A 144,179-nucleotide genomic window follows, 5' to 3' on the forward strand; every position below is an offset into this window, starting at 1 on the left:
ATAATCTCTCTGCCTGACTTATTTCACTCAGCATAATCTCCTCCAGTCCCATCCATGTTGATACAAAATTTGGGTATTCATCCTTTCTGATGGAGGCATAACACTCCATTGTATATATGGACCATATCTTCTTTATCCCTTGAAGGGCGTCTTGGTTCTTTCCACAGTTTGGTGTATTTACTTGATAGAAAGAGAGGGGGAGAGAGAAAGCACAAGCAGGGGGAGCAGCAGAGGGAGAGGGACAAACAGACTCCCCATTGAGCAGGGATCCTTATGTGGGACTCAATCCCAGGACCCTGGGATCATGACCTGAGCTGAAGGCAGATACCCAACCGACTGAGCCACCCAGATGCCCCCCTTCAGAAAAGTTCTTCAAGAAGTTTTCCCTGAGAGGGAAAAATAGTCTTTTGCTTTTTGTGAGCAGATATAAATTACAATGAGTGTAAAATTATACATAGATGTATATACATATGCATAGAGATCTTCCTCAACTTACAATGTGGTTGCATCCCAATAAACCCACTGTCAGTTGAAAATATTTTAAGTCAAAATGATTTAGTACACTTAGATTTCCAAACAGCCTAGCCTAGCCCACCTTAAATATGCTTTGAACACTTATGTTAGCCTATAGTTGGGCAAAACCATTCAATACAAAGCCTGCTTTGCAGTAGTGTTGACTATGTCATGTAATTTTTTGAATTCTGTACTGAAAGGGAAAAAAAACATTGCGGTTGTATGGGTACAGGTTGGTTGTCATTGGTATCTTTGTTTACCGCTGTGATAAGGTGATGTGTGGCTGACTGGGGACTGTGGCTGGCTGCCAGCACTGAGAGGATCCTGCGGTGTATCACTAGCCTGGGAAATGATCAAAATTCAATACTCAAAGTACGGTGTTTACTGAATACATATTGCTTTTTCATTATAGTAAAGTTGAAAAATTTTAAGTCAAGGCTTCATTAAGTCAGGGACCATCTGTATACACACACACACACACACACACACACACACACACACACCCTAAGCAGACACCAGGAACAAGGGCCTGAAATGGGTGGGGGGCAAATATGTTCCTATTTACGCCTTGCAATACATATTTTCAAGGGAAGGAACTGAAAAAAGGGGATTGCTGTATTTGTTGAAGGCGAAGGCGTGGAGGTGGTTAAAAACCTGCTGGGGGATCCTCATAGGTTCTGATGAACTGTGGCAAGCAGTTCAGTTGATGTAGATTTCATTTAGCAAATTACCTTCCTTTTATTGTTTTTATTTTCTTGATTTGGCATATTCAGATACAGCTCCATCTGCCAAAGGTCACAGATCTACTCAGGCACCAGCAAGACTTTCCCTTGAGGAGCCGAGTTATTGATGTGCTCTGTGGGGGGTGCCCTGCCTCTGATGTTGCAAAGTCAATTAGTGGAACTAACACCAGCATCACTGTTTTGTCATTCTGCAGCCCACGATTACTGCTACAACTTCCCAAAGGTTATTTGGGGGGCCTGCCGGATCCTAGTGGCCCTGTGTGGTGTCTAATACCCGTCTTGCCTAAGTGTACACCCCAGGAAATCCAGATATGTAGGAGGGAGAGTCTTTGTGCCCCAGTACATGCTGTTTAAACACTTCCCAGCATTATCCAGACTTGTACCTTAGAGATGCTTACCAGAATGTGTAACCAAGTAACTATTATGGACTGTGGATGTTAGCATCACTAAATAGATCTGTACTGGCAAGATGATTTTTTTTTGTTATTGTTTATTTTGTTTTTGATATAGGGATGTTTGAAAAAAAAATCAGGGTACACGCTCTGGTGTGAGCATATATACTGTTAGAAACATGGGACTCACTCTCTGAAGCCAGAAAGGTTTCATGTACTCTGAAAAGCATGTTCTTCCCATCTGCATAAACTTATTTCCTCCTAAATATTATGACTATACTTTTGATAGCTTTCAAAAAATAAATGATAATTCCCTGATCCATGCATAGATTATTGATTCAGCATATTATCTAATGGCTTAATTTCATTTTTAATGAAACAAATTATTAAAACAGACCAACACTTGTTCTTTCAAACACAGATCGGTTTTGTGTTTAAGATAAAATACCATTTGGAGCAAGCTTTCATAAAATGGCAGATTTGGGAAATACTTGAAATATTACTATGTCTAGTCTAGTTCATCTTTTTAAAAAGCTGCCCTAGCAATGACTTCTAGGGCCCTTTGCATGAAAGGACCAGTCTGTGGAAGCCCTACATTCTGGGACTTAGTTCCACCACTATTTTGTGTCACTTGCTCATATGTCTCTTTCTTTCTTTTTTTTTTCCTACGTCAATACCTTTTACTTGTTTTCTGACTCATTTTCCTAGAGCTTTAGCTTTATGGATTGATGCTCTACCTTTCAATATCTTCCAGCCTGGGGCTTCCCTTTCTGGCTTCTGAGCTAATTATTTCTCCCTAGAGTTAATTATTCTTTGCATGGTGAGAAAGGAAAGTGCAGCCCCTGACTGCTGTCCGCTTGGAGCTGTCTGGCTCTAACAGCTAGGCCATAGAGTTCTGTTGGGCATAAGCAATTTTGCAGAACATCAGTATCAGACGATACCACTCTCTGACCATGGATGGGACAAGACAAAACAAAAACCGATGCTGTAAACATGTCGGCGAACCGACAGAGCCAAGAACACAGCCCAAACCAAAATGGCCGAACATTCCCCTTTCTGGGCTAACATGAGCGACACTTGCTTTACCAGTTATAGCTTTCATGTCACTCTGACCCTTCTGTCTACCAGGAAAAAAAAAAAAAACATTGAAGATACTTAATGATAGAATTTTTCCTGCTTTCTGACAGCACCCAATTCAAAACAAAACGAGGCTTCCTTGAGCCTTCCTTAAAATTATTTATAAATTCATATCTTAATACAAGCTCATCGCAAAACCCTCTCCTTGAGATAGATGCCCAACCGATGGTTCTCTGTAGCGTGGGGTCTCTCTCATTCTCTCTCAGTGAGCCAACAAACCTAACTCAGTTGCGTATTGGTGTTTTTCTGCTGGTTTCTGGCTGGAAGGCATCAGCAATGGAGACCCCATTCCTTGAACTAGTCATTTAATGACAACACATTTTTGACATGATCTACACAATCCCCCACACAATGAATAGGAGGATGGTTGTGTTCCGTGAGCAGACCGAAGCAATCTAATCAAAGTTCTTCAACTTTCAGACTGAAATGGCAACCACGACAACAAAAAGCCATGTTGTGATTTTTGTGATTTTTATTTTTCTCCGTGACACATCAGGCAGTTAGTGGCGGAGCCTTGATGAGCACCCAGCCCAATCTCCGCATGCCTGGTTTTGTGCCTTTTCTGCTCTACCATGCTGTTTAAAGAAGTACAACTTCCAAGTATAATGCACCTTTGAGCACTAAATTCAATTTACTATCCATCTCTACTTAATTGAATTTGGTTTCCATTCTCTCCTTAGAAAACACTTTAACCTTCAAATGCTGGGCGCTGTCCAATGCATGGCTTCCCACAAGTCACTTTTAGCTTTGATTTTAAAAGCTCCTGTGGGTACTTTTGGTGGGGCATGAATTTCTTAGGTGTGAGAATCTTATTTAGTTGCTAACTTGTCAAAGCTGCAGTGTTCTTTTCTGCCCAGATTTGGCAGTGAGCTCTACAGAACAGCTAACCAAAAGGGGGTTTTTAACTTCTTGTTGTTGCTGTTGTTTTAATCTCTCACCTTCTTCAGTTAAAAGAGAGAAACCTTCAGAAAGCAAAATGCTGCAACAAAATTTAAAAGTTCTCTGGTCTGCCTTCCCTGTATCATTTTTCTCCTTGTTGAAGAACTGCTTCCTGGTGAGATAGGCTTCCTCAGACACCATTTCCCACTTCAGTCTTTTTACTCTGCTTAATTTTTTTTTTAAAGTTTTTATTTAAATTCCAGTTAGTTAACACACAGTATAATATCAGTTTCAGGTACAATATAGTGATTCAACACTTCCCTATAACACCCGGTGATCGTTCCCTGTATTTTTTAATTTCTAAATTGTCCACATTAAAAGAGTCTTCTTTAAATACACTGTAATTTTGCCATCGGGATTTATATCAGAGCCACATTGCCTCTTGAAAGGACTTTCTTAAAAAATACACATTTGAAGAAACAGAATAGTTTGTTTGTTGAGATAACAAAAATAAAATTAGAGAGTTTTTAAACAAGAAAAAACTGAACCTTCCTCTCAGATAAAACTATTTTTATTATTTTCGTACTGCAAATGAACATTTTCAACCTATTTGTGACAGAAGGTAGGTAGTACTCAATATTCCATTTTTCCACTTAGCATTATATAATAAAAGTAGTCCCCTATTTTCAGATGGTTTGCATTACATGTGATTTCAAGGAGGCAGAATACATTATTATGTCAATGTATCATAAGCTGATTTTGGACATTTAGTTGCTTCCAGTTTTTGAGTTTTTTTGTATAGTTTCGTGGTATAGAGAAGGCCGTAGAAGATATCTTTGTGCACATGGCTCTTTGCTTTTTCTGAATTCTTTTTTTAGGTTAAGTCTCAGAGCTTGGATAATAGTGCTGCTGTTCACAGTCTGGGATAGCTCTATAACTCTGGTTATATAGCCCTGTTTTGTTTACCAAAAGATTGTAGGCCCCCATCAGTGGGTATACTAGCATCCCTGAAAGTTCATCAGAATAAAGAATTACCACAAAAAACTCTTTTGCCCCTTGATTTCGGAACTGTAAAATAACAACTCTGTTTTACTTACTTTTTTTTTTTTAATTTCTTTTCAATGTTTTAGAATTCATTGTTTATGCACCACACCCAGTGCTCCATGCAATTGTTTTACTTAGTTTTGTATATTTTCCATTATAACGGGAAATATTCTCCCATTATAAGGGAAAATCACCTTTTATCACGTGTTGGCTATTTTTTTATAATGGCAATTTCAGGTTTTTTGTGCTGACCTAAGACAAATAGATTATTTAAATTTTGCTCCATCCCTAGAATTATGCACTATACTAAATTATTCCCGGTTGGGCAAAAGCCAGAGTTCTCTGGGATTTGGGGAAAAAAAAAAAAATGAAGAGTGAGAAGCAGAGATTGTGCAACTTTGTCTAATAAAGGAACAAGGATCTCTAATAGAGTTCTTTGTAACCAGAATTGTCATTTGAGATCTGTTTTGCCCTCTTAGCTTCTAGGAGCATTTTACTTTTTGATCCTGTAATAATTTTGTCTTTCTGGCCTTCTTTGGCTATAATATTAATATTGGGCACTTGTCTTTTCTTCATAAGTTGGGAATAGTGTATGTGCAGTACACTATAAAGCAGATTTGGGTTTTTTAATTTGAAAAGATGCCAAAAGAAAAAAATTCTCCTCCAAGCCAGTGGAGGTAACCTTTTGTTGAAAGAGAAGTTTCATTTCCTGTGAGACGCCAACATTATATATTCTACCTATTTAGCAATATTTTGTTTTCATTGAGAAGAGCGTGATGATTCTTTTCTTATAAGACTTATCATTTCTGAAATAATATTCTCTGGAAAATGCTCTTTGTTTTCTAAATGAAAACCAAGATTATGTGGACAACGGAAGAGACTATTTAACGGTAATACTGGCTGCCTGAGATACTCTTGTCACTACTAACTATAAGCTAACTGCATGTGGTCTTTGAACTTGATATGTAAAATATGCAACTTTATTTTCCATAGCTGGCCTCATCCTCAGTTTTGTTGATTGTGGAACCGGGAATTTGATCTCATCAGTTCAGGATGACTCGGTCTATGGCATTTCTAATAATTTCTTTCAGGTAGTTATTTGAAAGTTCAAATGCCCACTTGGAGTCATTTTTCTTTCTTTTGAGAGATCTCCTCTCTCCTCCTTCCCAATGGCACATAGTGCAAGAAGATGTTTGCATGGGGGATGGGGAGTGCGGCATGGGGATGGTGCTGCTGCTAGGTCCTTGCTGGACTTCTTTGAGAGGTCCTTTGTGCCCTCTGATCACTGGTATCCTGTTCTAATGCCTGCTGAATGTGGCTGAACTCACATGGTTTTGGAGCACCATGTTGGCCTGTGTTGCTGAGGACCATGGTCCATGCCGTGGCTTAGGTATGCTCACAATAGACCACGTTGGCTCACCAGTCCTCCCCGACAGGGTTTGCTGGGATCTCTGGGTACCCAGATGCCAGTGCCACAGAGAACTGCCTGGATACCCATTTAACTCCATGCCTGTATCTTATCTTCTCAAAGAAGCCAGTGCTTTCTATGTGTGTGCCCTGAAAAACATGGAGAGGCCCCTTCCCTGTGATGCTTACCCCATCCAGTCTGGGAGCTTCCACCAATTGCTCCCCACTCCAAGGTGGGATACAGAGCAAAACACCTCACCTGGCTCTGACCTCTTGCCTTTGCTCTTCTCTCTCTTCTTACGAGCCTCTTGTCAGTGTTGGGAGAGCTTTGTTTTTTTCCTTCTTATCTGACAGAAATTGCCCTTACATCACAGCTTTTACTTTCCCTGCGGGTTTATGATCTTTCTTTTAGCAATGACAATAAGATAATTATAAGAAGGGAGAATCAGATAACTGAAAAGGGACAGATATCAGAAGACTTGTCCAAAATATCATCTTCCTTTTAAAGTCTATTATAAGAAGGAGCATAGAATAGCCAGCTGAAGATCAGAATGGATGGGGATATGAAGTAATGAATTATGTGGTATGCATTTTGGAGAAAACAGAAACTGCCCATAACATTTTAAAAGATGCTCAAAGGCTGCTTTTATAGTTGTCTCTAGGTCTATTTTAAATAGTCGGCTTTCACACATGTACACACAAAACCACACATGCACACACATGCACAGACCGTACACACGTGAAATCTGCCATTCGGTAAAACTACGAGGCATGCTCACATTATTTTTATAAGTAGGAACATTAGCCTCATTTTGACTTTTAAAAAAATCAGAATTGTCCAGCTAATGGCACACTTCCTCTGTGTCTTAAGTTCAGTCAGTTAACTGATTTCCCCATTCTCTCCTTGACTGTAGGCGTGTGAAGCAATTGTAGGACGTATTGGGAGAGACTATAGCATACTATAACTTACATGATGGTTCCTATGTAGCAAGCAGTTCTAAACTCCGCAATTTACTAACTCATCAGTCCTCCCAACACCCTATGGGGTAGTGCTATGGTCTGCATGTTTGTGTCCCCTCCAAATTCCTATGTTGAAATCTGAATCCCCAAAGGTGATGGTATTAGGTGGGGGCTTTGGGTAGGGTATTTGGGCACGAAGGTGGAGCTGTCATGAATAGGTCAGTGTCCTTATAAAAGAAACACACCAAGATCTCTAGTCTCTTCCACTCCATGAAGATGTAGCAAGAAAGCCCCAGCTCTGAACCAGGAAGAGAGTGTTCACCAGAACACCACCATGCTGGTGCCCCGAAGTCGAATTTACCAGCCCCAGAATTGTGAGAAGTAAGTTTCTCTTGCTTATAAGCTACCCAGCCTGTGTTTTTGTTTGTTTGTTTGTTTGTTTTTTAATAGCAGCATGAATGGACTAAGGCAGGGAGGTACACTTGCCCACAGGTGATTCTCAGTGGCAGTGTTTTAGCTCTTCAGAAGCCTGTGAGTCTGGTACAGGCTGAACACCTGGAACCATTTCCAGCAAAGGGAGCTGTAGACCCTCATGTTGGATCCAGCAAGGCATTGGCTCTGAGCTCTCCCTTGTCTGTCCCAGAACACATAGTGGGCAGTACAAATCAGCGCTGATGTCATCTCAAATTGGATCACATCTCTGCCCCTGCAGAGATTCTTTCTGTTGTAATGAATATTTCTCTTGATGAATAATACAGGAATATTTTTTTCAAGTGATGGATATTTAGGATTGCTTATGGGAAATCCTTTAGAGTTTGAAATAGGACCATATGTAGGTTGGGAGGGCTAGTGAAAATGCTTCATATATTGAGAATTATATTGTTGATGAATCCCTTAGTGGTCTATCACTGTGGCACCAAATTAGAGCCAGCCTGCAAAAGCATGTTATCCTTTCGGTGCTAGGGTCTCAGGAGGACCAAAATGTTTCCTCTTGATTCTCACTCAGGTGGAATTCTTTCCCAACTTACAATACAAGCTGTTTCAAAGGAGGGCTATGATATAGAAACTGGTGATTCCCAGTGATCACCTGGACAGCACTCAAAATATTTGTTGAATAAGTGAATGGAAAACCAAACCAAACCAACCAAACAAACAAAAACCCCAAAACAAAAAACCCTTTTTAAAAAAATTTTTTTAATTTTTATAAACAGATAATATATTTTATCCCTGGGGGTACAGGTCTGTGAATCGCCAGGTTTACACACTTCACAGTACTCACCAAAACACATACCCTCCCCAATGTCCATAACCCCACCCCCTTCTCCCAAAAAACCCTTCTTTTTAATGCTAGAACTCATTGCTCTTAACTTTTATACAGATTCCTTTTGCAGATGTTTCCACCATGCCTCCCCCCTTTTTTAAGATTTTATTTATTTATTTGACAGACAGAGATCCCAAGTAGGCAGAGAGGCAGGCAGAGAGAGGGGGAAGCAGGCTTCCTGCTGAGCAGAGAGCCTGATGCAGGGCTCAATCCCAGGACCCCAAGATCACGACCTGAGCTGAAGGTAGAGGCTTAACCCACTGAGCCACCCTAGTGCCCCTCCACCATGTTTTCTAACAATTTGTTTATGTGTCTGTATTTCCTGAATAACCGAGTTTCCTGAGGACAGGGACTCCTGCCTTATCAGTTTCTGTCTTTATTCATTAAATCCAGCACTTTGTCAGTGCCAAACACAGAGCAGATACACCTAACGTGAGTCTGTTGATATTAGATAAAACAAGGCGTATATACTGATCTGGGACTTTGGCTGGCTTTCAGAGAAATCATCCAGTAGAGGAAGAGAAAAAAATAAATAAATAAAGGGAGCAAGGGTTAACATTCCCTAAGACTGATAAACTGAAAAGTGAACTATAAGTCTGTGTTCCATTTCAAAGCAAATTGGCAAGACATACCAGCCACGGCACATTTCTCAAGGTCTGTGTCATTCCTCGGTGAAATCTGCAGAGGCTGCCCTAGCTCAGAGTGGTCCTTCCTTTCCCTGAGCTCAAGTGGTCCTTTCTCTCCCTGAGTTCCTTGTCTCCAATGAACTGCTTTTGCTTGGGGTTGGTTTCCTGTCCCTATGCTGCTGACGGTAGTTTCAAGTGTTTTTGTTTTCTCTTTCTAGCTTCATCAGGAGCTCTTTGTGGGCTTTCTTATTAGCTCTTCCTTTCCTGTGGATCAGGGAGCCAACCCAGCCCTCTTAGTTAACATCCATCTCCCACCTGCGGGGTGAGGAGGTAGGTGCTTCACAGGCAATGTCAGGCAACTGACTCCTCACCTTCCAGCACCCTCTTCCACACCATTCTGCTTGTGCCTCTGGCTCCTCTGCTTTCTTCCTGCTTTTTCTGCTCCTTCATACTGGAGGGTCTGTATCCTGCCCACTTTTAGTCTCCAACTTTGCCCTAGATGAAATCCTTTAGATTCCTTTCTCCTCAAACTCTGCTCACATGCCAGTCCCGCTTCTTCCCCATTTCTCCAACCAGCCCAGTTCTCATGGCTTTGTCCAGATTCACAGCCATGGGCCCCTGGCTTGCCTTGGAGGAGAGTTGGCACAAAGTTCTGCGTACATATTTGTTAACGGAAGAAACATTCTCTTCATGGCTCTTTCTCACCTCAAAAGGGCTGTTATTATTATTTTTTTGACTAGAGGAATGTCATCACTATTCTTAAAAAGATACACATTTCTTTGTTATTTGATTTAGTCTGAAATATAAGAGAATATAGGTTACTAACATTTATACATGAGTGCAATATTTTTCTGCCTCTTTTTAAAACATGACTTGGAAAAGAGATGCACAAAGCCAGCCAGATGCCCTGGACTGTTATCTTGGACAAATCACTTAACCTTTCCGAGTTTGGTTGTTTTCTGTTAAATGAGAATGGAAACAGGGGTTGTACATATGACATAGAAGTTTTGAGAGGTTCAATTAACTTAACAGTTGTAAAAAAAATGGGAAGCATTAAAGTATTATGCACATTAGAAGAATTATTGCTGTGACCTATGATTTAAACTGTGGGCAAGTGTTCTAAAAGGAAAATTTTTCCTCTTACCTGAGAAATATCAAAATTGAATGTAACATATTTGAAATTTGCTAAGGCAGTAAACCTTTAAAGTCTCATCACAAGAAAAAGAATTCTGTAGTTATGTATTGACATATGTTAAATAGTCTTGAAGATCATTTTACCATATATACAAATATTGAGTCATTATGTTATATACCTGAAACTAATGTAATGTTGTACGTCAATTATACCTCAATAAAAAGAAGGGGGTACACTCTAAAAAAATTGAAGGCAGTGTTTCATTACAATTAGCTAACACAGTTAAATAACCATGAACCTGAATACTCCCATTATGCCAGTCCTTACTGAATCTAAGTAAAAATATATATTTTTTTAACTCAGAACAATAGGGCATGTTTGAACAATTCCATACATGATGCAGGTCTGTTGACATAACTCCATATCACCCAGAGAGCTAGTTTACTATAACCATTATCAACATCTTTGATAGAACAGACCAGTTTTGAGTCTTGTCTACTTCCTCTATGTTTATTTGCTGATTCATGTCCAGGGATTTCCCCTCCTATTGAATTTATTTCACAGGGATTGTTGGTAACACACGTTTGCTATCTTCTGGAGCCCTTCATGCATTCCTCCTACTGAGAACACCTCAGTGTCCTTTGAGGGGATGACTCATTGGGTGAAGTCACAGAGGAATGACAAATCAAAGGCTTCTTCCACCCTACAGGAGAGGCTGAGAGGTCCTCAGGGGTTTCTCCCACCAGATCCCTCCTATTATTGCCACAGGACAGCAATGGGGATGGTGTTCTCTAAGCTCATCCACTTGGATTCTCTCTCTACTGGGACTTTGACTCTTGAACAGAATCTTGGAGAAATGGAAAGAAACGTTCGGCAGTTGCTCTTTCATTCTAGCAATGGTGGCTGGGTTAGGGCACTTTAAGCTTTCTGAGTATGCAGGCTTCTTTCCTATGCTCTGGTTCTTCAGATGGTTCACACTGTTCAGTCACTGACGCCTACAACAAAAGAACCCTAGAAGATACATTATTTCTTCCACTTAATTACACCTGCCATTGAATGCTGTGAATTGGGATTTGAATATATCCTGAGTGTTTGTCTTACCCTCTGTCTTCCATTAGATTCTTCTATGGGGACAGGGACCATATCTTATTTTTCTTTGCATGCATACTTCTCACTCTTAAGTCCTAGCTGGCGTTTACATTCCATGAGCTTTTGTATATTGGTGGGTTATAGTCAGTTGGGGGTCTTTAATGCCAGACTTGCTCATTTAAATCTTGAGAGCGACGTGCTCTCAGGAACCATGGAGAGGAAACTGGATCCACTGTTGCATCTTTGTGTGCCTCTGGGCAAGTTATTAGATCTTTTCCTTTAATTTGATTTGTTTCTTCCAAGAGGAAAATGAGATGAATAAATGGCCTCCATCAAGCACACAGTGGTAGTTTGCTGCAAAATTTAATGTGCTAACTTTGGTTATACTTCAAGCTTCTTAGAGGTATGTTCCTTATAAATGTGAGATGGTTGTAACCAGGAACATTTCTTTTTAATTTAACAGGGATTTATTTTTGAAAAAAGAATATGTTCTTCATCTTCCTTACAAACCTTTGTTAAAGTATGTACTTATTAATCTTCCCCAAGGATATGTTTCAATAAGAAGAGTGAAACTGTAGCTTGGAACACCCCCTATTTCTTCTCTGTTCTCTCTCTGTTTCTGTTTCATACACTGCATATGCTTTCACCACCCCAGACACATTCCCTTCTAAAGTCTGTTTATCTGCCCAACATAACTTTACAGAGCACCCACCCCGTGTGAGGCACCGTACCAGGCTCTGAGAACACTGTGAATAAAAGCAGTGTCTCTGTCGCTGGTGGAGATAGATAAAAATGTATTCATTCATTCATTCATTCAACAAATACTTACAGAGTTGACTACTTGCCAGCCACTCTTCTAGGTTCTGGGATACCGTGGCAAATCTGAAACATTAACAAGTATTTTAATTCTCTGGGACAGGTGCTATAATATGAGCATGTGCAGGATTCAACAAGAACAGCTGCCAGGGGAGCAAGGCTGGGACCAAGTCTCCAAGGCTGTCTATGATAGGACATAATAGAAATGGAGAACACAGATGAACTTGTGTGGGTGATGGGGACTGGAGTTCCATATAATTCCATAAGAGCAGACAGATGTGAACAGATGCAGATCATGCATGGGCCAGGAGTCTGCAGGGAGGATGAATAGATTATTTTATCAATATAAAGCACATCCTTGATAATCTGGAAAACAACAACAACAACACACATTTATCTGGTTGAAGCTCCCTACTTGAATATTTGACCCACTGCTGGGTGTAAGAAAATGTTACCTGCTTGGTTTGCAAGAGACATTTGGTATTTATTATCCAGTCTTTCTGTGGGGGCAACCATTGCAGGAATGGAAACTCCTTGCAGTAAGAGCAGCAGCTGAACAGCAGGGTATCCCTACCTTTCTCTCTTAGGAAGAGAGCATTTTATTATTTCAAGATGCACGCCAAGTATTATCAGAAGGCAGAGGAGCTTGGGAGTTCCCAAAATTTCAGATGATTCACAAGCAGGCTGTTATAGACAATGACATCTTGATTTAACACTCCCCTGGCCAAGAAACCCGGAAATTTAAAAGCTGTGCCTATGACTATGTTCAGGTCACTTTTGAACCATTGATACGCCATTTAGGATTTACTGGATTTTTTTTGAACATTCATATGTAATTCCAGGCTTAAGAATTGCTCTCTATATGATCAAATATTTATATTTTTTCAAATGTATTTATTTACTGTATAATCTATGAAATATTTACACTGATTTTTAAGAAAAGATATGCATTATTTACATTGCCTTGAACTTCTCTTGATGCAGGTAAAATGACAACACAGCAGGCTCTAGGACACTCAGGTTTGTCAGTAACTAGCAGAGGGGCGCTCTCCCTCAGGAAAACACCTGGCAATAGAGTAATGTAATTAAAACCTATGCTGGGGACCACCTGGATTTCCTTGGAGCCCCTACTTCCTGTTAGTTCTTGAGTCTCAAATGGCAGGAGGGAAAGTTGGGAAAGTCCTATCAAGGTCTCCCCTCATTCTTCCAGGTTTCCAGATGCATTTTCTGTGGGACAGACAGCACCTTGATTTTCTCTCTGGGACCCAGAAATCCCCAGCTAAAGAGGGAATGATTACTTTCTAGTAAAATGGAGTAGATCCCTATATCCAACTAATCATCAAACTCAACTTGGTGATATTATTAATAATAGGTATTCTTAGACTTTGCCTTATTCAGGGAGATTCTAAATAAGCAGGTCTGAGGTGCTGCTTGTTAATCTGTATTCTTGAAAATGTGCTTATTTATTCTGGGAATCTTTAGAGAAGAATCTTACTTATGTGGGGTTTTTTTTTTTTTTTTTTTCATTTGAAATGGACTTGGATGACCCTCAGCCACCTGGCTGTCCAGCCCCTCTCCTCTTGTTGGCCAATGTCTGAAATTCCCTCATGGAGTCTTGGTGTATGACTTCTCATCTGCATTCAAGACTGGCTTTTGATAAGTTTGGACATTTCCAGGCCTACTATTGGCACATAATTCAGGAAAACAAAGTGGATTGTTCTCTGGGTTATATGAATTGCTCTGCTTTCTCTGTAATTGTTATGCAATTTTCTCCAGGGGAGCCGTGATTTCTTTGGGCCAAACAAAATTATTGTGTGGGTATTTGAATGCCATCGGAAATATCATTAGAGCAACAAGCAAATAGTCATTATGGATTTCAGAAAATGATATTTTAATGGTCTTATCCTAAAGCCACTCCTAAATCTTCTTTCCTGCTGATAAGATCTGAGATCTATTCTTCTCTGCGTCTCATGACCTTCATCAGCCTTATTTACAGTTGCTCCTCTAGCTCTGCCATACCTGGTTTCTGGGATTTGATATCAGCTACTCTTGATCCACATTTAAAGAAAGCTGAATATTGGCTTTAGGGCTCTACTCGAGTATATATCTTCTTTGTTGTTTATTTAGTTTAACACATATACACTTTAATGACTATGTTTGGCACCTATGTTAGACGCCAAGAATATACCTGTGTAATATGTACAAACTCACATACTCTGGTACATACTCCTGTACCTGCCTCTCTGTCTACTATACACTATTGCATGATATATAATCTCAAGTGGTCTATATATTATATATAATCATGGGCTCTATATGTGTTGAATATAACCATGTACTATAGAATAAAGAGTAATATATAACATATATAAATATTTTATATATACATAAGAGATTTTAAATATATGTAACATATGTATATAAAGTGAAGAGTGCAATCCACATAAAAGAAAGAACAGCAAATGGAAAAACTATGTGGGAAAGAGAGAAGGCGAATTGGGGCATCTCGGTGAGACAGACTGAGTGACAGCATTAACAATATGACTTTGTCATGAAGTGAATGTCATGAAATGCCAGAAACTTGGCTGAACAATTAAATCACTTGCCTACTTTAATTATTATAACAACTCTCAGGAATGGATACTATTTTTATCCCCATTTTAGAGATGAGGAAATGGAGGTTTAGGAAATGTTAAGTCAATTTTCCAAAGTCTCAGAGCTAAACAGCCGTGGAGCCATGATCTGAACCAGAGAGTAGTATGTTGTTATAGAGGAGGGGGAAAATGAGTGCAAAAGCAAGATGGAAAAATGAGCACATGGCATATTTGTGGTACCAGGAGGAGACCGCCCAGACTCAAGCCCTGGGGTGGTCTGCCATTAGTAGAGTGTTAAAGCTAAGTTCATTTCCCGGTTGTACGACTAGCACACGCAAATCTCCAAGACCTTTAGGGAAATAAGCATGTTTGTGGTCTTAAAAGGAATAAAATAAGATTGCTGCCCTTGGAAAATAAGTTTTGACTTTTGGAGATTTGACCTTTAGTTTTTAAACATGCTTCAAGGCATTGCTGACCTACAGGATTATGCAGAATTTACTCCCGTCACTGATTTATAGACCTCCCCATCTCCTGCCAAACCTTCATGGCAGTAAGAATGAGTACAAGTGATCGATGTAGAAATTTGGATTTGGTTTCTTTCCTTCAGGAACATCATGAAGCTTATTTGTGAATGGAAACGGATTTGAGTGATGGACACATATGGTAATTTGGAATAGTGAAAACAGCCACGTCCATCAACTTTTGCAATATTTACAGAGGCTGATGTCTGCTGATGTAGTTCTAAATTAGAGTCCCTGACTCAACAGGAGCGTGAGTTACCCACCCTGAATTGCTGGGCACCTGAATTACTGGCTATTTGTTCTCACACAGAGAGGAGGCAAATTGAGGGAAGAGTCAGCATAATTCAAAACAAAAAAAAAGTAACATAACACCACAAAACCCTCAAAAGGAGGTCCCCCCAATTTTCCACCAAATATTTCTGAAAATTTAACTCTTAAAAAAATATGGCTATTAGATGGTAAAGGATTGACTTACACTTTAATTATTCAGTTAATAGTAATACCTAGCATTCATTTAATTCTTGCTGAATGTAAGGAATTGGACTAAGCAGCTTTCTAGGCATTTTCTCATTTAATTGTCATCCCTTCTTTACAAGGTTGGTGATATGTGTGAAGGTGAGGAAATTGGGACTCTTATGGAAAAGTAACTTGCTCAAAGTAACAAAGAAGTGATGAGGTTAATTTTACATGCTTCATTTTTTTTTTCTTTTAAAGATAAGCCTTCCAAGATAATTCACTTATTTATTAAGCTCCTACTATGGGCCAGAGACTATGCAGGTTTCAGGATAGGTAGATGCATAAGACATGGTCCCGCTCTTCAGAAACCTCCTAGTGCTTCAGGGAAACACACAAATAAACAAGTAATAATAAGTTAGCCTTACTAGAATGAGAGACTTGTGTACAAGGTATCAAAGGAGCTGAGAGGAGAGGAAATCTTCCGGGGGGACAAGTATTGCAGGATTAGATGTTAGCCAGGGGAAGGTAGAATTCTAAGCAGATGGGAAAACCTAAGCAGAGGTCCAGGAGTGCAAACAGTGGGGATATGTGAGTTTCCCTAGAGAGTTTACTTTCAGTTAAGTGAATAAAGGGGCAAGGAGTGACAAGAAACACAGGGGGTGCCTGGGTGGCTCAATGGGTTAAAGCCTCTGCCTTTGGCTCAGGTCATGATCCCAGGGTCCTGGGATCTAGCCTTGCATCAGGCTCTCTGCTTAGCGGGGAGCCTGCTTCCTCCTCTCTCTCCACCTGCCTCTCTGCCTACTTGTGATCTCTCTCTGGCAAATAAATAAATAAAATCTTAAAAAAAAAAAAAAAAAAAGGAAACACAGAAGCAGAGCCAGGGTCACACACACCCTCCTGTGCCATGCAAAGTCTCTTGGTACTCATCCTGTGGGTGAGAGAAACTTTGAGGGATTTTAATTAAGTAACATGAAGATGACCTCAGTGTTCAAGGTCAGGGTCCACAGAGTTTGAGGTGATGAGGGACAATATTTCAATTTCCCAATTGCTGACTTCAACATTCTGTCCTTCCTAATGTTTTGTGATGTTTGAATAATATCAGTATCGACACTCCCTCCCTTCCTTACTGAGAAAGCAGGGTGTGCATCATCTGCCTTCTGTGTTTTCTTGTGAGAACACGCCTGTGGGAAAGCACTGTTTTGGAGTGTAATGCAACGTCCTGATCTAAGAGAGTGAGTTGAGCAGCTAGCTATGGGCAGGGCTAGGAAGGAGGAAGCTTGGTAATTGTTATGCCATCCTAATCAGTGATCTCCACCTTTTCGTGATAGCAAAATACTCACTATTGGCACATTGAAATTTAACAAAGGATAACAACAGAATTGATGAGAAGGAGCCATTTCTAAAACTAAAATACATTCTATCAAGTCACTATATATGTTATAATGAGAAATAAATGCAGTTAACTTTCTATCAGGATTCAAGGACTGTAGATTACAGCATGTCCAAGAAAGAGGCACATCATCAGTATGTTCAATAGCATTATCCAGAGTAGGACTCCATATCTTTTTCATGAGAGGACATAGTTTTTAATCCCTAAATAAGCTCCTCTCCCCATACACGTATAATAAAAGGTTTAGAGAGTTTGCAAAGAAAAAGGATTGTCCTATACTTTCTTCCACAAGGTCACACAAAACATCTCTGGGAACTAGTTCTGAATGAGCTGAGGATAATCAACTGCAAATTTGCTAGAATGTAGACTAGCCTCACACAATAAAAATCAATTACTACAGCAAAGCTGTCCAGCAAAATACACTTAACAAACCGAGAAGGGATGTTAGACCTGTGGTCATGAGAACTGTGGGCACTCAGATTTTAACTGAGAAGAAATTCCAGTGACGTTGAGGAAATTTTATTTTGCAAACTCACATGTGTGCAATGGCCAAAAGTCATCATTTAGTTGAGCGCTGGATCCAAGGTCTTGTTACCGCCAAAATCAACCGTTTCCTGCTTTGTGCCCAGAGAGAGCACACGCTCTCTTTCTCCTTTCTCTTCGTACAGAGTCAGTATTCTAATAATCATGCTGTGTGCTATTTACAGAGCAAACGCCCGTCCTATTGTCCTTGCATGCTGGGTTTGTTCAAATTCTCCTGAGTGCTGTGGTCGTGTGAAGGGAAACACAAATGCTGTGGCTGAAAAGCTGGACGGATCTGAATACAAGAGGGAATGCCCGGCTGACCCACAGGTTTGTTTTTTAAGGCCCTGCATCCACTGCTTTGAATTAGGAGTCACAACACTGTTGATAGCAAATCACCACCATGGCCATGTAATTCTTGAGGAGGTCTAAAATTGTGCTGCTATAGCACTGGTGCCATATGTTTCTTCCTGCTCTACTGCCTTGGAATATAGAGAGAGTTCAAGGGCAATCATTTCATTTAATGGAGCTGCAGAGGTAATGACTTATCAGAGGCAAAATGAAACCAACAAAGATGAGAACATACACACCCATATACATATTTAAGTGAATAATAATAATAAAAAAGGATCACAGAAAGTGAAAACTGTTGTAAATTAATTTTGTCCAGACTGCAAGTGCAGCCATTTTATGAGGAGAGCGCTTGTGTCTATGAAGCACAATACTTGACCTGGCATATTTCTATGTTTCTGACCAATTTGGCTCTTTGCAAATGGTGTCTTCTTGCTGCATGGATTTGGATATTGGGGAGGACTTAAATGGTGCCTCAGCCCTTCACCAGATTGTGACTTTGGGTAAGTTGCACTATCTCTTGAAGCCCCTCAGTTTTCCTATTTGCACAATGGGAGAAATAGTAACAGCAATCTCTTGGTGTTGTGAGGACTGAAAGATAACATTTCTATGGTTTAGCATGTAGCATAGATGGGGCATACATGTAGCATAGCATGTAACGTTGTTATGGTTATGGTTATAGCTATTGATATAGTTATAAAATGGATCCAGACTGGTACTCAATAATAGCTGGCTTGAAAACCAATTGTCAGTCAATTTTGACAAATGAATTATTAGATGAGAATCCATCTAATTCTAGAATCTTCTTCCCCCACTAGTTTGTAAGTTCCATGAGAGCTCTTGGTTCACATCCAACCTCCCAAAGTCTAACATGGTGAGCACAATGGGTTGGTACTCAATAAAAATATACAGATTTATCTATTTTTATTCTCTTGATCCCTATGCCCCCTTCTAAATATAGGATTTAGTTTTCCCTGCATGTTTATAAGGGCCAAACATTTTAACCTCTTTGACTGTCATATTATTACAGATGCTCCCTCATGTTTCTTTTGCCTTTTATTTTTATTTTTTTTCATTATTTATTTATTTTTTTATAAACATATAATATATTTTTATCCCCAAGGGTACAGGTCTGTGAATCGCCGGGTTTACCGACCTCACAGCACTCACCATAGCACATACCCTCCCCAATGTCCAAAACCCCACCCCCCTTCTCCCACCCCACCCCCCCAGCAACCCTCAGTTTTTTGTGAGATTAAGAGTCACTTATGGTTTGTCTCCCTCCCAATCCCATCTTGTTTCATTTATTCTTCTCCTACCGCCTTAACCCCCCATGTTGCATCTCTACTTCCTTATATCAGGAAGATCATATGATAGTTGTCTTTCTCCGATTGGCTTATTTCTCTAAGCATGATACCCTCTAGTTCTCCTACCTTTTATAATGTCTAGAAAATCCTTCCCCAAATGAATATCAATTAAATATTACATTATAGTCTTTTCTACTTTGATTTTTTACATTTATCTCTTTCATGTTTCTGGAATTTATTTGGAAACAAGGTAAGCTATCTAACTTAATTTTTTTTTCCTTGGCAAAATTTATTGACTCATTTACTGTTCCTTATTTTGGCTTGTGATACTTCCTTAATTATACAAACATAAACATTCATGCATCTATTTGTCTCTGTTCAAAGAAATATGTGTTTATATATATTTTTGTATGTGAATGTACATATGTATTTTCTTGAACTGGTTTTTTTTTATTTTTGTCAGAGTACTAATAAATGTCAAAAGGAAATACAAAGAAAAGTAAGACTTCTTGTGTTTTAAGGCCCTACAATATTAGTCTTTCCACCAAGAAAGGAATATTACCAATAACACTTTCTTCTGCAAGACTTTCCTGCCTAAACAAGTGTTTGTGTGTGTATGTGAGCGTGTGTGTTTACACTGAATATCTTTTATATCTTTGTATATATATCTTTTACACAAGTGAAAAATTCCTGTATGCGCTGGTTGACCCTTACTTTCTTTCTTTTACCACATACCCAGGAAGTTGTTTCTGCAAAAGCTTTAGCCCATTCTTGAAAATGTTGTGTATTCCATTATATGGATGTTTGTAGTTATTCAACCAGTTCTTTTTGGATGGTCACTCTTATTTTCTTCCCTTTTAATATCACAGACTGTATTTCTAGTATTTTTATTTTAATGCTTCTTTTTTTTTTTTACTTTTCATACTAGATAGCCTGTACTGTTTTTATTTCATTTTTCTTTCTGTTTATTTTCTTCTGTGGTATAAAAAAATTTACAATTTCTACTTCTGAATTTATTATCTTTAAATATGATTTATTAACAATACTAGACGAGAAAACTAATATTTTCAATTCTTTCCATCTTCCATCCTTCCCTTCCACAACCTAACTGGTGTAGGTTAAATTATACTTAGTTTGTCTATATTATTCTTAGTTTCTTTGGAAGTTGTTTTGTACTTTAAAATATTATAATTAGCCTTGTGTTTTGTCTACTTTAAACTGTCCTTTGACCCCAACTCTGAAGAGGAGATTAGCATGTTTATACTATTCTCCCGTCTCCTCTTTTCTTTATTGCTTAAATTTTTTAGGTGTAATATTTGTATGTTGACCTGATTTATACTGTTAACATTCTCTACCACAGTTACTGAGCCTTTATTTTGTATTTAAACTTCTTCAGTGCTCAGGATCAGTTTCACTATGGTTTCTCAATTTGTGGTTTCACTGGTTGGTGTTTACTTTCAAGTAATTATTTTCCACATGCAACTCCATGGGGACTGTATTACCCAACTTTTGGGATATATGAGGGTTTATATCTTTGACATTTCTAGTTTCATGATACCTTGGCCAAGTGTAAAACTATTGGACCATATTTCCTTTCTTTCAGATTGGCTTAAACAGTCTACCACTGTTTTCTATTACCGAGTGTGGCTGTAGGAAAACCTGAGGTCAACCTGATCATTTTTGATGTTCATAGTTGACTTGATGTTCTTGACCTGATGCACACAAGAGTCTGGTAACATAATTAGGGCAAGCCTGCATTGATCATTCAGTATCTTCCCTTTTTGGAACATCGTGTGGTCTTTGAATCTATAGATTTTGGTCCTGTCACCTGTTTTAGCTCAGGAATATTTTCTTCTCTTAGATCTTTGAGAAAAATTTATTTCCCCTTCAGATTTTCTATTGGTCTTAAAACACCAATTATGTGTATGTTGGATCTTTGCCTGTTTAGCAAATTTATGATTTTCTATCTAATTCCATTTTAATAATCCCCATTTTCTTCTCTGTTTCACTTTGCTTCATTTTTTGCCCCATGATCTCATGGATTGTCCTCAATGTCCTTACTCTTTTAAGTAGAATTTCTTTGAAGTTTGAAAGAATTTGTTTGAAAAACTCCTTGTGCTCTATTTTGTTTTTAGTAGTCACTGCATTTTGGTATCTATTTTTGAGCATCATATAAACTATGAAAGAAAAAAAAAAAAAACGCCTGAAACACTCTGCCATTTCATTTAGTCTTTATAAAAGAATAAACGCTTCCCATGTATATTTGGCATCTTTTAAATTTTAGCAGAAGTTTTAAACATTTATTTTATGAAAACTGATCAAGTTCTGCCAGTGATTCTTTTCTCCATACCACAGGATATAGAAAATTTCTGCTCAGTTAATACTAGTCAAAAGAGCAGTACTTTCTCTCTATCCTAAGTGATTAAGCATTGATCGAAACTGACCAGTTTAACAGTGAAGGCTCTTATTTACTCTTCATAGATAACACAACGAGAGGTAAGTCTCCTCATGCCATTGCTCTTATCATTATTTAATAGAATTTATAAACACTCAATCATTTTGAAAACAGTTATATTTACTATTTCTTCTTCTTGTGTGTCCACTGAAATAAAATCTTCAAATTTTCCTAGAAATGATTTTTTTTTAATCCTTAAAAATGAACATCCTCAAATAATACTTAAGTTCATTTATTTAACAGAATTCATGTGTAACTTTTGGTTTAAGATTTGGTAATTGGATTATTTATTGACCTATTTTTTATTATTAGAGTAGTGAGACCAATCAATAAATTCTTACTGAATGACCACTTTGTAGTATATTGTATCATGCAGCATAAATGAAACTGTTGTTTTCCAGAACATATCATCTCTATCCCTGAAAGGGGTCACCAGCTTATTTTTAAACAATTGATTGGTTGTGTGGTTGACCTGGTTTAGTCAATAAGACAACAGAAAAGTCAAGCAATGACATCTGAATGATTCTGACACAAAATGTCCCCAGACTGTAGCTAGGTTTTGCTTTTTCTTGGATTGCTTACTTTTGGTTTGGATTAATTTTAGAACTAGACATCTGTCCTTACTTGTTCCATCATCCCCTTCCTTTCTTCCTCCTTTGCTTTTATCTGCTTTGCTGTATAATTCTAGATTGTGTTCTGATGTTTTTGCATCAGTAAAATCCATAAATAAATGCTCTTGTTCAACATGACTGGTGAGTTAGTTCTGCTAATTGAAAAATATTAATCTAGATTTTTTTTTTAATTCAGTGGATTTATAATCTTTATCTGGTCCTTTCTCTGCTGAACTTTATGCCTGTCAGGTACATTTCATCAAGTTATTTCCAATGGGAACCTAGCAGTCAGGTGGCCATATAATTCACTGGACTGCTGAATATATTCTGGCTTGAGTTTGGCTGAAATCTGTGTGTGTGGGTTGATAGTGCCAAATTCTGGAGACATCTGTGTCCAATATGCATTCTGGTCGGTTTCAAGGCCTTTCTTGAGACTAGGCTTTGGCTCAATGTTCCCAGGGTTAGAACAGGGACCATGATGGAGTCAAACCCTCAGGGACACTCTGTGAATGGCTCAGTTGTATTTAGCACCAGAAATGTCTTGGGATATATAAAACAAAGCAAAACAATACAAATCTCCAAGAGTGGCTGCTGCCAATGGGAGAAGGGTGGGGCCTGTCTTAATAAAACCGTATTTTTGGACATGACCAAGTCATGTATATAGGCTGCATATAGCCTCCTCAAATTGAGTTTCCATTTGCATTCCTTCTGAACCATTTTGAGGAAGGTACTTACATAAATTCCAGTAAAATCTGAACCATATATAGACATAAGAGTGGGACTGAAACCAAGCAATAGCATATGGTAATACAAGCTTGTCTTTTTTTCATCTGTTCTTCCTTTGCTCTATCCTTTATTTATCCTTTTGTTCTCCATTTTCTTCCCTTTTAAATAAGTCTATTTTCAATAAGTTGATAAATGAGTCTAAGTTATTTACCAAAGATTATGAATGCAAGCTGCTGTATTTTTGCTCTCCCTTTACACTATGAAAGAGATTTGGACATGGGCAAATAACATTTACTCATTTTGTAAGAAAAGGGTCTCCTTTATACCTTCAGACATCACTTGAGTTTAGCCGGTCTGTCTTTGGTCACCTGTGTGGTGGATGCTGCAGAGAAAGTATCCTTTCTACAATTAGAAGCAAACTACACATTATATCAGAAAACATTTGTTGCATGTTCACTATGTAACAAGTACTAGAACAGTGTTTTGTGTGGATTATTTCATTTTAGCAACAGCATGAGACACAGGTCCTGTTATTATCCCATTTTACAGATGAAGAAACTGAGACACAGAGCTTGGGTAATTTGACCAAAGTTACACAGCTGGTAAGTATAGAAAAGAGATAGAACTTGGGCAGTCTTATAGGTGAGCCCACACTCTTAACCCTCTCCCACCACAAACCCACCACATCTGAACAATGGCCCTTAACCACTAGGTAGGAAGGAAGATGGAAATGTACGAAGGATGATAGAGTCTGAAGACCAGTGTGGAAATGACCTCGATGACTATCTACGTTATACATGAAGCAGAAGAGGATCAGGGATGCTCATCCATCTGTTCCATTCCACCCAGCCTTCATGGGTGACTAGAATTGGTTTCTGCAAGTCTCTTTCTACTACAAGAGTTATGGGATGAAGGCTCATTAAAGATTCATGTTCCATAGATAAATTTCCCTGCAGTCTTTTATTTAATTTGGCCTAGTGCATCCAGGGAATTGACTAATGTCACTGTAAACACAGGAGGCTCGGGACTCCAATTATGGGAAAGAAGGAAATCATTTTTGATGAGAAGTTGGAGGAACTGAACCCCGCATTGCATAGTAACACCCCCCATGTTTCCAGTGTCTTAATGTTAGCTCAGTTTGTGATATTTAAAAAGCAAAGGCAACCTTGATGAAGATGCAGATTTCCTGGGTTGAGTTATAGAAGCAGTTAATTTCCTAGATGCCAGAACACAGACACCAGTGTGAATACAGCAGTTCAGAGGAGCCCCAAGTCTTGTCTTTTATCTGAGATCTCTCATATTGCAGAGATGTGGGTTTCCTTTTTTTTTTTTTTTCCTCCCCAAAGGCTCTTATAATGGGCATTTTTAATTAGGACACTACTGATGCACAAATGGTAGCTAATTCTGACAGCTTCCTTCTCAACACATGTTTTCCCTCTCATTCATCCATCTTACTTGTCAGCCTCCTTTTTCCTCTGTGACTATGTTTGAAATGCTGTCCCACACATCCTTCCATTAGAGAAAGGAAATTTGACACCTGGGGAGGCAATATTTCCTCTTACTCTCTAACTGTGCGGAGGGCATGCTGGCTATTTCTCAAAATAGCACAGTCAGCAGTCTTGAGAACATTAGTGCTTTGTAGAGGAAACCAAGAAAATTTTTTTTTTTTCTGATGAGATGCAAATTTTACATTCTGTATCTCCCATCAGTGAGAACATCGTTTTTTCTCGAATAGTTACGCCAGCACCTTCAAATCAATTAAGGGGCTGTGGTGACACTGCTGTGACATCCCATTAGCCCTTGCCTTTAGTTATGTGTCTATTAGAAGCAGAAATAAGAAGTGATTTTGAAAGTGATTTCAAATATCCTGGTGTTCTGAGTCAGATACAGAATCATGAATTTAGGATACTCAATTTGCTTCGTGGATCTTTATCTTAACCAGGTAATACTAGATTAAATTTTGAGTTCTGTGAGGTCAGGGGCCAGATCTTTGTCATTACTGTGACATTGTGGTACCTACGGCAATGTCTTGCTCACAGTAGAATCACAGATTACAGACTGTGCAATTGTTTATTCATGTGTGCTCAAATATTTAATGAGTGGTTATGACACGAGAACCCTGTGCTTTGTGCCCTTCTAACTGAGAAGGACTTTCTAGCATAATTCTTACCATGGAGCTATTTGTTCCAACAAAAATTTATGGGGGCACTTACTGTGTGCCCAACATTGTGGTATACAAAGGTTAAAAAGACCCAGTCCTGGTTTCAAGGAGATTCAACTCTAGTGGAAGAAGCTGAGTTGCAGAAATGTTCAGTGTTGTGTCAGAAGTTACACTATGATAGGCACCAGACTTGGGTCTCCTTACTCAAATGCTTAGCGCTCATTTGGGGCTTAGTGTTCTAGAAACATGGGACTAGGGGGTCATTCCACTCGTCTGGGATTCAAACTCTGCAAGAACTGCTGTAATACATATTTGTCAAATTGAATATTCATGGTGTATTGGACAAGGGCTAGAGTGGTTCAATTTATGCTTATAAACATTTATCAGATGAATTGCTCTTAATTTTCTGCTTACTAAAGAGAATTGGACCTATTTTAATGTGGCTTAAGAATAGAAAAGATCTTAAATAACGGCAGAATCTGATGGTTTATGTGGTGTAACTTGAGAGCTGTGGAAATATCCTTGGAGTATAAAAAAAATCTTACCAGTAAATCAGTGTGTCTAAAATCCTACCACTAATAGCTTGCTTTGGTTGTCAGCTTAAGGATAGGACTGAAAGTAAATCTTAATGTAGGAGAAGTAGGTAAGGAAAGGACAGTAGAGAAAAGGTAGAAACTGTCACATCTAGAACATAGTGGGCGCTGAGTAAATTATCGCCCATGTGGTTGAATATTTTAAGTGTAAGAGACAAAATGCTACAGAGGCACAAAAAAGAAAGCAATTCTTACTAGAGAGAGAAGGTCGTGAAAAAGTGACACTTTGAACTTTAATGGATGGGTTGAATTTTAGTAGAAAAAGATGAAGAAAAAAAATTTTAGTTGGAAAAAAATTTAGTAGAAAAAAATTAAGAGAATTCTAAAGAGATGAAATGTCACAAGCAGTGGTTCTCAAAGTGTGGTCCCTCTGGGCGTACCTACAAACTTTTCCGGTGGTGCATGAGATCAAAACTTTTTTCATGATAATACCAAGATGTTATTTGCCTTTTCCACTCTCATCCTTCATGAGCACACATATACAGTCGAGTTTCAGGAGGCCACATGATGTGTGGTATATCGAGAGATTGGATGGAGAAGCAGATATGAGATTCTTTCTGCCCTTTATTAATCTAGATATTAGACAGATTTATAAACATGTAAAACAACACTTTTTCACTCAACATTTTTTTTTGGAAAATACAGTTATTTTTAAGTAATATGTATAATTTATATAACATAATGAACTTAATGTTGTTTAAATAATTAATATTTCAATATTTGAAAACTTTCTTGGTTTAACTTCTAATATGGTAAATACTGACACCTATAACCAACTCAGTGTGAGAAAGAGGAGAATGGGGACTGAGCTTGAGAGGAGGCTGCCTGAGCAGGGAAGCACAGGAAGGTAAGTGGTGTTTACTGGCTTGTATCATTAAAAATGGGTGAAGGCAAGAGGAAGGTACAGGCTTCTGAATGTGAATGAATAAGTCACAGGAATAGGAGGCACCAGCATTAGGAATACAGTCAATGCTATTGTAAGAGTGTATGGTGACAGCTGGTAGCACACTGGGGTGAAGGAAGCATAATGTGTAGACTTTTGGAATCGCTATGGTACACACCTGAAACTAATGGGTGGGGTTCCATAAACCTAATCTCCAGTTCCCATACTTACATATATCTGAAGGAGGGTGGGTTGGAGAGATTGGCTGGTGGAAATCGTAGGCAACTTTTTCAGAAGTTTGCTTTTGTTGATTTAAACTTTTTGCTGGCAATTTCACCAGGTGCTTTAACTCTCCCAAGACTTGCAGGAGCAGAGGAGGGTGATCATCTGAAGGCTGGGATGTGGTGGGGGGTGTTGGGGGGACTGTGGCAAGTGGTAGGGCATAAAGCTTGTACTAACTGGCGGCTCACTTAAAGTGGCTTTATGTTCTATCTTTAAATTCAAGTGATTTTTTTTTCACTTTATTCTGCTATGTATATAAGCTTATTTTGGGATAGAAAGATGTTTTACATTACTTACCATTAAGGAAAAAAATATGCTTCAGAAAGAGGCCCCATGTTTATTGAGTACCCCCAGCACGCTACCACCACCTCCCCCCCCGCCCCTCCCAGTGGTACTCTGATTTGAACAGCACTGATTTAACCCAATTATACAGCTCCAGTAGGGGGAAAAAATTCAACTTTGTGTATGCTTTAGTTCTTTGCAGGAGAAACAATGAATCATGAAGATTAATCGTGTCTTTTCTTGTGAGTTTAATAAATAATATCAGTTTACAGGAAGGATGAAAAGTTGATATATGTAATTAATGCTGAATGAAAAATGCTATAGAAATGCTGTCTTTTAAAATATATGGAGAGGGTGCTTTTGTTTTAAAATTCATGAAGACTTGAGTTTGAGCTCAGCAACATTTTCTGCAAAGGTAATTGAAGAAACCCTCCCCATGAAGTTACCTCCCTACCCCCACTCCAGAAGAAAAGGGATAAGGAAGTTTTACAAGTAAATTAACTTTTTGAATAGTGTTAAGGGCCAGAAAAAGGAATTTAACTGGGATTGCAACTATAAGTAAGTTTCAAAAGTGTGCTTGAATGAGTTCCTGCTCATACAAAGGAGTCAAGGCACCAATACAGGAGAGAGGCCAGGTGGTCACCATCATGATCATGTGATTAATCTTGGCACCCCCGAATGGTGGACATGCTGACGTGCATGCCTCTGGATAGGATGCAGTATGAAGTAAGAAACATTGACTATCAAGGATTCTCAACAAACATGGTTAAGCTGAATCCCATCAAACTTTAGGCCTAACTTATAGTTTCCAGGGTCTACAGAGACTGGAAGAACAAGTTAAATGACACCAAAGGGAACAAGCAGACAAATCCAGAATATGGAACATTCCACAAGATAATTGAATCGGTTCTTTAAGACATCAGAGCAAAATTTTCTTTTAAAAAGGGGTGTGTGTGGGGGGGGGGGAGGTTTGTATGTGTTTCCAGAATTTTGATTACATATTGGTTAATAAAAATAAAAGAACTTTAAAAATGTCATTTGGGAGGGGAGGTGAACCATGAGAGACTATGGACTCTGAAAAACAATCTGAGGGGTTTGAAGTGGCGGGGGGGGTGGGAGGTTGGGGTACCAGGTGGTGGGTATTATAGAGGGCACGGCTTGCATGGAGCACTGGGTGTGGTGAAAAAATAATGAATACTGTTTTTCTGAAAATAAATAAATTGGAAAAAAAACTATTATTTGTGTAGCTCTTCATATCTTTGAAAGTCCTTTCCTATGTATGACCTCATGTGATATAACCTTGAAAATAGCTCTCTGATGGTTAATTTTATGGGTCAACTTGACTATGTCACAGTGCCCAGTTGTTTGGTCAAACACTAGTCTAGACATTACTGTGAAGGTATTTGTGGATGTGATTAATTTATAATCAGTTGACTTGAAGTAAAGCAGGTTACTCTCTGCAATCAGGGTGGGCCTCATCTAACCAATTGAAGACCTTCAGAGCAATAGCTGAGTCTCCCCAATGAAGAAAAAATTCTGCCTCAAGACTGCAACGTAGAAATCCCATCTGAATTTCCAGCTTGCCCCTGTGGAATTTGGAGTCAAGACTGCAACATCAACTCTTCCCTGAATTTCCAGACTGCCGGCATGCCCTACAGATTTTGGACTTGCTAATAATCCCCATAGTTGTGTGAGCTAATTCCTTAAATCTGTGTATGTATCTGGGTATGTGTATATTAGTTTATTTTTCTGGAGAACACTGACAAATACAAGCCCTGAGAGACAAGAAGGGCAGTTTCTTCTCCCATTTTACAGATGGCTAAATAGAGGTACAGTAAGCTTAGGCCATTAACCTAAGGCTCCATGCTGAGTATTTGAGACTGGAAGGAAGCAAGGTCATTGACCTTCTAACTCCCAGCTTTTAAAATGGAAGCTACTGCTTGGTATAATGTCCTCCCAGTAGCGAAGAGCTCAACCATCTGGAAGGGACATTTGAACAACATTTCTTCTCTCTGGCATGGTATTGGGTCTGGATGCTAAGCCAGGTGACACCAATGGGCTTTGAAGATCCACATACATATTTAACAACCACTGTTTCAATGGCTTGCTTCAGAGGAGATATAAGCCTTCCCTTGAACAAAACAATCACCTCACTGTAAATGTGTACGGGAACATCAAACCATCAGTAAGCTGAAAGATTTTTATCCTTTGCAGTCAGTAATGAAAGCCTGGAAAGGATTTCTCTTGAGATATTCTGGTTTTGATGGATTTTCTTTGTTTACAATGAAGCTGGGACTTAAATATTACAGCCTATCCTTGCCTGACTGAAATAACTGACCCACAATATCTGGAACAATAACCTGGGTATTATTTGAAGCATACTGGTCCAAACTTTGACTCTGTTTCACACTGGGTGTAAAATTAAATGCAGAACAATTACAAGTTAGTGACTCCCTATCCAGTGGGTTTTGGATTCTCACAGCTTTGGAGGGGGAGGAGAAGTGCTCCACATGCTTGGGCGAGAAAGCCCGTTGTCAGTGGTTTAGGTCAAGACATGATCATCTTACCATGAGTGAGTTTCTCTTTGATGCCTGGGCTGAGCTGTCCCCTCCTGCCAAGAGCAGAGTTAAACGCAACAACCTGAGGGTAGATTTAAGCATAATGGTGTCATTTTTCTGCTCATATATCAAAAAATCATGGGAGTCTGAAATTCACTATAGAGGCTGCTACCTACAAGGGAGTTAAGATGCCACGAATAGCAAAGCTTATGTGGTCTTGTACAAGCTCCGTTACAGTCTATGCCTCATTTTGCTCATCTGTGAAATGGGAATAATACTTGTTTCACAGGATTGATAAGAAGATTAAAAACACTTAAAATTAGTCAGTGGCCTTTTCTGAATATCAAACTTGGGCCAGCACTGCGTCAATCATTGGGGATTCCTTATCTTGGTTAAATGTCACAAGTATTCTATAAAGGGGGTATGGTACAGTTATTGGTGCTGTTTTAAAATGAGGGAATTGCACTTAGCAGGTTAAGTGCCTTTTCTGTTGTCACTTAGTGAGTTAACAGCAGATAGGACCCTGACCTCAATCAACCACTGGGTGCTCAGGGCAGCTCAGTTTTATCCTCCTTGATGCTGGTCTTCACCCCTTTCCTTTTTTTGCTTCTCTTAGGGTCAGGGTCTCAAATGGAATTCTAACCAGAAAGATCAGAGGGGATGCAGTGTTTCAGCTTGGGCTAATGGGCTCTCCTTGAGGCTGGACTGAAAGAAACTGAAGATCCTTCCATGTTGAAACAAGGGGAGAATGGGTCTAATGCAAAGAGAAGTAAAATCATTTGCTTCTGTGAGTGCCACTGTTTTCCTGTGTTGCTAAGAAATTATAAGCTGCTGGAGGTAAGGCAGTTAACTTGCAGTAGACTCCTGGGTTTATGTTAAACAAATGATTTTTGATGAGGAAGTTTGTAGTTTCCTCTGACGATAATCTGCCCTGTTCATTGCTTGTCTCATTGTCAAATTCAGCTTGCAGGGCTTTGTGAATTCTCATGAAAAGCTTTCTTTCCAGGCAGTGAGAAAGTTTAAGGTCAGAAGAAGGACACAGTGCTGAGAAAGTAAAAGCTCACGGGATTTGTTGAGTGATGAGACCCTCTCTGGCTCATAGAAAAATAGAAAGCCTTTTCTTGCTGTCAAACTTAAAATTTATCAAGGCAAGTGGAAAACAAACACAGGAAAAATTATTCCAAAAGCACTATGCTTTCAGGCTTCCCATTCCATTGACGATGAAATTGGCACCCAAGGGGGTAGGAGGAAAGGAGCCACGGAGAATATATAGGAGATTGGACCAGAGTGTACACTGACGGAAAAGGCATTGTTGTCCTCCTTGTTCATCCATTGTGTTGAAGAGGTCGTGCTGATGATTTCAGCCAATAAATAGTGAATGTCTACATAATGAGTGGTAAGCCCAGCTCTGTATCCAGGCATCCGTATGCTGAGTATCGTTCTCCCAAGGGCATGGCTGGCTAATTGTCTGGAGCCTGGATGAAGAGAGAGAGGATTATATTACATGCTCCGGCATATTACATTAAGCTGAGTCCTGATTCAGGGCCAATATTTTTGTTCAGTGATGCTTGTTGCCTCAGATCTCTCCCTGGTGGAGATTTATCTCCCTGAGGAAACATGGTGATAACTCTAAAGATCAGTCTATAGACTATTAATCAAAACACTGGAGCATTTTTCTTTATCCAGAGAAAGATTCCTTGTAGAAAGAGGAGCACTGGACTGAGAGTCATTTATGCTCTACTCTAGGCCTAGCATTGCCACTGAGCAGGTGTTCAACTCAGGGCAAATCATTTGTACTCACAAAAATACCACTTTCTAATCTACACACTGAGAGAAAATGAAGGGTTTCTTCAAATTATAACCAACTGGAAAATCCCATATATACACTAGATAAATTCAGAGAGGTTCTAGGTGAATAATACCTAGGGACCAAGGACCCATTGTTTACCTCATCCTTTACTTCTTCCCACCATCCCTTCAAGAAGTGGCTTCACCTAATCTTTAGGCATCCATAGTTTCCAGAATAGCTTCCCGTGCTGCTCCTCCCAGAGATCACATAGCGGAAATGTTAGGCTTTTACTACTGTGCTTCTAGACTTTCATGCATTCTCCTAAAATTTCAGCAGGAGAAACACCCTGGAGGTGATTTTTACAAGGAGGTTAGAAACATACAAGTGGATTTCTGTGTTCTACAATGTCCAGGCTTTTAAAAAATTTCAGTCCCTCTCTTTTGTGTAGAAATCTGTATTGATTTTTGTTCCAATTAAGTCACACTGATGTTATGTTATTGTGTGGGTCATGGTTGTGTGCATTATTGTTGATTACAAAATTCGCCATGTTGGTCAGTTCTAAAAGGGACAGTGTGTGAAGGCAAAGGCTTCTCTGGTAGATGCTTTGTCCTGAGAGAAGGGAAGAAGCAGTGGGAAAATAATAAAAGCAGAGGTTTGTGGAAGGGACTGTGTATCTGGTTCTTGAGTTAAGGCTCTCACTAGACCAAACTGTCAGGTGAAAAAACAGGAAACAGAGAGATGGACACATTTGAACTATTGGTTCTTTTCATTTAAGGAATGTGTCCATGTTATGAATAGATTTTATAGAATCATAAAGTATTGAAATTTTAAAGCTAGAAGGGATCAAAATGATTTTCTCCCAAGAGTGGCTTTAGTTTTTGAGAGGAGAGCTTTTTCTTTTTCTTTTAATGAATGTTCATACATAAGCAGAGGATTTTGATCTTCTGAATAGCCACTTAGGGAATGTTCTTTTTTGTAATTTTGCAATGTACATGAGATTTTTAGAATGACTGGCAAAGCTTTTCTGGGAAAGAGACTGCTAAAGTACATTGGGGTAAACTGAGAAATTGAAATAATTATCCCTAAATTTATCAAGATAATTTCATTAAGGCTGGTCATTATCAAAAACTGTTTCTGAATTCACTAAAACAGTCCTCAATTGAACTGGAGTTACTCATGTACTTTACTGATGGTATTTTTATTGTCTTTTTATCTAAAAAACAGAATGCAATCAATTAAGCCCCATGTCTGGGGAAAAAAAGGTCACATTTTTGCAATTACTTTAACATAAAGAAGTGTTACATATAGAGTCACTGTCAATTACTAGAAATAATTACATATTTTCTTGGGTAATTTCTTGGTAATTAAAGTGTCACTGAAGCATAAGATGCTTTGTTAATGAAAAGATTAAAAAAAACCCTTCACATGAGTTTATCATATTTTGTTGAAATGTGGTTCAATGTTTATTATCATAATTTCTGATTGTTATTGCATAACCTTGAATGGTATTAATGCACAAATCATGAATGTGAGCCAAATGATAGCTTACAAAGTACAAAATACAGCACTTGAGGTGGTGCAATAGCAATCAAAATTATGATAATAAACATTAAACCATGTTTCAACAAAGAAAGAACAAAAACATTCTTAAAATATTTTTCCCTTGATTTTGAAAGAATCTATGACATTAATTATGAAAGGATTACTGGAGAGAATAAAGACCCCAAATATTGTACTAATTTGTTTCTAAACATTCTTTACTAAAGAGCAAAAACATACAAAACAGTAAACAGAGTTTTTATGAATAAGGAGATTTTTAAAATGAGACTTCTTGAGTCAATTTATCACATCTGGTGTGTTATGTAAAAGACAAAAAACTATTTTCTGTTTTGAACCTAATCATGTTAACCCACACTTAGCTGGACAAGGTTTTTTACTGTTATTTTAGAAGGAGTAGATGGACTTAAATTGACTTACTTTTTCATTTCCCATTGTTCTTGCGACCAGTAAAGATGTGAAAGTAGGGAGTAAATGGGTCATTATGAGTTTCTTGTTTCCAGACTCACTGATGTTTTCTGGGAGGAGAGGAAGCAACCCAGGAAATCTCACAGGAGCACAGGCAAATTAACTGGGATGGTCAAGGAGTCAGAAGCCTAGAAGATAGGGTAGAAGATCCCTTTCAAAGTTGGAAAAAATTAGGAGTTGGTGCAATGCTTTGCTATGGCTGATTTCTTCCAGCTTGCAAGGGTGGATTTTATGCATTTTCCTCCAACTTTACTTTCCCACAAACCTTGGAACAAGTCCCACATATTGGAAGCTTAAAATTAGCCATGGTAGGAAAATTTACACCATGCACATTGGCAAATACTACCCATCAGGGTACTTTTTCTCAAAGAGTCATTCTTCTAGAAAAAAAGTGATGGGAAGAGAACTAGATCATAGATTTCAAAGTCACATCAATCAAAACAGGGACCACTAGAGAGGTCAAGTAGGTAATGTGAAGAAGAAGCAAGGATTAGGTTTATTCACCTTGTTAAATATGACCTCTGATATGATCTGTAAGTCTGAATTAATTGGGAAAATCTGGTCCAGTGATTCTGATTTGACTCTTAACCATTCACATAAAGCTCCTAATAATCATAACTTTGTTCCCTCCTTCCCAACCCACTCCCATTATCTTTTCTTCAAACACCCAACAGACGTCGGTGTTCTAGTAGGCACCCTTGCAGGACAGGACTTGTGCTTATTGTGATGTGACAGTCCTTTGATTTTCCAAAGAGTCATCACCAGTTAGTGAAAGCTCATGCACTGTGTGCTATAGAAGGCACCTCACTCTCTGGTCCCCTGGGCTCTCTTTGTATTCTCAACTCAAATTCTCTACCAAACTAGTACATTGCTTTGATCAGCCTCCCCTCTTGCCCTCTTGCACGTGTTGCTTTTGTGCATATCTAGGTCCCTTTGCCAAGAGTACCCTATTCCTTCAGAACCTAGGTGCTCCTCCAACACTTGGCTAGAATCATACCTTCTCAAAATAAGCCTTTCTTCACAGTAGCTGATCTCGTCCACAGTTTTCACTGGTCTGTGTGTCCCGCTACCAATCACAGGAGACCTTTCTTTCATGGTTTTTCACTATTTAGTTTTGAACAGTTTGAAAAGTACAGTTTTGAGTATGCCTACGTCCTACATAGTCAAAGGTTCTGATGAAACTCGGAACAAGTCTGAGTTATTGTTTTCATAAGTGGAGAAATGAGGGGAAAGTGAGGTAAAAAGGACATCTTTTCAGAGTCAGGTTGTACTTGAAGTTCTTAGAACTCATTAACTTGGGCTTAATTTTTGTGCCTGGATATGTTGACGTTACTGCTTGTTGCTAGAGAGAGGCTGGTCTAAGACCATGAACAAACTTTCTGGTTTATAGCCAAGAACCGAGACTCAGAGAGCTAGACTGACTTTCTAATTGTCAAGGGATACAAGTTGAACTGGACCAGCTGGGAGAAAGCATTTAGAGCATTTTGGTATATTTGTAGTCCTACTTCTTTATTTTCAGACCTTCCTGTTTTTCATCTTCTAATGACCATGTTATGATTTATTAATAAACATTTGCATTTTCAAACTGGGGTTATTTAAATAGGACTTTCATCAGGATGTCATTTTTATGAAATTGCCTTTTTTGGGATGAAAATATTTTTTTCTTGAGCAGTTAACTGATTTTTGTTTTGTTATTGTTAATCCAACTTTTAAATAAAAGGATCTAATTCCAAACAGAGTTTTAAGTTTACTGAAGAGTTTGAAGTTGCTAGACCCACATCTGAATATCTAATTCCTTTGCTCTCATCTCCTTGTATTGTCAAACTTTTCTGAAAGCCGATTGGTGTCCCGGGATAAAAGTCTTGTTTTCATTTTGCTGGGGGACAGCATTGTTTTAAACATTTCTGGCTCCTCGCTTTGCTTAAATGTGTTTCTCTTGGCAGGGATTCTAACTTGCCTGCATTCACTTTGGTGTGGGTGTGACCTCGGTTTTCCTTCAACCCATAGTTTGCATGGCCATGCCAGTCTGGAGAGCCAAACTCTCTCTCCTGACTGAAGATCATAAAACGGCAAAGACAAGTGCTCAAGGCACTTTCCTGAGATGATGATTTAAATTATCATGCTCTCCTGGGGTCCTTGAGAAATAGGCCACTCTCTGATCATTTTTGAGCACTTGCCAGCATGCCTGAAATATGAGGAGAGGGAGAAGATGTGTCTGCTTTTCTAATTAGTTTTTTCCTCCAGTAAGTCATATCCCCTTCCTTTTAAGTGACAGAAAACATTAGAGTTCTTAAGAGATGTCTATTTTCCACTGGGGTTTACATCATCATTTTATCTAATTATTTCCCAATTACGAATAATAATTAAACCAAATGGTGATGCAAACTGGAGCAGGAACAATATATCTTTTTAGGAGAGCTCCCCAAAGGAGTTACAGAACACCAGGGTTGAAAATTCTTTGTTCCATTTCAGTGGTCAGTCTTGAAGGATGCAAAAGTTACAAGTCTCGATTTTGAAACATCTGATGCCCACTGGCCCTCTCCTGAGAGACAACCCTGATGAGTTCAGTCAACTGTTTTTGACACCTCAATACTGTTTTCCTAGTTGCAATAAATGTAGGTATGCTACAGAAATAGACCTTTGTTAACCGAAGTCATTGTTAATGGGAAATATCCAAGGATGATCCTTAATGCAATGTCAGAAGATTTGAATTTAGAGGGACGACATGTTTGGGTTTGCCAGAAACAGTCCTGGTTCATGCCTCTTGTCTGTCTTTATTATGGACGGTGCCCTTTTTCACTGTCTAAAGGGTTCTCCTTCCAATTCTTTTATAGCCTGCTTGCGTAGACAGACACAATGAGATTAGACTCAATACACTCTTTATTGATATCTCAATCAAGATTCTAAGTCTTAAATCAAGTTGTCTGTGGTATTTTGTAACCTCAAACATCTTAGTTAAGATCAAATAAGAAACTAATGAATAAAAATATACACTTTTCATGATAGCCCAAGATGTGGAAGCTAAATTTATAAAGCTTCTAGAAGAAAGAAGAAAATATCTTTAAGACCTTATATAGGCAAAGAATTTTTAAGTGAGCTTTCATAAAAATTAAAAAATGTTCTATTCTTCAAAGACAGTATTAAAAAAGTGAAAAGTCACAAATAGGGAGAAAATACTCATAACACATCTATCTAACAAAGGACTGTTATTTAGAATATAAAGAACCCTTAGAAACCAGTGATAAAAAGACAAATCACACAATTTTTAAAAAGATTTTATTTATTTATTTGTCAGAGGTGGAGGGGGAGGGAGAGAGAGCAAGCGAGCGAGGGCACAAGCAGGGGGAGTGGCAGGCAGAGGAAGAAGCAGGCTCCCCACTGAGCAGGAGCCTTGTGCTCCTGGACCCTGGGATGATGACTTGAGCCAAAGGCAGATGCCCAACCAACTGTGCCACCCAGGCATCCCACAAATACTGCAATTTTTTTTAAATGGGCAAAAACTTGTACAACACTCCTATAAAAATATATTAGAATGCAAAAAATGCATTTAAGTATGTATTTAACACCAAGGTAGTGCAAATTAAAGCCATGAGATATTTTGAACACACTGCTGTTGTTAAAACTTAAAATCCTGATGCAACCAAATGCTAGTGAACAATTAGAATTCATACTTAGCTGATAGGAATATAAAATGGTGGAACCAACTGGGGAAATTGACAGTTTACCATAAGGGTAAACATGTAGGTACACTATAACCTAGCAGTTCTATTCCTAAATATTTATCCAAGAGACATAAAAACAGATGACCACAGAGGGACTTAGACACAAATATTGACAGCAGCTTTATTCATAATAGGGAGGGAGACAAACCATAAGTGACTCTTAATCTCACGAAACAAACTGTGGGTTGCTGGGGGGAGGGGGGTTGGGAGAAGGGGGATAGGGTTATGGACATTGGGGAGGGTATGTGCTTTTGGGTAAATTGGAAGGGGAGATGAACCATGAGAGACTATGGACTCTGAAAAACAATCTGAGGGGTTTGAAGTGGCGGGGGGGTGGGAGGTTGGGGTACCAGGTGGTGGGTATTATAGAGGGCACGGCTTGCATGGAGCACTGGGTGTGGTGAAAAAATAATGAATACTGTTTTTCTGAAAATAAATAAATTGAAAAAAAAATAGTTCCAAACCAGAAACAGCTCCATAGAACAGATACACAAATTGGGAAAAATTCATACAATGGAAACCTATGCAACATTGGGAAAAATTAGCTTTGGTTATGTATAACAGCATGGATGAGGATTCTAGGTGTTGTGTTGAGAGAAAAGAAGGCAGATACAGAACGGCTGATACTATATGATTACATTTTTATGAAGTTCTAAAATAGGTGACAGAAATCAGATGAGTGGTTGGTGGGGACAGGACTGTGCCCGTGGGAGGGGCTAATGAACAGAGACTAGCATGCAGGAACTCTCGGGGTGAAGAAATGTTTACCAGCTTTATCTGGATAGTATATACATGTGTATACACACATATTAAAAAAAACCTCCTTGAATGTATGTACACTTGAGATGTATACATTTCCTTTATGCAAATTATAACCTAAGTCAATGCTGTAAAATTAAGTTACCCTGCATTACAATTTATTAATCACATTCTCACACAACACTCTTTTCCAAATATTCCAAAGCATCACAATCCTTTCTTTAAACGAAATTCCATTTTACATGAAATTCCAGTATGTAGATAGATGAAAGCAGAATTGCTGAAGTTGAAATGAGGAATTTCTCAATCCTGAATGAGAGCCATCCACAGCCCACCCTCTACTCTGTATCCCATTCTTTCTGAGGAAGCAGTAATTTTAAAATTATTATTATATCAACTATACTGATGAAGAAACTGAGGGGCAGAGAAGTTGTGAGGTGCTTCAGGTTACATGTTTAATAATAATAAAACAAAACCCTGCAAGTCATGATTTGCGATCCATGATCTGTACCTTTCCCCACTACCTGTCTGTGAAGTCTAAAGCTGTGTTCCAAACATTGTGAAGGCTATAAAGCTATAGTCTCAAAGATGCTCCCAGTTGCTAGCAAGTTTACAGCTCATTTGGAGAGAAGGGGTATATATCTATACCTTGAGTGAACAGAGAGGCATGGGGGAGAGGCACTAGCTTTCTTTGCAAGCCTCATCTGGCTGGAGGCATCATGTCTGATGGATGGGAAGTAGCTATACGTGAGGAGCTATGACTCATCTGCACACAGGCGACCCTTTGCAGTCATTTCAATAACTCCAATAGCCAGTGCTGTCTTTTGCTGTCTAATGGTTGATATTTGTAGATTCTTAGTAGGAGCTGGGAATGGGAAGGAGTTGGTCAGGTTTGCCTTAAATGCCTTCTTACTGTCTAGTTAAGGTGAATCATCTACACAAAGCCTTAAGTGTTTATTTACATGTGGTCTTCAGTCTGTACTGCTGAAAACCCCCTTATTTCTCCATTTATATTAGGGCCATGTCAAAAACCCTGAGTTGGATGTTTTCAGAACAGTGAATACTGAGGTTTCCTATCTCATAAAGGTCCTACTCATCCGACTCTGCATTTCCCTTCCCATAGCAGCTGGTTTTATTCATTTATTTATTTTAAAGTTCAATTTGTGATGCAGTTGGAAGACTGTCAGCGAGGGAGAGTCAAATGGAAAGTTTATTTTTTTTCCCCAGTGGGTAAAAGCTGGAAGAGTCAGGGACTGCTGGTAGGGGGCTCATTGGGTTTATTTGGTTTATTTTTCTCTAGAAGTCCTTCCCTCTGTGAGAGAACAAAGTTCTTCTTTTCTCTTTAAGTGCAAAGCCCAAAGTGGAAAAATTAAAAATTTGATTTAAGGTTTTTTTTTTTTTTTTTTTTTTTTAATGTGGAGCAGACGAAAGAAAACAGTGATACTGTCTGCGGATTTACTTTAATTTAAATGGGAGAGATTGGAATTCCTATGAGGGAGCTGATTATTTAGATTCATATATATATATATTTTTTTTTGATAAATCACTGGGGATACCTTGATTTTGATTGAAAAAACACAGAATTAGGAGCTCAACAAATACACATGACATTGGGCCACGGAAAGAATGAGAAGCTGAAGCCAGTCACAGCCCCACAAACAGTGGGGATGGCTCATGAGGCCTTAAGAAAATTCCCTGCCTTTACTATTACCCTTACTGGCCCTCTTTGGGGCTTTAAATTTCTTCATTTGATATATAGCATGACTTGTGTATGAATTATGCAAAAACTAAAAGAAACAGTAAAACCCCAAACCAGAAAACTAACAAATGAAAAACAATTCTAGGGGGCGCCTGGGTGGCTCAATGGATTAAGCTTCTGCCTTCAGCTCAAGTCATGATCTCAGGGTCCTGGGATTGAGTCCTGCATCAGGCTCTCTGCTCAACAGGGAGTCTGCTTCCCTCTCTCTCTGCCTGTCTCTCTGCCTACTTGTGACCTCTCTGTCAAATAAACAAATAAAATCTTAGAAAAAAAAATTCTAGGGTTGAAAAAATTGGGGAAAACTGGATGGAATAAACAAAGAAAACTGATGTCTTCATTGCATTTTCTCAGTAATATTGTAATATTCTCAGGTAAATTGTGAATCTCCAAGAAGAGCTATAGCACATCGCCACTTGAGGACATCTAAACTTGGCTAAAAGAGGGTTACCCATTTATGCCTTACTAACACTTCAAGAGGCTGATCTTCAATGAAACATAATTGAGGAAATGCTCAAAATGAAGAAGCATTGATTAAGGCATTGAAGAGTGCTGGTTAAAATGCAGATCAGAACAGGGAGGTGATAATATCTGAAGTCATTATTAACCAGCCTAACTTCTCAGTTCAAATTAGTTTATTAAATTAACTGGAAGTGACTTGCAAAACTCCAGGATGGCAGGTGGCCTGAAATAAAACATATTAGGGGCCAGAGAGTTCCACTGGGTTACTTGGGAAGCCTAGAAGAGATGATGCATTGATGAAAGAGGGCATTTCTGACTTTTCAATATTTACTCTCTCAGCTTCAATCTACGTAGCAAATGTCAGCCTAACACCAAATAAAAGACACGGTCAATTGATTTGCTCAGACACAAGAAGAATCATACAAGACAGATTCTAACCTTTCCATATTAATTTAAAGCATACAATCAAATATATGCTCGCCAGCAACAGGTGGAGGTGTCTCACGTCTTCTCAGCACGCCGACAGGTTTTTGGGTGTATGGAGAGCCGGCATGAACTCTCCATGTTTAGCTGGGTTTTGGTGACACCAAAGCCATTTGCTTTCATTTCTTCGGAACAGTGGTATGAAGTGATATCTCCTAGGCTGTTCATCCACTAAATGAATCTATATGACTGAATCCTGGCCAGTGCACTGTGGGCAGAAAGGATAAACTCCACCTCCAGTCCTGGGGCATGTCAAAATTCTGCTGGGTCCTCCATTTTCTCGAGCCTCCATCGCCAGGTGTCCGCCACCAGGGCAGCAATTTGGTGGACATGACTGAAGCAGCCTGAGTCACTATTTGGAGAGTCACACTGACATTCATACTGGACTTTGTGTAGGTCAGAAATACATTTTTATTTTATTAAGCCACTGAGATTTTGTTTCTGGTTTTGTTCTGGCGGTTCCTGTTAATTACCCTGACCAGCACAAATTCAGAGAATCAGAGCATGTTTAATTGTGGAAGCTAAATTTAGAGTAAGTAACTGGTTGTAATCCTTTCCTTACATATTGAGTGTAACAGGATGCACCTTGTCTTACTCCTGCCTTGTCCCATGGAAACTGCTTTAAAATCAGATTATAGAAGATTAGCTCTAAACTGTTCCAGCTTTCTAATATCTCCCACTGGGATCCTGCTCTTTTTTCCATCTGCTGCTCTGAAAGTGACCACCCTAAACTCAAGGGCTCGAATTCCACTATGGTGTGTTTTGGGTCACATGTAGCATATGTGGCTGTGGGAGTCAGTTTCTCCAGTGATGAAGTGTAGAACCGCCCCTCCGAGGATGCAGCCTGAGCCAAACCCACCAGGATCTGCTGACCCAATGGCCTTCCACATATTTACACACATTGGCCCTTAGCCCAGCCCCGCACAGCTGGCCATAACAGCCCTCAATGCTCTAGGAGCTTCTCCCAAGAGAATGTCATGAAAGTAGGAGCTGGTAGGAAAACAAAGATGAAATTAATGTAAACCTTGCTTAGGAATTAAATGAATTCTCAGAAACAGGAACTTTGCCAGGCATGATATGATCCTGTCTTCTAACAGTCAGAATGAAGAGGTTGGGGGTTATTTATGTGCATGTTTACATCTGGTGAAAGTCTCACTTGATAAGAATATATGCATTTATTTGATTCTATGTGTGAATGGCTCCTTCTGGGGAGTAAATGCTCTAGTTCCTACCCAGAGGAACTCATAAATCCACATGTCTCTTTTTATAGCCCATGGCAAGTTTCAATTGATAAGTCAGCTATTTTAATGTGTGTAAGATGTAGCCCTATAAACAGGGATAGATCTAGGTTTTGTGAACCTGGAAGCTTATACAATTTGGGGGACCTTTTTAAAATAATGAATACAAAATTAGATATGAAAATTAAAATTTATTTAGAATGAGAAATGAAATCACAGCAAGTTACATATTTTGAAAATTAACTGCCATAAAAAAAATCACAGAATCCAGAAACATTGCTGATCTATTAGTAAACTAACAGCCCTCTAGAATACATTTTCCTACATTTTTGGTTGCATACTCTTTGGCCATCTTGTTATTGTCTGGTTGTAATGATTTTATAACATTTCCTGTATAGAAAATGGAATGATAATCCAGTTTCTCCTTCGGCATGTTTAATGCTAACGATTTAACAGCTTCTTGGTGTCACACTTTGTTACTGATAATTATATGTAAATTATTAAGATTATTGTTAAAGTTAAGGAAATTTCTATATACTCCCCTTATATATGAACTGTGTGATTGAAAATTTTTTTCCACAGACAAGCTTCTGGCTCCCTACTTTCAAGCTTTGTTTCTTGCGCCTACCTACTACCTCCATTTTTCTTGTGTAAGTGCATATCATGACACCGCCTCTGGCCCTGAACCTTTGTGTAGGGTGAATTGGCACAGGGGTAGTAGGAGTATTTCCTGGAAGCCATTTCTGCATTGGGTCGCTAGTAATAATTTAATTATACATGGAAACACTGGCAAGTCAATAAATGTATTTCACTAAACTATCCAAGTACTTCCTTTAAATCAACATCTGCTTAACTACACATTAAAAATGCCTGTGAGAAATATTTACCCTTAGACTCTAGTGAGCAAAGCTTCTATCATGGGTGGGCACATATGCCGAGGGGCCATGTACTTCGGAGTGCCTTCCTCAGATTTGTCTCTGGTTCCTGAAAGTGGCTGGGACTGGTAGTATCATCTGAATCCCGGGTACCCAAGGGCAGGATCCAGGGGCATCATGACACTGGATCTCAGCCTGCATGGGCCCTGGTCCTCATTTTAACTCTTGGGATACTCTCTGCCCATCTTCTCTTATACAGGGTGGGTGCGATTCCCCAAAGGTCTGTGGGATACAGTTTTAGAGTGGCTGGGTGGGTGGGTTGCACTCGCTAGCCCTGTAGGGAATTTTTTTTATAGGATCATGGGATGTGGGCCATCGGAAGAACACTAACAGACTGATTGAAGGTGACTGTCACTCACTTCTGACACAGGATGAGTTTGGAGCTCCGAGCTAACTGATGGTCCCCTGTTAACTGTTTGGCTTGAGCTCTGGGTGTAGGCCTATGTATTGGCCCTCACTAGTCCTTGTTCTCACTGCTCTGATTTTATCTCACATACACCCCCGGATTTTACAATATATTTTAATAAAAGTGTTTCTATTAATAGAGGCCCCACAAAAATAATTGCCTGGGGCATTGCATATCCTACGGAGAGCCCTTCCTCCGGCCACTCTAGCACAATCTGACAAAAGAAAAATGTGAAAGAGATAGTTGGGTGGAAAAAGTCTAAACTGATTGAGCTAAATTTTTTTTTTGGGGGGCAATTTTACAAAAACATATGGCCATGAATTACTTTATTGTTTCCTCCCAGAGCTTTGGGTGGGGCCTATGCTAGTGAGGGGCCCTGGAGCTTCACTGTAAATCTGCCTTTGCTAATTAACTTGATTCTGCAACATAGTGGTATTCTTGTCGACTATTAATGATGCTTCATCAAGACAATAGGTTTAGGGTCTACTTGAAACTGAAATCATTTTAAGAACTTTTGTTTTTGCATAATCCTCTCTGCTGCATCCTACTCCATACCCTGCAGAGAATGGCTTCCCCCCCCACACACACACAAGTGACCCTAATAGCAAATACAGTAGAATCTGATTAATTCATCTTATATGTCCATAATTAACGTAAAAGGGCCAACAGTCTCTCAACTCTCTTCACAGAAAAGCTCTAATAATGAAGTTCAAGTGCAGTTTAATATGACCTAATTTTAAGAAATATAATAGCTGGAGAATTACTTCGAAAAGTTAGAAGTGCTATGCGAATGTAAAGTATCCTCATTATTATTGCTATTATTAGTTGGAGTATCTATAAGCTAACATTCAGTTGTTTGCTCCGTGACAAAAAAAAAAAAAAAAAAAAAAAAGAATTCTCTCTATATCTCTTTGGAATCCTTGAGGGATCATCTTATTCCTGTTAACTATGGTTGTCCTTGTCACTCAGCCCTGTGCCTGGTATTTTATAGGAGGATTTATTGACTGAATGAGTGAATAATCTCCAATTGTATATTTAGGTTATTTCAATTTGTTCAACTTTTATGGTATAAATGAACAGTTCTTTAAATATTGAGTGTTATTCAGATTTAAGTATGTTTTAAAGATAAATTTCCAGAGGTTAAATTTCTAGGCTCTAGGCTTTACATATTTTTAAAGCTTTGGATACACGTTGCTAAACTGCCTTCTAGAAATGTTCATTCATTAAGCAAATATTTACTAAGTGCTGATGAAGCATCAGCCACTGTTCTAAGTTCTGGGGATGTAACAATGAATGCAATATTCAGTCCTCATGGAGCTTATATTTTAATCAGGAAGATAGAAGATAAACAATAACCAAATAATCAAATAAATACTGATGTAATTTCATGTAATGATGAATGTTATGAATAAAAATAAAGGAGACAAGGGAGTTGGGAGTTTGGTAAGTTTGTATTATCGTTTCCAAGTATTCACTTAATTCTTCTACTTACCAGAGGGATCATGGGAAGGGGGAGCCCAGGGAGAGAAATAGTTAGACAACAGAGTAATAAGATGCTGGCTTTGAACTGATGCTAATTCCTGGGGACACAAAACAATTCAGGGCCCATGAGTCAAATGGAGGTTTGTGGTTTCAGGTAATAAATGAAATTGTGGCCCAAGTTGTGTTTCATAATTGGCCAAGTGAAAAACTGAGCCCTCCTGGGATTATTTCTCCAGTTGCTAAAAGTGTAATTGGAATAGAGATACCCAGCTACATGGGCTCAGTCACCTGTGGAGTGAGGTTCATTCTGGTGGGAAAAGAGATTAGCTCCACTATCAAAGACTTTTCATATACTCCAATACCCAGAAACAGCGGGCATTATAGAATGGTAGAATGAGCAATCGAAGATGGAGTTAATTTTCCAACAAGAGGCAACACATTGGGGTTCTTTCTTAGAGGGCAGAATCAGTGATCAATAAATGGCAGGAAGGGTTCTTCTCACTATTATTCTTGATAATCCTTTTGTTGAATTTTAACTTCCCATCCCTAGAATGCTAAGATCTGCAATTTTGATGATTTTTATTCTCAAGAGAGGAGTACTTCCACATGGAGATATAGTGTAGGTTTCACTGAATTAAGAAGTTGGGACTGGGGGCACCTGGGTGGCTCGGTGGGTTAGAGCCTCTGCCTTCGGCTCGGGTCATGATCCCAGGACTCTCTGCTCAGCAGGGAACCTCCTTCCCCCTCTCTCTCTGCCTGCCTCTCTGCCTACTTGTGATCTCTGTTTATCAAATGAATAAATTAAAAAATCCTATCATTAAAAAAAAAGAAGTTGGGACTTGCCATTTTGACAAAGAATGGAATATCCTACTGGCTGGTTTAATTGATCTCAATTACTGAAGGAAATTGGTTAGAGAAAGAACAAAGCTAGTATGATGCAAGACAAATGCAGTGAATAAGGAGGAGAGTCAGAGGTGCATAAGCCTGACATGTAGGCCATGATCCAAAACTGGAATTTATTCTCAATGAGTCTGGGTAACAATGTTCAGAGCTGCATATTCAATACCATGGATAGTTCTTACTATCAAGGACTTCTTCCTTAAATGAAACTGAAGTTTGCCTCTTGGTTGCATCTTTCTTTTTATACTATATCTGCTTTTTTGTCTTCTATTGAGTTTGTACCTTCTCATGTGACCAGCCTTCACAATTTTGAGAATGCAAGTGTTGTCTTTTTTTTTTTTAAGATTTTATTTATTTATTTGACAGACAGAGATCACAAGTAGGCAGAGAGGCAGGCAGAGAGAGAGGAGGAAGCAGGCTCCCTGCTGAGCAGAGAGCCCGATGCAGGACTCGATCCCAGGACCCTGGGATCATGACCTGAGCTGAAGGCAGAGGCTTTTTTTTTTTTTTTTTTTTTAAGATTTTATTTATTTGTCAGAGAGAGTGAGCGAGAGCGAGCACAGGCAGACAGAGTGGAAGGCAGAGTCAGAGGGAGAAGCAGGCTCCCCGCAGAGCAAGGAGCCCGATGCGGGACTCGATCCCAGGATGCTGGGATCATGACCTGAGCCGAAGGCAGCTGCTTAACCAACTGAGCCACCCAGGCGTCCCAAGGCAGAGGCTTTAACCCACTGAGCCACCCAGCCGCCCCGAGAATGGAAGTGATGTCTTGTCAAGCCTCTGTACAGAAGGAAATAGTTCTATTTAGTTAAATTAGATTGTCTTGTGTTTCACATAGTTTTTTAGGAAAACATTTTAGACTTTAGTTCTATTATTCACATAATAATTAGCTCACTGATTCCTAAGGGGCAAATAGCTAGAATTCCAGAGGTCCACTTGTCCTTACAGGGTGTATCATTTGTGTATATGTCTCATTCACTACATTATTCTTAAGATATAGGTCCAGGGTGGATATGTGACTGATCCATCATGCTTTTCCTATTTAATGATGCAGTGGGAGGGAATTAATTATTGTAAGCCAAAGAAGACAGTCTTTGAAAGCAGTGGTAAGTGCCTAAACATTAATGTATGTAAGGAGACACTTGGAGGTCTTGTAGATTCAGGTTCTGAATTGGTATGTCTGGGGTAGAACACTGGATGCTGGATTCCAGTGGCTGCTGCTGGTCTGTGAACTACTCTTTTGAGTAGGTTCTAAAGAATTCGGTTCAAGAGAGAATTACTTTGACTGCCAAGGCAGAGAGGTATTCTCATCAACCTATTGGACAGTTAATATAAGTGAATCTCTTCAGTCATTTCAGGGTGTTCCCGGATGCCTGCAGAACCATATAGGACACCTCAGAAAAATTGCCTTTCAGCCATTTCTAGGTTCAATACATAGAAACTGCAGAAAATGATTGACTCTCGGACTGCTCTTGTTCAATTTCCTGTGTAACTGCATGAGTGTCTCTATGGGACAGTGATGTGATTGATGGTAAGAGGCTGATAGACACAGTTATTGAATACAATGTTTCTTTAATGGCAAAGGATATGGAAACTGAAGATTGTTACAAAAGTGGGAGAGAGGCAGCTGCGCTCCTAGGTGAAGGCTTCCGAAGTCCTAGGTCGCTATAGGAACACAATAAAGCTGCAGAGACCACCTGCATGGAGTTAGAGTTCTTGCATAGGTGAGATGTGCCCCCTTCTCATACTGGGGTGCAGTTGTATTCTCATGTCCTTTGCTGGTGATATGGAGACTTAGTCAGCCTGAGTGCCAGCTCACTGTACAAAACAACCTGGGAAACTTCCGGAGTGTTCTCCATAAGACCAACTGAATCAAAGATCAGTTTCTTAGGTATAACATCTGTTAGCAGGCCACATGTCAGTCTCGTCTCAAGTCCATTCCTGCACTTATCATGGGTACAAAACTGGGCAGATCATAGTATGATGGGGTTCTTAAGAGAGCAAAAGAGAGCAAAGTCAATGACGCATGTTTCTCTTTATTTCATCACATTTTTCCTTCTAAGTCATCAACATGGCAAGTGATACAAGCTTAATTGTGCATTTTAAGAAAAGTTTTGGTACATAAAAATATTTCTCTAGGAGTATTTTTCCTTCTGAGAAATGTTAATAAAAATTGAATAATTCATAAGATCATAGAATGCTAGAACTGGAGGTTAACCTAGAAGTGTGCTAATTCATAAAGTTTATGATGAAGTCATTATGAGTTATTGTTCTGAAGACAGAGTATAAAGATTGGTCTCTCTGTAGGATTCAGCCATATCCATTTCTAAGCAGAATACTATAGTGGACAATCTGGTTGACTCTTGAATGTCATTCTGTCACAGATAACTCACTTGATTCTCAGTTTGTGTCACTGGCTGTTATGATTTAGGATTGGGTATGTGTCCTAAGTTGGCTCAATGAAACTGGAGTGCAGATTTATATTTCAATAATATTGAGACCTACGGTTCCCTCCCACCCCACTTCTCTTCTTCCAAGTGCAAAAAGGACAACCTGTATCCACAAAAGGAAATTACTTTGGAAGGCACAACAATGCATGTTGTGGAACAGATAGATCAAAAGAACTTAGATACTATTGAAATAAAAGTATTGATCACTGATTATACCACCCTTGGAACTTATTCTGCCTCTGAATTCCAGTGCTTTTATTTATTTTTTGTTTGTTTGTTTAAGTCAATTAGAATTAAGTTTTCAGAAAATAGTTAGGAGTTAGAATATGGACTCTGGAACTAGAGAGCCTGGGGTCCAAATCCTGCTCTGCTACTTGCTGGTCATGAAGTCTTGAGCAAGTTACTTAAAATATGTTTCTTAGTTTTCTTATTTGTAAAATATAGATGAAAATAGTACCCAACCTCTTAGGGTTACTCTGAGATTAAATGAATTAATAGATGCAAAATGCTTCGGAAAGTGCCTGGCTAATGCATGCACTAAAAAGGTGTTGGTTATTATTATGACTGCTACAATTGCTGCTAATATTGCTGATCATAATTTGAAATGTTTCAACCATTTGCTCATTCATTAATTAAATATAGGTTAAATGAGCAGAGAATACATGGTTATTTGATTGAGTTTTGAATGGATTTTATACCATTTAAATACTTAAACTTCCTCCCTCCGTCTCTTCCTTCCTTATTCCCTCCTTCCCTCCTATACTTCTTTCCTTCCTTTCTTCTTCATTTCCCTCTCCCTTCCTTCTTTTTCTCTCTACTTGAGATTATGATGTCATAATTATATAATTGTCTACTATATATATATGCATATGTACAACTATATATACATACATATTTATGTGTATATACACACATATACATTTATATATATGAAAACTGTGGAAATTCTATGACTGAATTTTGCTGGTCATTAATTTTTCAGAAGAATCATTTTTTTCTGTGCCAAATGGAAGGTTTTCTTTAGTTCAAATCAGGAAAGACTTGGCTGATATGATTCACTCTTAAAATGGCCATAGGAAAATGCATTCTTTACCATCGAGAGCACTTTGGATGTGGAATTATTAGGTAAGATCCTAGAATAAAAAAGCAGACTGTCTGGCTCTAGAGAACCTTAAAAGGAACAGCACAGGGAGTTTTGGTTAATGAAATACCTTTTGTGCTGATGTAATGTGTTATAAATGAAGATAAGTTCACTGTCTTTTTTTTCCTGGTCTGTTGGTAGATATTCTTACTCCAAAATATACTTCCCAGTAGAGAGTCTCACAAAACATGGCAGTTTTGTTGATCTGTGGTATCATCGAAGCGTGTGATCTTTGGTGGCCTGGTGATTGACAGTCTGGAAGAAGCAGGGAAATGCCATGAAGTGGAGCTCCTAGAATCATTAGCATGAAACTCCTTCTGCCAAGGAATAAAAGCATTCAACATATGTGGTGCTAGGCAGCTTACCTTCAATCCCTATCAGATGACATGCCAAATTTCCCTGCCTTTAGAAAAAATAATATGAGTTTTGTAAAGAAACTTCCTTTGGGTTCCCATAGGAAATGTGGAAAACCATTCTTGGACCGAGATCTCTTGACTGTAGGTGTGTTTCCTTTTTAGGGCAGTGGTGAAACCATCTGAGTTTAGCGGACATGGTTTACGTGCCCTCTGCCTTTGTGAATAAGCTGTTTTGACTGGATTTTCTCATGCCTTCGCAGTAAGAGAATGTTATTTTGAGGGTGGGAACCTAAGCCCTAAATCTAGCATCAGCATTTTTCATTATTTCTAGATTCCTGCTCACAGGTACTACCATACATGTGGCAAGGGTGGGTGCTGCAGTGTTGGAAACACTTATTTCTTGTGGTGCTGAAGCTGTAGGAACAGAGAGCTAAATGAATTACCATATGCCACAGTGGCTTGTACTGGGCAGTCCGGCTTCAGTAATAAGAATCAAGAAATCCTCACTTTTTAATTTCCATTTATCATGGAGTTTTCTATCTTGGAATATAAAATTCTCAGATGTCATTTTCTTATATTATAACAGAAATGCCAGAAAAATCATTTCTACGGAAATTCCTTTTTGTTTTTATCCCATGGGGGAAAATTCTAGAAACCTTTTCCATTTCTTACCTTCCATAAAGATAGTGGAAGTTGACCCCCAGGGTGACATGTAACTGCATGGCCCTTTCCCCCTTAATAGTTTTTGGAAAGACAGCAAATATTTAATATTGATTGTAATTTTCATTGGTATTTCTATGCCTGTGAATAACTTGTTGGAATCATGGAATAACTCTGTACTGATACTTCAGTTAATAAGAGCTCAAGTTTAGTATCTTTTATGCATATTCTGGAGATGATAAACCATAAAATAATGCTCCTGTGACTAATTTGTTAGGGCTTACCATTTATCCCTCACTGTGCTGAATGCTAGGGTATTGTGTTCATGCCCTGAATGATTATAGGAGTTTTACTATTATTAATTATTATTATTACTATTAACATTTTAAAGATGAGGAAACTGAGATCTTATGAGACTGCATGAGTTGCCTGATTCTCACAGCTAATAAATACGCCTAACCAATACGACACACTGCTCCCCAACACAGAAACAATTGGTAATTTCTCTATTCAGTGTAAAACACTAAGAAACATATATCATGTTTCCATTAGTTGGTTTCTTCTTCATTCTACTTGAGGCTTTTTTTTTCTTCTTCTTCTTTCTCTCCTCCTTCCCCTTCCCCTTTCTCCTCCTCCTCCTCCCCCATTCTGCTCCTCCTCCTTCTCCTCCTCCTCCTCCTCCTCCTCCTCCTCCTCCTCCTTCTCTTCCTCCTCCTCCTCCTCCTCCTCCTGCCCTCCTTCTCCCCCTCCTCCTTCTTCTTCTTCCTCTTCATCTTTGGGTAACTTGAACAGGAAAAAAGAATCATTAACACATGTCTTCACTTAGGGATGTGACGAACTAATAACTTTTATACTTACTAGTCTATCTGCTTAGAAATTTTCATTGTGCCCAAGGAATGTTTTGGAGATAAGGTTGGTCTTATTCTGTTAAAATTAGCTACGTGTGAGTCTGGTAGGGTTTCAATCCTACAATCAGCACATTTTTTTCAGCAGACAAAGCAGAGGTAAGCAAGCATTAAGTGGTGGCGAAGAACAAAGGACTTAAATCAGGAGACTGGGCTCCAATTACGACTACAGCTGACAAGCTGTGTATCTGAGAGTGTTTCTTAGCCTTCTGACATCTTACTGTCTTCATCTATAAAGGCTTAAGAGTAATTACTTGTTAGGATTATGGTGAATGTTAGACAAGATGGCCATATGGTAAGGTGGCCAGTAGTGTGAACTTGGGGCTGATTACATAATATTGGAATCTTACATGGGTACTCTCATAAAATCATGAAGAGATGATTGGTACTTTTCTTCTTGAAAGGCCAGTTCTAGTCATTTCATCAAGTTTGCTTATTTTCATCTTGAGTTATAGATGAGACATGAAATAAGAGATAAAAGATGGTCTTGGTAGTTAGTTTCTTGAAGCCCACATTCCAGAAAATAGGTCTTGTTTAGGCACAATGCTTAACAACAACCAAGCCCGAAATGACAAGTGTTGGCAGACTGACAATCTGTTCTCATGATTTGTGACAGCGCAGTTTTCTCAAAATAACAAACTGCTGTACCAGGCACTGGCAGAATCCTCTCAAAAATCTGTAGTCAAAGGGAAATAATTTTGCATGATTTAAGAAGGTGAGGAGGACAGAGACCTGTGTCTGTGGAATTCTGTTTGCATAACTTTCCATTGCACCAGATGTTCAATGGATGCTTGGGGATGATGGTAAACAAGTTGTCTCTTTGCATATGAGAAATCAGGTGGGGAGAGAGGAGCCCCACCTGCCACTTCCAGAGGGCGCCATGTGTTGTGATTGGTCAGCGCTTGTCTGTTTCCTTTCCAAAGTGGGGGTGCTACAGGTTTTTGTTTTGGTTTTAACCAGTTTCCTTGAAAATTAAACTGGAAAGTTATACCTCAGGAAATTGAGTTTGATTCATTCCAGAATAATAAATTAAAAAACAAATCTTGCTAGCTATTGAACGCAGGGCTAGATCTTTGGATTGCTGTCTTCTTCTCAAGCCGAGCCAGGCCTACACATAAGCAACCATGTCTAAGGGACCTGCAGTTGGCATTGATCTTGGCACCACCTACTCCTGCGTGGGTGTCTTCCAGCACGGGAAAGTGGAAATAATTGCCAATGATCAGGGAAACCGGACCACCCCAAGTTATGTCGCCTTCACGGACACCGAACGATTGATCGGTGATGCTGCGAAGAACCAAGTTGCGATGAACCCCACCAACACAGTTTTTGATGCCCAACGCCTGATTGGATGGAGATTTGATGATGCTGTTGTCCAGTCTGATATGAAGCATTGGCCTTTCATGGTGGTGAATGATGCTGGCAGGCCCAAGGTCCAAGTAGAATACAAGGGAGAGACAAAAAGCTTTTATCCAGAGGAGGTGTCTTCTATGGTTTTGACGAACATGAAGGAAATTGCAGAGGCTTATCTTGGGAAGACCGTTACCAATGCAGTTGTCACAGTACCTGCGTACTTCAATGATTCTCAGCATCAGGCTACCAAAGATGCTGGAACTATTGCTGGTCTCAATGTACTTCGAATCATCAATGAGCCAATTGCTGCTGCTATTGCTTATGGCTTAGACAAAAAAGTTGGAGCTGAAAGGAATGTGCTGATCTTTGACTTAGGAGGTGGCACTTTTGATGTGTCCATCCTTACTATTGAAGATGGGATCTTTGAGGTTAGGTCCACAGCTGGAGACACCCACTTAGGTGGAGAAGACTTTGACAACCGAATGGTCAACCATTTTATTGCAGAGTTCAAGCGCAAACATAAGAAAGATATCAGTGAAAACAAGAGGGCAGTTCGTCGTCTCCATACTGCTTGTGAATGTGCTAAGCGTACACTTTCTTCCAGCACCCAGGCCAGTATTGAGATTGATTCTCTGTATGAAGGAATCGACTTCTATACCTCTCGTATATCACTTCTATATCACTTGTGCCTGGTTTGAAGAATTAAATGCTGACCTGTTCCGTGGCACCCTGGACCCTGTAGAGAAAGCTCTTCGGGATGCCAAGTTAGACAAGTCTCAGATCCATGATATTGTTCTGGTGGGTGGTTCTACCCGTATCCCCAAGATTCAGAAACTTCTCCAAGATTTCTTCATTGGAAAAGAACTGAATAAGAGCATCAACCCTGATGAAGCTGTTGCTTATGGTGCAGCTGTCCAGGCAGCCATCCTTTCTGGAGACAAATCTGAAAATGTTCAAGATTTGCTGCTGTTGGATGTCACTCCACTTTCTCTTGGCATTGAAACTGCTGGAGGAGTCATGACTGTTCTTATCAAGCGTAATACTATCATTCCTACCAAACAGACACAGACCTTCACTACCTACTCTGACAACCAGCCTGGTGTGCTTATTCAGGTGTATGAAGATGAGTGTGCCATGACCAAGGACAATAATCTACTTGGAAAGTTTGAACTCACAGGCATACCGCCTGCTCCTCGTGGTGTCCCTCAGATTGAGGTCACTTTCGATATTGATGCTAATGGTATTCTCAATGTCTCTGCCGTGGATAAGAGCACAGGAAAAGAGAACAAGATTACCATCACTAATGACAAGGGCCGCTTGAGCAAGGAAGATATTGAGCGCATGGTCCAGGAAGCTGAGAAGTACAAAGCTGAAGATGAGAAACAGTGGGACAAGGTGTCTTCCAAGAATTCACTTGAGTCTTACGCATTCAACATGAAAGCAACTGTTGAAGATGAAAAACTTCAGGGCAAGATAAATGATGAAGACAAACAGAAGATTCTTGACAAGTACAATGAAATCATCAACTGGCTTGATAAGAACCAGACTGCAGAGAAGGAAGAATTTGAACACCAGCAGAAAGAGTTGGAGAAAGTCTGCAACCCAATCATCACCAAGCTGTACCAGAGTGCAGGGGGCATGCCAGGAGGAATGCCTGGAGGCTTCCCTGGTGGTGGAGCTCCTCCCTCTGGTGGTGCCTCCTCTGGGCCCACCATTGAAGAGGTTGACTAAACCAATCTGAGAATAAATAGGTTGAGCATTGTTCCACGCACAATATTCAAAGGACCCAAATTTGTAGCGAATTCCATGGCAGTTGTAATGTTGAGCTGCTATAGCAAAAAAACTGGGCATTCTTGATACTTGAATATGGAATATGTGCACAGGGAAAGGAAATAAACATTGCACTTTATAAGCACTGTATTTTTAAGTGGAAAATGCAATGTCTTAAATAAAACTGTATTTAAAATTGGCACCATAAAAAAAAATCTTGCTGAGCTAAAAAATTTCATTAATTCAGCAAACGTTGAATTCCCTTAACTCAGGGCTTTAGTCTGTTTCATCATTGTGAGACCAGTTCATGGTCAGCATGCTCTCATGACCCTTCATTTACAACCCAGTGGATTACTTTGGACTCCACAAACTGAACCTCAAACTTTCTTAATTAAATGAGATGCATGTGAATGCACTCAGCAGGATTGTGGGTTAGAGCAGAGCAAATGAAATGTTAGTTGCCTTCCTTATTTTCATTTGTCCTTCCTTTTTGTTAATATACAAATTATTTCTAAGAAAATTTTTAAAACAATACTTTAAGCAAACATGAAAACAACAACAGATAGTTTCTTTCACTCTATGAACTATTTTTGTAAACCCACAAGATGCATTGGGTCATTTATGGTTTCCTGGTGAGTTCTTTTTAATTGGATCTCAATGAGGTTCCATTTTGTTCAATCAACACCTTAGAGAGAAAATTATTTGTATCAATTTGTGGCCTATTTTTTGCTGTTTGTTTTCATCATCATAAGCTATTTACAATTTGAAAATGTATCATTGATTGATGGAGAACATTCATAAAAAGCTAAAATTTAATTATACTACACAACAAAACATATTTACTTCTATTTCTCTTCTGGAAAGAATATTAAGGACCATTTTTTCATTCATATTCATATTTGCAGAATATTTTAGAATAATACTATAAAAATAGAGCTTGAAAATTGATAAGTTTATTCAAGTTGGTTTGTTTCTTCCTTCCTCCTCTTCCTTCCCCTCCTCTCATCTCTCTTCTTCTTCCCTCTTACCCTCCTTTTCTCTTCCCTTTCTTTCTCTCCTCTTTCTTTCCTTCCCTCCACCTGGCTTACTATGTCTTCAGAACCTGCCATAAAAAAGCAAAAAGTATCCACGTTGTTGACCCTCAATATGTAGATAAAGATAAAGCAAGTTCTTGGATAGCAGTGACTAAAGAGTGAATGTGTTAAAGGCCATAGTGAATGAATAGAAAGACTAATTGTTAAAAGACTTAGTGAGTATCTATTATGTGCCAGATTCATTTTTCTTGGGCATTAAATACATTAAAAATATAGTTTTATTCTTACAAGAACCCCATGATAGAAACATATTTCCTTACATTTTATGGATTAAAAGCCCTCACATATAAATGTATTAAAAATGTGTCTAGTATCATATTAAGTCAGTGGCAGACTGGGAATACAAATCTATTATATTTACCCTAAACCTACACTTTCACCTGTACCCTAAACCTATACTTTTCACCACACGATTGTATTAGCTTCTTGATTGAAACTGTAATAAATTACCACACACTTAATGTCTTAAAACAACACAAATTTACTATCTTTCATTTCTGGACGTCAGAAGTCCAAAATAGGTCTCATTGTGCTAAAATCAGGGTGTCAGCAAAGGTGTGCTCCTTTCTGGACGCTCAAGGGGGAGAATTTGTTTCCTTACCTTTCCAGCTTTCAGAGACTACCTATAGTGAGTCCTTGGTTAGTGGTTCCCTTTCAGTTTCAAAACCAGCAATGGCCAATCAAGTGTTTCTCATCTTGCATTGCTCTGACATGGACTTTACTTCCTCCTTCTTCTGTACTTAAAGACTCTTGTGATCACATTGGGCCCATCAGCTAATCCAGGGTACTGTCCGTATTTTAAAGTCAGCTGCTTGGCAAACACAATTTCATCTATAAACTTAATTCCTCTTTGCCATATCATATAACACATTCACACATTCTGAGGATTAGAATGAGAATGTCTTAGGAGGGGGAATCATTATTCTGCCTACCAGACCTCTTAAAAAAGTGAGAAAATATGGGAATTTAGAGGAAACAGATTTTGGGGGCTAGGAGCTGGGGTACGGTTCATGCAGAAAATGACACTGAGGTGACTCTTGAAAATATATAGAGGAAAGAGGATCCCAAGGAGATCATATAGGTAAAAGGAGCCATATAAGCAAATCACCATTCGGTGGGTACTGCTCTAGGTGGATACCTGGAGCTTAGTAGGGGAAAAGTTTTCCCGAAGGAGGAAAGGGACCAGAATATGGACAGACTCTGAATGATGCTGAATGCTGAACTACATGGTCTGGGCTTTATTCCATAGCAAGTGTGGACCTCTGGAGAATTTTTAGTGAAGACCATCATGATCAGATTAATATGACAGCAAGGTGGAAAAGTCACAGGATTTTGCAGTTTGTTTGATACAGAAGGCAGGAAACTGGAAAGAATAAACGATCAGGTATTTTCTAAGCATTCACTGCTGAAGAGTTGTTGATACTAGGAGATATAAGGAGTCAGAAGGAGTCAAACTCGGTTTCGTGAATCTTGAGTTTGAAATACCAGCCAGGTGGCATAGAAACAGCTGAATTTTTCATTATCATCCTGAGATTTAAGTGAAAGTAAGGTAAAATTTTGAGGAGTGAGAGGGGTGCACACTGCTGGTGGGACTGTGAGAGGATCCAGACTTTCTGGGGGGCTGTCTAGCAACACGTATCAAGAGCTTTGAACTTTTGCAAGCTCCACGATCCTCTGATTTCATGTCACTACTACAACAATTGAAAAGTTGTAAAAAACTTAAATGTCCTGTATAGGGAATTTTTAAAGAATAGTAATAAATGCAAATGATGGACTGTTCTGCGGACATTTATAAGTTATATATTAGGATAACATTTATTAATATAGTCAGAGGATCACTATAATTCAACCTCTAGAAAGGGAGGTTACATGCATATACATGCACAGCACTGGTTCTTACTTGGAGTACTGTAACAACGACAATAACAACAACAACAATAACAAGAAGTACTAAGTCCTACTGAGCCCCTTCTATGTAGCAGGTGTTGTATCAGGCATATTTTATGAATATTTATTTAATTCTTCCAATGAGCTCATGAGGTGGGCAATCTAATTAGCTACGGTTATGATAAGGAAACAGACTTAGAGCTGAACTGCCTTGGTCAAGATCACACCAGTGCAACAGGGTAGATTTGAACTCAGGAAATATAGGCTGGACTCAACTATGATGCCACATGCCTACTCACTGTTTTACGCTGTGGCCCTGCCATATGTTTGAGGACTGTATGCAATTACTATGGGAATTGTGAATAAACCAAAGGCTATTTTTGGTATGCTGTAGCTCCAGTGTCTAAATATGGGTAGGCTCATGGGAATGTCCTACATGTGAAAATGTCTGTCACAGAGGGAAAACATAAGTGCTGAAACCACAGACCAGATGATATAAACATGTGAAGAGTGGATATCTTTGAGCAGTAAGGTTTGGGGCAATTTTTATTTTATTTATTTATTTTTTTTTTGCTAACCTGAGTTTTCTAAATTCTCTGAATAAATTTCTAAACACTTGGTGAATATATATTGCTTTTAAATTAGAAAATAGTTACTAGAAATAAATGGATAGGAAACACTAAGAAGAAAATCTACAGAATAAAGTTGTGTCTATATAATGAGAAATATCCACAAACTCTAAGATGCAATCATTGTAATACTTCAATTTAGGGTCTACTTTCCCACATATCCATTAGAATTTTAGGACCACAAAGGCAGTGGCTGATATAAACTATAATTCAATAAGGAGATAAATGCCTAAGATTTGAACAAGTCCAAAAAATGTTTACTCTTGTCCAGGTGATGGGCTAATTTCCAATTTGAGAATCTGAAAAGCATTCATAAATTGAGCTCTTCCAGACAGAATCAATTAGAAGGGATATGGGAGGCTGTGAACCGTATCCTTCATTTAGTGGGGGCCCTGGCCAAAAGACATATTGCATTTTCAGAGTTTTACAAAGGAGATTCCCATACTATTCATCTAAATCCTATTTTAACTTTGGTTATCCCCAGCATTGTCGTTATTTATACCATTGTGCAATAGTTATGCCCAATTTAAAGAATTCCCACTCAAAGTAAATGGAAAAGAGCTGGTTGTCTCCAAAATTAAAAAAAAAAAAATCCAGTTACTTTGTTTCTTCAATCAAGGTCTTACTTTTTAGCTCTGTTCTGTGACTCTCCTTCAACAGTCTTCCAAAATCTTCATGCTTCCTCCAAAGCTGAGAAGACATTTCCTGCATTTTAGCTCCTAGTAAAACATCCCATTATCAAAAATGATCTGTTGGAAAGGTAGGATAACGGTGCTAAATTTACCTATCTCAGCATCATAGTGGCTGGCACAGAGTAGATCCTTGCTTAATATTATTGAATTAATAAGTAAATGGATTTTTTTAAATTAAAGCACAGTTGTTAGTATAAGATCATCATATCCTAGAATCAAATTCTTTATGTGTTTGGTTGCTGTACTTTTTCAAGACCTATATGTCCTTCCTCCTTTGTATTTCTTTTGTTGGTTACTCACATTTCTTCTCTCCAGTGAAATTCTCCTTCACTTATCCTTTTCATGTTCGATTCTCTTTATTTCTGAATGCTCTTCAAATACACAAGGACATTTAATCTTCCAATGCAAAATGCCAGCCACTCTAGATTTGTGTCACCTGCAAAGCTTAATGTTGTAGTAACTATTCCATCATGCAGATCACTGGCAGAAACATGGAATACCAATATTCTCAAGTCAAAGTCAAGAAGAAATCCACGAGTGATGCTCCCCCTCTTCTCCTCAGGTTGACACCAATCTATTGATTATCCTTCTGAGTGCAGCCTCTGTAATAACACAGTGGATTATTCTTGCTATCTATCAAGCGCTGTGGTCTCCCAAGGAGCCACAGATGATGCATTAAAATAGTTTATTGGCATAGAACATCTTTAGTATCAGAAGAACAAGACATTTTACACAATAAGTGGGAGGTAAATCACATTTTTGAAAATGGAATTATTTTTAAATGCTCTTAGGTACTGTTTAGAGAAGACCTATAATAAAACCTATTGTCAAATGAAAAAAAATCTCTAAGAAAAGTTAATCATTATCCCCTAATGTATTTCTTTCAGATTGGCTGTTTTATAGCAGATTTTCTCGGAGGAGATCACCTGTGCTCATTTCCCTCCCACAAGCTTTATAAAATTTGTAAGGCCAAATAGCTCTTGGAGCTCTATGTGACTTCTCCAAGGATTAATGACTCAACTTCAGTGCTCCTTCGCTGGTGTCCTGAGCTCCCCTCTTAAACCTTACAACCTCCAATGCCTTGAAGAAAAATGACTTATCTACCCAAACCATCCATTACCAGAGCTGGAGCTTTCCAGTTTGCTTACCTTTCTCAGGTTGAGATTTTGCTTAAATACAGCATCGCTTGAGAAGGTGCTGGTAGCATTAGTTCTAATGTTCTAATTAGTTCTAATTCTAATTCTAATTCTGTGCGCTGCTACATGTTTCAGTGAAGTCAGATGGAAGCATGATGAATTGGTGGTGTCTCATTTAATACTGAAGGCAGACACCTCTGGACATCATTAAATCCTAGATATATCATAAAAGATGATGGAAATAATATGCAGCATTTTGGGAGTATGTGTGCCCCACCCAACAGTTTCAATCAGATCCTGAAGGGTCCATCAAACCAAATAACTTTAAGAAATACTACAGGGAGCCCCTTACTTCCAGACTATCTGATAAACCTTTTACAGATAAAATATAAACTTTTAAAAGTTTAAACTTCATTAGTAATCAAAAAATGTAAATACATTTGTGAGATAGTACATTTTAGTGATCACATTGGCAAAAACTGTAATGAAACCTCTCAGTGTTGACAGAAGTAAAAAACACAGTAATTCTCAAGTTCTGCTGGTGGGAGTTAATACCCTGGGCAGCAATTTGGCAAAAGTCTTGAAATATACATGTGATTGGATCAGCAATTCTGTTTTGAGGAATTTATCCTAAGGGAGAGAATTGGACACGTATACAAAGATATTTATCTTGAGATATTTATTTTTGTCTTGTTTATAATAGTGAGAAGTTTATAACTGTTCAATAATTGGGGTGCTCTCATAAAATGGATTTCCACCAAATAGTATAGGTTGTGCATTTATCAATATGGAAAGACACTTCTATTAAGTTAAGCCAAAAACTGTAGTGTTGAATAGGAACCTATATTTCTAAATGAATGTACTGTTAAATAGAAATTACATTTTTTAGGAACAAATGGGAAGGGAGCCTGAATATACACTGAAAAAATAGTACCCCAAATGATATTTGTGCCTGCTTATACTTAATTAGATTTTAGGGGTGTGTGTTTGTGTGTGTGTGTGTGTGTGTGTGTTTGCCTGTTTTTAAAATGTATGACCTGTCAAACAAGATATATAACATAAATTATAAGCATATCTGTAATAGAGTAATAAAAGTTTATAAAATCCTCAGTAGAAAAAGTATGCTTTGGGAATAGACAAGAATGTTTCTACAATGACCTAAAGGATAAAATTTTTTCCTCTCATTATAGAAACTAATCATCCACTTGTTTAGCTATTGCTTTGTGCAGAGAAGAACATTTCTTTTTGAAGAGATTAATTCACGTGTGCATTTCGTGTTTGGGTGTAGAAATGTCACCTGTTATGTACTCTGTGTAGGATCATTAAATGCTTCACTAGATGTGAGAAGGATGACATAAGGTTTTTATAGTTTATCCCCTTTTCTTCCTCATAATCTCCAGCACAGGGCTCAGAACAGTTCTCAATGAATTAGTGTATGATTGGCCTCTACAAATAATAAGAGTTGAAATTTACTTATTTCTTCATTAAACTTTTATGTTGTATTCTGTGTTCCATTATTCTAAAGACTTTGCGAGTAGGAATTTTATCCTCTAAGAGAGCCTAGATTGAAGAGTTATTATTATTCCCATTTTATAGATGAAGGAACAGATGACTTACACATAGTTTGGGTAACTTTTCTGAGATCAAGCACTAGCAAGTGTGAGTGAATGTTTTTCTCCAAGTTGGTAATGATGGTGATATGTATCATAAAAGAAACTGAAATGCTCTGAGTGTCTTACAATAGGGAATGGTATACCACAATGACAAATCTTCATACTGGAATATTATGCCACCATCAAAATAATGTTGATGTATTTGAGGCACATGGTGGCTCAATTCATTAAGTAAACAACTTTTGACTTTGGCTGAGGTCATGATCTCAGAGTCATGAGATCAAGCCCTGTGTCAAGCTCCATGCTGGACATGGGCTGGCTTGAGATTCTCTCTCTCTCTCTCTGCCCCTCCCTGCATGCACCCTCTCTCTCAAAATGAAAATAATGTTGATACATTAGTAATAGGGTGGGAAGTGTTTTCAAGAAAATATACGTCAAAGAAGTCAGATGTAGAATTGAAACATGATGATCACAATTGGGTGCAAAATGGTTAAATATATAAACTAGGGGGAAAATCACAGTAAGTAAATGTAACTAGATGTTAATGGCAACTACTTTAAGTAGGAGTGAGAATGTACGTTATTTTAGTTTATTTTTAATTGCTTCCTAATTTTCCAAAAATGACTATAGTGAACAATATTACTTTGAAATAAAAGTTGTGATTTTTTCCTCCAAGTTACTACCTAGCAAGAAACGTAACACATATAGGAAGAAGCAGTACTAAAATTTAAAATCTGGAAACACGATGCCTGATTCAATGGCAGTACTAATATGTAGGACCCTGAGATATCTTAGGGACACTGACTGCCAGTGAGTTTATGGATGGTCAGCTAGTCCCACCAAATTTCCAGCCTCTAGACAACATCCTGTAAGGCTTCTCACTTAGTAGAGACACAAAAGTTAGGAAGTGCTGAGCAAGAACAAACGCCTGGGTGGCTCAGTTGGTTGGGCAGCTGCCTTCGGCTCAGGTCATGATCCCAGCATCCTGGGATCGAGTCCCACATCGGGCTCCTTGCTCAGCAGGGAGCCTGCTTCTCCCTTTCCCTCTGCCTCTGCCTGCCATTCTGTCTGCCTGTGCTCGCTCTCTCCCCCCCTCTCTCTCTGATAAATAAATAAAATCTTTTAAAAAAAATGGCTGAAGTAAAAAATAGATGACCAACCTAATAGAGGGCTTTGAGGTTTGCTGGGAAGATCTCTATGAAAAGATAGAGTGTATGATTATCACTAAATATTAATTTGTTTGGTTGTTTTTTCTTAACTATCCAAAGTTCTGATGTGTACAACTAAACCACAATAATGTTTTAGTGGGAAGAGTAACATGCTCAACATATTCCCTGTGAGGTATTAGACCTACTTTCTCTAGGCAGAAGCACAGACAGCTAGAAAGGGCAACACTGAGAATAGATCTTTTGTTTGAAAGAAAATCTGTCATTCTGGAATAGGAATGGAAGTTGACCTGGGGACTGAGATGCAGAGGACTTGCTCTGCTCTAGGGCTAGGGTGAGGAGGTTGGGACAAATATTTCAGGCATATAGCCTAGCAGAAAGATCCAGCTGAGAGTGTGGGTGTGTAGGTGTTAGCATATAATTAAAACATACTAACACTGGAATACAGGGCTCGGGGGAAGAAGGGGACTTTGGCATGGATTACAACTGCTGGAAGGGGAGATTGCTTTTCTGTCACTGGGCGAAGGGAACACTGCCACAGGAACTTGCAGTGCTCCTTGGACTATAAACACATCTCTTTTCTAGAAAGGGATGGACCAGCTTCTGGATCAACAGGTTTCACTGGCAATGCATAAACACACCCATAATTCATGAGCCTGTGGAGGCCAGTCGTCCACGTTCAATGGCAACACTCTCAGGTACCTACCTTCCTTGCCTGGCACTTGTCTCTTTTCAATCCCATTGATACCAGTTTTTCTTGTCTTCTTTCCTTTACTATAAGGTAAGCTGGATTCATTTTTGCACATGAACCCTTTAAATTTATCTTTTTGGAGTTCAAAGAAATTAGACTTCTTGGACAGGTAAGTAGTTTTGTTGTTGTTGTTGAAAATTATCTTCTTAAAACACCACTACTCACAATGGAGTCCTTGGATCAAATAGGCATTCCTCAAAGATTTGGATTTACCATGGAAAGAAGACTCTAAAAAAGAAAGAACAAAGACATTTCTAGTTATGTTGGCATTAGGACTATTGAAAGATGGCTTCCTGTGTTCTTGAAGGTTCTTGAAGGGGTGCCAGCTGCCATGATGGGAGAGTTGTGGGACACTCCTTTACTGCATTCCTCCAGACTGCTTATTTATGCTTGTTGATGCTTTGGGATGATTCTGCTGCTGTTTCAAGAATCTCCTTTCTCTTCTCTTTTCTTTGGAGAACTTACCCAAAGTTTTAGCCCCTTCTAGGGTTTCTAATCCTGATGGTGGTCTCAAGTTTCAATATTCAATCACAGGGCCCTGATAAAGATTTATTATTAGATATTCTGCTAACTTGGCTCAGTGATGGGTATTAAGAAGGGCACGTACTGGGCGCCTGGGTGGCTCAGTGGGTTAAGCCTCTGCCTTCAGCACAGGTCATGATCTCAGTGTCCTGGGATTGAGTCCCGCATCGGGCTCTCTGCTTGGCAGGGAACCTGCTTCCTCCTCCTTTCTCTCTCTGCCTGCTCTCTGCTTACTTGTGATCTCTCACTGTCAAATAAATAAATAAATAAATAATCTTTAAAAAAAAAAAAAGAAGGGCACGTATTTCATGAAGCACTGGGTGTTATATGCAAACAATAAATCATGGAACACTATATCAAAAACTAATGAAGTACTGTATGGTGACTAACATAACATAATAAAAAAAGATATTCTGCTAACTTAAAATTAATAACACACACTACATAGTCTGACAATCCCATTGTATCTTTATCAAATGTTCTCAGTCCCATTCCCCTAGTTCATTTTTCCAGACACCCATACATGAAAACTCTGAATTGCTTTAGTCTCCTTCTCTTATTCCTGTAACTAGCTAGTTTGTAAGTCTCTTATGCTCCTCCTTTGATCTACTTATTTGCTGAATGAATGTAACATTTTCTAGGTAAACCAATAGTTAGGGTATTTATATGAGTCCTTGTTTTATTTTTTATATTTTAATTTATTTTTTAAATTTCTTTTTGGTGTTCCAGAATTCACTGGATTGGAGCACCCTGTGCTCCATGCAATATGTGCCCTCCATAATACTCACCACCAGGCTCACCCAACCTCTCACCCCCCTCCCCTCCAAAACCCTCAGTTTGTTTCTCAGAGTCCACAGTCTCTCATGGTTCATCTCCCCCTCCAATAATTTTCATTTAGAAATAGCAAAATTTGGATCTTATGTGCCACTTACATATACCATGTAATAACATGTCTGATAGCATACTAGCATATTAACATTAGATATAGCAGAGGGTTTTACATTCGGTGAACCCTTGTTTACTCAACTTAATGGTCCAACCAATATTTTCTATTCCTTCTTGCAAACGTAGTCAGTGATACCTGTGGCTTATGGAATGTTCAAACTTTATCTATATGTTTACCAAAGGCCAGTTGTGTTCCTTGGAAAAATCTTTATGCCATTGTGTTCTAATTATGTGGTCCAATAAAGTATAAGCCCCCACGAGTAAAATGACTTGGTTTTTGAACAACTGAGTTGAATGGTTTTGAAAGAGTTGAAAACAATGAATTGCTCAAAATTACTTTTTAAACTTAAAATATATGCACAGGATAAGTGTAGGTATCTATTCCTTTTTCTAAAAAAGACTTCCTGTTTTAGGTAACTTTTTCAATTAATTGAACAACTACTGCACCTGACCATACAAATCTGAGGGCTTTTAGTATATGACTTGAGGGAGTATAGCACAGTGACTCCTAGCATGGGCTCTGGCAACTGTCTGAGTTTAAATCCTGTTTCTATTTCTTACTAGTGTGGATGATTTCCCTCATCTGCAAAGTGAGGATAATATTAATTTCTATCTCATGTGAAAATTAAATGAATTAATTCATGTAATGCACTTTAAATAGAGCTGACACATAGTAAGCTCTTGATAAATATCATTTATAGGTGAAAGTGGGAAATGAGGAAACTTAAGATGGAGAAATGACCTAGAAGGAAATCTAAGCAATGTCCTTGATATCATGCGATTCACAAAGTAAGAAGGCATTGCAGACACTTTTCTGAGAAAAGATGACAGAAGATAATTCTAGCTGCTGTGATTTACAATACTAACAATATAAATAATAATAATAACATTTTCATGGCACATTAATAACTTTTGAATGTTTGAGTGACTTTTCCCTTTGACTTCTTGGAATAAATATAAGAATTAGAGTCAGGTCCACAGTTCTAATGGTGGTTTAGCCACAAACTATTTAAGTGAACTCTGGCCAGCTGCATTTACTTTCTGGACTAAGGGTTCCTCTTTGGGCACTCGGAGGTAATAGAGTCTGCCTGTCTACCTTATGAAGTATAAGGTAGTAAGGGTACAGTAAGGAAGGTAGGAGGGATTAGGGAGAGGCTCAAGGCCTGGACAAGAAAGAGTGAAGTCACCACATGACAGCTATAAGAGAGACTGTTCCATCTGGGGGCTTTTTGGGTGGCTGAAATTTAAGATGTATTCATTGTTTTTTGTAGGCCATATACCTGTTCATGACTAGCTCTGTGTTCTGTGATTCACATTTATTATATGAAAGGGAACAATTTGAAGCTTAAATGACAGGATATGGAGCAGAAAAAATATAGGGGATGGTCAGCATGGGATCTGGACTTATTCCGTATGTCTCTTGGAAAAGTCTATGTAGAGAATAGTTCTTCTGCCATCTCGGGCTGGAATTGCTTCGGATTTAAATGTGTTGAGAAGCTTGGCTGCCATTGTTCAAATAAGGTATATGTCAGTGATGTCAACACAACGTGTTGAGGAAATGTCACATCTGTCTGCAATTGGCTACCTCTCGATAGGAGAAACACCGCTGGAAGCCTGGAGACCAGATGTTGCTTTCAATCAAATAGAGGTCAAGCAGCTTTAGAGGAAGAATGTCTGCGCCTCCCCATCCCTGGCCCTAAGAGAAATATGCAAGGCGATTTTAGTGGAATCATAATTGTTTTAGCTCATGTTCACATTTTTCCTGGTGTATGACATTGTAGTCACTAGGACAGAGCAACAAATGGTAGCCCTTGGTGGCTATGAAGAAGACATCAAAGCAGTGAGATTCCAAGGTCACACATGACCTTGGTCCTAGCCTTGGTTTTGCCATTGCCGACATTGAGGAAGACTGAAAATATCATTTTTTCTCTTTATACTTCAGTTTTTTAAAATTTAGCAATGACGGCATAATCCTAGATGGTTTGTGTTACATTTTGCAGTTTAACACTCTGCAATTATGCAGATATGAGGGAAACCTGGCCTTGGCTAAGCCTTGGGACAGTCACCTGGAAAATCAGCATAGTGATCTTTCCAAGGTGAAAGCCTCTTCTGGTATTTCCTACTAGTCCATGTGGGGAAAACGGGTTAAAACAGCTGGTCGGAAACATGTCCTGAGCCAGAGTGAGAAATGACTGAGTGTGAACTTAATTTTAAAGAACTCTCTAATTAAACCTCTTAAAGTCAATAAAATACCTCATCCCTTAACTAACCCTGTGAGCCGGAGGCATGGTGGAATTACGGCACATTTCAGATGGTTTGTTTTTTTGCATTAATAAAGGTTTTCTGTTAGAGTAATACTAAAACAGAAAAGAAAAAAAAAAAAAAAGAAAAAGAAAACAGGTTTCTTTCCAGTTCAGTTTAATGCCAATAACTACATATATGTTGAGCGTACATTAAGTGAGAAGTTCTTTGCTCAATGCTGCTAAGGATGAATAGTTGTGAAGGGATAAACTGTTTACCTCCATTCATGGCATCTTTCTTCCATGTCCAGGTATATTCCCTGGCTTCTCTTTACCCTGTTACTAGCTCCCCATCAGTGAATGTGGGGAATTTATTGATTAATAAGCTTGGAAAGAATAACTGGTTTTATTCTGCCTTTCTTCCTAGAAGCCTGTTTCCCTCCATAGAGTAATTGCTCTGGGTTACATTGTCCTGCATAGGTCTTCTAATGCTATGTGGAAGGGGGGAGAAGTCTAGTTTTCAGCTAGTAATTTAAAAATCCTTTAATTTTTTTTATTGCATTGGCCAATGATATTAAGAAATAAAAACAAAATAATGAAATTTGGGAGAGCAAATTATACCTGCGGTAAGGCTTCTAATGGGCCAAGATGTATGACTTTTGGCCATGGACTTAGTATACAGGCAGGATCTTTTGATTTTGGTGATTTGAGATTTGTATTAGCCCAGATGAGTTTTTATAGTTACGTAATTGGCTTTAATTATTGTGACCTGGATGAGGTTCTAAAACATATGCATGGTGTTTGGATCTTGGTAAATGATAGTGGTTGGAGGTTTCATCCACAAGCAAGAGATATGATTTTTGTTTTTGTTTTTGTTTTTTTTAGAGAAGGAAAGGACCAGAGGGAGAGAGAACATTTTAAGCAGAATCCATGCCCAGCATAGATCCTGATGCAGGGGGCTTGATGTCATGACCCTGATATCATGACCTAAGCCAAAATCAAGAGTCAGATGCTTAACTGACTGAGCCACACAGGTGCCCTGCAAAAGACTGTTTTTATGGGACCTTGAATGAGTCCTCAATGATGCCAGAGAATTCATACATTGGGTCCTTGTATGATCTGGCTAAGGGGGACAAAGCTGACATAAATATCCAATTACAGAGAAAAAAGACTCTGTACTAGCTTTTTAGTCATCAATAGGTAGAACAGTATTGCATTTAATTCAAATATTGCATTCAAAATACAATGCAACTGAGTTCCATGAATGCTCTGAATGAAGCATTTCTAGTTTCAAATTGTTAATGTCAAATATGAGAAGCAATGTAGACTGGCTCTTCCACGTCGTACTCCACAGTCAAGAGCAAGGAAAATGGGGAGACACTAACTCTGAATTCATTCAAGTAGTTCACAGGTTTAAGAGTAGAAAATAGTCAAAGAACTCCTGGGAAAGTTTTCGAGTGATTCTGTTTTTGTAGGTGGACATGGATCCCAAAAGATCATGCCAGAATACATACGGAATTCAAGTCAGAGGAAGCAAGTGTTTTGACAAACACATGGAATAAAGTACCAGGACTTTACTAGGAGCTGGATTTCATGGACGTGAAAGTAGCAGTAGAACTTGAGTACTAAACACAGAGATAGACATCATGTGTCAGGGGTAGAGATGGGGGTGAAAGAAAGAAATGGTAAGAATGATCAGACTCATGTAAAATTCATTAATCAAGACACACTTCATGGAGCAGTTGGTGTCTGAGATGGATCTCTACAAAATAGAGATTTTTAGGCTTCCTTTTCCAGAGGACCTTGGCTAAATCTAGGACAGAAGGAGGAGACTTGGAGCTCTTAGCACTGTCTCTGGTTTCTAGTTTCCTTTTCAACCTGTGTGAATTCACATACTTTTGCATTTGTGATAGGTGGGCCATTAAAACAATCTGATTAAATTTTAATAACAGCCATAAAAGGTGAGATGATAGAGTTTTTTTTCTACCACTTCTTTCCCTATCCTCCTACTATACTCCCTTAGGAATTTGGAACTTTTTAGGTGTAAGGTCCACTAAAACAGAGATAGGATGCCAAGGAATTGAACTAATTTTGGCAAGTTTGAGATTCTTGGCTGATTTTTCATCATTATTTGTTTAAAGCATAGGATGGGTCTGAGGTAAACTGAGAAATTCCCTTTTCAGTGGCCTAACCATCTGGCATGTCACAGCATTTTTATATCCTGATGTTCTGATGCCAGAGTTGGGGACAGGTGTAAATTCCATAATGTATTTATTTGGAATGCTCTTGTCTGGTTTTTACCCCTCATTTAACCCTCATGCAGACCCTTAGACTTTTGTTATATTTGTTTATAATGAGACTTTGAACATATTGTTTGGTAAAAAACACCTTGGGAATTTTGATATTTCATGGTTACTTTTCACACATGCTACTTAAGATATGCTTCAATAGGAAGCATCTTAGATCTCATGAATAATAAGTTATGAGTAGAAACCTATCAGTAGTGAGGGATAAAAGAGAAGTTTATATTGTTCAATTACATCAAGGGTGTCTTTTTTTTTTTTTAAAGAAGAGGAAAAGGGGGCTCCATATGCAAAGAAAAGTACGTTTGGGAAACAGAAGTCATCTTTGACAAAAGAGTTGACTCTGAGTAGGGAGAAGTATAGGCAAAACTGCAAAGGTAGCAGGAAGAAAATTTTCAAGCTGGGGTCCTTTGTGGTCATCTGGACAGGTCTTAAAGTGGAATCAGGACATCTGCTTTCAAACCAAATCTATGCAATTAGTAGCTGTGTAACTATTCAAGCCTCATCATTTGCCTTCAGTTTGCTCATTATTAAAGTAAAGTTTAAATAAAATATATATTGTAATATGGGGAAATGCCTAGTGGAATACAGATACATATTAGGTGTTCAAAGAATAATTCTTAAATATGTTGAAACTCAATCTATTCCCTCTCCAATTTAACACATGAGGTAACTGGGACTCAAAGAAATTAACTTATTTATTTAAGTTTCCAGAGTTAATAGTGGCAGAGATGAGATTCAAATCTGTCTTTCTCTTTTCTCCTTGTGTAGTGGGCTTTCTACTGCATCATGTTTAAGTGATATGATTTTAATAACAGCCTTAGTGATGACTAGTTAGATTAGAATCACACCAGGGCCCTTGGAAGATAAGGAGAAGAACTGCGCTATCTTTGTCAAATCACTGGTGATTTTGGCGCTGAGGGGCAACTTGAATCTGGTGATCTGCAGGATAGATTGGGGAAGGGAAGCTTTCTGGAAAACATTGGTTTCTGTTCCATTGTAGGCTTTGAGAATATGGGTAAGTGAAGCTGTTCCATTTCCCATTATATGATCAGTTTTAAGGAGTGTCTGGCTTATAGATGTACAACAAATATATGTTGAATAAATGAAAAATAGGAAAGAATTAGTGAAACAAATTAAATGAATGAATACATAGATAAAATACATACATGAGTGAATGAAATGGTGTTTTGGTCTTTACTTCCTTTTCCTAGTTGAACAGTAGAATATTCAAAATAAGGTCTAAAAACTCATAAGGATATTGTCACTGTCTTTGAGATCATCATTGTTAGAAATACACTAATTTGACCAAGATCCAGTCTTTTCTGGGAACAGATAATGAGAATCCAGTCTGGTTAAGAGTATTAGATTCAGTGACACAAAACTGAATTTGAATCTTGGCTTGGCTCTATCACTCATTAGCTGTATGATTTTTGAGCAAGGACTCAAGTTGGGGGGGGGGAAGCAGAGCAGAAGAGGAAAAAAGAGGAAAGAAAATGGCCAGTGTAAGATGCCTGACTGTAAGATGTTTTTTGAAAAAGCATAGCTTTGTCAACCCAGGGGATTCCCAGCAAGTCTTAGTGTTAGACTTCCCCTCCCCGCCCCCCTGCCAGGCTGAGCTCTACATAGGCTGAGACAAGAACCAGTAAAATACAAACTATTCATAGATGCAGAGTTTTCGTGATATGAATGTGACAATGTATTTATTTGTCACATACACTGGGAAGCAGGAATGTAGTCAGCTTCACACTTTTCAATTGTGGATTATTCATCTGCTTTGCTTCACCTTTACACCTTACATTTGTGAGGAGGAAGCAGAAGTGATGTCCAAATAGCACTTTTCTATTTATTATTAAGTTCTAGGAGAAAACTGTTCAGCAAAGAGAGAGAGCTTCTCCTTTGTCTGAATTCTCAGAGTCCATTGGTACGCTTGTCACACTGAAACTTCTACCTGGCAGAGCAGTTGTTTGGTTCCAGGTTTTTGGCCCTTTGTAAGCTCAGCCTTCACCACTTAGATCGTAGTGGGTATTCATATCGGTTCCATCACTGATTTGAAGCAGAGTCTTCAAAAGACTCATTTTCATTCAGGAAAAATTATTTCTATTTACCTTGTTTTTATTCATAATTACAAACTTTTTTTAAAAAAGATTTTACCTATTTATTTGACAGACAGAGATCACAAGTAGGCAGAGAGGCAGGCAGAGAGAGAGGAGGAAGCAGGCTCCCTGCTGAGCAGAGAGCCCAATGCAGGACTCGATCCCAGGACCCTGGGATCATGACCTGAGCCGAAGGCGGAGGCTTTAACCCACTGAGCCACCCAGGCGCCCTTTTATTCATGATTATAGACAAGAGCCCATGGTGTTTGCTTGGTATACCTAAATGTCTCCTTTTCCTGGAGGATTTGAGCATCTAAGTATCTCACTTGGGGCCTTGGTAAATCAAAGCCAAGGTTTATCAGCAAGATGGAGCAGCCCTTTCACTCAGCTGCACCAGAGAGCCTATCATGCATGGGAAAGTTTGAACTACGCTTCTGGGTATTGGGAGGCTTGTCCTCACTTAGGAATGTCCCAAATGACATTAGGGAAGAGAGTTCCCTAGAACCAGGACCACACAATAATCCCTATTCAACAGAACTTCTTTCTGAACAGAATGTAAGGAGTAGAGAATTTTCTCTCCCTCAGAAGTCACTCCTGTTACCATAATCCTTCCTTAATGTCAGAGTTTTGTGCTACTTAAACCATGGAAAGCCTTGAGTTAGCCAAGTAATAGCTACTGTAGTTTAAGTCAAACACATTTACCCCAGAGAGGGAGGGCCTCTAATATTTCAGCCCCCACATCTTAAATGCTAATTAATTACCTGAACAAAGAGGAAGCAGGGAAGGACAGAGGAGGTAGCAGAATCCATTTGTTCTCTAAGTCACAAACAGGGAGAAAGAAAGGGAAAATTCAAGTATTCCATGTGCCCTATAGATTTATTTCAAACTCTAGTTATAGACCGCATCTCATTTTGACTTTTTCCCATAGGACATTTCCTATTGCATCCTAAGCACATCAGACTTACTGATCATTTCCTTAATAATACAGCTCCTGGGATGCCTGGGTGGCTCGGTGGGTTAAGCCTCTGCCTTCAGCTCTGGTCATGATCTCAGGGTCCTGGGATCGAGCCCCACATTGGGCTCTCTGCTCCAAGGGGAGCCTGCTTCCCCGCCCCCCTCTCTCTGCCTGCCTCTGCCTACTTGTAATCTCTGTCAAATAAATAAATAAAATCTTAAAAGAAAATACAGTGCCCTGTATGAATGTTTCTCCCTATCTGATTTCCCTTTGGGGAAGGTTATTTACCTTTCTGAGCCAGTTTCATCATCTTAGTTGAAGACAATAAAACCATCCACCACATTGGGGCTATCATAAGAATTAAATAAAATGACCCATGGAAAGGGCTTAATATAATTTCTAAGCTCAATAATTATAAATTGGCATTTTTTTCTTTATTTTACTTTTTCCCCAACTACCATCTCAAATACATTTTTTGCTTTGAAACCTCCCCTGTATGTTCAGTTAAATCATTGCTTTTTCAGGGCAGCCGAGTGGCTCAGAGGGTTAAAGCCTCTGCCTTGAGCTCAGATCATGATCCCCGGGTCCTGGGATCGAGCCCTGCGTCAGGCTCTCTGCCCCGCAGGGAGCTTGCTTCCGCCCCTGTCTCTCTCTGCCTGGCTCTCTGCCTACTTGTGATCTCTCTCTCTGTCAAATAAATAAAATCTTTAAAAAAAAAAATCATTGCTTTTTCTTCTATGCTTTCACGTGATTCTGTGCAATTTACATTACACTCAGTTGGGATTTATTTTGATGTTTGTCTTACCTAAAGGACTGCGGCCTTTTGGAGATGGGGTCTCTTTCTTGGTCATTTTTTTTTTTTAAGCATCCAACACAGTTCCTCTAAAAATAAAACCTTAATATTCATCAAAATGAATTATTGAGAGAGAAAGTAAGTGTGTGAATGAATAAGTGAAAGTTCTTTTTTTTTTTTTTAAAGATTTTTCTTTATTTATTTGACAGACAGAGATCACAAGTAGGCAGAAAGTCAGGCAGAGAGAGAGGGGGAAGCAGGCTCCCCGCTGTGCAGAGAGCCCGATGCGGGACTCAATGCCAGGACCTCAATGCCAGGACCCTGAGATCATGACCCGAGCCGAAGGCAGAGTCTTAACCCACTGAGCCACCCAGGCACCCCAAATGAAAGGTTCTTAAAAAGATATACCATAATGGAATAAATTGAAGTTCCTGAAAGTGTAATTGAGAGACAATGGGTTTTGGCTAACTAGTTGGTATTTCATTTTATTAAGAAAGTTTCAAGGTTACACAAGCATTTGTTTTATGAGATTGCAGATCAAGTAAGTTAAGACAATTAACTGGGATAAGCTCAGTTTTCTAGATAAAGAATGGAGATGCATGAGGATACTGTGGGGAAGGGAAGGAGAGCAGGAAACAGATGGAGAAGGGAAGACAACAGAGGAGGAGCTGCACGAGTTCTGGAAGAGAGGGAATTAAGACAGCTGCTGGGGGGAAAAAAAAAGATTTGGGAGAAAGTCAAAGATATTTCCAAAGAGAATTTTTAGAAAACTTTCAGTTAGTTTTCTTTCCCATCTAGCTCAAGGAGCCTTCCTTAAACTACATTCTGTACCTGGCTCCAAAGATTAACCATCTCTCCCATCCCCTCTGGACAACATAAATAATATTGTTGGTGATGGGGTTCCTTTCTGTCATCTCCTCTAAAATCCCAGATCATACACTAGGAAGTCCAGTCTTCTCTCATTTGCTTCCTCTTTGCTCTGGACTTGGTCTCTGGAATTCCCTTGCAGCCCTCTGCTCAGACCTTGCTAACGACCAGGACCAGGTTTTCATCTGACCAAGCCAGATGCCTCCACCCACAACTACTGAGAACATGCTCTTCTCTGTTAACCTTGAGAATTAACCTTCAGAGCGGATCCCTTGTTCACTGGTGTGGGTCTGTGTTGAACTTCAGCATCACCACATGCCTTCTCAATTGGTCTCTCCCAGAGAAGAGGAACCACCTCTTCTGCCCTGCATTTTCTAGACTCCATATGATTGATCTTGTACCTCAGTTCAGTGCTCACTGAGCATGCTGGGTTTTAGGGACATGGCATGTGTCATTTGGTCTCTACCTTCCTCAAAACATCAAACAATAACTTCAGGCAGCCTCCTACATAAGGCAATAAGGTAAATGTCTCTTTACTTCTAGTCTATTTTTGCTTCGTGACATAGGAAGTAAAAAAAAAAAAAAAGTTATTCCCTCTTTATGTACCATCCTATTATGTTGAAAGTAGCAAGCTTTGGAGGAAATAACTAAAATGCAATATACTTGGTTAGAAACGGATTCTGTAAATTGATCATATGGCAGTAAGCACAATAAAATGGGTAATTTTCCCATTAGTAGAAGGAGAATCACTACAGAAATATCAAAGGGCAAACAAAGCCACAGGATTAACAGCCATAAACTCTTTTGAATTTATCAGAGCATGAATTTTTGCAGGGAGCTGGGACAGGATCACTGATTTAGTAGATTACTTTGTAAAAACTACAAAAACAGACTTATATCATGCTGGGATGTTTACAAGCTAGTGTTTATGGGCTAAAAGTAGAATAGAGAGGTGAGAATATGAAAATGAATTCATCATATTGTTTCTGTGCTATTGCATATGATTTCCCCAACGGCTGTCTCAACACAAGACATGCATTTTCAATAGCATTGTCTGCTGGAGAAAGAGCATTTGGCATGATGGTGGATTTATCTTGGGCCCAGTTCCTGGTGGCACAGTAAATAGAGGCTTCCTTTCCTACCTGGTATAATTCCAGGGACAGTAGGATGATCCTACCTCTTCTGACACCCAAGCCTGCAATACCAATGGCTTTTCTCTTTGGAGTTAATCTCTTTATGTGACCAGTTTGAAAACATCCCTTAAAAGCCATTAATTCCTTGGTCTCTCTCTTACTTAGTTTATTAAGGGATTTTTGTTTCTAATACTTGGGCTTATAGGCTTTATGTGTGTGGTAGTAAAATGAAAAGGACAGAAAATTGAATAAATAAATTGCAATTTTATCTTAAAATGAAGTTACTTTGGACATTGATTCTTAAAAGTAACATTTGAACTGTCAGCCCTAATCATTTGGGATATGTTTGATGAATTTGATCTCATGAAACTGCTGGAGACAATATGAAATTAGAGATGCCTTCCAGCGCAAAGAAAATATCGGCCCCACAATAAGACAGGATTGATGAGTGGGATTCTTTGTTGGCTATTTAATACCTTCTTGGCCTTGGGCAAGACACTTCACTCTAAATGAAACTCTGTACTTTACCTGAAATCGAAGTTGAGTAAAAAAAGGAAGGGGGGGTGGATTAGATCTTGGGTCATGTAAAATGACAGCTTATTCCCACGTGACTGGCACCAAGAGGCCTGACTTTGACACTCAGTTGAAACATCTGCAGGAAATATGAGGAAAACACACCCACATATAACTCAAAAGAGGACCTTTCACATGTGGCTGTAGGAGTTGTTAACCAAAGAGTCAAGGCAAGTCATAGGCCAAAAGTTCATCAAAAACATGCAGTCACAGATCTAACTGAGCCATGGTCTCATAACAATCCATGATTTGTTTCAGTGTTAAGTAATCTCCATAAATAACAAAAAATAATAACTTATTCTTTCTGGCACTTGAGAATTACAAAGCATTCATTCTTCCTTTCTGGGGAATAAGGTTAGGGATTACTCTTTCTATTTTGCAGATGGAGAAACTGAGGCTTCATGAAGCTTAGTTCTTTCTCAAAGTCATGCAGGAGAAGCCAAGCTTGTATGTAAATGTTCTGGCTAATCATACTAATTTTTGGAATTAAATTAAACACTGTCATGGGATGTTGTCTTTTTGAAAATTATTTCCTAGAGGTAACTTCTAATGGTTCTTTTAGAGGAGGTCAAAACTGATTTAACTAATCTAAGTACTATTAAGGTCAGTTTAAAAATAAACCAGACTTGCCCTCTCAATTTGTCAGTTCCACTGTTGGACTGAATGGGGCTGAGGCTTTAATGTCCATCTGGAAGATATCTACTTTACAGCATTGCTGTGTATCACTATATGGGTCAGAGAATCAGACTCATCATCTAAATAAATATTGTTGTTAAATTATTTCCCATTGTGAAGGTTTGAGCCTCATTAGATTTAGAGTAGAAAGAACACCATTAACTCAGTGCTCACAGCTAACTACTGTTTTCCATTTCAGATTTGGTGTGATAAATTTAGCGAACGACACTGAAAACAGCTCTTACTTGCTTAAAAGATGTAATTGAATTACACGATAGCATTGAAATATTACAACTAGATACAAACTTTATCTATTGTAAGTTCATTTTCATTTTAAAGTTTCTGGTTTGAAGGACCTGATGGGAACAACTTGGGAAGTGGAAGGAATGAAATCATTGTTTGTCAATGACAGCAATCTTTTTCATTCTGTTTTTGTTTGTGCTTTTTAAGAATGTTGCAGAGGGTTGAAGAGTTTGAGAAAATTCCAAATGAATATATGAAGTCGGCTTTAAAAGGGTAGCCTGTGCCACTTGTAATATTTATGCTATAACCAGGCACTACATTTAATATGCTGGAGGTCTGCTGATTGCACAAGCAATGGCCACTTGCATTTGCAATTAACCACTCACACCCTTGTTTTTCCTTGCAACCCAAGAGGTTGATTATGTGATTGTAGGTATAATAATTAGCACACATGAAAAGAAAAACCCAGCAGAAGTCTCCTAAGAGTGTTCTTTCTTCGAAAGCTTCAAATATGAACTAATTAGGTTAGCAGGCATAGGAGATGGTTCCTAACATTTACTACATCAAAACCGTTTACCTGTAGTAGTGTTCTTATTGTATAGTAGAAATCAGTTCTTTAACAGTCCTATCTGAGGATAGCTCCCTATTCCAAAAGAAGGGGAGAAGTGACATATATGGCAGGGTGAGTCTCCCTACTCTCAGATACATTCTTCCTACAATAGCCGGACACTGGAATTTCTAAAGTACCTACACAAAGGAGAATATAGAGAAACCTACCATCTTTCAGAGTGTAATTTTTTCCTTCTGTCTTTCCTTCTTTCCATCCTTCCTTCCTTCCCTTTTTCCTTCCTTCCTTCCTCCTTTCTTCCTTCCTTCTTCCATCTTTCCAATTGCATTCTTCTTCTGGAAGTATGACAGATTCAAACGAAAAAACTTGAAAATTCATTTAGTACAATCACTTAGAAAAGTTGGGTAAAATATTTTAAAATGTTAAAAATATATAGTTGAGCTCACAAGAAAAAAGGGAAATATTTATGTAGCTGCCAGCAGTAATAAATTTTATGTGTATGAGCCAATTTAGATTCTTGAGCTTGGTATATAGGCTGAAAGTCATCAAATTACAAGTAGAATTTGACAAATAATTCAGTACACATGATTTTAATACATTTTCAAAAAATTAAGGACTGACATGTTTAGCTAGTACCATTTAGGAAGAATAAAGAAATTTTAAACAATGAAATTAATAAGCTTGATATAATGGGCAATACACATGGAACTTGGTATTTTGTGTTTAAGAATATACACTCTTCAGAAACACATATAAAACTTTTGTGAAAATTGATCACATACCAAATCACAAGTATAAAAAAAAATCATTTCATAGATGATTTGCTCTGATCACATGAAAAAAAATAGTATTAAAGAGAGAGATAGAAAATCAATCCTCTTTCCTATGTAGTTGAAAATAAAAGAAAAACAGCACACTTCTAAATAATTTGTGAATGAAAAATAAAACTATAATTCAGAAAATGTGAAAATCAAATTGGTAGTAAAAGTTCTAGGCCCAACCCCCTTAGGCCTAGATGGTGTTCAGGTAATTTTTTACCAAAATGTCAAGAGAAGCAGTAACTGCACAAGTCCTTTCAGAAAATAGAGAAAGAGGGAAAACCTCCTGACTTATTTAAGAAGCCATTTTACCTTATTTACAAAACCAGTGAAGAACAATACAAGAAAAAAATGTAGACCTATCTTATTGAGACTATAGATACAAAAATAATAAATAAAATCTGGTGAATTAAGTTTAGCAATGTATGTAAAAAATGAACCATCACAATAAAGATTTTATTCAATGACTACAAGGAGGTTTTGATTTCGACAAGGTTTATCATTAGAGTACACAATAACAATATAATACATAATACACAGTAACTCTTGAAAGAAGAAAAGCTTTGTGATCATTCCAGTATATGAATTTAAAAGAGCATCTGATAAAATGTAACCAGAATTTATTAGAAAATGCTCTTAGTAAATTACGAGTAAGAGTGAAACTTCTTAACTTGGATATAGACACCTATAAAATATCTATAACAAATACAATTGTTAATGGTGGATTGGTACTAGTATCCTATCAAAGTCAAGAAAAGTATGTTCACTCTCATTATTTCTAATCTACATTGACTGATAGGTTCTAAGCAGTGTGGTAAGTAAAATAGATAAATATTGAAAAGGAAGAAGCAGAGTTATTGATCTCTACTTTTAATATCATTTGTATAAGATATCAAGAGCATTCCACAAGTGAATAGAACTGATGAAAGGGTTCAATAAGGTTGCTGGATACATGATCAATATACAAAAAAATAATGGTACTCTGTGTACCAACAACAAATACATAGAAAATGTAAGTTAAAAAGAAGGCACCATTAAAAACAGCAACAAAATATGTGCCTATGAATAAATCTAAGACAAAATGGAGAAAATTAGAAATCTGAAGTTTTATATTGAAAAACATAAAAGAGTACTTGTATAAATGGAAAAATATATAACATTTTTTTAGAGATAGAATCAATACTATAAACACAGCAATTCTCTTTCACCTTAATCTGTAATAACAATGAAATCCCAACCTAATTCACGATAGAACTTCACAAACTCATAAAACCTTTCTTTGGAAGAGCAAAGAGCCAAAATAACCATGAGAACCTTAAGAAGAAGAGAAGGAAAGAATTTGACGTAACTGACACAAAGCTTACATTGAAGCTTAGAAATATAAACAATGTAAAAAAAAAAAAGAAATATAAACAATGTGGTGCTGACACAGAAATAGACAAACAGATACCCGAAACAAGAACAGAATAAGAGTACCCAGTAACAGATTTTTTCGTACATGAGATAAGTTACATGACACAGGTGGCACAAATATCAGTGGAGAAAGGATAGGCAAAAAAAAAAAAAAAGACCTCCCATATTGAAAAAATAAAGTTAGGTCCATTTCTAACATAGAAAAGTAAATCCTAGATGGATTAAACTCCAAAATGTGAGAAGAGAAACTATTAAACATTTAGAAGGAATTACAGAAAGTATTTTTATAATATTGTGATACGGAAGGCTTTCTTAACTTCCAAAAAACATAACTCCATTAAAAATCAGATTACATTTTAACTAATAGTTCTAACAAATTACATCATAAACAAGAAAAAGACACTGATTTAATAGTGATGGCAAATACCTAGCTGTTATTTAATTTCCTATAAATGTTTAAAAAGACTCAATTAAAAATTAAAAAACAATAAAGAATAAAAATATTTCAGAGAATGTAGAATAAAGAACAGGGCAATGAACTGAAGATTATAAACTTGTTTTTCAGCCTATTCCCTCCCCTCCACCCAGCAGCAGTATTATTTACACTACGTATAAGGACTTGCCTCTAGCTGCTTTCTAGTTCAGCTCGGGACACAATGGTACAACGATGCTGAGCATATTTGGGGCTGACTATAGACAGAATTAGGACTAAGAAATACCTTTGCTCCAAGCCCCTGGAGGGACTTTTTTCCCCCTGGCATACCATAAAGTATTTATTGGGTCTGTGACAAAATACCTCTTATAGGGTAGATATATACCACTTCCATAAGATGGCACTCAGTCACAGCGTGCCAACTGACTTATGTATGTTGAAAGTGCCCATATGGTGGTAATCTAGTTTGTGAATTTATACAAGCAATTCCCAGGGCGGTTTGGTTGCGGCTTTCTTGCTGTGGCCCTCCCACTTGGCCTCACCCTATTTTGCAATTACCCAAAGCTGCCAGTCCACATATTCCTATGGATGGTAAGTGGGTGAGGACCTCATTTTATCAATTCATTTTTATTATCTGAGGTCTTTTTTCTAGAATACTGGCTTTCCTTGGTGGGAGGGGGGTTAGATTGGATTAAATTTGCATATTACTTGGTCACTAGATTCCTGATGCCACAGGAAAGCTGAGTTTATTGTGACATGTGAAGAATATTAAAGCAAGCCTGCTTTGAGCTGCCCTCTTGCCATTTGAGTACCCACTGAGGCAAGGGAATGGGACTGTAAGTTTACTGTTCTGTCATGGGGAAATGACCCCAAGTACAAAGTCAAGTCTAACACCAAATTTAGTTCAGGATGTAATTGGATAAATACTGACTTGAGAAATAAAATGAAACCATATGCCATTATATGTAAAAAAGAGTAAAAAAGTGTTTTTACTTAAGCTATGTAGCTCACAGTGGGTTTTCAGTCAAAGCTGGACATATTCACTAGCTGTTTGAAGTCTATTTTGATAGTTTAATTTGGGCTTTTTGGAAGTACAAATGTTAAAAGGTCTTTCAACTTAAAATACTGATTCCTGAAATTCTAAATTCACTCATTAGCTCAAGGATTTGATCACTAATAAATGCAATGATTCACCAACCCCACCAGGTACTATGTGGTGGGCATTACCAGTGCTCTGCCCTCACCTCCTTTCTATGCTTCCTTCCTCTGGCTGTGGTCTTCATTTCCGGTGACCTGAACCAGAACCTTTGGGAGCCATGTTGTCCCCCCTGGGTGTCCAGAGAGCTAGAAGTGCCTGAACTTTGAGGTCCTACTCCTGTCCTTCTCCTTGGTGGCCCTCTGCCAATCACAGCCAGGGGTGGGACTTTGAAAGGCTAACTCCCAGCTTCAAAAAGGATAAGGGTGATTCTAAAGAGTAACCTCCTCTCCAAAATTTGTCCATGCAATCAGACTTCTTCCTTGTTCCTGTCCTGCTTTCCCTACAATTTTAGTGGTTTTCCCGGGAGTACTTCCTTAATAGGACACTTGCTGTGACATCTTTATCTCAGCATCTGCTTCTGGGGAACCCATCAGAATAGGTGGACGATTTATTGAACCTTTCAAAGATGGGAAAGAGAACCAAGGGGGCCTTAGCACTTGAGCTGCTAACACTGAATCCATAAGGGGAGGAGGGAGTGGGGTGGAAAAAAGAGAACTAGATCCTTAGTAGAGAATCTGGGTGTTCAAAGAAAGGACTGAGCCATGTCACAGGTTTGCCTCTAGACAATCTTTAAGTGGTTGGATGATTTCCTCAGTTCTTTCATTTATTTTTCTTGTGAAGACAGCCATGTTATTCCTTGCTTGAAACTATGTCCTTCCATTCCTCTGCCCTACCTCAGAATGATCTTCATATGTGAGTTTAAATAAATACACGTTTGCTATTTCCTCCAGAGACAGACTTTACAATCCCTGGCTCAGTAGGCTACTTGGAAACATGTCTCAGAAGTCATCTGGTTTTGGGAAACATCCATGTTTTATATGCATGTAAACTCTCTCCCAGTTAAGAATCTAGTCATCCAAGGAACACATTATGGGCTTTGGCCCACTTGAAGAATTCTGTCTTTGTTTATAGATACATATATAGTAAAAGTTAAAAGCATGACTGGAAATGATAAACACCAAGTCAAAATGGTGGTTACTTCTTGGGAAGGAGGGAGAGAAATGTGACTGGAGAAGGGCTTATAAGGATTCACATATATATGTATCTTGGATGCATATATATATATTTCTATTTTCTGTGAGGTCAAAAATATGATTTATTCTTCAGTTGTGGTTTCCTAAACATTTGTGCTTCTTGTTGAATTTTTGTTGATATATGTACACTAAAGTACTTACTTAAGGGAGTGATGACTATCAAAATGACCAAATTGTACCAAAGAACTTAAAACACTTTCAAAACTATTTTCTGCTATGTATTTTCTAAAATTTCACCTAGAATCCTAAAGATAATATAACTATGTTGATGTTAATGGTATGAGCACTACACAATGTAAAATAGAAAAATACTGCACAAAAACATTTTATTTTCTCTGGGGCCTTTTTTTTAAAAAAATTTTATTTTTTATAAACATATATTTTTATCCCCAAAGGTACAGGTCTGTGTATCGCCAGGTTTACATACTTCACAGCACTCACCAAAGCACATACCCTCCCCAATGTCCATAAACCCACCCCCCTTCTTCCAACCCCCCTCCCCCCAGCAATCCTCAGTTTGTTTTGTGAGATTAAGAGTCACTTATGGTTTGTCTCCCTCCCAATCCCATCTTGTTTCATTGATTCTTCTCCTACCCACTTAAGCCCCCATGTTGCATCACTACTTCCTCATATCAGGGAGATCATATGATAGTTGTCTTTCTCCGCTTGACTTATTTCGCTAAGCATGATACGCTCTAGTTCCATCCATGTTGTCACAAATGGCAAGATTTCATTTCTTTTGATGGCTGCATAGTATTCCATTGTGTATATATACCACACCTTCTTGATCCATTCATCTGTTGATGGACATCTAGGTTCTTTCCATAGTTTGGCTATTGTGGACATTGCTGCTATAAACATTCGGATGCACATGCCCGTTCGGATCACGATGTTTGTATCTTTAGGGTAAATACCCAGTAGTGCAATTGCTGGGTCATAGGGCAGTTCTATTTTCAACATTTTGAGGAACCTCCATGCTGTTTTCCAGAGTGGTTGCACCAGCTTGCATTCCCACCAACAGTGTAGGAGGGTTCCCCTTTCTCCGCATCCTTGCCAGCATCTGTCATTTCCTGACTTGTTGATTTTAGTCATTCTGACTGGTGTGAGGTGATATCTCATTGTGGTTTTGATTTGTATTTCCCTGATGCCGAGTGATATGGAGCACTTTTTCATGTGTCTGTTGGCCATCTGGATGTCTTCTTTGCAGAAATGTCTGTTCATGTCCTCTGCCCATTTCTTGATTGGATTATTTGTTCTCTGGGTGTTGAGTTTGCTAAGTTCTTTATAGATTTTGGACACTAGCCCTTTATCTGATATGTCATTTGCAAATATCTTCTCCCATTCTGTCAGTTGTCTTTTGATTTTGTTAATTGTTTCCTTTGCTGTGCAAAAGCTTTTGATCTTGATGAAATCCCAATAGTTCATTTTTGCCCTTGCTTCCCTTGCCTTTGGCGATGTTCCTAGGAAGATGTTGCTGTGGCTGAGGTCAAAGAGGTTGCTGCCTGTGTTCTCCTCAAGGATTTTGATGGATTCCTTTCTCACATTGAGGTCCTTCATCCATTTTGAGTCTATTTTTGTGTGTGGTGTAAGGAAATGGTCCAATTTCATTTTTCTTCATGTGGCTGTCCAATTTTCCCAACACCATTTATTGAAGAGGCTCTTTTTTCCATTGGACATTCTTTCCTGCTTTGTCGAAGATTAGTTGACCATAGAGTTGAGGGTCTATTTCTGGGCTCTTTATTCTGTTCCATTGATCTGTGTCTGTTTTTGTGCCAGTACCATACTGTCTTGATGATGACAGCTTTGTAATAGAGCTTGAAGTCCAGAATTGTGATGCCACCAACTTTGGCTAACACGGCAGGGATGTCCATTATCACCACTGCTATTCAACATAGTACTAGAAGTCCTAGCCTCAGCAATCAGACAACAAAAGGAAATTTAAGGCATCCAAACCGGCAAAGAAGAAGTCAAATTATCACTCTTCGCAGATGATATGATACTATATGTGGAAAAACCAAAAGATTCCACTCCAAAACTGCTAAAACTTGTACAGGAATTCAGTAAAGTGTCAGGATATAAAATCAGTGCACAGAAATCAGTTGCATTTCTCTACACCAACAACAAGACAGAAGAAAGAGAAATTAAGGAGTCAATCCCATTTACAATTGCACCCCAAACCATAAGATACCTAGGAATAAACCTAACCAAAGAGGCTAAGAATCTATACTCAGAAAACTATAAAGTACTCATGAAAGAAATTGAAGAAGACACAAAGAAATGGAAAAATGTTCCATGCTCCTGGATTGGAAGAAATATTATGAAAATGTCTATGCTACCTAAAACAATCTACACATTTAATGCTATTCCCATCAAAGTACCATCCATCTTTTTCAAAGAAATGGAACAAATAATTCTAAAATTTATATGGAACCAGAAAAGACCTTGAATAGCCAAAAGGATATTGAAAAAGAAAGCCAAAGTTGGTGGCATCTGGGGCCTTTTTTAAATGTTCTTTTTCTTTTTTTAAACCATATCGCATTTAATAATATTGTTTTTTTAAATTTCACATAGTAGTTCTTGTAGAAAGCAGTGCCTTTTGTTCTTTTGGTGTTAATGACCTTCAGAACCCATTCACATTACAATCTCTTATCTTATTCATGTAGTCACCACATATAAATGTTTTTGCTTTGTTTGTCTTAATTAGACTGTAAGTTTTTTTTTTAAGTATCTTTAGCAGAACATATATATTCAATTTAAGCAGGCTATACCATTTCCTTAAAAAGCGTAGTCAGCATCTGCTCAGGAGGTAAGAGCTCTTCCCCACATTCTGAACACACGGTCTCAAGAACAACACTGTTCAATAGAAATTTCTGCATTGATGGAAATGTTCTATATCTTTGCCATCTGGTATGGTAGCCACTAGCCTCAGGTGACTATAAACTTAAATTAATTAAAATTTAAAAAGATTAAGAAGTTCAGCACGCACTTCTGTTGTGCTAGCCACATTTCAAGTGTTCAAGAGATGTTTTGGGCAACACAGCTCTAGAATGGAACCTCAAAGGACATATTTACAGAACTGCAGATGGGAAAATGGAGGCCCAGGGTATTATTTTTTCTTGTTTTGTTTTGTTGTTGTTGTTATTTTAAGGATGGGGGAATTACATGGTGAAATTCATAGCTTGAGAGGAGATCAACATTTAGTTTTCTGATTCCCAGGTAACTGGGAATAAAATTGTTTTATTTCACTGAACATGTGTTCACCTAAAAAATTTGGATTCTCTTTTGGGGTTACTATGGTTAGAAAGATAATTTTATAAAATGTACCCTGGTGATTTTGCCTCGTGAAGATCTCTGCTTGAAGGAACATCTCTATTAGGCATCTCAACTCTTAACATTTAACATATTCCAACTAAATTCCTGATTTATTCTGTGAACCCACTTCCTTTAGAGTCTTTCTATCTGAGTGAATGGAAACTTCATTAAGTCAAATGTCTCACCTCCCTACTTTCTCTTACATCCCACATTCCAATCTTTGGGATATACTCTTGGGTCTACCTTCCAGGTATCTTGTCACTAGTGCACTGTGATCCCTGTGGTCCATGTGACCATCAGCTCTATTCTGCATCATTGGAAAGCCTCATAAGTGGTCTCCCTATTTCCATCTAAATTCTCTCTCTCTCTCTCTCTTTTTCATTTCCATATAAATTTTTAAGCAGGTGGCATGATTGGCTCTTATCTTTTCTTAATTTTGTTTAAGTAGTTTAGAATTGTTGAAATTTAGAGTCCTGAACTTTAACCTTTTTTTAGTGATTATTTCTCTTTGGGGATTATTTTATGGCCACTTCACCTAAGGCTTTGTGACTTTTATATCTTTTGGTAAGGAGAACGTATTCTCTTATTAGATATTATCTTTCTTTATGGAGAACCCATAGAAAATCAGGCACTGAGCTATAAATTTTCAAAATAACATTTAATGATCGTGTTAATCTGAGAAGATAGGTATTATATCCCCATTTTACTGAGAAATCTCTAAGGAACAGTTCCCAGCAAAATTCAGAAATTTGCTTAATAATCTTGGGCTTAAGGTTTTTTTTTTTTTTTTTTTTTTTTTAACCAAAGATGGACAGAAAGTTCAGAAAGTTGTCTTTCACCAAGAGATTCTAAACCAAAACTGAGCCATGGTACCTCAATAAAACAAAATCTTTTTTACTTTGGGATTATGTGTACAATGTTTATTCAATGTGAAGAGCTAATTTAGAGAAGAATAAGGCTGACCTTATCCTCAAAAAACTTAAGTTCCAGTGGCAGAGATAGAAATATACACAACTTACTTTAACATACTGCATAAAGATCTGATGTGTGTGTTTAGGTCATGTCAGAAGACTAAGCAGCCAGTAATGTCCATATTATGGAAAAATAATTAGAGAAATGATTCTAAATCAGAGTTCATTTACACTCACATTGTGAAAGAGAATCATTTGCCAGTTTAACTAAAATGTTATGATTTGATAACAGGTGTTGAAATAGAAAACTGTTAATAGGATCTGGGTCCCTGCCATAAAATGTAGAGGTTATGGAAATTTAAACACAGTTTACATTTTCTCTATGGCACTAAAACATTTTTGAAGGCAAGAAAATCCTTTCCCTTAAAACAACAAGTCATTTGCCTAAAGAAATGATATGTGAACAGAATTCTTATTCTAAACTGTTCTTTCCTGTGTAGATGAGTGTGGACATTCATATTTTAAGTGGTGACATGTGTATCTCTGACCTACTAGTCTATATCTCCTCTTGTTTCTTTGCTCTTTCTGTTTTAATATAAGCTCCCCCCCCATTAATCCATGTTTCTTTTTTTTTGTACCCTCTTGCCTGACTTCTTTTTAACGTACTACCTAAAGTGAAGTGTAGATATCTATATTCTTAATATTTTTGAACAGAAGCTAGTACTTCTAGTTATACTGGTCTATTTCTCATGTTCTGTTCATGGGCACATTTCAGATAGTCACATGTTTTTTCTCATCCCCTCATCTCAACCTGAATTTCTCAAGTTTTTGCTGAATCCCAGGTCTTTCCTGAGACTAATGTGCAGTAAACTTCCCTTTGGGATTTGTTGATCCATTCCTACCAAGCCCACTGATAAATGCTGGCTTAAAACTTATTTTCTGCTTAAAGAGAATGAGTTTAACTAGTTATTTCCAAAGTGGGAGCTGATATCAATACATATATTGTTTCATGTTATGAAGATGGCTCATAATAAGTTCTGTGCCTTTGGAGGCCATTCACAGAAATTGTCAGTGTTTTCACTAATTTTATGATTTGTCTCTTTTTGTACCAAGAGGCTCACTGGATACACATATAAAAGGAATTTGAAAAAAGAAATCAACTGCAAATATCCAAGAGAGTTATCCAGTAGAAAAATAATTATTTTTTTGTGAATGATGTACAAATTTACATTCAGGTTTCTTATAAATTGTAATGATTTCATAGCAAATTAAAAACTGGATTTAATAGATACGCAATATTTGGTAATGTGTAAAGAGATGATATTGACTTCCAACACAATATATCCTGTTGAAAGTGATAATTGATTTGGGCTTTTTAGCCTTCTTATCACAGATGAAAAAAAGCACTATGATAGTGACAATAACGTTCATTAAATTCAATTACTCCCCTCCATTTTCTAGCTTCTGCTGTAGTTGGTATGGGATCATAGGATCAGTTCTAGCCAATGTCCTGTGAGTGAAAGTGATCCTTGTTACTTCAGTTTTGAGGGACTAAGGGTGAGTTCTCTGTGCTCTCTCCCCTGATGTGACAACCTTGAACATCATGTGTTGATATGGTGACATTATAAGATGATGAGTGTCACCAAACCAGGGCCCTTAGTAAATGTGAAACAAAGCGTCCCTATGCTAAGTGGGTAGTATGAGCAATTATCTTAGTTTGGGCTGTTATAACAAATACCAAGACTGGGTGGCTTTAACAACAATGAAAAATTATTCCTCACAGCGCCAAAGCCTGGAAATTCAAGGTCAAGGTAAGGGTAGATCTGGTGTCTGGTGAGTGTTTTCTTCCCAGTTTGTGGATCGCTGTATTCTTAATGCATCCCCACTGGGCTGTGAGACATCATCTTTCTTGTGTCTCTTCTTATGAGGGCAATAATCCTATTGATGGGAACTCTACCTTCTTGACCTAATTACCTCCTCAGCACCACATGTCACGCTGGGGGATTAGGGTCTCAACATATAGATTTTGGGGAAACACAGACATTCATATCAGCAATATAGAAACCTTTACAGCAGGGAGTCACTGAGATTTGGGGTGAATTTGTTACCCAGCATTACCTTGCTTAATATAAGTACCTTCTGCAAAGAAATAAAACTTGTTGCCTGATTTTTTTTCCTTAAGATTTTATTTATTTTTTTGAAGGAGAGAGAGCATGAACACATGAGAGGAGCAGAGGGAGGAGGAGAGGCAAACTCCTCACTGAGCAGGGACCCTGACATGAAGCTGGATCCCAGGACCCCGTGATCATGACCTGAGATGAAGGCAGATGCTTAACCAACTGAGCCCCTCAGGCATCCTGATGCCTGACTTCTTTTAAAATACTACATAAAGTTAAGTGTAGATATCTTTCATTGAATCAGAGTGCATGTCCTTTTGCATGGAAAAGGAAGAGGACCATGATATCTAAACTTGTAGTAATGTCATTGCCAAAGGATCTGGTCTCATCTTCATAGCTTATAATGGTAATTAAATTAATAAGGAAAAGCCAAAAAAGGGAAAGCTATGAATATAATGTATTTTCCATTTGATTTTCCTTCCTTTCTAAATCCACTACACAGATGTAAAGGCACCTGGATGTGCTAGAACTCAAAATTGTGACCGTCTAATGTGGAAATTCAACATATTAACATGTAAAAATGCAATGGGATCCATTTCCCTGCAGCTGTTTCTGATACACAGTTTATTGTCTATCTCAATTAGAAACTCATCTTTTGCAATACCATTTCCTTCCCTGTGGTTGATTTGATCAAACATCCTATTGTTTAAGCCATAAACATAGCTTTACCAAATCAGCCATAGTATTGTTCAAAACTCATCATTCATTACATTATTCTTCATCAATGCTTATGATACTAAGATCTACAAAGAGGAACTGAATCTTAAATGAAGCTTTTCAAATCCACTTGACTAGTATTCTGTAAACAGAGTTTTCTTCCTTTTAATTTTTTTTTTAAAGGAAAGCAAAATGATTCCGTCTTGTATGGATCATGACAATACCAAACAGATGCAAATAAATATTAAAGTCATATATTTTAGTGTTGGATCACAGCCCAAATTCTTTACCCTAGAAAATTACATAAATGCTCTAGTGCGCATGTGGTTTATATTTAAGGTGTAATGAGCTGTTCAAATAGAGAAGGGCAGGCAACCATATTAAAAATAAACATCAAATTTTAACAAAGACACATCCACTTAGTTTGCGAATAGCCCTAATGGTTTCAGTTTATTGTAGCTACTCCAGCATACATCTTTGGTTGAAACCCAATTTCCAATTTCAGAGTCTCCCATTGAATCTGGAAAGGTGGCTGTTTATAATTCTTTTACGGAATAATTGTTCAATTGTGATCACATTGTCAAAGTGATGAGGCAGTAGAAATAAGAGTAAAAAAAGGTAGCACGTGGTATATGAATAGTTAAAACTGTCTCAGTGAATCAAAAGTCAGTCTCAACCTACTTGTGATATGCATCATCATAGCACCTCACTACTAACTAATATTATTAACCTTCTATGGTTTTGGATATCAGCATGTTACATAATATTATTTATAAAGCCTGAGGAGAAACAATAGGTAAACTCAGCTCTGACTACGTTAGGTTTAAAATACCTGCAAGACATTTCAAATGCTTGTAACACACATACACACATCCCTCTCCTTTAGCATTTGCCATCTTCTCTGCTTATAATGACAAATCTACCCTGTTTTTGTTTCAGTAAGTGTGTCTTTATAACTTGGGAAATGATTCAATTCTCAGCCCAAATAAATGGTAGGGTATTGTCTCTGCAAAAGATCTGAAGTGTGATCTATGGTTCCAATAAATCCCTATGTTCCACTCTGTAGTTTATAAACGTTGACCCTCCTTGGGGTCTTCTAAGTTTCAACCAATAAAATGCCAACCCTTCTTGAAATAAAACAGTTAATCTCAGATTTTACATTGCTGAGGGTCCAGTCATAGACAACTTCATCTCCGTTTTTGCTTGTGAGGGACTAGGGGAACAACTCTATCATTTACTTGGACTGACTGATGAATAAGCAGGCAAAGATGATTTTGAGTGGCAGGTTTCCAAGTTTTCACGAATATTATGATGAACCTAAGTGAAAAACTAGCTCCATTAGTTTCAACTAGAAAAACTCTCTCTAGGTCATCTAGCACCAGTCTGTGCATTTAATTAGATACCAAATTAGTTGCCGACCTCTATATTTTTATGTTGGTATGGTAGTTAAGGTAAGCCTGGATTTTCTATAATATCAAAATTATTTCAAATCTCTAATTAGGTTCTTATATTTCTTGTATATATTTCTTTCTAAAAACCAGATGCTACTTTTACCTACCTTTTGAGTGAGACTTTCCCCAACTATCCTGAACTTCTCTGGTTTCTAAAACCTACAATAAAAAAAACTCATAGAAAAAGATTTAAATTAAAAAAAAAAGTTAACATGGAATAAAGATTAGTCATTCACCTAAGATGAATTTAACATCTGGAATTTGCTTGGACCTACTTTCTGTAGGCTAGGTCACGGAAGGGTTTTACAGAAAAATGGATTTGGCCATCCTGGGGTTACTTCATGGCATATCTGACTCTTCAGATGTCCTATAAGTAGTTGCACTGTCTTAAGCAGGAAATTCCATTATTCACCTTCCCCAAAACCCATGACCTTTTGAGATATTTGCATTTTGTAAAGAGGTAGAAGCTTTGGGGTCACCAGACAGGAGGTTGGAAAAATACCTGAAAGAGGTCAGTTTAAAGTAGAGTCAGGAAAACAGAAAAATAAGAATCTCTAGAAGTTTTATGGTAATGTTGGAAAATTCATTTGTATCTGAGAGAATGGGAGAGAACTACCTGGTTATTACCTTGTTATTACTCGCTAATTTATTAAAACTATCTGACTGCTTGTGTCAAATTCCATATTTTAAAAGATTTTATTTATTTGAGACAGAGCGTGCGTGTGCGCGCGCGCACACACACGCACACACACGTGCACACATGCGCACATGTGCGAGCATGAGTGGGGGAGGGTCAGAGGAAGAGAGAGAAGCAGACTCCCTGCTGAGAAGTGAGCACGATGTGGGGCCCAATCCCAGAACCCTGCAATCATGACCTGAGGCAAAGGCAGATACTTAACCAACTGAGCCTCCCAGGCACCCCTCAAATTTCCATTTTTTTAATTGCTAAAGTAATATGTGCACTGAAACAAATTCCAATAAGATCTAAGTGTATGGAGTTAAAATATGCTGTTCTTTATTCTACTTCTCACTTTTAAGACTTATCTCTCATCCTCATTTTAGAAACTATCAAAATTAAAGAAAATATATATTCTATAAACTTATCAGTGTTGATATGCTTAGAATGAGGTAGAAATGCAGACTCTCAGGCCACATCCTGGGTGTATTGAATCAGAATCTGTATTTTAGTAAGATGATTTACATGCCTATTAAAGTTAAGAAGCAGTGTCCTATAACTACACACACACACACACACACACACACACATTTATATTTATATTTAATAGCAAAAAATTAGAAACAGCAGAAATACCCCTTGGTAAGGAATGGATAAATAAATCATAATGCAATCATAATGTGGAACATGATATAGAACAATGTTTTTCTTTTAGTCTCACACATTTATCATCCAGCTGATGCTTTGGGGTTTTTGTTTTTGTAACACAAAGGCCCAACAATGTTATCCTAAATGGGAGAATATCTACAGAGATGCTCTTTGTATCATTTAGGGATAGAAGTGTCCAGAGTCAATTTTTTCAATCACCTTTTTTTTTTGCAATTGTATACATAATGACTGTATACACGGTAATTCACAGATTATGTAATATATAATAATATGTTATGCAATGAGTTTAAAAAGTGCTATATTAGAGGAAATCCAGTACCTCTCTTGGGTTTATCACTTCTCCTCATCTTGGCCCACCTCCTTAGTTGGTCAAGTACTATGAGGTTTGCTTAGTTCAAAAGGAGTCAATCTGTTCCCAGATGCCTCCTTGCGAAGGAAGCAGGATGTATGATGAGTACTTTAGTGGAGCCGTTTTTTCCCATCCTTGCTTCAGTTGTTGCTATGCCATTGTTCAATAAGATAGCTCCTTGCTGCCTAACCTATCTTGTCCATAATTACAGAGCTCCCCCTATACTAGACTAAAAGTTGTCTGGGCCACAGGCATCTTAGCAGGGCATTTTTGCCCACTTACATGGGGATTCCCAGGATTCTCTTCAAGATTCAGCTCTTGTTCCTGGAGATCATTTACTATGCCTCAGTGACTGGTTAGGAAGGGCTTTCCATCTAAACACACAATGTTCCATGCCTGTGTATTTGTAGATCAAACGTCTACAAGAAAGAATAGCAAGAGAGATACTTCAACTCACTGGTCCCCAACACTGAATCACCAGGGGAGTTTTATATGATGTTGTCACCCAGGCCTGGCCTCCTGAGATCCAGATCTAATTGGGTTATGTGTTAGAACTTCTCAAGGTAATTTCATTTAATGATTGCAATAACTGGAGAGAGACAGAGATGAAGAACTTAAAAGCCCCTGAGTGAAAACCAGGTCCCCTACTTAAAAGCCCCCTGCTATTGTACTATTCACTTTATTTTTTTTTTTCCTGTGAAGCTTGAAGTTCAAGCAGTAGAACTCAGCTGAGTTCTACCCCTCCACCAGTATGAGTATGGATATGATCCTCTTAATGTGTCTTTTGTGGAGTGGGGCTCTGAGTGACAAACAACATATTTTATGACCTGGAAGGGTGTGGATTCCCCATTCTAACCACAGTGTGAGACCTTTAGACACTCCTGCTGGGAAAGAGAAAAAAGACGGCAGTGTTTGATGTTTTTTTCTTAAAATGTAAAGTTAATGGAGCAGCCTGACTAATATAATGTATTTATTTTGATCTATAACATACTATTTGAAATGTTAGAATGAATTTTAAATTAGCTGCAGTAAACAGCAAAGAAATGTACCAAAATCATTCTAGGAAAGTTTTTTTTTTTTTTAATAACCAGAATAATTTTTCAATTTGATATGGAATTCAGAAACCAGTAGAAGGAGCTATTGTTGGATGGTTTATATATATGAATAGATGCTTTTGGGACAGGATCTGTGAGCACTGGAAGTGGATTACTAAGCCATTTACAATTCATTACTGAATTGTAGGTATTCATATCCCTTCCATTTTTATCACATCTTGAGGCCAAGAATCTTTTAAAAAGGTCATTTAGCTTTCAGAAAACTATGAATTATGGTGAAAGCATTGCTCTTTCTCTGACTTTAATGTGCTCATTTGGAGAAAAGTTACAGGAAAATACTTTTGCTTAAGCTCCGAATCTGACCCTTCTGCAATCTCTCACATAAAATAACTTGTCATTAATGACTTCTTATATTCTCTGTGCTCATTGCTGATTACATAAATATTTTCTTAACTGAAACTGGCATGCAGAGTAAAAGGATGTTTGTCATTTTTAGAATTATAATCAAATTGTAAAAACTCAGATATTGACTCATCAGAACAACTTAAGATAGATTTGGAGTTCTTGATTCAGTCAGAGTGGGGCAGGCAGAGGAATTTTTACCTGGTAAATGTCAAGTACAGAAGATGGAGACATTCAATTTTCATTCCAATAGGAATGAAGTAAAAGTTGACCCGTTGTCTGTTTGGTTGACTTCTGAGGGATACTCAAGATGAGGATCTGCTAATGATCAATATAATGTAATAATAATACAGTGAAAAACCTGCTATGAAAAACGTCAAGGATTTAAGCCTAACACTTCACTAACTAGGAGCTATTTATTTCCCATTTCATTCCTTTTTTTAAAGATTTATTTATTTATTTATTTGACAGACAGAGATTACAAGTAGGCAGAGAGGCAGGCAGAGAGAGAGGAGGAAGCAGGCCCCCCGCTGAGCAGAGAGCCTGATGCGGGGCTCGATCCCAGGACCCTGAGATCATGACCTGAGCCAAAGGCAGAGACTTTAACCCACTGAGCCACCCAGGCACCCCTCCCATTTCATTTCTATTCCTTAAGAAGTAAGAGAAGGGACTAGGATGTAACATGATAGAGATTTGAGGATGGATAGAGCTGAGGTACATTCAGCTTATTTCAACATCTTGGAACAACCTGTTCTTAGTAGTCATTACACAATTATCTGGTTGTCTTTGTGTGTAATCCTAGAATTTGGTCATATGAAGATCATAATCATAATCAGATTAAAGAGAACATTAAGAAGAGGAGGTTGACAGCATAATAGTTTTTGGAAGCTGAGTCCAAGCCAGGATCTTCTGGTCAAATGATAGCTTAGCCAGGAGTTGTGATCTGTGTTCATCTTGGCTTATGACTATTACATTTCATAAAATGAGTATCTAGGAATGTTTTGCTTATAATGAACATTTACACTGGAATGTTTATTATGGAAAACTTTTTTTTTTTTGCATCATAAATCAATAGTGAAACTGCCTAATTCCCATTGATCTGTGGCTAAATGGAAAGTGGGCCAGAGGTGGAGATATGCACATAGAAGAATCTTGAAGCTTTCCATGTTCTGTGGACTGGTGATTAACACAGAATGGTTTCTGCACACTAGTTCTCTCCTTTTCCTGGGGCTCTTCTATCTCTGAAGTGTGAGACACACTCAAGGAAAGCATAAACTTTTATGATTTGTAAAGATCCAAGTTCAATAAAGTCAATATACTCTACTGAAGAAGAACAGTAAATCTTAACTGAGTTTCTATTAATTATTAAAGAAAAATGATTAATAAACTCTCAGGTGTCAGGTTTGTGAATATTTTCAAATTACATTTATCTTTTTGGAACATCTTACGGTGAGTAAGAAAGAGTAGTTCCTTTAAATAATCTATTACTGACATGAATGCGAACTAAAAATCAGTGAAGGTAGGTAAATTCAGTGATGGTGTTCTTGTAGAATTTTGTTAAGAGTCAAGTAAGCTAGGAATCCCGGGCTTGCCCAGCTGGAAGAACATGAGACCCTTGATCTCAAGGCTGCAAGTTCAAGCCCCATGTTGGGTATAGAGATTACTAAAATAAAAATAAATAAACTTAAAAAATAAGAAAAAAAAGCAAGGTAAATATTCTATGAGGTCAGAGAATGAACAAAAGAAGCCTGAATAGCACAAATCCCATACCTCTCAGCTCTACTCATTCTTCATAAACCACTGTGCAGGATGATAGCTGGCCTGCAGGGGGCAGAGCACAGATGTTGGCCCCAACCAGAGCTGTAGCGGTTTGAATTCTGCCTCTCACAAGTACCTACAATGTAATCTTAGGTTAATCAATATTCTACGTCTTAGTTTCAACGGTTAGGTAGTGGGGAGGACAGTAAAATTAAAATAATGTATAGTCAATCCTCACTATTTGTGGATTCGGTATTTGCAAATTTACCTACTTGGTAAAAATTGTCCTCCCCAAGTCAGTACTCAGCTGCATGTGAGTGGTCATTTGTGAACATGGACACTCGTGGAGTGGCAAAAAATGTTGGGCTCCAGATGTGGGTATTCCCAGCTGATATTGAACAGGGTGACCAGACATTCTGCCTCTTGTTTTGGTCCCCATACTATAAACAAGTGTCCTTATAGGGGCACATTGAGTGCCACATTATTTCATTTTTGTGTTTTTGTGTTGATGTTTTTTCTGTTGCAAAGTAGTGGGCAAACACAGTGCTGAAAGGCTAGCTGAGAGTTCCTCAGCACAGGAAGGCTATGATTCACTTTGTGGAGAAAATATGTTTGTTGGGTAAGCTTTGTTCAGGCATGAGTTAGAGAACTGCTGGCTAATAGTTCAAGGTATTTATTAAATAAGTATATATTAAATATTTTACATTTATTATTGTATATTAAACAAGGTATCTTTAAGCAGAAATACACCAAAACAAGGTTATGTATTGATTGGCTGAGGAAAATATTGCTACCAGAGGTTCATAGGTACTTAACTCTGAATTTCCCCTAGGACCAGTGGTTCGGTACCATTTTATGCCTTTTTTTTCCCTTTCTTCCAGACTGGTGAATTCAATGAGACATATGATAGAGATCACAAGCCTTGTATCTATCGATCTATCTTTCTTTCTTTCTTTTTTTAAATCAGAATATAATTGATATATAATGTTGTATTAGTTTCAGGTATAAACCATAATGAGTCTGCATATATATACACACATATATATTGCTCAATGATGTAATTAATCTAGTTATCATCTATCACCACAGAGAATTATACATTTTTTTCTTGTGATGATAACTTTTAAGATTTACTGTCTTAACAACTTTCAAATATGCAATATAATGCTATTAACTGTAGTCACCATGCTGTACATTATATCCCCAGGATTTATTTATTTTATAATCTGAACTTTGTAACTTTTGATCCCCTCTGCCTACTTTGCCCACCCCTGCCCTGGGAACCAAAAATCTGCTCTATGTATGATTTTTGTTTGTTTGTTTTGATTTCAACATGAAGTGAGATCATGCAGTATTTGTCATTCTCTGTCTGATTTACTTCACTTAGCATAATGTGCTCAAGGTGCACATGGTAAACTTGCTTCTTTTTCATGACCGAGTATTATTTCACCACATATGTATACATATATTCACCACACACACACACACACACACACACACACACATCCATCCATCCATGCATGTACATAGGCATTCATAGCCATATATATATATGGATATATGTGTGTGTGTATTACGTTTTCCTTATCCATATATCCATTAGTGGACATTTATGTTACTCAAGTTGTTTCCATGTCTTGACTATTGTAAATAACCCTTCTATGAACATAGGGGTACAGATATATTTTTGAGTTAGTGTTTTTGTATCCTTTGGGTAAATACCCAGAAGTGGAGTTGACAAATCATGCGGTAGTTCTATTTTTAATTTTTCCAGGAACCTCTATGCTATTTTTCATAGTGGCTGCACCAATCACATTCTCACCAGCAGTGTAGAGGGTTTACTTTTCTCCACAGCCTTGCCAGCATTTGTTATCTCTTGTGTTTTTGATAATAGCAGCCATTCTAACAGGTGTGAGGTGACATCTCATTGTGGTTTTGATTTGCATTTCTCTGATGATTAGTGATATTGAACACCTTTTCATGTACTTGTTGGCCATTTATATATCTTCTTTGGATAAATGTCTATTCAGACCTGTTGCCCATTTTTTAATCATATTGTTTGTGTTTTTGTTATTGACTTATATGGGTTCTTTATACGTTTTGAATATGAACCCCTTATCTGATAAATGATTGGCAAATATTTTCTTGCGTTCTGTAGGTTGCCTTTTAATTTTGGTAATGTTTTCCTTTGCTATGCAGAAGTTTTTTAGTTTGATGTAGTCATACTTGTTTATTTTTGCTTTTGTTGACCTTGCTTTCAGTGTCATATTTTAAAAATCCTTGATAAGATTGATGTCAAGGGGTGTATTGTCTATGTTATCTTCTAGGAGTTTAATGGTTTCAGGTATTACATGACCACCTTGAGTTGATTTTTGTGTATAGTATAAGAAATGGGTACAGGTTTCAACCATTTATTGAGGAGACTGTTTTTTCTTCATTGCATGTTCTTGACTTCTTTGCTATGCGTTAATTGACCATTTACATATGGTTTTATTTCTGGGATTTTTACTCCATTGATCTATGTGTCTATTTTTATGCTACTACTATACTCTTGATTATTTTAGCTTTGAAATATAGTTTGAAATCAGGTATCCCATGCCTCCAGGTTGGTTCTTCTTTCTCAAGATTACTTTAGCTATTTGGGGTCTTTTGTGGTTTCATACGAGTTTTAGGATTGCTCGTTTTATTTCTGTAAAAAACGTCATTGGAATTTTTCTAAATTTTATTTTATTTTTTCAGTGTTCCAAGACTCACTGTTTATGTACCACACTCTGTTCCATGCAATAGTGCCCTCCTTAATACCCACCACCAGGCTCACCTAACCCCGCCTTCTTTCCCATCCTAAACTCTCAGTTTGTTTCTGAGAGTACATAGTTTCTCATGATTTGTCTCCCCTCCGATTTCCCCAAATTTACTTTTCCTTTCCTTCTCCTAATGTCCTCCATGTTATTCCTTATACTCCACAAATAGGTGAAACCATGTGATAATTGACTCTCTCTGCTTGACTTATTTCACTCAGCGTAATCTCCTCCAATCCTTTCCATGTTGATACAAAAAGTTGGGTATTCATTCTTTCTGATGGAGGCATAATATTCCATTGTATATATAGACCATATCTTCTTTATCCTTTCATCTGTTGAAGGGTATCCTGGCTCTTTCCACAGTTTGGCAACTGTGGCCATTGCTGTTATGAACATTGGGGTACGGATGGCCCTTCTTTTCACTCCATCTGTATCTTTGGGGTAAATACCCAGTAGTGTAATTGCAGGGTCATAGGGTAACTCCATTTTTAATTTATTAAAAAATAAAGAATCTCCACACTGTTTTCCAAAGTGGCTGCACCAACTTAGATTCCCACCAACAGTATACGAGGGCTCCCCTTTCTCCACATCCTCTCCAACACTAGTTGTTTATTGTCTTGTTAATTTTCACCATTCTAACAGGTGTAAGGTGGTATCTCAATGTGGTTTTGATTTGAATCTCCCTAATGGTTAATGATGATGAACATTTTTTCATGTGTCTTTTTTCTTTTCTTTCTTTCTCTCTCTTTTTTTTTTTTTTGTTTTGTTTTGTTTTGTTTTGTTTTGGTAAGGATTGCATTAGATCCATACATTGCTTTGGGTAGTATGGACATTTTAACAACATTAATTCTTCCATTCTAGGAGCGTGAAATATCCTTCCATTTATTTATGTCTTCTTGAGTTTCTTTCATTTATGTCTTATACTTTCTCATTTTTAGGTCTTTCATCTCCTTGGTTAAATTTACTCCTAGATATTTTTCGTCTTTGATACACTTGTAAATGAGATTTTTTTTTTCTTAATTTTTCCTTCTGATAGTTATTAGTGTATAGAAATTTAATTAATGTTTTATGTCGATTTATATCCTGAAAACTTACTGAATTTATTAGTTCTAACAGTTTTTTAATGGAGGCTTTATGGTTTTCTAGAAATAGTATCATGTCATCTGCAAATAGAGACAGTTTTACTTCTTTTCTGATTTAGATGCCTTAGACATTTTTAATGTAGGTGTTTATTTCACACAAAAAATATTTAAAAACTTACCTAAAAGTCTTTGTTGTATTATTCAGGAGCTTTTCTTGCTTGGAACAATGGTTCTGTATTCCCTGTAACTTTCTAGAACATTACTGTGAATAATCAACTATATATAAATTATCTGCATGCTTTGAATTTAAGTCTATTTTCAAAACTGCAATTCCTTACATCCTACTTGATGGACCTAGAATGTGACTGTGTGAACCTGGCTTCTTTCCATTTTTATCAACCTCTACCTGCCCCAACCCTATCCTGTAGCTTTTCTCACACAGTAAAATGGATCATAAAAACAAAAACAAATTATTAAGTATAAAATGTATGCCAAACACTTTGTTAAGAAAAAGATACTCTAAATTTGTTTGGAGATTTTCTGGGAAAATAGAGATATAAATATCAATTCACCATACATGGTTGTGCGATGATGGATTATGAATGAAATGTGGTGTTGGTATAGGAGTTGGACCACTTGAGTCTTTGGAAGAGAGTGGGGGCACAGTAGTCAGGGAGGGGTTAACATGATATGTACTATTTGCCTTGGGCTTAATGAATGTGACAGTGTCCACCAGGCAAACCAGATAAAACCAGAACAAGCCGTGAGAAACCTGTGTCCAAATATACAAAGGTATAAATGAGTATCCTGTGGTCAGTGAGGCTGAAGTAGAATCTAAATTGAGGGAAGGGAGAGAAACCAGAAGGAGGTGCAGGGAATGCTTAGAGATGAGGCTAGAAAGAGAAGCTGACACTGTTTTGGGAGGACCAGCTATCCAGAATAATATAATGCAGATCTTCAGGCAGGTTTTATGATCTTTTTTTGAATGTGAAATAAACACCTATATTAAAATGCATAAAATGTAAATGTTTGGCTTAAACCATGCTTTAAAGTGAATAGTCACAAAACCTCCTCCTGGTTGAGGAAACAGAAAATTTCTATCTCCCTAGAAGCCTGTTTCTGCATATTTCTTTTTAACTGTGATCCTTTCCTTCCTCATTGAGGTAAACTCTGTTTTGACTTTCGTAGTCTTTCCTTCCTTGGGTTTCCTTATGATCTTATCACCTATGGTGGTCAGAATAATGCCCACTAACCCATTTTGCAGTGTTCATGTCCTAACCTTCAATACCTCATGTATAAAAAGTTTACCTTACACGGCAGAAGGGACTTTGCAAATGTCATTAAAGTAAGGATCTTGGGATAGATTGTCTTGGGATCATCTGGGTGGGCCCTATGCCATCCTAAGTGTTCTTATAAGTGAAAGCAAGAGATAGGGCAGTCAAAGAATGAGATGTAAGGACAGAAGTAGAGGTCAGAGTGATCTGATTATTGGAAGGGGCCATAATCAAAGGAATGTAGGCAGTCTCTAAATGATGTAAAAAGAAAGAACAAATTTTCCCCTACTGCTTTCAGAAACAAACAAACAAACACACACACACACACACACAAAAAAAAAAAAACAACAAAAAAAATACCTTGGTTTTAGCTCTGTAACATCCTTTTCAGACTTCTGACCTCCAGAACTGTAGGATAATAAACTCAGGTTGTTTTAAGCCACAAAGTTTCTGATTATTTGTTACAGCATTGATATGATACTAATGCAGCCCCCTAGTGTGCATCCAAACACTACATATTTTTTTAACCCACTGTAAGTGTTCTTTCTTGCCTGGCTGCTTCTTTTGAACTCTGTTGTTAAACTTGGGCCATTTTTAAGGCAGGTGAGGGATGAGTGACATGACTAGATCTACATTTTAGAAGTTTACCTTGACATCAGTGTTCTGCCAGTAGCCTGGGGGGCCAAAAGGCTGGGGTTGGTTGAGAACCGGCAAGAGGTAAATATAACAGGCTTGGCAAAAAATAATTCAGAACCTAAGAAAAAAGACAGTGCAGACAGAATGGAGGAAAGGGCTCAGGACAGACAGAGGTTTGGAACACAAAATTGTTAAGTATTGATGTCTGAAGTTATGTAAGGGATGAAAGAATAGCTAAGAATAATTCCAAGTGCCATAGCTTGAGCAGCTGTGACGGTGGAGTTGGTGAACATGGGAGGAACAGCTATAAGGATAATATCTTGAGTTTGAGGTATTTGGAACTCACGTTGGTGTATGTTCCAGATGTCAGAATGTTTCTCCTGTGGATAACATTCTCAATGCTGGATTGACCTTCTTTTTAGGTCATGTAGATATAGAGACAGCAACAAAAACACTGATGAATGAATCCAGCCTTAAAATACAATGAAGATGTCCTACCTTATCTTCAGTAATGGATAATTACTTTGTTGTTCAATGGAAGTTAATTTCTACTCCCCCTTTTCTGCTCCTGTCACATAATAGGCCCAATTATATCTCACACTCACGGTGATATAATTAAATATCAGCCTTTGTAGAGGTGCATTACCAGAGTCTTCTTAGGCAGCTGATTTAGGCACTTGTCAGGTTTATCACACAATAGATAAATGTTTTCTTCATGTAGCTTAATATAACAGGGTATCTGCCTCTGAATGGCAGTGTTTTCAGATAGTCCAGGCAAACAGTCCGTTTATCGTATCTGACAGTTTTATTGCTTTATCAGTTATTTGCTTAGGGAGGATTTTATTATATGTAAAATACTGACATAAATTATGGGGAAGAGAATTGATTTTTTATATAGGTTTGATTCATTTTTCATTGTTTGTATGTGCCAAGTTTGATACCGCACATTTTCTCCTAGTGTATTTATTTGGTTTACAAGTTATTTCCCTGTTCTACAAATACTGGTATTTAGTTCTCATTTTTTTTATTCTTGTGACTTCTTATCTTCTCCAACTAAGCCATATATATACTTAATAAGTAAAAGTTTATACATTTATAAATAAATTATAGAGCTAACAAAAATAAATGGACTCTAAGAGGAGTTCTAGGTAATTTGAAGAATTTTGCACTTCAAAATTGAGAGATGGGATGCCAGTTTTTCTCTTTCGTGTTGAAAGAAGAGTAGGAATAGAACCTGGCTGGGTAAGCCATGTAGATTATCAAGGTTAGGTAGATCCAGGGTTTTCAACTTGAAAACTTGACAACTTGACAGCAGCCTGGAAGCCATTCTCATGGAGACTGGCAAGTTGAGGTTGTGGTTGGAGGACGTATCTGGGTCTCAAGCCAAATGGGGCTAGGAATAGGTAAAATGTGGTCAGTTGGTTAGAGAGGTTCAAATAGGCAGATACTGAGTGTGAAGACACAGAGAGTAGGCAACAGATTGCACAAATTCAGTCAGAGAAGGTTGTGGCAGGAACTATTGTCAGCTTGTCCAGAGATTCTCTGATGTCCTTTACCAGTTTTGTGGACCCATGATCTTCTGCTGAAACCTTCAGAGGATTACCTTTAGGCTTTTGGAGTAGCTTCATCCCAATGGAGAGCCTAATACTCTCAGATGGTACACCTCCAGGGGCAGTTACACATCCTTCCTGCCCCTCACAGGAATAGACAGCTGCAGGAGTACAAAAAGCCCACAGGCTTTGCCTTGATATAAGACAAATTCTGATGCATAATTTACTTGTCACAGATTCCTCTGAGATAAGGCTGAAACTGGACTTCATCTGAAATCATGCCATTCCTTGACTTTATTCCCTGTCTTATCCTGCTCCCCTATTGCTGGCACTAAGAGCAGTTCTAAGAACAGTGATTTCTTTAACAAATAACTTGCATTTGAATCCTTGGCTCAGAGTCAGCTTCAGGGAAAAACCTGCCCTAAGGTAGTTAGTAAACCAACAGCCAAGACAATAGTGTTATAGGAGAAAGGATAATGATGATTATGAAAACCTAAGCTAAACTTGAGTGATTCTCACTCTTTTCCATGTATGGTACTAATAGTTTTACATATAACTTTTCACTGAATTTTTTCAAGAGGCACGTGGGGTAGAGGCATGGTAGGAGACTGCCCTTCATTCCTTTTCTTAGCTTGGCAGACCACCTGCCTTTTCACCTTCTTTATCATCTCCATTTTACAGCTGAAAAAATTGAAGCTTAGAGATATTAACAACTTGTTCAGGATTTTATGGCTAAAAAATAAGAAATAAGGGTTTAGAGGGAGGTCAGTAAGACCAATATGGCATACTAAGAGTTGAATGTTAAATTTTGAGGCTATTCATCTTCATCTTCTCTACCCTCAACCCCATCCCCATCAGACAATGTCTGACTCAGACTCTATGTGGAGTGATATAGACTTACCTGCTGAATAGATGAACTCTTGGTATAGGAAACAAGGCTAATCATTTCAGTGATTTCAGTCAACAGTCTTGCAAATTTATCATCTTTTGTTTATAAGGAATGTTTGGGCTAAATCAAATACTATGGTTAGAATAAAATGTTGAGAATGTTGCTTGGTATCTAGTAGACAGATGTTAATTATATTGAATGACCACATCGAATGTGTGACTATTTTCAGGTGATTAATATATGTAATGTGGATAGCAAATGGAGGGTGAGAAAAGTTTGTGTGTGTGAGGAGCAGTGAATGGATGGAACCCTTGGATTTCCCAACCAGGACTGACCACTTGTCTCTGCAGGCAGCCTAGATGCCTGGGGCACTGGAACACCCACAGTCTGAAAGTATCACAACCAGAAGCTTTGTCATCATGTAAAATTTTATTGAATTTTTATACTCCTAGTAGAAGAATAATAAATGGAGTTAAAAAACTTAAAAAATATTTTATGGAGAACTTCAAGATGTTTTCTTATCCAAAGGAATGTTGTATGGTCAAAGAATGCTAGAGTAAGTCATGGTATTTGGTTTCCTCATCTAATTCTACCAACACAGAAATGGTTAACCTTGAGAAAGCCATTTTTTATTCTTTTTCAGAATCTGGATTCCAGGGTTTCTTTGTAAAACCAAGTTAATAGGTAACATTTGGAAAAGGTGCTGTGGACCTCCACCTTCTTGCTTTTGTGAGAATGATATGCCTTTTGATATTAGTATATCTGATATAGTGCCATAATAATATTTATAATCACTAATTTGTATAAATTTATTCAATAACTCATTGAAATATAAAATAGTGAAAATACTGTTTATAAATTTAACATTTCTTTTTTTAAAGATTTTATTTATTTATTTGATGGATAGAGATCACAAGTAAGCAGAGAGGCAGCAGAGAGAGAGGGGGAAGCAGGCTCCCCTCTGAGCAGAGAGCCCCATGTGGGGCTTGATCCCAGGACTCTGAGATTATGACCTCAGCTGAAGGCAGAGGATTAACCCACTGAGCCATCCAGTTGCCCCTCTTTTGTTATTTCTTTTGATGCACATGTGTGAGCATTTCTAAGGGGTCTATATCTAGGTGTTGAAAGGCTGGATCCTAATACATGCATTTATTTAGCTGTGTGTATATGGCCAAGTAGCTTTCCAAAGTTATTTTGTAGGGATAGTACAATCTTGTACATAAAAAGAAGGAAAGCAAGTTCCTGTTCACATGAGAACATCCTCCTTTGGGGAGCTGGTGGGTATAAACCAGGAGTGATTAGTACCCATTAATCTAAACAATAGGAATGAGAAAAATATACTTATTAGTAATGGAATTAGTTGTTGTGGGAAGGCAGGGTGGTCTGCTGGGCTAAAAACAGGAATGAAGGGAAGCCTCCCACATGTCATCAAGAATGAAGCTACACATGAGGGAGGCCATTATATCTGGCTTGCATAGCACCAGCAATCTGGACCTCTGTGTTAGCATTGAATACTCAACTAGGAGCCCTGCCTTCCCCTGGGAAGGAGAATTGGCCAGAATTGGCTGGTGAGCATGACAAAAACAAGTCCAAGCAGGGGGAGACAGGTGATTTAGGCCAAGGCTTGTACATTAAGACTCTTGGGTTGGCCATAATCCATTTGGTCTGAGAATCAGAGATGTGGTTAAGAAACAATTTGTAATGAGGAATAGATAAAACCACTGTGGTTGTAATTGTTCGAGAACATTCCTTAGATTTCACTCTCCCTATAATTGCCCTGACTTAATGTTTCTAAACACATGGATAGCTTTTTGTGTGGTTTCTGCAGTATAAAACTAGAGTGAGTAATTTTCAGACAAAGCCAAGACAGTCAGTGGGGAGACACTGGTAACAGAGTTTTGATGCCCCTTCTGTCAGCCCTGTAGATCTAGGACTTTGAAGACAAGAAGAAGACGGTTCAAGGACTAGGCAACTTTTAGAGAGAAAACATTAGCAAATAGCAGGAACAGGGCAAAGAAAAGGGTGGACCTCTCAGTAACAGTACGCTCTCTCTTTCCCATCCTACACTCTGTTCAAATGTGAAACTCCCAGAGTATATTATTAAGTATTAGTAATGTATTTGTTTCATTGACATTCTAGTGAATCCATGAGTATCAATGATACTCATCAGTAATGAGTAATGAAACTCAATCAGTAATGGACATTAGAATTGACAACTGCTGTGTGTTTATAAAACTGTTAGAAATAGAACAAATTTTTTTTAAAAAAGGAGGATTGCTGTGGGGTGAGTATAAAAAGATGAAAACTATTTGATTGTTTTAAAGTCATAATACTGAGAAAAGGGCAGAGGCAGCGGTTCAGGTTAATTCCTTATTCTTAGACCTGCCTTCAGCTTGGGAAGAGGAATTCTTCTGCCTGGGTTCTCAGTATTGGATTCAAAGCTCAAATAACCCCAGTGTCATGGAGAGTATACATTTCCCTAACCTTGTCTTCTGTGCTTATAGACCTCTTAGGGCCTTTACCTGGGAGAAGGGGATTGCGAAGGAACAGCAGGATGGTTCATTTTATGTGTCTGTTTGACCGGGTCATGGGTCATCTTTTTGGTGTTAATTATGAAAGATCTTTGCTGAATCCAAGGAAAGATTTTCTACTTGTTTTATTTCTAGAAGGTTTATAGTTTTAGCATTTATATTCAGTCTAGGATTCATTTTGAGTTTAGTTTTTATATAAGGTGTGAGGTATTGGTTAAAGTTCTTTTTTGGACATGTATCATCCAATTGTTTCTGCACCTTTTGTTGAAAAATATTCTTTCTCTACTGAATTGCCCTTGTGTTTTCATTGCAAATTAGTTGTTTGTGTACAGGGAAATCTATTTTTGAACTATCTATTTTTTCTCTATTTTTCCATTTGTTCTCTATTTTTCCGTCAATGCCACATTATCTTGATTACTGTAGCATTAAAATAAGTCTTGAAATTGGGAAGTGTTAGCTTTTTAACATTGCTTTCAGATTTATTTTTGTTATTATGGTTCTTAGCCTTTCCTTTTGTATTTTAGGATCAAATTGTCAAGATCTTCAGAAAGACTGCTGTGATAATTGAGATTTTTTTGAGATAATTTGAGATTTTTTGAACCTACAGATTAAGTTGAGGAGAATCTTAACAATATTGAATCTTAACAATATTGAATCTTCTGACTCATGAATATGGAATATTTTCCCATTTATTTAAATTTTCTTTACTTTTACTCATCAATGCTTTGTAGTTTTCAATATATAGATCTTGTGCCTCTTTTGCCAGATTTGTCCTACAAATCTCATGTTTTCAATGGCATTATAAATGGAATTGGTTTTGTTTATATCAACTTCTGATTTATTTATTGCTAGCATGAAGAAATACTATTGATTTTTTATATTTATTGAATATCTTGTAACCTTGTCAAATTCAATTAGTTTTACTAGTTTTTATTAAACTATTTTTAGTTTTAATCATTTTTATTAGTTTTTTAATAGTTTTTATTAGTTCTAATAGTGTATGTGTGTGTGTGTGTGTCTGTGTGTATTTCTTTTTTTTTTTTCCCAATTTATTTATTTTCAGAAAAACAGTATTCATTATTTTTTCACCACACCCAGTGCTCCATGCAAGCTGTGCCCTCTATAATACCCACCACCTGGTACCCCAACCTCCCACCCCCCCGCCACTTCAAACCCCTCAGACTGTTTTTCAGAGTCCATAGTCTCTCATGGTTCATGGTATATGTATATTGGTATATTCATCAGATTTTCTATATAGATGATCATATCATATATGAATAAAGATTATCTTACTTCTTTCTTTCCAATCTAGATGCTATTCATTTGTTTTTCTTACTTGATTGCACTGGCAATATGATACAATGTCATTGGAAATGATAAAAGCAGATATCCTTGCCTTATTCCTGATCTTGAGGAGAAAGCATTCGATATTTCACCATTAAGTATGAATATTGGATTTTTATTTTATTTTTTAAAATTTTATTTATTTATTTGACAGAGAGAGAAATCACAAGTAGGCAGGGCAGCAGGCAGAGAGAGAGAGGGGGAAGCAGGCACTCCGCTGAGCAGAGAGCCCGATGCGGGGCTCCATCCCAGGACCCTGAGATCATGACCTGATCCGAAGGCAGAGGCTTTAACCCACTGAGCCACCCAGGTGCCCTGAATATTGGATTTTTAAAACATACTTTTACTTATTTTTTAGTTTGTTAATATAATGAATTATAGTAACTTATTTTTTTAAAATTATTTATTTTCAGAAAAACAGTATTCATTATTTTTTCACCACACCCAGTGCTCCATGCAATCTGTGCCCTCTATAATACCCACCACCTGGTACCCCAACCTCCCACCCCCTCGCCACTTCAAACCCCTCAGATTGTTTTTCAGAGTCCATAGTCTCTCGTGATTCACCTCCCCTTCCAATTTACCCCAACTCCCTTCTCCTCTCTAACACCCCTGAAGTTTTGATTCATTTCAACCTTCTTTTTTTCTAATATATATGTTTGGTTCTCTAAAATTTCCTCCATGTACTACTTTAGCACAATCCCACAAATTCTGATATGTTATGTTTTTATTTCATTCAATTCAAAACACTCTCTAACTTCCCTTTGATTTCTTCTTTGATCCATTGGTTGTTAGAAGTGTGTTATGTGTTTCCAAATATTTGGAGGATTTTCCAGATATCTTTCTGTTACTGAATTCTGGTTTAATTTTATCATGGTCAGAAAACATATATTTTTTTAAATTTTTTTAAAAGTTTATTTATTTATTTGACAGAGAGAGAGAGATCACAAGTAGGCAGAGAGGCAGGCAGAGAGAGAGAGAGAGGGGGAAGCAGGCTCCCTGCTGAGCAGAGAGCCTGTTGTGGGGCTGGATCCCAGGACCCTGGGATCATGACCTGAGCCAAATGCAGAGGCTTTAACCCTCTGAGCCTCCCAGGCACCCCCAGAAAACATATTTTGTATACATTGAATCCTTTTAATTTACTGGGTCTTATTTTATGGCCCAGTGTATGGTCTATCTTGGTAAATAATCTTGGTCTATCTTTGTAAATAAATCTTTTCACTTGAAAAGAATGAATTCTGTTGTTGGATGAAGTATTCTATGAATGTCAATTAGGTCAAGTTGGCTGATAGTTTTGTCTGTCCAAGTCTTCTGTATCCTTACTGATTTCTGTGTACTTGTTACTGAAAGAATAGTTTTAAAAATCTTTTATTAAATCTATGAATTTGTCTATTTCTTATTTTAGATATCTCAGTTTTTAATTCCTGTATTTTGAAGCTCTATTTTTGGCTGCATGAACTTTGGAGTTGTTATGTTTTCTCTATAAATTGAACTTGATCTTTATTCTTATCAAGTGCCCTTTATTCATGGTCACATACTTGGTTCTGAAATCTCCTTTGTCTGGTATTAATATACACACTTTAGATTTCTTTCAATTCATGTACACATGGTATATCTGTTTTCTAACCTCTTACCTTTAACTTTTTTTTATATACTTTATGTACTTCTTATGTTTATTAGGATTTTTTTAGTAGGCAGTGTTTAGTAGGGTCTTTCTTTCTATGCAATCTGACAGACAATCTCTTCCTTTCATTTGGTGCATTTAGGTCACCCTTCTTAATGTGATTTTTGATATGGCAAAGGTTAAGTTCATTATTTTTGCTTTGTTTTTCCATTTTTATCATCTATTCCTTGTTCCTCTGTTCCTTTTTTTCTGCCTTTTTCGAATTATTGAGATTTTTATGATTCTGTTTTTATCTTTTAGCTATAATTATTAGCTATAATTCTTGTTTTGTTATTTTAGAAGTTTCCTTGGTTTATAGTATACATCTTATCACAATCAACCTTCAAGTGATATTATGCCATTTCACATATAGTATAAACACCTTACATTAATACACTGTTGAACAGCACATGGGTTAGGAATGCCACCCTTGCCATGCAGTCAAAAATCTGCATATAACTTTTGACTCCCCAAGAACTTAACTACTCAGAGTCTACTGTTGACCATAAGCCTTACCAATGACATAATCAATTAACACATATTTTGTATGTATTTGTATTATATATCATATTCTTACAATAAATTAAGCTAGAGAAAAGAAAAATGTTAAGAAAATCATAAGGAAGAGCAAACACATTTACAGTACTGTACTGTATTTATTTAAAAAAACAAGTATAAGTAGAACTATGCAGTTCAAGGGTTAACTGTACTTTCATTCTTCTCTTCTTGGTTTTTATGCTTTTGTTGTCATCTATTTTATTTCTGTATGTTATACAACATTTTTATAATCTTTTGTTAAAAAGTCAATTATCTTCTCCCTTTTTGGGGGATGGGGCCTAGAGAATCTTAAGCAGGGCTCCATAGCCAGTATAGAGCCCAAGCAAGAATCAATCTCACAACTCTGAGATCAATACCTGAGCCAAAATCAAGAGTTGGACGCTCAGCTGACTGAGCTACCCAGGTATCCCTAAAAGTCAATTATCTTCTGAAGAGACTTAAAGTATGAGGAAACAATTCTTACATATTTATCATTGTCTTTACCATTTCCATTGCTCTTTCTTTGTATAGATACATATTTCTACCTGGAATACCTTACCTTCTGCCTGGAGGATTTCCTTTAGTATTTCATATATTGAGGGTATGCTACAGATTAATTCTTTCAGCTTCTGTATGTCTGGAAATATTTTTTATTTTTCCTTGACTTTTGGAAGATAATATTGCTGGATATAGAAATATAGACTGCCATTTTCTTTCAGTGCTTTAAAGATGTGTCTCTACTGACTCCCCATATTATGCTTTAGTGAGACATCTGTTCTCATCTTCATCTTTGTGCTTTCCCATGTAATGTGTTGTTTTTCCCCCTACATAGTTAAATTTTTTTTTCTTTATCACTTGGTTTGAGTAACTTAAATATTATGTGTCTTAGTGTAGTTTTCTTTATATTTTTATACTTAGAGTTTATTGGCCGTCTTGGATCTGTGGGTTTATAAAGTTTTCATATTTGAGGAAACTTTAACCATTACTCATTCCAGTATTTTTTTCTACATATTTTGTCTCTCTCTTTTCCTTCAATAAATCCAATTAAACATATATTAGATAGCTTGCTTGAAATTGTCCCAAGTTCACTGAGTCACTGTTTATTTTAAAAAATGTTTTTCTCTTTGTTTTATTAAAGGTTTTTTCTTTTCTATTGCTATGTCTTCACTAATCTCTTCTGCAGTGTCTAATCGGCCATTAAACTCATCCAGTATATTTTTCATCTCAGCATTGTAATTTTAACCTCTGGAAGTTTGATTTGGGACTTTAAAAATATCTTCCTTTTTCTACTTACTTTTTTTTTTTTTTTTTAAGATTTTATTTATTTATTTGACAGAGAGATGACAAGCAGGCAGAGAGGCAGGCAGAGAGAGAGGAGGAAGCAGGCTCCCTGCTGAGCAGAGAGCCCGATGCGGGGCTCGATCCCAGGACCCTGAGATCATGACCTGAGCCGAAGGCAGCGGTTTAACCCACTGAGCCACCCAGGTGCCCCACTACTTACTTTTTTTAAAAAATTGGGAGACACTGTTATAATAGCCATTTTAATGTCCTTGTCTGCTATTTTTTTTTTTTTTTGAAGTTCAGCTTTTTATTGAACATGTTACAGATGAGGCTTAGTCAAAAAGACCCAAGCTCATGTCATCATCAGCCTCCTTTTCTTTGCTTTCACTTTCTTCTCCTCTACTGGGGCAACAGTGGTGGAGGGAGCAGGACCTCCTACTGGTGGAGCACCACCTGTTGGAGTAGGTCTACCAGCCACTGTGTTGCAAAAGAGACTCCTGATGTTGACATTGACCAGAGCCTTTGCAAACAAACCTGGCCACAAATGTTCAACATTTACACCCACTACTTTAATGAGGGTATTGATCTTATCCTTTGTGACCATCACCTCATCATCCTGCAAGATACAGGTTCCAGACCACCTTGGTGTGGGTGACTGCTGAGTGGGCCTTGCCAGGTGTGGTGCTGGCTGCCACAGGATGAAGTGAGAGCCTCACCCCAATACAACTTTAGCTTCTTCAGAAAGGTTTGTGTGCTACCTTTAACATCCTCATCAATTTTGGCTTTGTTTTGGTTGATTTTTCTCCTATCATGGGTCTTATTTTTTGGCTTTTTTGCATGCCTGGTCTTTTTTTTTTTTTTTAAGATTTTATTTATTTAAGAGAGAGAGAGAGTTTATGTGTGTGCACAAATGAGAGAGAGAGAGCATGAATGGGGGGTGCAGAAGGAAAGGGAGAAGCAGACTCCTCGAGGAGCAGGGAGCCTGATGCAGGGCTCTGGGATCACCACTGCAGGGAAAGCAGATGCTCAACTGACTGAGCCACCCAGGCGCCCCGCCTGGTCATTTTTTTATTGGATGATGATCTCGTAAATTTTACCTTGTTGGGTGCTGGATACTTTTGTGTACCTCTAATTATTTTTGAACTCTGTTATGGGGCACAGATAAGTTACTTGATAACCGTTTGAATTTTGCTTTTTAGACATGTTAGGTGGTACCAGCGTATTATTCGCTCTAAGACTAATTATTTTTTACTACAGAGACAAAAAACCTTCTGGATGCTTTATCCAATGCTCTATGAATTATGAGGTTTCCAGGATGACTAGTGAGACCAGACTTATAGATACAGGGTACTGTTAATTCTGATAGTTCCAAGTGGTTCTTTCCTGGGCCCTGGGTAGCTTTTCGTGTGCATGTACTGATTGTTACTTTTCCAAATACTCAAGGAGAATCCTTTGCAGATGTTCAGAGTGCTCTCTCTGTAACTTTTTCTTCTCAAGCATGTAAATTATGACTACCTTGGTGTCTCAAAACTCTCAGCTCTTTTCCCTCAACTTAGAGAGTCTGCTGGAATCCACCTGCATTCTCCTTATCTATACCACAGCCTGGAAACTCTTTGAGGCAGTAAGCTAGGGCAATCTTAGGACTCACTTTATTTGTATTCTGTTTCTAGAAATCATTATCCTTTGTTGGCTAACACTCAGTGTCTTAAATAACTTTGTTTTATATATTTTGTCCATTTTCCTTAGTTGTTTCAGGTGGGAAGATAAATTAAATCCCAGCTATTTAATTTTGTCCAGAAGCATAAGTTCTATACAGACTTTTATTTGAATGTAGCCACTATTATTTTGAGTTTTTGACTCTTGAAGAGGATTTGCCAATTTCTTGATACTATGTTAGTGGACTCTTCTCACTTGTTATTCTGTCATGGTTCCACTTCCTTTTTGTGAGTTGAGCATGTCCTATATTGAAGTGAAATACAGCAAAAGTTTCTCTATTCCAGCTATAGAAGAGGAAAGAGAACACATTTAAGGAAGATAAGAACAACTGCCCCTTTGGTCCATCCAACAGAATCTTCCATTCAAAGCAATGTCCTTAGTGTGTGTCTCCCACATGTTTCTGAGGAAAACTAGTGTTTATCCTTGAATGAGGGTTGAAAGGGGCCAGGGTTGGAAAGGAAATGTGTGGAAGAAAGTTGAGGATATTCTGACAAGATTCCTCTGGTTTTATTTTTCATCCCTGTGGGAAGGAAGATGTTAGAAATGCTGGCTTCTCCACATGAGACACTATTTCAAAAGCTATGGGAAACGGTCATGAATAGATTATCCAGATATACTTATGTGATAGATACATGAAATCATTACTTGATATTCTTAGCATGTTTTAGAAAGGGATTTGTAAGGCCAAAAAGATGATAAAATGGATGTCCTAAATATGTCATGAGCATAATATTGAAAAAGTATCTTTTTCCCCACAGAACACAGTTCTTATCTCTGTAGTCAATATTTGATGCATGCTCATTGCTATTTCCTCGTATTCAGTCAGGGAGGGAAAAGGTGGATTCATCTCTAAGTGATTGATCATCACAGCTTTACTCTGTAGCAGTAGTAAAAAGATGAATTATGGGAGCATGTACACTTTAAATAACAATTCTGACTACTAAGAGGTCTCCCAATGAAGTCAGAAGGATGGGAGCTGAGTTTTCAGAAGCACGGATGTTTCTTCAGGAGTGTTGAAGGTAATTGATACACCTTGCAAAAAAATAGAAATACTGTTAGTTATTCTAAAAAACTAAATAGGGGGTTGTAACATAAACTCCTATTTGCCTTTTATAAGGAATCCCAATTAAGAAGTCCATTTTAGTTTGTGTGTGTGTGTGTGTATGTTTATTGACTGAACTGGAAATTTTATGTAGTATTCAATAAGTGGAGATATTCGAATGAAAATGTATAGATCGTGATTAAAGGCAAATAAGAAAAACAAAGTGCCTTGGCAGAAAAAAGACTTGGAGGAGGAATCTACCAAAGCCACAGCAGTTTCTCATAAGAAGCATTTGCCAGGGTCAATATTAACATATCCTTGCTGTATATGATGTGCTGAGCTAGGAGGTAACTCAAGAAACACAGACATTCTTGCTGTCAAAAGACTCCAGCCTAATTGGAGATATTGGACACAGCCTTAAGGAGATAAGCAGTCTCAAGTAGGAACCCGTGGAATTCTGGGAAGGTATAATTTAAGGAATTATATAGTGTTTGTGTTCTTACTATCGCTCAAAATGTTGAATATTAACTGGGCCTTCCAACAACTATTTATTGAGCTACCACTATGTGTAAGTTATGTGATGGTTGCTCGTGACACAGCACTTAGGAAAACGCTGACCGGCTCTTATGAAATTTAATGCTGGTGGAATTAATTGAACAGCTAGGATTTTCTATGCTAAAGGCAGAATCAAGCAGAATATATTTTGGAAACAGAGTAGAACAAAATATACTTCAAAAAATACTCTCTTCCATGAATAAAATATTGATATAGCATCTTGATCATAGTTGACATTTATATATGAGATAACTTTATGTACATCAAGTCCCTTTCCTGTGAAAATGGAGGTTCAAATTATGTTGTTTAGTTAAGGTGAGGACAGCTTGGAATCACATCCAGATCTATTGATTCCAATGCCTGTGCTCTTCTCAGGACAGTCTGCTGCTTCTCTTATTGGAATCTTGCATTATTGGGTCATTTTCCATGGGTGTATCAGCCAGGTCAACTTCAGTTCTGTTCACCATCCTTACGTAAGAGTCCTCTTCCTCAGGCCCCTTCAAAAAAGATATCACAGACCTTAAAAGTTGCAGTTTCCTTGCACTGTGAGCCAAAGAGTAGAAGACAAGAGACTGAGGAAAAACAGGAGAAAGATAACTGAAACACATCCCCAAATCATCGAAAGAACAAGGCCCTCACTTCCTCTTCCACGATGTGACTGATTGCAGGCACAGAGTGCTGAGAGAACTTGGCCTTGGCTCATTTGGCCTGGAAAGCCCTCCAGGGTCGGTTTGGATGATTCATCAGGAAATGAAGCTCCCTCCTGCCAGCGGTTTGTGGAGCCGCGGGGGATGATTGGACTCTTGCCGATCACTTCCAGAATGGGAGAAGTTACTGTGCTCATATTAAAAACTCAAATGTAGGGCACAGGCTGGGGAATATTTTAAGCTTGCTATCTATCCAGAGTGCTTATGATATAGACTTGATTTAATTGCCCTCATGCCTGCTTAGGATATATTTAAGCATGCATAAAACTTTCACAAGGGTGGGTTGATGTCTTCCCAAAAGCTAGTGAGGAGTTTTCAGTGGCAGACTAGACTCTGGGGCTCTGGGAGGAGGGTAGGAGGGGCTCCGTGGTGGAATGCTGGGGGTCCTTTCAGTTTGGAAGTGTCCGTGTCCCTGTAGCCTAGCTCCATTCTTGGGGGCTGCAGGGTATCGTGCAAGACGCCATGCTTCAAAGCACCCAGGAGGCTCCTCAAACTGAAAGGAGTCCCATGACCAGTAGGAAGCTCTTTAAGAAACTGTAAACGTGTGACCTTGAGGGAAAGGTGCACTTTCATGAAGAGAAAAAAGCCCCCATGGTAGCTGGCAGGATATTGAAACCAGAAGAGTCTGACAGTGGCATCAAGCTGCGCTGTAAATCCCAGACATTCACAGGCCCCGGGCTGTAGAATCTCTCCCAAGTTTTGCTTTGTTTCCCGTCAATGGTGTTAACAGCTCTGCCAATGTTCAGCAATTGTGCGAGGAGGACAATACTCAGAGAGAAAAATCAGTACAGTATTGTTTTATTTTTATGCCATATCCAGACAGAAAGATCTCATCTATTCATTGTAATACATTTGTCATTTTTGTCTGAATAAATGCAAGGCTATGAGAAAATGCTGATACCACTTGTCAGAGAAAACTATTTACAATTGTCCCTCCCTTCTTTCTTTGGGCATTTTCATTATAATCTTTTCAGCTTCACAGAGAGATGAACAAAACTCGTGCACTGAGTATAAAGCGGATGGCTGAGCTGCATTGATTATGACCTTCACTTTTAAGGTTAACGGTGGAGAGGAAAAAACCCCACAAAACTGTTGACATCAGGAGTTTGGTTACTGTTTTCTGAAAGAGGTATTTTGTTCTTTTCTCTCATTTCATTTCACTGCCTTGGGTCCTGTATGAAGACCCAATGCATTTGTTCATTCATTCACTCATTCAAGACTTCTTAGTGTCCACTATCATCAAGACATGGATTAGTCCCTGGAGATACTGTGGTTAACACAACCCCTGATGTTTAGAGACTGGGGAGCCTAGGGAGGGAGATGACTCCATAAGGAAAGAAGAAATCCTACCAGCAAATCACCCAAAAAGAGAAGAAGATTAGCCCATGATGGGTGATTTATTTATCTATTTATTTATTTGTGGGGATGAGAGGAGAGGACAAGAGCACACATTGGCGGGGGGCACAGAGGGAGAAGCAGACTCCCAGCTGAGTAGGGAGTCCATTGTGTGACTCCATCCTAGGACCCTGAGATCATGACCTGAGCCAAAGACAGATGTTTAGCTGACAGAGCCACCCATGATGGGTGATGTTAAAGAAATACTTGCCATCTGAGACTTACTCTTGGATAAAATAAACACTAACCACCCCAATCGGGGTCTTTCAAAGCAGGATCTAGTCCTCTCTATCAGTATATTTATTATATACTCTCCACCAAGTGTCCAGTGAGCTGAAAATATATCTCTGACTTTTGACCTTCTATTTCCAGTCAAAATACACTTATTTTTGTAAGTTTAGGGTGAGTCACTTTGAATGGAATGTTTGAGGGGCAAAAAATCAAATAATATTAACTCCTTTTCATTTAATTTTGCTGAACACCTTTTGTTCTTTCTTTCTTTTTTCCTTAGAATAAAGAAAACCAGTGTCTTTAATAAACAACAGGTCTTAGACACCCTAAAAATAGCTCTTGAAACATCAGGTTATTTTTTTCCTTGTGGGCTCAATACTGATTTTATTTCCATATTTTTCTCTGATATCTTTGTCTTCAACATTAGGAACTTAAGTCCTTTGTGTGGTTTTTGACACAAATCCCTACTACTCCAGCCTTAGCCAAACTTTAGTTGTTTGTGAAAAACCTTAAGAATTTTTTCCACATACTCACATTATGTCTTTTCTTCTTCAGTTATTTTGTTATATATGGGTATCATGTCTACTACCACCTATATATTTTATTTAAAGTGACATATTCTTTCTCTCTTTTCTTTCTCTTTCCCTTCCTTCCTCCTTCCCTTCCCCCTTCCTTTCTCTTTCTCTCTCCTTCCTTCCTTCCCTCCTTTCTCTCTTCCTTCCTTTCTTTCTTTCTCCTTCCTTCCTTCCATCCATTCTTCCTTCCTCCCTTCCTCCTTCCCTTCCTTCCTCCCTCCCTCCCTATTCTTACACTCATCTATTTTAAAAAGAAACTTCATATGACTACCATAAATGAAATAAAAGTTTTGCTTATAATAAGTAAAGGTAATGGCAAAAACAAATAAAATGTAAACGGATATTCCTAAATTCTATCCAGGTACTGTTGGAAGGTTCAGAGTCTTTTCTGTCTGTTAACAAAGATGATTAACCCCTGATAGGTGATGTGAAAGAAATACTTGAACCACCTGAAACTTACTCTTGGGTAAAAGAAGAAAGATTAAAAATAAGGTAACTCATTTCTCAGGATGTGATTCAGGGTATTGAATGCCATGTTTGGGTATCTCCTAAGGTCGTCTCCTAAACCTGTAGGGACATTTCATAGGGCCACAATACGGACACACTCCAGGCTCTGGTGGGCCTTCCCCATCTCTAAGGGGGTTCTTTCATAAATAGAGGCAGCAGCATTTTCTGTTTCTGTCCCCCAAGATCTATAATAATTGACTTCACTCAACTATTCAGAGATATGAGGTAATTTAAGGAATTCATGTATCTTCTCCACAGCCGTTAGCACCTGCAGCCTGTGACATCTGTCACCACCTTTCCATGCATGCTTCCTGTCTTCATTACTCGTCTCTTTAATTAACAGTTTAATTCTTAAAAATAAACTTTACAATATGTGGTTATGACTGATTGTTTCCAGTCAGCACAACAGAAGGGCAAGAACACTAGATCATGGCTGAGCTCCCTCCAGTCATATCCCTGCCTGGTAATGGTGACAACAGGAAGTCATTCGTCAGGGCTAGGTTTCTCCCATTTCATCTAGAAATGCAAATATCTTATTTTTAATAGAGAGAAAGATGAGCTGAGAAGATGATGATGGATCCGGGTTGACACCATGGGCCAGCCAGAGCTTTTAAATGTGACATTTTTCAAGTCATGGGAGAAGAGAAGAGCAGAGGGAGGAAGAGGAGAGAATATCAAACTACACTTAAAAACAGCAGGCCAGGCTGCTGTGTTTGCACCTCCCATTTTCCCCTGAGTCCAGGAGCAAATCTGACATTTTTCTCCAGGTCTATCCATCCCATGATATTGTCACTCTGCAGAGAAATTGACTTTGAATCAGAAAAGACTGTTTGTTGACAGTGAAAGGAAGTAGTCCATTCCTTTCTTACTACAAATTCATCATGTGGTATCTTTACAGAGGGATTTTCGTTTCAGGAAAATAGTAAGTGCAGAGAAGGAAATTGCTAAGGATGACCTGGGTCAAGAAAGAGAAAGACTATCCAGGTATGTGCTAGTAAAATATGGGGACAGGTTCGGCAAGGAATAGTCTCAGCTTTAATAGATGATGCAGTGCAGATGCTTCTCAGTAAGTCTGCTCATGGCATTAAACTGGGGGTTTGGACCATAGTTTAAAAAAATAGAATCATTTAATACAATGTATTTTCCTAAAGAAAGAATACTTTGAGAAATGTGAATGGGGAAAGAAAGAAGTGAGGAGTTGGGCTAATGTTTGCAGTTATCTTTCTTTTTCCTTACAGAATAAATATTCCTGTGGCTAGAGCGCTATCTTTCTAAGTGTCTCAGTTGTCTTTTTCCTTTTCCAGGATTCTTGTACTAAAACATAAAAACAAACAAGCAAACAAAAGATGAAAAATTACTATGGGAGCTCCTGAGAGTAATCAAAGGAGAATATTTTAGCAATTGATCTCATCCAACCATTTGCCATATTGTATCTGTTCCTAATTTGCAAACAGCCAAACCACTGTGGGAGCTGATTCTTAACAGTTCTACATAGTCTGCAGACTAACCAAGCTGGAGAGGATCAAGGAATATGGATAACCCATTATAGGAAACCTTCATTTCTGGAAAGGGGTGGGGGCTTTGTCTACTGATTTTTTGTTTTAAGATGCTATGCAAAGCTTTTGGTCAGAAAAACAGCCTCTAGCAAGCAATGCATTTTACATAAAAGAAACCTTCCCAGGAAGGATGGCTATGAATTTAATTATAAGCTCTTCTCTTTGCATAAATTTGGTTGAGTCTAAATAAGACTTGAAACATGGAACAATGTCCATGGAGTACAATTCACCAATTGTTACTTTTAATTATGTTCACATGCATAATTCATAAATACACTGCCTGGACAAGAGGAAAGAAAAGATAAGAAGGAACAAAAGAGATGAATTTTCCATCAAACAATTACTATATAAATAGACAACATATTTAATACATTAGTTAGCAAAGTGATTCTTTGTTCTTGCCAGTCTGGGCCTTAAAAATGTTAAAAGAATCCCCAAACATAACACTGTTACATTTTTCTAATGTCTCTCTTAAATGAAAGAACTAGGGATTATCATTCTTTATTTAAAAAAAAGCAAAACAACAATAACAACAATAAAAAACTGTCCGCCAAGTATGGCAATATAGGTATGGTTGACATAGCATACTATTATAATATATACTATTGCAATAGATTCTAGTGCGGCTCCTTAATATAGAAATGTTTAAGAATGACATTATTTCCTCATTAAGGGAGAACCTTTTCTCGTGCTAGGTTTGTCATCCTCATGTTGCTGCTAAGTATGTGGTTGGTCGAATCTTCCTAGTAGTATATGTGTCTTACTGGAAAAGAAAGAACTGTACAAACAGGTGTGAATCCATTCATTGCCAGAGAGTCCAAACTATTTTCTCAACAATACAACTTATATGAAAGCATTTGCTATAATAGATTCAATGATAGTCCCATTCCTGGAATGCAAAGATTAAATAAAATATTGCTTTGCAAAATTATACGCTCAATACAGATTAAAAGCTTTATACTTAAGGATAAATTTGCATTCTTATTGCAGATTTTCTCCTTTATGTAGAAACAACATCTTTTGGTTCATGGCTCATGTTTCAGAAAGTACCAGTCTTCCATGACCAATCAGAACCATCAAGAGCAAGACAAGGAGTCAGGCACATAGCAACCAAAATGTCAGTTGCATATTCAGTAGAGCTGTTGAGATCTTGGTTCGGGTATGTGACAACACAGTGCTGTTTCATGCTGAATTTCAAAATTAGACCACTCCCCCAGCTCATCAGCTCATCTACTCTTTTGAACTGAGGTCGGGGGAGCAGAACGAAATGCGTAGTTTGCAGACATGGTGTTAGGAAAGGGAAGAGGAGAGCACCAAGCCACACATGCTCAGATCCTTCTCCCAAACTTTCCAGTTAGATGCATCACTCTTCCTACTCTGGGGTGGTGGTGACGGATAAGACAGAGCAATGTTCTAATAGAACGCCCTTCCACACAGAGCCAATAGTCAAGTATCTACAGTGAAAGGCTAATATTCCTGCCTTAGATGTGGTTCAAAATTTTAAGTATCTTACTTGCTTCCATGTGGAAGGAAACAATATATGCATGGAATAATCTTCAAGTAGAAAAAAGAATATTTAACCCCAGCTATCTGATGCAAATCTGAATTTAAAATAAAAACTGGTCTATATGCCACAGCCATGAAAGGAAACTTTCTGCATAGATTTTTTCCTTTTTATTTTCGCTTTTTAGGATCAGAATTTGGTGCTTAATCTTATTCTACTGTAAAATGGTGATAATAACTGTATGTATCTCACAAGATTGTGTTAAGTATTAAATGGAGTTATACAAATTAGCGTTTTCAAGAGTGTCTGGCATATTGAAAGCACTCAGGAAATGTCAGCGGCTATTGTCATTCCCGTCACCACCACCACGGCTGCCGCCAGCACCCCCCATCCTCATCGTTATCATCATCACCATCATCATTTTGCAGTGCAGGTGAAAACCTGTGAATAAGTGACAAGGACTTGATGACAGGTCCGTTGGAGAGCCGCTTCCTTTCGTTATTTGGCCAAGAAGCAATTAAGGGCCCATGGCATGTCTACGACGGTTCTGAGCAGGGAGTATCACACGCAGTAAGTACAAGGGGTGACATCTACCTGGTCGAAGTTTATAGTCTACGTGATCGTGTAGTTCAGCCAATGCTCAACATGGTTCAGAAAACAGAACCTTACATGGTTCAAGGATCCAGGACATTTTCACGGAAGCAGGCTTTCCGTCTGACCTTGAACATGATGTAAGTTGTGTCCTGGAAGGATCTGCATGAGCAAAAGCAAGAGTTTAGGAGAGAACACAGGTGCTAGGGCTTAGCGAGGGGAGCGGATTGACAGGACAATGTTGGCCTTAACCCCTGCCGAGAATTCCAAAACCGAAATTTACCCTGGAGGATCTGAGGGGGAAGATGTTTGCTGCATTTTTTTCACTCCTACCGTCCTTACTTGAGGTTCCTTTAGTTCAGCCCCTGAGTCTCCACTGTGTCCTGAACATGGTTCTGTCCCCCAGTCCAAGCCGTCATTCATCTTCTTCCCTTGGCCCACTCCCTTCCCGTCCATTCTGTTCTTTGAAATTTGACCTGGTGTTTAAGGCCTGACTTTGTTTTTTATTTGCTTGCTTTTTTTCTTTTCTTTTTTTTTTTTTTTTAAATTATCCCTTCAGTAAAACTTTAGGAGCATCCTGTGTTATACAGACATTACTCTCTCTCCTAAACTCATACACTTACCTTCTATAATATTATGTGACAGTAGGTGATATAGGGCAGAGTGGATACTGGTACCAGAGATCTGAGTTCTGGGCCAGACTATCTGTCCATCTATGTGCCCACAGGTAACAGACTTAGTCTTTCTGGGCCTCAGTTTTTTAACAACAAAATGAATGGTTTGGTTTGATTGATCGTTAATGGCTTAATTTTGTCCTAAGATTTTTCTGTTTGTTTGTTTGTTTGTTTGTTTGTAAAGATTTAAATTATGCTAGTGGCTTAATTTGGTCCTAAGATTTTTCTGTTACCTTTTCCATGTGATCGTATTCAGTTTTATGATAAATCTATCTCATTTTCTCCTTGGGATTTTAAGCCCATGGAGAGCAGGGATTCTGACGCAGCCCCATTACCTAACCTGGTGACTTGAGATTGAAATCATTCACTAAATATTTGGTGAAATTCACTGCTACATATTCCTATCTGTCTGCTTCTATGATCCTCATCTCCCTACCCCTCCCACTGTGCCCCTAAATGTCTTCAATCTCTGGTCTCCGCATTATCCAGAAGTATCTCATATTGCCTCTTCGTGGGCACTGGAGTTTGTGTTTCGTAAGTGATGAGAATGAATCAGCTATAACAAAAGCAAGCATTAGGACAAGGGGCTTCAGGGATGAGTCTATCATTTGCAGTCATTCAGCAAGTATGACACAACTCTGTGGAGCACTGCAAAGAAAAAGTAATCTCCTCCAATCTAAATAAGACCTCAAAAGGCCACCAATCACAGTTGATGTATTTATTTCCATGGTGTTTCCACATGGGGCACTGCCTTACCCTTTGGGCACCAAACACTGCCAGAGTTTCAGAGAGTTTTGTTTTTAATGCCATATCCCTTTTATGCCAATTAGAGATAATCTCCTTGGGCTCTTAAGTAATTTGTCTGTGTAATTTCAGGCACACTGAAAAGTGTCACAAATCCTTTGTTGATTGGAGGACATAGTGGAAACTCCTCAGGCACAGTTAGAAATTAGTCAAAACTTTAAAGTCAGTGTGATGTCTTTCCCCCCCCTCGTCTCTTAGCAAATAAAGAAATCTTCCTGCACAGATTAATGCACAAATTAATTTGAAACAGGTTCATGGGGACATTTCTTTGAGCTTGCAAAACACACACACACACACACACACACACACACGTTCACGCGTGTGCACACACCACATATTGCCCACATTTGAACAAACTTAATGAACCTAGGAATTAGGAATTTTCCCCAAGGAAACAAAATACTTTAGTTGAATTTGAGAGAGGTTTTCACTTTCTTATGGTATTTAGAAAAATTAATAGCTGATAGTTTATTAAGAACTTTACTTCCTTGGGCTGCAAACTTCTGTAGCATGAGCAGACCAGAATGGCTTAATTAATTACTGAGTGATTATAATAATTATATATCTTTAACTCATGTTTATTTATTATTTTAAAATACCTAAAAATGCTCGTATTGCTATTTAAAGAGTAACCCTCACATAGAGGAATGTAATTTTATGTTAACAAGTTATTATTTTTAACCATCTTCAAAAGGCCAGTTTGATTAGCCTTGTGCATAAGAGAAAGGGAGTGGGCTATGATCTTAAGTGGTAACCACTGCATGTCAAAGAGTTTCCCCTGCTTCCTAGGAACCATTTGTCCAAGAACACACAGTTTTGGCAGATTAGTTTGAGTTGAAGTTCTTGATTCAAAATGTGAATTTAACTTACCTTTGAGTCCTGAACTGATGTATGTCACCACTGAAGATTCCATTTCCATCAGCACCAAACAGAATTCATGGACGAATGTCCCACTTTGATTAATTTGGCATTCCTTTGCATTTTATGGGAGTATATTCCCCTCCATCACTCTTTTGTAAATATATAAAACTAATGCTTCTATGAATACAAGATGGATATTACTTCTTATTTATTCCAATTCTGCTTTATTTATACTTATTCCTTTAATAAATATTAATTGAGGACTTATTATATGGAATATACTAACAATATAAAGTAGGCATTCAAAGGCATACCAAAATGGAAAGTCAAAAATATCATTCAGCTTTCCCTTTTCTCTATCTGTACACACACACAGACACACAGACACACACAAACACACACACATTAACCAAGGAGGCTCTCTAATCATCATGAATGTTATCTTTTCTTTTCTTCTGCTTCTCTTGCATTTTTAATTTTCTTGTATTCATATATTCATCCTTGTTCTCATATTCCAAAATTGTGGGCTTGACTGAAGAGCTATTAGAACTAATTACAGTTTAGTAAAAAATTAATAGATAAAACATAATAGCTTTCTGATATACCAGACATAACTAATTTTGAAAATGGAAAGATCAGATTCCATTTACAAGAGCAAAAACATGAAAATACTTAGAAAAATATTTTGAAAAGAAGAGCATGGGAACTTTTAAATTTTATTAAGAAAATGATAGAATTTCAATGAGGGACTTAAACAAATAAACATAGAGACATATTTCCAGGTGGAAAGACTGAATATTTTAAGCATATAAAATATGTCCAAATGTAATTATAGAATGGTCACAATTCCTATTCATTGTATGGGGATGTATTTGACTGGTGTAGGAACTTGACAACATGACCTATATATTCACCTCTTTTAGAAAAAAAAGACTAGAAACACACCAATATCTTTACAATGACACTCTCCCAATACTTTTAAGTCTCAAATTTCCTGGTGGAAACATGTTTGCCTGCAATCTGATGTTTTTCTGATTACAAAAGCATGTTTTTGACAGCAATGGAATGTAATAATCTACATAGCTTTCCAGATTTTAAATTTCTGTAACTGTGGTATAATATAATGAAGGGTAGGAGTATCTTGGTCAGCATTATAGATGGGATACTGGACGTGTAGCCTCCTGAAGAATGTGCAAAATGATTTAGAGAGAATGCATAGGGAAAAAAAATATTTTCAGATGAACATTTGAAAGAATGCAAATTAGCAAAGGACAACAGGAGTCAATAAGGGCAGGGGAGGGACATAAATCATGACTCTAGGAGATATGCAGTGACATTCATCAGGAGGCAGAATTTGTTACTCTTTTTCCAGACTAATTCACATAGGCTATTCTCTGGACAATCCTGGTGAAGTAGGTGCCAAATATTGGAAGGGATATCAGATCATCTTCCGCATATGCTGCTATTTCTTGCAGAAGGGAGGACATGTAGGCAGATGGTGGGTTGATTGTGTGGGGACTGTGACTGTGTGTGTGGGCGGATGGTGTGGAAGAAGAGGGGAGTATTTGCCTATCTTTATCTGGAGGACCTTTAATCATGAGGGGATATTCAGGCAGGACGATTTGAGATGATCATACCTGCAACAGTTTGTTCCATATACAGACAGTGCTTTAATTCTTTTTGATCTCAAATGTCATTAAAAAAAAAGAATGTACCTAGGTAATAAAAAATTCAGCAGCAATTAATTATAGAGAGAAAAATGGTCTGTTCTAGGATGATCCACTCAAGAAAGCAGATCACTAATATTATTTTGAAAGACAAAATGAACCAACTTTTCTTTCCAAACAAACTAAACAAAACCAATTTCACTCCTGAGCTGAGATGCTAACTGATGGCTCCTGTGTGAAGGGAAAGCCATACCAACAGTGATGTCACTTCTGAGAAGCGAAGCTCAAAATAGAAACACTCCCAGAACTTCAGAGGTCTCCATTCCAAGCGATCTCCTCTAATAGTTCATGTATGAATTTGCAGGCCAGCTGAAAGAATAAGAAATCATGTTCATTTCTTTCTTTTCAGGGCTCCCAGAAGACCACTCGCTTTTATGTAATGCAAGAACACTGCCGTTTGGGGTGGGAAGTCTTCACAGCTCAAACAGGCTGGCTCTTTGGGATTTGTAGCACTGTTTTAGATTTCGGCTTCCTGCTTCACATTTCTGCTTTGGTTTCCTGATGTTTCACCATCACACCAAATGGCTTTTCAGAACAGAGTTCTGTTTAAGCACTTTCTTTTATTAAATGTGGTGCTTTTAGCATGGCTGGATTACATTACATAAAACTATGTTGGCAAATTAATTACCGAGCATCATCTCGTCATGGCAAACTTATATGTCGCACATACAAATGTCATAAATCATTGGTGTGGAGTAAATGCGTTGCTGTAAAACGTGTACTTCTACAGTTATAGGAGTTATAATTACTTTGTCATCATAAGACCTCCGAGGTCTACCCAATAGCACCACAGCTGTCTGGACAGCCAAAAAAAAAAAAAAAAATCAGGGAATCAAACAGTTGTGTTGGTACACACAAAACAAAAAGATCAGGTTGAATTATTCGCTACCCACTATCTCAAACCTATCAGGTCTGTTGTTACCATATAGAATTAACAGAGAGCTGAGGTCAGAGTCTTTTTGCTTTAAACTTTCCTGGGTGCTTTAAGCTTTCCTGGTATCATGTTTTATAAAAGGTTTATTTACTTATTTGGGAGAGAGAGAGCATGCACGCAGCGGGAGAGCGAGCGGCGAAAGCTGGAGCAGACTCTGAACTGAGCACGGAATGTGATGCGGGACTCAACATCATGACCCTGAGATCCCAACCTGAGCTGAAATCAGGAGTCAGACACTTAACCAACAATGCCACCTAGGCGCTCCTCATTTTTTTTTTTAAGAAAATAATTTTTTGAACTTCTAATCCCCGCCCAAATAACGTTATGGTTTTAATACTTACTTTAAAATACTTTGTTTTTCATGATTTCAAGAAACTAAAGACAATCATCCATGTTTTGTACAGTACACTTTGATAATAATGACTTGCTAATATATTTATAATTGCAAGTTAAATGGTACTAATTTATAAGTAACATAGATGGGCTAAAGTCATTTAACAAAGTTACTAAGACAATATTGGTTCTTAATGCACGTTTACCCTATCCAGTACTTCCAACAGCCCTGCCATCAATAGAATTCAGATGAGAAAACTGAGGTACAGGGAGATTAAATAAGTTACCTGGACCACATAGTTAGTGAATGGTGAGGCTGAGTTCAGTCCCAGAGTCTGATCATAGAGGCCTGCTTGTAGCCCTGACCCTAATACTCTTCACACTGCCTTCATCATTCAGCTGAGTTGACACCAGATTGCCAGCTCTGCAGGCAAGGCCTTGTCCTGTACACCCTTGTAAACTCAGTGCATGGAACTGGGATGGGCAGACAGTGGGCTTTTAGTAAGTGTTAACTGAACAAACAAATGAATAATGAAAGCATTGTGACTCTAGTTCAAATTGTCTTTAGGCTGTTGGTTGCTGCACATCTGTGCTTGAGCCCTGCAAAGCAAGATACATGAAAAAAGCAGAAGGAACCTGAGACCTAGGGCACAGGAGTGGGGGTTGCTCCATGAAGCTTCTTGATATAACTGTGTGCAATTCCAAGGTGGAAAGGTCAGAAGGTACATGCATCCTCTTGGATGCTGTGGTTACTATAGTCCCTATAGTACTGGTGACTCTTGCACCAGAGGGACTCAGGAACACAATACTGGCACCAGAAGCAAAGAAAACAGTATATCCTTTCAGAACTGTTACTAGACCATCGAATTAAATCCCAGTGTTGCTGCACAAATGATGTCAAGACCTTACTGGAGCAGGTGACATGGTACAGAGGCATGACTTTGGTATTCTGGTCCTTTCCAGGCTTCCTGGAATGTGGAGGTACTCTTTTTTCTTTTCTTTTCTTTTTTTTTTTTTTAAGACTTATTTATTTATTTTAGAAAGGGAGAGAGATAGAGAGGGAGAGAGAGAGAGAGAGAGAGAGAGAGAGCATGAGCAGGAGAGGCAAAGGGAGAAGGAGAGAATCTGGAGCCTGATCCCATGACTTTGAGATCATGACTTGAGCCAAAACCAAGAGACAGTCCCTTAACCAACTGCCCCATCCAGGAACCTCATGAGGAGGCACTTTACCTGTACTTTATGGGTCTGGGGGGTTTTTGGTGGGCACTAGGGCAGGGTGATGGAACTGGAGGAGGAAAAAATGGATTCTAGGTTTTAGCAAATTGGACTGTGTTTGATATCACACATAATATATCCTCCAAGGATTCCTAGAAGTTTGGAGAGATGAGCATCCTGTTTTAATAAGTCAAGGCAGAGTTAGATAAATACTGAGTTCACTTTTACACATAGGCTTGTGGTGCCTGAAGATATAAAAATTACTTGATTATATTCGGAGACAAATGGTCTGGGGACAATAGTGTGTGTTTGGAGGTGGTACGGACACAAAATAGAAAAAAAAGAAAAAAGAAAAAAAAAAAGTCCTCACCATGAAGCCCTGAGAGCCTTGGGTTTTGGAAACATGTGTTTGCGTTTCCCATCTGTGTACATTAGGATGGAAACACGGAGATGGTGTTAGGGATACCTAGGTCATGTGACTTACTTGCTACCCAAATATGTAGCCTGCAATGAAGGAGAATTTAATCAACACAACTAAAGTTCTGGGAAATACATCAAGTTTATCTTTTAATAAAAGTTGAGAAATCGCTTTCCCTTAATTAAAGTGACTGGGAAGGTGCGTAGGAAATGAAACAGAAGTGTCAGATCACAGGGTCAGGGTGTGAGTTCTAGAGCCTGTGAGGATTGCACTTTCCCTGGGGTTCTCACTGGGTGTCCTCTAAAAACAAATACACGTTGTTTGGTAGACTAAGTCTGTTTGGATGCTCCCCTTTTTGGAAGAAGTTTTTCTCAGGTTGGAGTCTGACTAGGAGTCAAGGACTTTATCTGACTGGGTAACTTCTTTGTGGAAGACAGCAGCATTTTTGTTGTATGGACGAGGGGATAGAGTCAGAAAAGAAGATAAAGATTTCAAAGTTACCATAATTCCTTGGGGGGAAAGAGATATTTATGAGAGCTTTCTGAACATCGAGTGAAGGAAGAGGTCAGTCCTGCCAACTTTCTTGCTCCAACCTAATTTGATGTGAGTTTCTATACAATTACCATCTACAGTCCCAAAGCTGGGCTAGCTGCTGAAAGCCTCCTTCATTAGGTGGTTCCACGAACCCCCTTTCTTCTCTGTTGCTACTGCTTTTCCTGTTCTCTGTTTCTGATTTCTTTTGTTGACACCTGGAGGGCTGCCCCTGCTCTTGACCCTGATTCTCCATTTCTTCCCCATGTGGTCCACAGGGATTTCTGGAAGTGTCTGGGGTGGTAGAACAGGTTAGAGGTGAAGAACTAGGAAACAGGGCTCCCATGTTCCCTCCTCCCCTTTGCTATCATGACCCCACGCCTAAGCTAGGTTTTCTCACTATCTTTGCCAGTCGCATCTCATGAATTCATCCCTTCTGCTCACATTCAAGGCCCCTATGCATATGCCCATTCTAGCACTTGGCCTTGACATCTATGATTCTATATCTGGCAATCTAGGTCTAAAACTGCATTTTTCTTATAAAGTGAGAAAAACCTTACTCCTCTCTTTATATACCCTACCCAGCGTCTCTGTGCATGGGAAAGAAACTTCCCTTTCCAATTCTTTTCCTTAGTAAGTTCCGGCATTATTATCACATTTGAAAATTGCAAAGATTGCCATTTTGGTGGGAATGAGTGAAAAGGAGAGAGGCTAGGAAAATATGTCTTGTAGTAGATGAGAAAAAGGGAAAGAGACAGACTACATTCTGGGATTTCCTTGAGGAAGAAAGGGATACTTGGGGAGTCAAGCTTGGACTGAAGATACTCTGAGGGAGGTGTAGAGAGTTCTCACGTCCTTAACCTTTACTTCACTTTCTTCCTTGCCTTAGTCTGTGATTGCTGCTGTCATGGACTTGGGGCTGGAGGTGTTGTCATCCCCTCTTGCCAGGGAACATGAGCACTGGTTGGTCTCTAGGGACCTGGAAGCTCCGTATCCCATCAGAAACATTCTGGACATTCCAGGGCAGAGAAATTGTCGTACACTGTGATATCAGGAAGTTGTTAATATAGATTTTACATTCTATATTATTATGGAACACATGTTGTAGAATAAACAGACTTTTTGTGGGCTTCCCTGAGAAACTAATTATGTAACAGATGCACTGTTCTGAGTTCTAAACAGCTGGCTTTCCAGAAAGGAACCATTTTTAATCAGAGGATGTCTGTGATAGGCAAAATAATACATTTAAAAAAGATAATATAAAAGATTATATTTCCAATATGCTTTCTTTGTATATTTTTTGGGAAAAATAGCATTTTCTTTTTTTTAATTTTTAATTTTTTATAAACATATAATACATTTTTATCCCCAGGGGTATAGGTCTGTGAATCACCAGGTTTACACACTTCACAGCACTCACCAAAGCTCATACCCTCCCCAATGTCCATAAAGCATTTTCTTTTTAAATTATTTTAGATTTGTGATTTTATTACCAATTTATCTTGAAAAAAATATTAATAGACATACTCTTGCTAATCAAGGATTGAATTAAAACCAGGAACAAATTTACTGTGAACTATTAAAGCTTCAGCTTTAGGACTCATCCAAGAACTTAGGAGTGTAAAGTGGGTGAACAATATTTTAACCATAGTTGGTTAGGACCACCTTCCCCATCCACTCTGACATTGCCTTCATGATGTGTCTCCTCATGGCCAATGGCTCTGAGGTGAGCATTTTTCTTTCTAAATAAATATTCACTTTCATACCTAATTTTTTGTATTCACAATGGGATATTCTTTTTCTTGAAGAGTTCTCTGCATTTTTTTTTTTATAAGATTCACATTCTTCAGAATCTGGATCCACTCTAATTAAACTAAGAGCTAGGATTTTTTTTTTTTAATATTAAAGCACTGAGGGTGAAGGTTCCTATTCACAAAGATAGAATTAAAGCTAAATAATTCTTTATTATATGATGACAAACTGAATATAAATGTATCCATATTTCTTTTTTTGTATACATATTTCTTGAAGAATATTTTAAATCACATAAAAATATTTTATGTCATGCAATAGAGCAGAGTATAGTCTTCTTTAGGATAAATCACCAGTTAAGATTGTCTTTCAGAGACACCTGGGTGGCTCAGTCTGTTAAGCGTCTGACTCTTGATTTTGGCTCAAGTCATGATCTCAGAGTCCTAGGATTGAGGCCCACAGCACGCTCTGTGCTCAGTGCTGAATCTACCTGAGGATTCTTCCTCTTCTTCTGCCCCTTCCCCTGTTCATGCTCTCTTTCTCTTTCTCAAAAAAATAAATAAATCTTAAAAAATAAGACCTACTTTTAAAATTATTCTCTTCTTCCTACTCCATTCTGTAGTCATTTGGTCTGCAAGGTGGGTCATAACTGTACTTAAAAATATATATATATTTTATTTATTTATTTGAGAGAGAGAGAGAGAGAGAGTGAGAGAGTATGAGAGAACATGAACTGGGAGGAGGGAGAACTCCTCCATGAACTGGAGCTGGGAGAATCAGGCTCCCAGCTGAGCAGGCAGCCTCACATGGGTCTTGATCCCAGGACCCCAGGATCATGACCTGAGCAGAAGGTAGATGCTTAAATGACTGAGTTAACCAGACGCCCCACAATCTTTCCAGTGAACAAGTTGTGCACATAGATATATACTTATTGTTTTCTTTATATCCTTGCTACTTGGAGTGTGGTCCATGGAAATTAGCAGCATTAGCATTGCTTGTGAGCCCATTAGAAATTTAGAACCTTGAAACCCCAGATCTACTGAATCAGAATCTGCATTGTAACAAGATTTCCAGGTGTTTATTTTCTTTCTTTCTTTTTTAAAAGGTTTTACTTATTTATTTGAGAGTGAGAATGAAAGAGAGTGAGAGCATGAGGGGGAGAGGGTCAGAGGAAGACACTAACTCCCTGTTGACCAGGGAGCCTGATGGGGGACTCAATCCTGGGACTCCAGGATCATGACCTGTGCTGAAGGCAGTCGCTTAGCCAACTGAGCCACTCAGCTGCCCCCAGGTGTTTCTTACATACATTGAGCATTGCTTGAAATGCTTGCTTCATTTTTGAGAGACAAAGAGTATGTGGAAATTAATTATTTCTTTTAATTTAGATAAATGTGGTAATCTTACTGTTGGAACACAGTATAATTCTGGCTAATGTTTTCCCCCTTGAAATGTTGCTCTTCTCTCCTTTCTCCCTGCTTTTCAACATGAAGAAGGAAATCTCTTGGTAACAGGAATCTTTGTTCAGGTAAGTAACAAATCTAGAGAAAAGAGGGTTCTCTGTCAGGTCCTTCTTCCTGTGGCTCCAGCCACTGATTGCCAGTGGTTCTTATGGCCTCTCTAGTGCTTTTTATTTTGTTCTCTAAGTTGACAACAGAACTCTTAAAAATTGACATTTTTAGATCACAGAGAAAGTTGCAGTTAGGTATGGATTGGGCGCAAGTTTGACATCTGGTTATTCTGAAATACTCATCCCTGCTTCCTCTGGGCTCCCAGACCATCTTGCTTATTCCTCTATTAGTAGCACTTACTTCATTCTGTCTTTCATTATATTTGTTATACGCCTGCCTTTCCAACTGGATTATAAACTCTTTGGGGGCAGACAGAATCCATAGTCATTTTTATTCCCCCTATCATATTTTCATCTAGTATAAGGCCTTCTAGTACCACACACTTAATAAAATCACGTGTCAGAAATCTACTATATACAGATCTGTGTATGCATCCCTGATAACTCTCTTTATAAAATGAGTTGTGTTGTCTTGGAGACATCAATGATTATGACTTGTAGATTAGAGGAAGGAATTGGACAATAAGTCTTGGTTACTGACTAGCAAAATGCAGAAGTTATATTTCCACAGCCCCAGTTATAGCAGATGGACTATAGCACTCTACAATCTCATTTGGTAACATTCATTAAAATCTGTGAATGAGCCAGATGGTAAAGAGTTGTACTGGGGAGAGTGGGCTTTAGATGGAATAGAACAATAATTTTCTGATAACTTTTCTTTCTTATCAAATTTTGTGACCTTTCAGAGAGTTTATTCCATCCTTCACTTCACTATTCCTATCATCTATAAGTAATGAAAGGGCATGGTGGCCTCCCTGGTTTGAATCATGGCTCCATCACTCACTAGCCCTAAAACCACCCTGTGCTTCCATTCATTTTTGTAAAATAAGGATAATAAAAATATTATTTAAGCAATGGTTAATTGATCCATAGAACTGTGCCTGACACACATTAAGTGATACCTACGAGTTTGATTCTATTATTAACCTTCTGTGAAAAGAACAAAAATAACAAGCCTGTGGTTTGGCCTGAAAGTGCAAACACCTGCATACTTTGCATGGTCATAGTGCATCGGTAAAATCAGAGGGTACATGCTGACAGATCACATCCATTCAGTAAAAACTTCAGCCAATGGGCTAAATGCAATTTTTCACAGATCTCAAGTATCTCCTCAAGACCGTGAATTCTAGTGTGTTTTGGTTTTGGTTGCTCTTCCTGCAGTTCTCTAGTTAGTACATGTGGCAGACAAGCCCTAGGGATTTCCTCTAGGGAGGATTTCCTCTAGGGAGCCCTCCTCCCCCCGCCTCTTCCAGGTGCCTGACTTTTGTATAATCAATCCCCTTTACTGAGTGCGTGTGGGAACTGTGACTTGTTTCTAACCAATAGAGGATAACAACGATGATGGAACATCACTCCTGTTATTATTACATACGATATATGAGTCTTTTTTTTAGCAGACTGCAGGGAAGGAGATTCTCCTGACTGGCCTGGTGGAGTAAACAGCCATGTTTATGCAACCAAAAACTGAGAGACTCCCTCTAGGACCTGAGGCGGCCTCTAGCCAGTGACCCACCACAAGCCAGGCCTTCAGTCACACAACAACTGACTGAGCTTGGAAGAAGATTCTTCCCCTGTCAAGACTTCAGATAAAATGCAGCCCAACTGGCATCTTGATTATAACCTATAAGAACCTGAGCAGAGAGCCCACATACATCATATCTGGATTCTAATCCATAGAAACTGTAATATAATAAATGTGAGTAGTTTTTGGTCACTAAGTTTGTGGTACTTTGTTATACAGTCAAGAGAACTAGTATAGTGCAGTCACCAGAACATAAGTGGGACTCACATCCTGCAATGGGTCCTGCAGCCTACAAACTTCTTTGTTACATCCTCACTCATGCTGTGGGGAATGGGGGATCTTTAAGGTCAACTGGCATGACCTGGTTCAAACTATTTTTAGGTCATATTCCACTTCATATTAAAGAATTAGCTTGGAGTTATGTTGGAGAGAAAAATAATTTTTCCTTAATCATTTCATTCTTTCAGTTATTACCTTTAAAAAATTAATAGACTTAATTTTTATAACAGTTTCAGCTTTATAGAAGAATTAGGCAGATAGCACAGAGAACTCCCACAACAACCCCCATCCCAACAGTTTCCTCTATTATTAATGTTGTACATATGTTACGATTGATGAGTCAACAGTGATATATTATTATTAGCTATTTATTAAGCAAAATACAATGTCATGTATCTACCCTTATAGTATCAAACACAGTAGTTTCACAACCCTTAATAATTCCATGTTCCACCTGAGAGGTCAGAGGGAGAAGAAGACTCCCTGCTGAGCAGGGAGCCCTATGTGGGACTCGATTCCAGGATCATGACCTGAGCCGAAGGCAGTTGCTTCACCAACTGAGCCACCCAGGCACCCCAACCACTCACCTTTTTACTAGACTCTATAGTTTTGTGTTTTTCAGGTTGTTATATAGTTAGAATAATACAGCATGTAGCCTTTTCAGACTGGCTTTATTTGCTTGGCAATATGCATTTGTGGTTCCATCATGTCTTTTTATGGCTTGATAGCTCATATTTGGTCTTGCTGAGTAATATTCCATTGTAAGAATGTAGCACATCTTGTTTATCCATTCACTTGCTGAAGTAATTTTGTCTCCAGATTTAGGGAGTTATGAATAAAGCTGCTATAATCATTCATGTGCATGTTTTTATGTAGACATGTTTTCACCACAATTGGATAGATATCTAGGAATTTGTTTGCTGGATTTCATGGTAAGACTATTTTAGCTTTGTAAGAAACTGCCAAACTTTCTTCCAAAGTGGTCGTACCATTTTGCATTCCTAGAAGAAATCTATCAGAGTTCTTGTTGCTCTATATCCTCTTTAGAATTTGGCGTGGCCTGTATTTTGGATTTGGGCTATTCTACTGAGATTGCCACGATATATCATTATTTGAATCTACAGTTCCCTAATGACATGTAATGTTGAACTTCCTTTCACGTGTTTGTCATCTGTATATCTTCTTTGTTGAGGTGTATATTTAGATTTTTTGCCTATGTTTAAATCAAGTTGTTCATTTTTCTTACTCTTAAGTTTTAAAGGTTGTTTGTGTATTTTGAGTAATAGTCTTTTATCTGATATATCTTTTGAAAATATTTGGTCACAACATGTGGCTTGTTTTTTAATTATCTTAAAGTGTATTTTGCAGAGCAGAAATTTAAAAATTTTAATTAAAAGTGATTTTTTTTTTTTTTTTTTGTATCATGATTGAATTGGGATAACCTTTCAATAGCAGAAGCTCCTGACTTTGAGGGGTCTGGTATAGTAAGGCAATGTGTTGCTACCTGTATTTATTCTTGTTGGTCTGCTTCAGAAACATACATTTTATTTTTAAGTACATGGGAGAACAGAAGGTTTTGTTAAAACTTAAAGTTGAAACTCAGTATGACAACTATATAAGTCCCCAATGGCAAATATATAAATGACACTTAATATTATGTCCTCTCAAGTGAATTTTTTTCCTAGTAATTCAACTGCAGTATGATCATATGAGGTAAGACCAAGATAATGTCATCTGTGTTCTCAAAATTTGGCTCTTAAAGTAATTATTAGAGAGGAACTAAGCAATTCACTCTAGTATCTTTTCTTTTAGAACAATTATAAAGAAACAGTAGCATTACAATACAGTAGTTGTTTAAGAGTTGGACTTTAAGGGATTTTTTTTTAACAAAAGGAAGATTGCTATAGGTTTAGAATGCAGCCCCTTTACATAAGTCCCAAACTTATTTTTATGGCAAAAGAAGCTCTTCCAGATTTGGCTGTAACTTTATTTCCCAGTATTAATAACTCTGTTTCCACTCTCCTCATACATATTGGGTAATACCCAAAGTTTTCAGTTACACTTTAGGCTTTTACAAATGCTAGTGTTGGTCCTTGAAAGCTCTTTCCATCCGGGACTTTTCTTCTCATGGAAGATAAGTCCTACTTATCTGCCAAGGCCCATTTCAGTGACCACTTCAGACTAGAGTAGATGCTTCAATACAGAACTTACCCCTACATCTATTTTATCTCTGGTAACCTTCTATAGGAATTGCTTACCTGTCAATCCTTTGTCTTGGAGAGGAAGCTCTTCAAAAAAGGGAGGCTTTTTTTTTTTTTTTTTCATTTTATGTCTCTCCAGCTTCTAATATGATGTTTGACTCATAGTAGTTGCTCAGCAAATGCTTGTTGGAAAATTACAGGTAGTAGAAATACCTCTGGCAATTCCTACTTACTGCAAGGGAAACATCTGGTTGTGCTATTGGCTCATGAAGCCTTCATGAGTGCCAATCACAGCAGAAACAAAATCCTTTCAATGATTACTTACTGCTTTTTACATAATTGGAGAAAAGAGGATAAGTTAAAAAAAATTCTGTCAGTTGTTCAACAGATGTTAGGTTGTATATGGCTGCCAAGTTACATGAAAGATACAGCAGTTGTTTGTTGGGCAATTTTAAAAGGCAAAAAAAAAAAAGAATTGCAAATGAGGATCTTTCTCTAGAACCTTTATGTGAGTTGGTGACTTGCTGCTATGTGAGTAAATTAAAAAAAAAAAAAAATTTTATTTTGGGGGGAAGTAAGTATGGGAGAAGATTCCTTCCTGATGAATTCCTCTATTATTAATAGATGTCCTTCTAAGTACAACATTATGCATCTGTTTTGTTATAGTATTGTGAAAATACATGCGACTCCAGTCCTGCCTACTTCATATATAGTCTTGACATGTTATAGTCATAGATACTCAATAGGTATTTACTGAGTCAACATAGAGACAGATGAATGATTTCATGAATTCAAGGGAGTTCTTCACATCTTGCATTCTTTCTGAACAAGGGTGGCAGAAATTAGTTTTAGATCTTTCCTCTTTTCAAGGTTTTCTTGTGAGGTCAGAGGGCTGAGAGGGCCAGAGGGATGTCATGGACACCCTTATCCTCCCTTATACTCAGTCATGTATTCTGGTTTCACTTTCATGCCTAGTGATGGGAGTGTAACTGCGAGGGCTGCTCGCCTGGCTGAGCTCGTCACAGACTAGGTGGTGAGTTCTACGTTGGGTCTCTGCCCAGTCTTATGATAGGTATTTGAGGGATTCAGGAGGTTGACACATTGCCACTACTTCCCAGAGTTAATCACTTAGCCACAGGGAACACAGAATGACTTTTGGATTAAGTAGAACACCATTGTGGGAAAGAGCTGGAGGTAGAAAATACAGGAAGTATTTTGATTGGTGCTCTCCCAACATCCACATTGTCCATCTGACCCAAGTTCATCACTGACCATTTATCCTCTTGTTTATTGATTCATTCATCTGTTCATTCATTAACTAAATGTGAATTGACCACTACTGTATTTTACGTACCTTGCTGGATACAGGAAATATAGTAGTGAGTGAAAACAGATGCCGTTCCTGGCAATAAACAAAGAGCTATATCAATAACTGTGAAATTACAATTGTGGTAAGAGCTGTAGCAGGAGAAGGAACAATAAGGCCAAAGACTAGGCATATGTACCTCTGACCCTCCATGTCTTGCATGTTTCCTGGTACTGCAAGTTTAAGTACCTCACAGATACTTAAAAGGCCTTGGGGATGTATTAGAACAAGCTTTTGGGGTAGTGACAGAAAATTCCATTTACTTTGTCCTGCATCTACCCACCTGTGCCCTTTGGATGATTGTTCACTATACTGACTGTAGATTACCGTCTCTCTAGTTTTTCTTTGAGAGCCTTTAATTAATTATGAGACCAATGTGTCTTGGTCTTGAGCTTCTCTGACACCTCAGTAACCACTTGATCCTCATGCATACACCCTCCAGAAGGGCAGAAGAGTTGGTACCCTCAGCAGAAATTCTGACCCATGTTGGGCAGGAGCTAAGTGACAAATCCTTCACCATTTATTTCCCTGGGTGGATATTCTGAAAAATACCTGTGGTTCTTTCCCTAATTTTCTCCCCACACTACTTTTTCCTGCTTCTGGGAGTATACTTCCTAATAACACAGTATTTGCCTCAGGTTCTGCTTTTTTGGACAAACCAGGTTAAGATGCCATGTCTTTGATTTTCTTGGGTTTCTATTTTATTTTATTGGAGAAAGGCTGCTTCCTATAAAAGGGTTTTTAGGGGGGAAAGTTTTCTGCAAATTTGTAATTTCCAAAAATATTTTAACAGTGATTGATTAGAATTTGCCTTTGTATAGAATTCAAGATTGGAAACGGTTATCCTCTAGCGTCTTGAAGGCATGATTCTACCTACCAGTTTCCAGCTGAAGAGAAATTTAAAAACCATTTCTGACTCTCATGCAACTTAATTTTTATGAGCACACTTTCTGGAGGCTTTCTGGATCATCTCTTTATTCCAATCTGAAATGTAGGACTCTGTGCTTTGGTGGGCCTATCACCTATTGTGTTAAGAATTCAATTATTTTATTGCTGATTTTTTTCCCATTCCTGTTTTGTTCTCTCTGGAAATCTTACTCATCAGATATTGAATATTCTATACATATTTTCTTTTCTTTTTTTTTTTTAAAGATTTTATTTATTTATTTGACAGACAGAGATCACAAGTAGGCAGAGAAGCAGGCAGACAGAGAGGAAGGGAAGCAGGCCCCCTGCTGAGCAGAGAGCCCGATGTGGGACTCGATCCCAGGACCCTGAGATCATGACCTGAGCGGAAGGCAGCGGCTTAACCCACTGAGCCACCCAGGCGCCCCTCTATACATATTTTCTAATTTACTTATTACTTACGTGTTTTTCCCCTTTGTTCTGTATGCTGTAGATTTCTTCAACTTCATCTTTCAAATCTTCTAGTGATCATTTCTATTCTTAAATTTTAAATTTCCCAAAGCTCCCTTTTTCCTGAATTAAAAAAAGTCTGTTTGTAATATATTGTAACTATATATATAGTAATATATATTTATTATTTGTTTTATATATATTTTATCTTTGCCAGCATTCTGAGGGTTGAGTGGGATTGAGGTATGGAGTTATGGATGAGATGTCATCATCCTGTACTCATCTGTTCCCTTAACACCCTTTTTCTCAGTTCAAAATTTCCCTCCTGATCATGGTCTTGTAACTGAACTAATGTGAGTTTGCTCTTTGGGGAATTATAGGCAGAGACTATACCAGGTGGAGCTGTCACACAAAGGAAACTTTATTTACATCAATTAGGAGATCACAGGGAATAACTTCCAAGGCTGTGACTCTCCAAGCAAAGGTGAGTGGGTTTCTTTTATCTAAAGTTAGGATGAATATTTAGAAAGGGGAATTTTGTCCATAGTATATAGAGGTGAGCATAAGGTCATGTATGTGTCCTAAGGAAACCTGCCTATACATACATTGTATGTTATGTTGATGAGGTAGAAGTGGTCATTCATGGTCCATCTGCGCTGGTGTGAGTTGGCCGTCAAACTGGTCTAGGTCCGGGGAGCTCTTCCAGTTGTTTGTGTCTAAAAAATAAGGCTAACATTCCTATGAAGATTAAAGGTATGGGGGTCATTGGGGGTCTTGCTGGTGATAGTCTGGTGTATTCCACAGCAAAGTACCTCTGCTTTTACCTCTGCAAGGTGGGAGAGATACAGTGACCCATTTGCACAAAATGAAGGAGAGGATCTCAGCTTGTGATTATTCCTTTAACAAACCTTCAACCAAGTGTCTGTAAGTTCAGCATTAGCTTCAGCCCTTTTTCCGGAGGAACTTGTTTTGCTAATTCCCAAGGTTTTAAAGAATTACTTGGTGAGGGGCTCCTGGGTGGCTCAGTGCCTTAAAGCCTCTGCCTTTGGCTTAGGTCATGATCCCAGGTTCCTGGGATCAAGCCCTGCATCGGGCTCTCTGCTCTGCGGGAAGCCTGCTTCCTCCTCTCTCTGCCTGCTTCTCTGCCTACTTGTGATCTCTGACTGTCAAATAAATAAATAAATAAAATCTTTAAAAAAAAAGAATTATTTGGTGAAATCTGGTTGGTTCTCAGTTTTTCTCACTGCTATTTTAATTTTTTTTTTTTAAGGTCTATCATTTACTACTGTTCCATTTGTTCTCCAGCTTCCAAAGTATTGTCACAACCTTCCCTGACATCATTCCCATCCTTGTAGGGTTATATTTCCAAAAAGATCTCATCATTTTAGTTGGCTTTTGAGAGTATGTAAAAATAGAAGATTATATTCAATCAGACTTTACACGAAGTCTTTAGATGGTCTGTTTTATGGATTATATTTGCACAACACAATAACATCAAACATATAGTCTATAAATTTACTTTTTAGAAAAAACAAATATTTTGAAATTCTAGTCAATTATATTCCCTGATATAATAACCTATATTAAAAGTGCAAATATTTAATGTCTATACCTCGGGTGGCCTAAAAATGCCTGCCTGTGTCCTAGGTTTATGAAACTTGTTTCCATCCATTTGCCATCTATTTCCATATAGATGGTGTAACAGGTAATTAAATTTGCTCATATTTCCAAGATTCAAAAAAATTCAAGTATTGAGACAGTCTTGAAGAATTAAAATTGTACATGTCATTAAGTTATTTAATGGGACTATGGAAACTTCATTAAATAGAAAATTCAGGATGATGATGTTTCTTAACCTCAGCACTACTAACATTTTGGGCCAAATAATTCTTCTTTGTGGAAGATTATTCTGTATATTATAGAATGTTTAGTAGCTTCCGTGGCTTCTACCTACTAGGATAACAGTAATACCACCAAGTTGAGGAAACCAAAATGTCTCTAGATATTGCCAAAGGTAGTCTTAGGAGCAACATTGCCTCTGATTAAGAATTATCATATGATCTCTCTGATATGAGGAATTTGAGAGGCAGGGTGAGGGGTTGTAGGGGGTAGGAAAGAAAAAAAATGAAACAAGATGGGATCAGGAGGGGGACAAACCATAAGAGACTCTTAATCTCAGGAAACAAACTGAGGGTTGCTGGGGGATGGGGGGATAGGGAGAGGGTGACTGGGGTATGGACATTGGGGAGGGTATATGCTATGGTGAGTGCTGTGAAATATGTAAGCCTGATGATTCACAGACCTGTAGCCCTGAAGCAAATAATACATTATATGTTAATTTAAAAAATTAAAAAAGAAAAAACCCAAACCAACCAAAATCAAGGTGTTGACAGGATTGATCCCTTCGGTGGGGAAAGAATTGTCTATGGCTTCTCTCCCTGACATGTAGATGGTTACTCATGTGGCATTCTCCCTCTATACATGTCTGTGTCCAAATTTTCTCTTCTTGTACAAGCATCAGTCATATTGGATTAGGGCTCACTCTAATGATCTTATTTTAACTAAATTACTTCTTTAAAAGTCCTATGTCCAAACATATCCATATTCTGAGAAACTGGGGTTTAGGACTTCAGTATATGAATTTTGAAGGGACACAATTCAACCCATACCACTTTTCTGGCAGGCCATAAAAGAAGTCTCATTTTCTGTAACCGAGTGCATTAAAACCTAAAGATTAAGTTCAGGATCTATTGTTAAGAGTAGCAGAGATCCAGAGAAGGTCGGGTTCTAGGCTGTGACTACCTATGTCAGCAGTCAGCATTAGGGCTCTGACTTGAAGGAGTAGGACCCTGTGACTCAGAATGAATACATTTATGTTGATACATTTAAAAAATCTCAGGTTTCCTATTAATACTGTGGGCCTGTAAAAGTGGACCCCTCCTCCTTTCATAAAGTCTACTTCTTCCCACTTGCTGGAAGATGATACAGAGGATTCTGTCTGCAAGAAACCCCCCTTTTCTACTTCTACCTCTTCTGATGTATGGAGCATGCCAACTAATTCTCCAATTCTCAGCAGACATTGACTGGGTGTCCTACAAATTTAACTCAGTTCTGGAGCTAACTACTTGGAGTTAACAGAGAACCTACAGGCTAAAGGCTCAGTTCTATGAGATGCTCCTCCTCTCAGAGGCCAATCATAAATTCCAGTCGTTGTATATTCTTCTGACCAGCCAGCTATAAATTGGAGGTTCCAACAACCCCCTCTCTGGGTTTGATAATTTGCTAGAATGGCTCACAGACCATAGGGAAACATTTACTTACATTTACCAATTTTTGGAAGAGGATACAATTCGGGGAACAACCAGATGAAAGAGATGCATAGGGCAAGGCATGGGGATGGAAGGAATGTGTGAAGTTTTCATGCCTTCTCCGAGCATGCCACCCTCCCAGCAACTCAGTATGTTCACCAAAGCAGAAGCTCATTGAATTTCATTGTTCAAGAGTTTTTATAGAGCTTAATCATCAACCCCCACACCTCTTTCCTCATCTGAGAGGCTGGTGGGTGGGGCTGAAAGTTCTAATTCTTTAATCATTTGGTCTTTCTGGTGAACAGCCCCATCTTGAAGCTATCTGGGGGATCCCACTCTAAGTCACCTTACTAGTATAAATTTAGGTGTGTTCAAAAAGTGGTCCTTATTCATAACCAAAGATATTCCTATCACTCAGGAAGTTACAAGGACTTTAGGAGCTCTGTGCTAGGAACCAGGCACAAAGACCAAATATATTTCATATTGTATCACAGCAGGGCTAGAACATAAATTTGATATGCAACACTTTCCCAAGTGCAGTATTTAATCCTTGGGCAAGAACCCAGTGTTGTACACTGAATGTGTTATCCTAAAACCCATATGTTGAAACCCTAACCCCTAATGTAACTGTATTTAGAGATAGGGCCTTGAGGAGGTAAAAAAAAATGTTGAATGAGGTCATAAGGGTAGGGCCTGCTTTGATTGGGCTAGTGCCCTCATAGAGGGAAGCATAGCCAGAGCTCTTTATCTCTACCATGTAAAGACATAGTGGGAAGGCAGTCATCTGCAAGCCAGGAAGAAAATTCTCATCTGAATTCTGAATTCAATCTGAATTCTCAAACTGAATTTATAGGCACCTGGTCTTGAACTTTCTAGCCTCTGTAGAGTGAGAAAATAAATTTCTGTTATTTAAGCTGCACACGTCGTGGAATTTTGTTATGGCAGCCCAAGCTAAGACACCCAGGGAGAGTGTGAACCCACCACTTGAAAGAGCATAGATAGAACTGGATCTCGAGGGTGCTGGATCAAGGAGTAGTACCAAAGAATTTAAAGTTAAAGAAGACAGAGTTGATTGCCATGGGAACATGTTCCTGTGATCCAGGATTTCATACTGTCAAGGTGTCAGGAGGTGCTGTTAATTTAACACTGGGTTGGCCCTTAAAAGTGTGGAAAAGTGTTGGTCCTCAGTAAGTAAAGAAGAAATGCCAGAACTTTGGTGTGGAGGAAGAGATCAAAAGCCTCAAAAGCAGATAATTGGGTCTGTTATAATGGATTTAGTACTATATAGTTGTATCTATATATGTAGATCTATATCTATATCATCTATATCTATTTAATAGATTAACAGATAGTGGCCAAAATGCCATTAATTGGCCATATTCAATGGGAGAGCCTCAGGATACTTCAGTAACTAAAAAAAATAAGCAATGTCCTAATGAGAAGAACAATAGCATTCTTAAGAAGTATACAGTGGGCTGTCCTTTGTAGGCCAGCAATGCTTTCAGAAGAGAATGTTATAGAATCGGTCTCCCTGATAATAAAGTAGATATGGTTCTGTAAGAATAAATGCAGCTGATGGTGCTTACCTGGCAGAAGCAACGTCAGTGCATTTATTATAATGAGGGTCAAAGGCCAAGTGGAACCAGGGAGCCTGAGACTTGAGCTATGGAAATGGTGAATAGAACTTGGTATTCCCTGGGGCATGATACC

General features: G+C 38.1%; 1 pseudogene; it reads left to right on the forward strand.

The window, feature by feature from the left end:
* Window positions 1-52,299: 52,299 nt before the first annotated feature.
* On the forward strand, window positions 52,300-54,482 carry LOC122902349 (annotated as a pseudogene).
* The last annotated feature ends 89,697 nt before the right edge of the window (window positions 54,483-144,179 follow it).

The sequence above is a fragment of the Neovison vison genome, chromosome 3 (assembly GCF_020171115.1).
Source record: "Neovison vison isolate M4711 chromosome 3, ASM_NN_V1, whole genome shotgun sequence".
Taxonomy (NCBI): domain Eukaryota; kingdom Metazoa; phylum Chordata; class Mammalia; order Carnivora; family Mustelidae; genus Neogale; species Neogale vison.